This window comes from Copadichromis virginalis, linkage group LG9, assembly GCF_057382275.1.
Source record: "Copadichromis virginalis isolate Kocher_CV1m ecotype Utaka linkage group LG9, C_Virginalis_male_GT1.1, whole genome shotgun sequence".
Taxonomy (NCBI): Eukaryota; Metazoa; Chordata; class Actinopteri; order Cichliformes; family Cichlidae; genus Copadichromis; species Copadichromis virginalis.
In genome coordinates this window covers 28,692,414-28,814,309 of record NC_140626.1, presented here as the reverse complement: position 1 = coordinate 28,814,309, position 121,896 = coordinate 28,692,414, and the positions used below count along the sequence as shown (strand labels likewise).

The following is a 121,896-nucleotide window of genomic DNA, read 5'->3' as shown; positions in this document are numbered from 1 at the left end:
ATAAGCCCATGACCAGTAATCTGTCTGAACAATGTGTGCATTCTGATTTAGATATACAGTCTCTGAAAAAAAGGATCTAGAACCCCTGATTGTAATTTTATGGATTTAAATATGTGATAAATTTAGGGGCCCTAATTCCTTTGTAACTATTTAGTTTTCTTATTTATTTTAATTGTGAAAGTGACTAAATCATTGCCAGTTTGCTGTCTGCTAGAGTGTTTTATCTTTATTAAAGGGGATAAACTTGTTTTTCTATACCTAATTCTAGTCCTCGACTAAAGACTTGTTTATTATCTTGATTGTTTTTCATTTTTCAGTCTATTGCTATTAATGTGTTTCTGGGATGATGGCTACAAATGTTTGCTTGCCCAAATATGTAAATAAAGCACAACTTCGATGGGATATATGATCTTACAGTATCACACCAATCCTCTTTATAGCCAGCTCCATTACATTCATGGATCTTCTTTGAGGTCTTCCTCTCTTCCTTCTGCCTGTCGACTCCAGAAAGTGTAATCGTTAAGAACACCTCCCCGCCTGCAGGGGGCGGTGCAGAGAATGATAACAGCGCATAGAATACAATACGCATGCGCTCCTAAAGTCTACGTCAGCTCTTTCTGTACAAGGGGGTGATTTGTGTCGTAGCTACGTGGCTCTCACTTCTCCGACTTTCTTACTAAACATCACGTAGGAAATAGGTAAGCTAACTGCCGCTTTTAAATACACATGTGTATTTTTCATCAGATAAATGTAACCAACTATAGTTGGGTTGGAACCTTTTGATTTTATTTTACATGTCGAGGTTTATTGCCAACATAACGCTACGTCGCCATAATAGTTAGCATATCTTAGGATAGCGTTAGCTAAAGTCGAGTTTTAATTAAATTAACGTAACATAACTGACTTAAAATCAGCTTCGCATGCTTGTTTTTATCGTGTTTTTTGTTTCTTTCTTAGAAAATGAGAATATATACAGTATATTTATAATAACAAAGTTGTTAAAGCTCGGACAGCTTAAGTCAACGTCAGCACTGAAACCAGTCCCAGCTTTAAGATTGACTTGTGTTGTTTCAGACTAAGCACCATGGATCAGGTTATGCAGTTTGTTGAGCCCGGCCGGCAGTTCGTGAAAGACTCCATCAGGCTCGTTAAGAGGTGCACAAAACCCGACAGAAAAGGTGGGTGTTGTTTCTTTTTATTTATGTCGGCTAGCCTTTGTTTGCTGGAAACGAAAATGAATATATAAATTTGAACCAATTGACTAGCAATTTCCGGATCCAAAGAGCTCAATTCTTTAATAGGGACATTGTATTATTTCCAGTATTTTTAACAATGATTATTTTTGCCCTCACCCAGAATTTCAGAAGATTGCAATGGCCACAGCGATTGGGTTTGCCATCATGGGATTCATTGGTTTCTTTGTCAAGCTCATTCACATCCCCATCAACAACATCATTGTGTAAGTAAACAATTTATGATAAACAGCATCACGCAGACCGTCTCCGAACAATTTTTAGATAATATCGTCTAAAACGTGCTCTCATCTGGCTCACTGATAATTGGGGGGTTAGGGTTTTCCTTTGTATTCCTCTCAATCTGAGTACAGCTGGTCATTCAAAATTAAAGTCAGTGATGACTCTACAGACAATGAGGGTAACTTACTGATCCAGACCCACTTCTCATTATCATCTGCCTTTACTTGTTGTTATCTAAGTTCATCCTCAATTTCACTCAGTACAATATATATGTATTTTTATTTTAAAACTCCTGTAATGTCTTAATTTTATAATGAAAAAATACTGCACTTTGATCCAGAATTTCTGCCATCACCCTTGAATCTTGTGAATCACTATGGCTCTACCATTAATTGTTACAGTCATATGTTATAGCTGGTACTAATACTATATTTCCACAGACAAATTTAACATGATTGCATCTTTTATTTAAGTCTCTGATCAAGTTTCTCTTGTATGTAAATTTCATGAAATGGATGATAAAATGACACAAACTCTTCCAGTGATTAATCATTTTTATTACACAAAACACAGGATTTAAAAAGTCACACCAGTACTGTTGGCAGTTGTTTGTGTACAGTAGAAGACAGCATAATAATACTGCTTAGGCTGTTATAAAAAGTGAGAATATGTGAAAAATAAGGTGCATTTGTGTTCTCCAACTTAACATCCCCTTCTCTGTTTTTCCTTCTAGTGGCGGTTAGGTCCTGATCACTCAGACTTCATCTCGTGGGGACAGGAGATGGTGGTGCAGTGTTAACAGCTGGTGTGATTGGGGGGGAGGGGGGATTGTCGGGATGGCATTTTTACATTCTGTGCTCAACATTTATATGTCACTGTGTAAATAAAAATAATTGGAAATCTGATATGTCCCGTCTACTCTATCAACACAGCACCTTTTTGCAGTAGCTTGGTTTTTACCTTTTGTAAATCTGCAATCAAAAGGCACTTTTAATTAGGCATTCTCAATTTGATTTAATCCATAGAGATTGCTAACAGCCACAGAAGGCAGGCCCATCGTCTTGACCTCAAAGGCACACGCAGGATGCTGCTATGCAAAGGATATCTGGACACACGTAGGCAATAATGTGCAGATATTAAAACAGAATTGTTCATTTTGAATTTAACACTGCAGTGTAGAAGCTCAAGGTAGGAATAGAGTTTAACTGTATAGTGCCACTTCACGTTACCATCAGAGTAGTAATAATTTGGCATTCACGACTATTGTGGTTTGAGTATGTTATTCAAAAGACAGTGGTCACCATGGTTACAGCAAAGAAATTAGCTTTTCAGCATTAGATTTTTCATTTATATCTGAGCGAACAAAAATTAAAAAGCCTGTTCAAATGTGTAAAACCTGAGTTTTTTTTTCCCGTAGCTGATCTGGAGAAACTAGGTCACAATTCCACATTTTTCACTTCCATTAAGAAAGATTTCTCTTCTTTGTCATTCCCCGTTTTTACCGATGCCCATGCTCCAAAGAAGAGGCTGGTCTGTGGTCACGGTTACGGCCTTCCTGGGCTTTCCGGGGTCAGTGGGCTCATAAGTGTTGGAGGTGCTTACTAGCTTGCCAAACTGCAGGACGTCATTATCTGGACAGAGGAGACAGAAATAACAATTACACACAATACTAATGGCAGACCAAGTGACACCACACTTAATGCTCTTTGGCTGTTCATTATATTGCTGCATGCCAGAGTCTTTTTCTTTTTGAGAAGTGGTCTGGATCAACATGGTCTTGGATAACAATTGTGAGGCAGGGTGGTCCGCATGACTTTGGATTGTGTAAAGCCGTGTGAGGCCACACGTGGTTTTACAGCCAAATCCACAAAGGGTCTTGAATATCCCTACTTTGTGATTACTGCAGTAATCACAGTCATTACAGTTATGTCCTCATTTTAATTGCCAGTAGCAGGGAAGGTAACCACTAGGGTATACAAGTCACATACCACATTTTCTTTTGTTTTGTGATTTTATACACAACAAGCCTTCAGTACTTTCCCAAAAACGACAAATGATTTGACTAAAGCAGCTGTCCAACAGTGTCCTCAAGTGGTCAAATTAGGAAACTCAGTATCCATGCAACCCACTGTAAGACAAATTTTGCCATCTGCTGGTCCTTTATTGGGAACTTATTTAGCCTTTTGCTGTAGAGAACTAAATTCATTTTAGCCTCCTTACACTGACTCCCACTAAGCTTTAGACCTGATCTTAAGAACACAGCAGGGTATGAAGAGGACTGGTGCAAAACCAATCACATTGTTAAGAACATAATACCGCTTTTTACATCTTTATATTTTGCTTTAAAATAATACATACAGTAATTCACTGAAACATGACAAACATAGATGGAAATACAATACATAAGGCAAAAACTGACAAGCTTCAAAGTCACCATCTGCTAGGACCACCTTTCTTGCTTTGTTTACGTACTTCTTAAATGGCATTGGAAGCTCTTCCTTGGATGTCTGCTGACTTTTGTTTATTTTTCTGTGGAGATGATCCCACAGTGCTTTAAACATTTTGCGGCCTGGGCTCTGAGGAGGCCATTTAATCAGTGATAGCGGTCCACTGTGGTTTTCTCTCCAGGTTGGTTCGGGATTGTCATTTTTTCAACATTATTATGCTGAAAAATGAAGCAGATACTTTTCAAATGGTACTGAATGGTGTGTTAACTCCATCAGTTTTAACAAGATCTCCAACACCACTGTATGAAATGCAGCACCAAACCATGACAATGCTGCCTCTGTGTTTTACTGATGGCCGTAAACACTCACTGTTCACCTCTCTCGTGACCTCCTCCACATGCTGCCAATGATTTGAGCCAAACAAATCATCATGCCATGATTTTCAGTCCAATTCTTGTGTAATTTGGCATACCTCAGCCTTCTCTCTGTGTTTCAATTAATTAAGAATGGCTTCTTGACAGCCACCCTTCCCCTGAGACCATGTCTAATGATGTTTTTGACAAACAGTAGAAGGTCCTGATGGGTCTTTCAGGTCCTGTGTCAGATCTTTGCTGGATAATTTCCTGTCTCTTAAGGACATGGCTGTCAGACACTGATCATCTGCTGTACATAGTTTTTTAGTCTTGCCAATTCTTCTTTTGTCCTCCGCTTGTCCAGATTTTTACCTCTTTTTTTTTAAAGAATGTACTGCACACCACCATGAGATATATAAAGGTTTTCTGCTAAGGGCTCTTTGTGAATCACCTGGCTAGTGCAAAAAAAATTATTTTATGCTTATCAAACTGTCATCTTTGGTATTTTTTTCACAGATTCAGCTACAGAAATCCAAACAAATTGTGTGTTTAAGCAGGCTAGTAATAAAATGTCTAAAGATAAATGTTTAAATTGATTCTTTGCTCACTCGTCTGTTACATGTAAACATAAAACTGGTTATTAAATAGAGTTAGGTGCTTTTCTTAGGTTTAAATGAGAAGCACTCCTTCGAAAATGGTCAGGTAAAAGGACTGGACTGAAAATGAGAGAAAAAGTAGCCGATGTCAAAAAACAAAACAAAAAAACATTTGAAAGACCCCAAGAAAGCCTGGATAACTACTGGATCCAGACCGCTTTCACAATAAATGAATAAATAACAACAGTCTGTCTCACTGGAAGGAAAATGTGAGGGGTGGCTCAAGACTTTTGCACAGTACTGTGAATATTAATCTAGGCAAAATAACAAATCACTGATCATGCTTCAATAGCCCCGAATGGCAAAAAATGTGAATTTGCACGTCACTTTTTCCATTAAGCGTTACATTTATTTACGCTGCATTAGCTCTGAACAAGCTGAGCTGACAAACACTGAGGGAATGGAGCTATTCAGTCGTGTCTAATATGAAAAGGCTACGCTCACGGTAGGAGATTTACACCTGGGGCTTTTTGTTATTTCCTTACTTTTAGCTGGTACTGTGTCCTTAACATCTGCAGCAAATTAACTACTTAAGAAATTTCTGAACCTTCAGTTTAGTAAATTTGCAAAAATTTACTTCAGTTGTGTTAATGAAGGAAAAACAGTTAATGTGGTTTTAAGATCTGAATGGAGGAAGGTTTTTTTTTCCTTTTGGAAAGCTTTGACCCGTTCATGTCTGAACACTTTCACAAAGCAAGACACAGCAGCCTCTCTTTTTTTTTAAATTTCCATTTGTTTTTGGTTTCTTAAATCCATCTTTATTTAATTCTCTGGTTTGCCTGCTTGGTGTCAAGTGTGCTATGATCAGTGTTTAAGAGTAAGTTGGAGGATGAGTTCTCATTAGTACTATAAATCACACTGCAAGCAGGTCTTTCTTTTTTCCTTGGGAAATTATTTCTGCTCTATTAAAATATCAATTTTAGAATTTTGTGGAAGCAAAACTGCCTTAACTTCAAAAAGCAGCAACCTCCAAAGTCTCGCTGACAAGAAAACATGCAAACATGATATACTTAAGTGAAAGAGCTAAACAGCACCTTGCAAACCACATTGATTTTTTTTTTTTTTTGCCTGTCCCGTTTGGCTCTTTTGCCATCAGAATTGTTGTCTAAAGGCAAAGAAAGATGCCCAACGGATTTACTTTACCAAACTGACCATCCCAGCCATCCCATTTGATTCACCTTTTATTGTTTATTTTATTTTCACTTGCTGAATACGGGACAGACTTGACTGGAGGAAAGAAGGGGAGAAAGAAAGAGGGAAAGAGAAACAGCTGAGAAGAGGGACGGGGGAGAAGGGCAAAAACCAAAAACCAACAGAATGGGCAGCAAAAAAAAAAAAAAGAGCATATATCAATCACCTGGGTCACCTGCTGAGAAAGAAAAAAGAAAACAAGCAGAAGAGAACAAGAGTACTAGAATAAACAACATCACAATGATATATGGGAATATGACAGTAAATACTAAATATTAAACATTATTGTGCAGCACATAAGATCAACAGAACACAGTGTGCTTTGAGGTAGGAGCCAAAAAGGGTGTAGTTTGTGGGTGTGATCACCCGTGTGTACACCTGTGAGCATGGACGCGCTTGTTTTTTGTTTTTTAAAAGGTTCCTTCATGTAATAATCTGCTAGAGGGTGTGGGGGGGCCACAGCCCCGTCCTCCAGGGCATGAAGCAGGTATGGAGGAGATCAAAACTCCAGACATCCAGAGGCCCCCAGAACACAAGAGACCAAGGAAGACCAACAGAGGGGCAGCTGCGCCACTGTCCCAGAAAGAGCTGAGGAGAGTCCCAGATGAGGGCTCACTCAGCAGCCGCGGAGCAGAAGCCAGGGGGAGTTGCAGTGACGCGCCCGTGAGCTCCGCCGGCAGCCAGCTGCACCTGAGTGACCGAGCTCCAGGCCGAGAGGCCGGGGGCACCCCACCTCCGAAGTGGCCCGAGCGAGCCCCAGGCTCCAGGCCCCGATAAGCGGCCGCCAAGGAGTGAGCCGGTGTGTACCTGGACGCCCATCCCTGGACACAAAGAACCACCAACGCACCGACATCTGAGGGAGTCCGCCACTGGCAGGGGAAGTGGTGGTAGGGGGAGATAGGCCTCCAAACCTTGGAGGGCCTGAGATATCCCCAGAGAGGTGGCGCCTGACACCCAACCTGACATATAGACACAGACATACAGGCACACACAGATACAAACATCCATTCCCACCCTCATGCTCTCATATGCACTTACTCCACACTCAACCAACGTGGAGACAGACATAAAGAGACGCTGTACACACGATCACACTCCCCAAGCGTACTCTACAAACCGGGTCTAGGTACCCTTGCCCCTGGAGGGGGGAACTGCACCCAGACCCAGGTGGTGTTACCCTTTTCCCTGTGGTGGGGGGAGGCAGACCGCCCCGACTCCGCAGCAGCAAGGAGGCCCCACACTCCAGACCGCAGTCGGACGGCCAACTCCTCCTTCCAGCCCCCCTGCTCCAGCAGGTCGCAGAGAATGGGGGTGAGAGAAGACTCCAAACCTCCCTCCACCCGCTCATTGTAGTGTTGATGCATGTGTGTTCTAAGGTGCATTTAAAACCCAGGAGGGCATGGAGCTACCTGCCAGAGAGCAGCAGGTAAGCGCATGGTCCCTCCTGCTAGCCCTCAATGTCTACATGTATTTAACATTGAGAGGTGGGCAACGACGCCAGGGGTGAGGTGTACACCCTGATGGTACTTTGGATTCCGTGTATTGTGCCCACCCCCAAGATCCTATATGTGTAATGAGAGTGTGAGTAATGTGAATGTCTAAGTTGTGGGATAAAATTGAGGCACAGGCAGCCAGAAGGGGACAGAGGGGGGGGGGGTAGCCTCCTCTGCACCCTGGTGACATACCCCTACTCCAAGGTCCTGCATGTGTGGGTGGTTGTGGTGGAGCAGGAAGAGGGAGGCAGCTGGAGATGGGGAGGGAAGGAAGGGAGGGGCAAACCACATTGATAAGTTTAAGTAGCCAAAATATGTTATTTAAGATTTTCTACCACATTTGAATTTAAAGGAGGCCAATATTACAATTACTGGGGGCTGCAGGCACCTGTGCATTCAACCAGTCATCAATTTATCAATTATCCAGTTAACCAATCGTGTGGCAGCAGTGATGTGCATAGGGAATCTCAGTTAATGTTCACAGGAAACATCAGAAAGAGGGACAAACTGAACATCGATGACTTTGATGATAATGATATTGTTGATACCAGATGTACTGGAGTACTGTTCCTCTCCTTGGATTTCCAAGTACAGCAGTCTTTGCTTAGAATTGTGTGAAAAGTATGAAACCACGACAAAAAAAAGTAACATCCAGTGAGCAATAGTTTTGCTGAAGAAAATGTCTTGTTGATGAGAGGTCAAAGGAGAATGGTCAGACTGGCTGGAGCTGACAGAAGGGCTGAGGTAACTCGGATAACAAATCTTTATGACTATTGTGAGCACAAAAAGGATCTCAGAGTTCACAAACATCCAACCTCGAAGCGGGTGAGCTGCAACAGCGGGAGCGCACATAAATAGAAATATGGAGCGGCAGCTGGCACAAGCTCACAAGAAACCGAAGAACAGAAAAACACAGCCTGCAGAGTGACGCAGATGGTAGGGTCAGAAATTCACATCAGCACCAAAGTGCCCTGTGTCAACAGTCCAGGCTGGTGGTGGAGCTGTAATGGTGTGGGAATGTTTTCATGGCAACACCAGTCAATCAAGGATTAAATTCCACCCCACTGCAGCTGGCTAAGTGCAGTCTATCCCTTTACACCCACAATTTACAACCTATTGTCTAATGGCTACTTTCAGGATGATAATGCTCCGTATCCTAAAGCAAATGGCCACAGAGGCTAACATCTGGATCCAACATCAAACATCTGGAAGGCGGAAGAGTGGACGATTTGCACGATTAAAGTGCAGCTACAAAACAAAATAAGAAATAAAACATTCTGCAGACATTAACTGATGCAATCATGTTAACATTTTGTAGAAGCTGCGCAGCAAAGGGAGGTCCTGCTCAGTATGTAGCATGGTGCTCCTAATAAAGTGTTCAAAGAGCACATGCTTCCCCCCAGAGCTCACAACAGCAAAAAGCTGTTTTGTACACAGGTGGGTAGAGCCGAGTACTACATCTTTATATGTAAAATCTTAACAGAATATAGTTAATAATGTATGAAATCAAGTGTGCAGTCATGCAAAGCAAAGAACAAAAACATCGTACGTCATTAACTTTTTAAAAAAATATGTGCGTGTCGTGTTTCTTACATAAACAGAATATAGTTAGTTTTAATAAACGAATCATATTTCAAAAGCATAACTTTAGCAAAAGTCTAAATTAATCATTAGGCTGCAAGTCTCTGAATATTTTAAGGGACATTTTTCCTCCAGCCTCAGTAAATTGGGTGCCAGGACAACTACTATGCATCATTAGTGCAAAAATATCTTATATAATCTGGGCTTTTTCTTTTTCTCTTTTTTTGAGGCTTTTTGCATTTCGATACGTCTTTAATGGTCGACACTTAGACACGCATACTTGGAATCTTATAAATGTGAAGTAGCTTTATATTTTATATGTATACACACACACACGCACGCACGCACGCACATTAGTCATACTACTATTGCACAGTAGTAACCTCAAAGCACCACCTTGCGTTGCCTTGGCACACATGTGAAGATGCAAAATGTGAATAGCATTAGATATTAAGAATTTTATAAATATGCAAAAATGGTTTTGGTGCAATCACATCACACAAGGGTAAAAAAAATGAACACAAAAGAACAAAGCCAGCAGAGAATGAAGCAAATCATTTGTCCACAGGCGCCTGCACGCACATCAAACAGGGACAAAGAAAAATCCTATTCTGCTTCAAAGACTGCCAAACAAGCATGGTATTAGAGCAGCTTGACTCAGAATAAGGGTGGTGGGGAAATGAGTTGTATGTGAAGTTGCGTTACTTAATAATTGAGCGAGCACAGAGTCAGGCTCGCTATACCCTGGGTGTACGAGAACAATGTCTGACTGCGTTTAAGTGCCGGCTTTAAGGTTACTCTCTGTAGGATAATGTGTTTCCACCATGTTCTTAGCAACTGGGAAAAGAGGGTGAAGTCAAGGCAGATACTGTCGGATTATGAGTTCTGGACTCTCTTAAAAATGTGAAATCAAAAGGCTTTAAAAATACTTTTCTCACATTCTTATTAATGCACATGAGGGGGGTTACTGCCACGGGAGGAACAGTTCTCTTACTTTACATTTCAGATTTCTCTAACTATCTTGTTTGCGTTTATAACATTTATTTATTTATTACATGTACAAGAATATGGAGTGTTTACATCTAAATGTTAGAGGCTTTGAGTAAATTTTGGAGCAGGGTTACAAAAAGTGTGCACTAAATCAATGAAACAAGATTTATACCAGTGTACCGGTAATGTGATGTGACAATAAAAGTGATTTGGTTTGATTTGAACTTTGATAAATCGTAATGGCCTTAACCCAACAGGGTTCCAAGACCAATTATCATAATTATCAATCATCATCCAAATGCAATGATCATAAAACATCTACCTCTGCATACTGCCATTAAACTAAAGTCACTGTGAAGCCTTTTTCTGTTGTAAATAAAAGTGGAAGCTGTTCTTAAAAGTACCACTAGAGGCAGCAGAGCACCACAAGAATTAGGAGTCATTACCAAACAGGATGTCAGAGTGGCACCTGCATCTACTGACACACATTATCTCTGTTTTTCCTCTCCAACACACATCCATTTACAGACCTACACCCACACACACTTACTTACAGACACACTTATGCTCATGTGAACTTCACTGAGCATAAAAGGCATTAACAGTGATGTGACAGTAAATGAATATGGGGGTTACTCCCAAAGAGGGAACAGTTTTTATAAAATATTTGAAATTTGAATTTGTTTATTACATAATGTAAAAAAAAGGCAATTTTTAGGGGCTCTATGGCTTTCTCTAAAACTGTGGCGTAAGGCTGCAAAAAAATGTGCACTACATCTATGAAATATGCCAACACTTTGATAAATAAAAATGGCATGAGGCACTGCTCAAAAACAGGCTTGCAAAGCTTTACAAATATGCAATTATCACAATATTTCTACCTCAGCGCACTGCCATTGGACTACAGTCAATGTGAAGTGTTTTTCTGGGGGAAATAATCGTGGAAGTAATTAAGAAAAGTACCACCAGAGGCACCAGAGCACCACATGAGGAAGAATTAGGAGTCATTACCAACAGGATGTCAGAGTGGCACCTACATCTACTGACACACATTATCTATTTTTTGTGTCTCCTACACACATCCATTCACAGACCTACACACATACACACACTTACAGATACTCTTATGCGCGTGCAAACTTTACTGAGCACAAAAAGCTTTCAGATGGCTTCATTAGTAATCCCCTCCTCAAAGCTGATACCGATCAATAATGGCCCCCTTTGCAGAGGGGACCGAAATGAGCGTTGCATCCTCCAGTGATAACAATGAAGATGTTTGCTGCCTGTAATTGCATTTCCAGCGCCACAGCTGAAAGGACCCGTCAGCTGTAAGTAGACCGTATTTACACAACAAATTGCCTTAGAGAGAGGCTGGGCGAGAGGAGAGATTCCCAGACGTTTCTGGGGCCATTTTTGTGTTTGGGGGCCATTTTTGAGAGCGATAGAGGGTGTGAGAGGAGAGACTGTTGCTGGTTTATATTTTTTTCTTCTCTGTAGTCTTTTCTATAAAACAGGCTTAGAAACGCTAAAATATGGAAACGAATTACGTTTGATGCAAACTAACCACAGACAGCGCAGTGGTCAAGGTTACCGCCCTCTATCTAAAGCTGCAATTTATATAAAAACTAGAAGATTATACTCAAATTTGAGTCTTTTTACTGCAGGTGCAGCACTTGTTAGAAATCATTTTTAATTTTCAGTCATTGTGAGCAGGAAAGAAAACACTTTATCATCATTTTGAACAACGGAGATGCTGATCAGTGTCAGGGTGAGTCTCATCATTAATGATTGTGTTTATTCATGATCATTTTTCTAATTGCTCATGATAAAGAGCAGGATTTGTCACTGGCAGAAAAAATGGAACGCAGCACACATGTGCAGAGCAACGCCGAGCTCGACACAAACAGAAACTGGTTGTTTTTTCCCGCCCATTACGTATAAATGCATTTAGCGATGCACGGGTGTCCCCTTTTTAACATGAAACGTCAGCGCGAGGCAAATTAAACTCATTCTCTCGGGGGGGCAGATCCTCCACTCCCTCAGAACAGTGTGCTATCAAATTTCCTCGCGCTTCACGGCGCGAGAGAAAGTCATTTTGTATAAATTATGTTTACCCGATACTGAGCTGTCCAAATTACTAAAATGAGGTCAATGTATGACCGCGTTTCACACAATGCTGCAGCTCACTCACCACACTGAGAACAGCATCATACAATATGTCATTGCATTTGACTGTGAAGATGCTTTACCTGTTTAAGGTGAAACCAAAGAGATAGATACATTAATATAAGCTTTTTAGAAAATATCTGCTATGACCACCTTTATTCTTCAACACAGGCTGAACCGTATTATTGAAGCTTTCTTGTAGTTTCTTTAATTAGTCCTCAAGTCTCAAGGCTTCTTAAAGGAAATTCAAAGCTCTTCTTTGGATGTTAGCTGCCTTTTGTTCTGATCTGTCAAGATGTTGAGGTTCAGGCTCTATGGAAGCAAATCCATGACATGATAATGTTCCCCGGAATTTTTTTCTATCCATCTATACTTTTATTTCATTGGTAGTGTGTTTAGGATCATTGCCGTGCTGAAAAATGAAGCTGTTGATTAAAAAAATCTGAGGGTACTTTTTTGGGTTTGTGACCCCAGCAATTTGGATTAGATCTCCAACACCACTGGATGAAATTGAGCTGAAAAACCATGACAGAGCCCCCACCATGTTTTAGAAATAGCTGTAGACAAAGTTGTACCTCCTCTCCAGACCTCATAATGGAGGTACACAATTGACGGATGGATTGGATTTACATTTGGATTGATGCGTCTTGAGGTCAAGGTCACTGGAACTCATCTGAGATTTTTAGCAGATGATAAGAATCTGAAAGTCCTAGGTGACTTCCTTCTTCAGTTATTGCATTTACCAAGATTTTCAGAAAATTTGACCTCTGACCTTGACCTTGATTTTGAGGTCACTGAGACTCAAACTCGTTTGAGATTTTCAGTAGATACAACCTATAGCATGAATTTCAAAATTCTACACTGCCTCATTCTCGAGTTATCAAGTTCAAATTTGGGTGTCCAGCCTGCCAGCCTGCCCGGCAGGGTGATGGCAACACCCCATCAGACTTTTATGGCTGAGGGGTAAAAATTGCAAGAGGCTAAATATTTTTGCACAGTAACTAAAGTCTGGAGATCGTTGAGGCAAAGAGAAGAAGAAAGCTGTATCTTACTCAAACAGAATACAAGAAAATCCGGATTTGTATTTTCTCTATTTTATTTTCTCGGAGAGAACAACTTTTCAGGTTTACTGGAAGAAAACCATTCAGATGCAAAACTACACAAGAGCTTCTCAGTTTTGTTTGTACAGTTGATTCAAATCCTTTGGAGTGTGAGCAATGATCACTCTGCATGAAAGAGCGGGGAAAAAAAATAATCAGAAAACTAAAAAAGTGCAAGTCGTTTCAGTTTTGCCAGTGGTAGCAAGCTCACGCCATCAATAAGACAGGATTTCAAAAATCACTGACATGAAAAACGTGACTGCATTGGGTTTAGGCACCGCACATTACATCAAGCCTTGATTTCATTGCAGCGCTGCCGTTCGTTCTATCCACCTGAAAATTCTCCTTACATTTAAGGTTATTTATTGGCCGTGACATGAGCAAATATGTGCACTAGCACTCTTAGCACCATCTGCTGTGCAATGATAGCCGCTTCTATTAAATGTTGCTGGGTTTTAAGAGTGTGAGGTGACAAACACTGTTATGGCTTCAGTTGACCTTCAGATAAGAAAACTCATCTCCGCTGAGAATGTATAAGCAATCAGTCGACAGAAAAAAACCCACGGAAAGCAGAGCAAATTATATATTTTGTTATTAGAATGTGATTGTGGGGGATAAGTCACTGGCTATGTGTTTTGCCTGATGGGGAAGTTGAGCAGATGAATTAATAGGGCCCATGCGTTTGTGTAAATTAATATGCTGCCATGAATAGTTGAGCATAAGCATTTCCATATTGCGTATGAGCGTACCTGTGTGTTTGTCTACACAGTGGGGTGTAGCTAATGGATATTTGGTCTAAAATATGTGAAAAGTGAGCCTCTTTACTCCCCTGCCTCCTTTGCTAGTCTGCAGCTCCACTGGGGGTACTAGCAGCAGTTCAGATCAGGCTGCTCTTCATTTCTGCCCCTGTGTGTGATGTGCAGAGCGTCAGAAATCTACAGATCCATAAATAAAACCATAAAACAGCAGTTTTCCCTCCTGCTGCCACACTGTGCTGCTGCTACAGAATACATACACTTTTCATTTCCTCTGTCTAGCGCTGGGTGAGCCGGCGTGGATGAGAGGGGGAAGAAATGCGAGGGAAGGGAATAAGTTTGAAGTGGGATGGGGAAGTAGAAGGGCAAACAGAGGAGACGCCATTATGTAGGAAGGTGTAGCAATGTAAGAGAGGAAAGAGAACATGTGTTGAAAATGCATACGAATAAAAAAGAAACACGGAAAGATAAAGGGAGACCAGATGAATTTCTTTAGACTGAATCCCTGAAAGCGAGACAAAAGCACGCGGCGAGTACAAGCAGAAAAACACAGACAGCGACGAGAGGGAAAAAAAAAAAGATAAAAGAATAGAAGAAGGTCAGGGTGCATGTTTGCATCTTGAGAAACAAAAGGAAACGGAACAATGTTACAGTAAAGATGTTTGCCTCTGGCAGGGACACTGGGTTAGACCTTGCTGAACCAAGTTTGTCAGACATATCTATCCGTTCGGCTACAAGATAAAGTACATTGCTTTGCCCTTCTTTGAAAACAATCCTTCCCAGTATTTAGAATGCTTCCTGAATACTGATATCTCCGGCTACACAAAATGCCAAAGGCTTAAGCTGCATGACTTCATCTTAGCCAGTCAAGCAAAACTTTAAAGACAGTCCTGTCAACATACTATCCGTAGATTTATTGTTTCTGAATTCATATCAAAATATCCCCCTCCTGCTGTTTCACACATTTTATCAGGGAACCAAATGCCTTCCTGCTTTTTCTTTTTCTTTTAATAACGTTGCTGAATGTTTTTGACGAGTCTGAGCCAGACACCGCATTTCAAATCCTCACTTAAAACCTCGACACAACAAAAATCCCCGCTGCTTTTATCAATGGAGTATTAGTGAAGTCTGTTTTCCTCTCTTCAGGCAAACTGTGCAGCAGGAAGGCTGTGTAAGTCTGTCCTCATCACCAATGTCTCATGTAAATCAAAAGTCATTGTTGAAAAGTCCCCATAAAGTGCTGAAGGTATGATTAATTATGCTCACACGGAACCAAATCCATGGCAGCGGATATTAATTAGTCTACATGCAACTCATTCTGCATGTCTAAATGGTCAAAATACTATTCTTCATGTTCACAGTGTAACAACAAAAAATATGGGGCATGTAGTGAAATCCTTATTAAAACTGTCTCATTTGCATTCCAAAGTGTTTTTGAAGGCGTACATTTCATAAACAGCATGCTCTCATTAACAGTGAGGGCAAGCTTTCTAATCTTGCCCAAAGTTTACTTTTAATTAAGTTTTCTCAATTGCTCCAGCTCTCTGAGAGACTTTGCCACTGAACTCCATCTGTGTTCATGTGTTTGTTTTTTATCAAACTCACCACCTGTCTGTCTTGAACGTGTGTTCATGTGTCTCGTGTTGGGTGGTTTTGTTGAGGGGTGAGGTTTGTGTAAACTCAAATTTACTTTTCTATTTTATGGGAGACAAATTACTGATCAATGCAAATTTTAAATAGCACCATTACCTGCTATGTGCTCGATTAAGATTTCTAATCTAACCATGTTTGGTCTGCTTCCATCGTGACTACGGATCGATGTGCTTCAAAAAGGTATGAGAAGTTATTGTTTTCCTTCCCAGGATTTGCTGCTACTCCCAGAGCTCATACTGAACTGGGAGGAGAAAGTGTAATATGATGCTCCCTGTTTCTGGGAGAAAATTGACTTGACTATTAAGGACCTGATCTTATTTAATTCATTCAAAGCTATTTTAACAAGTCAACATATTTACACGTTTTAAGTCATTCATGGATTTTTAATGACATGTACACTGGATATAAATCTCAATAACATCTTGATGCATGCTCAATCATCCAGGTAAGGAAATCCCAAAAAGGGGATTCTGCTCATCTGGATGTAGAGTTTTCAGTGGGAGAAACGTTTTGTCACTCATCCAAATGACTTTTCTGCATGAGTGACAAAATGTTTCTCCCACTGAAAACACTACATCCAGATGAGCAGAATCCCCTTTTAAATCTCAATAAATCTTTTTTTTTTTTTTTAATATTCATAAGAGGTTAAAACATTGAGCACAAGTTGGGTCTCATTAGGTGATCATTGAGTGTAAGTTTCACTAAAATCAGACTGATAATTTTGGAGGAGCAGCTATTCCTGTGAACAGTGGATGGAAGCATGGACAACGCATCCCTCACCATGGCACAAACTCATCAGTCCTTTGGCCAGCTGAGCTAACAAGTCACAGTGCATTTAATCATAGCAAATGATAGCTATATTCTGTAAATACATCACACGAAGTCCTATTTACAGTATATACACTGCATGTAATACTATGGTATACAATACACGTAGTCATGGTATATCAGGTGCTTAGATGGTATTAAAATAAGGTAAATACAACCTCAGATGAACAACACATATTACACTTTTTCATTATTTGTTTACCCTAAATTAGGCTAAAATGAAGAACCAGTATGTGGGGGAAAAAAGTACATCCTCACTCCTTTCACTGGAATTAAGAGGATAGGCAGCAGCCAGGAACTGCTAATCAAATGCATTTGACTTAAAGCAGAAATTTTGGTAGTTCACGTCCTCGTGTTTTAACACTAACGTCGAGAAGCAAAGACATCAGCTTATGAAAAAAAAGAAAGACATCTTATAAATAGAAATATATATAAAAACATCTTATGTCCCGATAAGTAAAAGCTTTAAATTAATAGCAGGTGTATTTTGTTTTTACTATGACTGTAAAATACTGTGACATTGAGCATTTTCTGAAATCTAATTTGACAAAAGCTCCTTTAAATAAAATGAATACAGATAAAACTATTCAGCTATGACTGTCTCCCGCACAGGTACTGTCAAAACCAGTACCTGTGCGGGAGATGAGATTATCAATGGTCCTTTACTAATGCGAAGATCATGAGATAAGATAAAAGACCAAAAGAGTCTGTGCAGGGACGCACTTCAAACTTCGTATTTATGGATGTGCCAACATGTGGGTACCCGTGGAACCTGAATGGGCTGAACGTGCTATCCTATTATATCGGTAGAGACAGGTACACTAACTTTTTTTTGGTCTGAAATATGTGAAATTTCACCTCTTTTGGTGCTTTCATTTAAACCAAAACAGGTAAAATTGTTTCAGAATTGCTAATGCACAGAGATGCAAAAGTACTAACTATTGCCCCACCATGCCATTTTAAGAATGCAGTATTTTCTTCCCTTTAATACACATAACTACAGTGATAGTGGGTTTGTGTGCCCACAGATGTGACATTTAGAACTTTGAAGACCTTGAAGAACCAGCATAATGTAGGAGATAAATCTTATAAAGTATTATACATCTCAATATTATAAGAATCAAATTCAATTCTAGTAAATTTTCTGCCGCAACAGAGATTTTATATTGATTTAATACCCAGCTCTGGTATGCTGTGTGTGCATGCATGAGCTGATGAGGAGTTCTAAAGAAGTAGTATGGTGGAGTACGAGGAGCTTATTTGCATATCAACTTGAATGGAAACCTTACAGTAAAAAGCCACCTCAGCCAGTCTGTCATCATTGGGCTGACAGCTATTGTTTATTGTCCATGAAAGTTTCTCTCGCCTGCATAACACAGACACACACACAGACACACACACACACACACACTCATACACTCATACATATATATATTTACATACCCAAAGATAAAAAGAAGTCCAGTGTGCAGGGAAACACAACCAGTAGCACAATAAGGTGTGCTCACAAGCACATGCATACCTCCTAATACAAAACACAAGCATAGAAAAGACACATTCATATCCACCCACCCACACACTACGCAGGGAAGAGTTGGTTTGTGGATGACAGCTATTCAAATTTGCTGTTCATTATGATCCAAGCTAAGCCAAAAACATCATGACCAAGCAGGTTTTAATACACACAATCACACCGTGCCAAAAGCCATAACTCAGACCGTGTTGCTGCGGCATGAAAGCTTTTTAATATTAAGCTGTCAGATGGGAGAGGGCTGAGTCACAAAGAAATGACTAAGGAGGTTTTCTGCACACCAGTACATAACATGCATATTCAGAAACACGCATACATACAGTATAACAGTAAGTCAGTCATAGATTCAGACTCAATGTCTCGCTGACCTTCGTAACTATAATTATCTGTGGAGGATTTACTAATTTTTTTTGTGTGATTTAAAGGAGGTTAAAAAGTCACCTTTGGTGGAGTTTCATCTACAGGCAGTAGTAACCTTTGACCTCTCTATTTGCTTGTAAAGAAGCATAATAGATGGCAACCAGTGAGAAGCATAATGGGAAATGCTTCAAACCCAGAGGCATGACTGTATAGAACTTTGTCAAAACCACAGCAGCATTTCTGACAAACCTCTACATTGTATTTCGAAAACTGTGTGCATGTATTTAGACAAAGAGCTTGTTTATTTCCAGTTCTGAACACTACACAACTCCAAACCAAACCTTAAACCTTTGCTTTAAAATTGTATATAAATGCCATTTCTATTAGAAAGTCTTAAATGATAGAAATCTGTTAGTTCTATTAGATCATTTATGGTTCATATTGATTACTGTCTACATATAAGAGTAGTAGTAGTAGTACACTCTGTTTGCCAGCTGATCACATGGGTAACATGGAGATGCAGATGAAAGTCAGAATTAAGCTTGATATCGCCATATCCGTAGATAGTTGCCTGCCTTATTTCGATATAAAACATCATACCTTAACGTCACAAAAAAACAAACATGTCCCCTGGTGGCAATCCCCAGGTGAGAGGAGCTTTATTTACTTATATGTCAAAGATCATATGACTGTAGTGACTTCAAAAATCTCATTTTTACTTTAAATATACACAGGCCCAAAAAGCTGTGGAAGACAGCTCTTCTCAAAGACGCAATCTTAAGCTAAAGGCAACAGATTTAATGTGTCACACATTAAAACCGTGTGCGTTATTTAAAGAGACTCGGTCGTCTTCTCACATCTACACAGTTTTTATCCTAAATTTTGTTCACAGTTCATAAGTCTGTTTCGGCTTGAGTATTTTAGTAAATGAATGCATGAAAATTTTATCATTTTAATGGCTGCCAAGGAAAGGTCAAAGTAGCCTTCATATCTTATGATTAATGTAAATGCACTGAACAAAAGCAATATCCGAAAAGCAAAGGTAAAGTAGAAAATGAAAAATTAAGCCAATACGTAACCTTTTCAGATCTTCTGGGTTTTAAAATATTTAAGAATTTTAGTACATCTCATCAATAAATAGTTATTGTGCGAATTGCGTTCTTATATCCATGCTTTTCAGTCACTGCATTATTAAGGCAAACAACCCTTATATAAAACCCATTATTTCTCCATAAGGTTTTTCACTAAAGTGCAGTCACAGCATGCCAGCTCAGCTTCCCTCATATGGCAGGGTAATGTCAACTTGCAACTTTGAAACACAAATATATATATATCTTCCTCTAATACAGTTTTAAAAACTAACAGTGCATAAACACACATCAGCTGGCTTTAGCTACATTAAGGTGTTGGTGGGTTAATTACACACAAGTTCATTATGCATTTAAAAATGTTATTTTGCAAGATTTAGCTTTAGTGTTTGACAAAACATTAAAAGCATATTGTGTTAGGTCTTGTCAGGCCAGTAGAACACTTCTGGAGTAAAGTTGGTGTACGGCACCAGATGGTTGCTTTGTGTTTTGTGGGTTGTGTTTTTGAGCCACTATAGTACACTCACATCGTATGGGATCTGGGGAAAATGGATGTTGAATCAATGCCTTGGGCTTTGTGTCACTGAGCCATTCCAAAGCAAACGGTCCTGCTGAGGGAGGCAGCTACCATCAGTGCTCTGTTGTGTTTACAGTGACGTAGGTGAGTGCTATTTGTACCAGCCACATGACATGCCATGATCGAAAGTTTCCCAGAAGAACATTTTGTTGTAATGGAACGATCAATCAGTGATACTTGTCAGTGGCATTAATGTTGAGGCTCATCAGTGTATATTTGCATATTTTGACAGGAGGATAATGTGTCATTATTTGAAAACAAATGATATTTTCTGCATATTTAGAACACCTGCACAGCCTGTTGACCAGGTGTCCACATGATGATGCGCGGGCCGCAAAGAGAACAAAGGAAGCAACAAAAGTACTCGTATTACCTTGATTTTTGTGTATTTGACAAACTTTTTTCCAATGATAACTAAACAGGGTTGAGAAATGTAGAAAATAAAGCAGGCTATTAACATCCCAACAATAGTACTCAATGACTTCAGTATGCAATATCAGTATGTGTATGAGGCTTGGCAAGCTGAATATGCTTCCAGCTCTGCAAGGTTTAATGCCAAACACTGCTAAAGATTATAATCAGTGTAAATAAATCCACAGAGTGCAAAGCATACACCAAATAACTGTGGGAATTAATATGTTTCAACATTTGCACACACACACACACACACACACACACACACACACACACACACACACACACACACACACACACAGTGTGATCTCCAGGTTGCTGTGCTTGAGCAGAGGATGGCGGTGGTTTTCGTTCGGTAACTGCTATCCCGCTTTCTTAGCTGTGGAGCCTCAATGACACCCCTCTATGTCAAATTAATGTTACAGCAGTTATTTGCTATGGGCGGTCCAATGCCACTCATTTTCAGTAGGGTAGAGCAAGGGCAAAGGAATGCACTGCAGCAAAGAAAATAAGCAAGAAATGTAGAATGTGGGGCTACTTAATGCAAACAAATTGGTGGGAGCTTAAAGTATTACTGCAGGCAACATCATCAACAATCAGAGGTTGGCCAGCAAGAAGTTGGTCTGTATTTATGTGTCTGGGCATGACCAATAAAGAGTGCAAAGCACTCACCCTTATTTTGCATAATCGCTGGTATCAGCAACCCAGCTTGAGGTTTGCAAAGGATATAAGAAAAATGGTCTCCACTCTATGTATACTGTTCCTTATGTGAGAAATATTTAAGCCTGTAACAAAGTGCAACATATTGCAAGACTTAGTAATGCATTATTAACTGAAAATAAATCATCATAAGAAAACTTTAAAAACTGTAACTATTACTCATAGTCACTTATTTTCAGGGGCTCATATGGCATTGCTTCCATTTAAGAAATCATAATCATTTCATTTTTAACACTCTGTTGAGAATCATTTGTCATATAGGCAATAGCCGCCTAAAATCTGGGACCCATGGGTATCACCCTTCTGATACTTTTTAGTTGCAGCTGCTGCTGTCTTCAGTAGATGGATGCTCATAGGTCTGCCTTCAGTTTTCTATTCAGGAAGTGAAATGCTTTCTTAATTAGATTGATACTTGGCCATATTCCACAGCTTGACCAGTGGAAACTCCTGGGCTGTGTTCACACTGTGCTTTGGATCATGTGTACTGTGAAGCGCTATCCACTCACCATGTACCAAATCTTTGGTCGAACAGATACATTTAGCTCAATAAATATTTGGACAGAGACAACTTTTTTCTAGTTTTGGTTCTGTACGTTACCACAATGAATTTTAAAACAAACAAGTCAGATGTAGTTGAAGTGCAAATTTTAGTTCAATGGGTTGAACGAAAAGACTGCATAAAGATGTGAGGAATGAAAGCATTTTTTTAAAAACACAATACCTTTATGCTGGCTTTTTTTTAGCAAAGTCCTAAGCCTTTCTATTCTTGAGGCTTATGAGTGGTTTGCACCTTGCAGTGAACCCTCTGTATTTATTTTCATGCAGTCTTCTCTTTATGGTAGACTTTGATACGCCTACCTCCTGGAGAGTGTTGTTCACTTGGTTGGTTGCTATAAAGAGGTTTCTCTTCACCATGGAAATTATTCTGCAATCATGCACCACTGTTGTCTTCCGTGGATATCCAGGTCTTTTTGCATTCCTGACTTCACCAGTGCTTTCTTTCTTTCTTTTTTTCTCATGATGTACCAAACTGTAGACTTTGCCACTCCTAATGTCGTAGCAATTTCTCGCATGGGTTTTTTCTGTTTTTGCAGCTTAAGGATGACTTGTTTCACCTGCATGGAGAGCTCATTTGACCACATGTTGCCTGTTCACAGGAAAATCACGTGTATGTGTGTGTGTTTGTGTTCACCAGGAATGTTAGTTTTAGCTGATATCTTGATAGTCAACCCTCTCGTTCAAATATAGGGACTGCTGGTGCCAAAAAAATCACGATGGTGATTCCCTCCTAAGAAGCAAACCAGTGGCTTTCAGACACTTTTTATACAAAGTGGAGCAAAATATTTAAAAAGCTTTATGTTTCAGGTTTCACACATTTCAACCTCTCATTAGAGCTAAACAATTCTGTATGTATATATGATCAAGCAAAATGCTGCACTATGCCTTTGAAACAAGCATAACTTATACTTAGGTTCATTTTTAAGTCTCAACGGCACTGAGCAATGTGTACGTCAAGGGCCCCAATCCACCTCATCTACAGTAATAAATCTTAAGACTGCATTTTGTGCAGGTGGAAAAAAAAAACATATGACATTAAAAACAAGCATCAGGACAGCTTCCACAGATGGTTGCTAAAGTATTTGGTCCATGAAGGAACAGATGTACTGCTTGACATTTAGAAGTAGGACAATTTGGACAAACAAAATTAGACACGGCGTACAAGCTTGCAGAACAGCAGCAGATCAGAAGAGTTAAAACGAGCAAGGGGAGTAGAGCACATTCAAAGAAAACCTTCAACTTCCTGTTGGGGTCCAATAATAGAAAAAACACTACAGTGAAGAAGATGAAGAAGTAGAATTAGCATATTCAAACTGCTGGCCTGTCTGAACTATGATTTGCATATTTTCTCAGCAGGAAAGTAGTCATCAGTAGAAGAGAGGAAAATGTCTCACTTCCCACCTCCAGGTTAAAATTATTGCATACTATCTGCAGAAGGCTACAAAGCAGCAAAGCTTTAGCCCTTAAGCGTGTACAGGCATATGAGGAAATGGCTGCCATAGGCAGAAAAGGAAAGCAATCATTTCATTTGTATCAGCTGTTTCAAATGTCTTATTTCCAAGAAGGTGGACACTTGGGACATTCCCAAAAAAAGACTTAAATTATGAACTGAAATTATTGTATCTCATAAAATGTGTTTGTAAAAGAGATTTAGGATTTTCTTTTGATAATTATCACTGCACTGCTGAACACAATCTAAGCGACATCAGGGCTAATATTGTTGTTAATGTCGTTCATAACATAGCTGGAAAAGTCAATACTGGGACATGGCAATAATTACAGTTATCTTGGATGAAGAGTTCTAATTATATTCTCAAATGATCAGGCATCTGCTTTGATTATTTCCTTGCATCTTTATATCCTCTATGTATCCTTTGTCTTATTGTCTGGATTGCCTGAAGAATTGTAAGCCGGGCAGATTGCAATAAAGACTGCTGCTGCACATTCTGCACAAAAGGAATCACTTCATGTGACAAATGGGTTGCTTAATTTGGAAAGGTTGCCGTGTGTATGACAAAAATGTCATCCAGGACAACACAAAAGCACAAACGTAAGTTAGGCAGGGGCTGTGACTGTGTAGAGACGTACACATTTGGTGATACGGTTTACTCAGAAGCTTGTCAAAAGTCCAACAAGAAAACTGGTAAATACACAGGCGGGTTATTCACCATATTGGCAAGCATCTGCTGTGATGAAATGTCCTGAAGAAAAGAACACAATTCTGCTGTGCAAGCTTACTCTAGTGCACAATCTGCGATATCTTTTGTAATCTGATATCAAATAACTGAAACAATAAAAGAAGATGCACAAAATGGATCGGAGCAAAAAAATAAGAAAAAAAGGGCAAGAGCGCTTTTTCTTTGCAAATTAACAACAAACACAAATTTTAAAACATTGGGATGCTGGGGAAATGTAAATAAATACAAATCTCACAAACCCAGATTTTATTCACAGGAGAACATCAAAAATGTATCAAATGTTAAAACTGAGACATTTTACTATTCCATAATTTTTTGGCAGCAACACATCTCAAAATTGGGGCAAGGGGAAGAAACGGCTGAAAAGGTAGTGGTAATAAACAGCCGGAGGTAATATTTTGTAATTAACTAGCTTAGCTGGCATCAGGTCAGTAACACGACTGGGTATAAAAAGCTTTTCAGAAGTAAAGATGGGCACAGGTTCACCAATCTGCAAAAAACTGCATCTACAAATTGTGGGACAATTCCAGAGTAACGTTCCTCAATAAAAAATTGCAAGGACTTTAAATATCTCATCCTCTACAGTACATAATATCATCACTCAGGAGATTCTGGAGAAATCTCTGTGTGCAAGGAACAAGACTAAAAATCAGTGTTGGATGTCTCTAATCTTCAGGATGTCTCAATTTAATAGTTCATTATAACATTCATAAATGCAGGTTGAAGCTCTTTTATGCAAAAAAGAAGCCATATGTGAACATGATCCAGAAACACAGCTGTCTTCTTGTGGCCAAAGCTCATTTCAAATGCACCGAGGGAAAGCGGAAAAATGTTGTGTGGTCAGATGAATCAAAGTTTTAAATTCTTTTTGGTAAATGCAGGCGTGGAATCGTCTGAACTTTAGAGGAGAGGAAACATCCATCATGTTATCAGCACTCAGTTCAAAAGCCTGCATCTCTGATGGTATGGGGGTTGCATTAGTGCCTGTAGAATTGGCTGAAAAGGCACCATCAATGCTGAAAGCTTTAGAGTACCACATGCTCTCATCCACCTTTTCAGGAAAGTCCTTGCATATTTCAGCGAGGCAATGTTCAACCACATACTGCAGCATTACAAACACGTGGCTTTAAAGCTGAAGAGCCCAGGTGCTGAAGTGGCCTGCCTGCAGTTCAGACCTATTCACAACTGTAAACCTTCAATACATCCGGAGACTAAAAACCTTGTAAGAACACCTGGGACTATTGTGAAGCTAGAATGGCACAACATTCCTCTCCTAAAAACTCCCAATATTAATCTCCTCAGTTACAAGAGGAGATGATTTTGGACTGTCATTAAAAGAAGAGGGGCTGCTAGATAAACACTATAATGCACTGCTACCATCAAATTCAAAATGAGCTAATATTTTTGTTAATATGCTGCATTTTCTCAGTTTAATCATTGCAAATCATTGCATTCTGTTTTTAAATTACATTTCACACACCGTCCCAACAGTTTTGGAAGTGGGGTTGAAAATGTATGTGTGTGTGTGTGTACGTATAAGTGGCTGCACAGTTGCAAGCTCCTGTTAAGCTTCCCTACAGTTTCCATAATCTGACATTTTCTGCTGCATCAGCGTCCTAAAACATCAAACGAATGAGATGTTTGACAGGTCTCCTTCTCTTCCTCTCATATGTCATCTCCTCATCGCCTTTGCTTCTTTCCCAAAATTTCACTTTCATCTTTTTGCATTTCTTCTGACTCAGCCACTCTTACTCTACCGTAACCCTCTTTGTCTCTCTTCCTACCACAGCCTCTTCACATTTCCCCTCAGCAGATCATTCTGATAGCTGCACTTTTATGAATGAAAATAAGCACAGGCATAATCTATGTTAATGGAGCCTTAACTTGATTATTAGACACAATGTGTCATAATCATTTAACATAAATTTAACAGCAAGAGAGTTTTGAGCATGCTCAACTACTGCCATTAGATTCAGGTTGGATGCATTTCAACACCATCAGAAGATTTATAAGAATTCTTTTTGTGCTCGACCTCCATGAGTGTTGGTGCCAGTGCCAGTAAGGTGTTTTAGCAGCACATGGTGGCACAACACCTTACTAAGAGTTTTACAGTATAATTTTGTTGTTTTTTCACTCATCCCTTGGCTGTATGTAAACCCACCAGATAGAAGTACACTAAATCCTTATTTCTTTCCCCTCATCTTCAAATATACAATACCATTTCATCTCCTGAGAGGCTTGTAATGTAAAACATATGAAAGGAGTATTTTTCTAAACACTGAACAAATAAAGCAAACAGCCAGAGTTGGACAAATGTAGCGGTGAGAACAGCATTTCTACAGAAGATGAGCAGACAAGCAAGAGTGGAAGAAAGACACAAACCACAACAGGGCTGTTTGTGACCAAATATGTTTATGTTTATATATATTTCTAAAACAAATGTATTTTTAATATGTGGAAATAGTCGGTGTAATATACATAACCTTTATTACTGCAATACCTTTACCCATGTAATTTTTCTCAGCACTGTAAACACCTTCCATAAAGAAACTCACTAAGCACCATAAAGTTGGATATATAGGTATATGGACAATTACGCAGTTTTCATAATTTTACCTTGTAAACCACTGCAGCATATTTTAAACCAAAAAATAAAATGTGAATTTGTTGAAGTATTACATTAACTGTTGCAATCACTTTTATGCATTGCAACAGTGATTCAAAAAAGTTTTACAACTTATTAAGAAGTCATTTTATTCATTTTTAGTCAAAAATGGTCCTGTTTCCTCCTTCAAAGTGCTGAACTTGAATTTGTTCACTGGAACTTTCAATATGAGGTCTGAAGAAAGTGAAGGAGGTCATCATTAGATTGAAAAAACAAAATAAACCTATCAGAGAGAAACGTAGTTAAAGGCAGGGAATGCACTGACCAGCTCAGCGACACCAAAAGGCCTGAAAGACCACAGACAGCAATCAAAGCAGTTAACTACAGAATTCCTTCCTTGATTAAGAAAATCGCTTTTCAAAACTAGCCAGTTACAGAAATTTCTTAAGAAGGCAGTCATATAATTGTCAGCATTGTCCATAATCACAGGAAAGCCATGCTTAGACTTTGTTAGAAGTTATGTAAAAGAGCCTGTACAGTTCTGGAAAAAAAAAAAATCTCTGGACAGATTAAATCAAGACCGGACAATCATCTGATTTCAACCCAGCCAAACCTTCTTTTAGGTTACTAAAGGTCAAAACTGTGGACAGAGACCAGCAAACAAGCAGCAGCTGGAGGCAGCTGCAGTAAAGGCCTTAGACCTTGGATGTTCATCAAAGTATGAAAAAACCTCTCCTATGTAGTTTGTCTAAATATCTTTGAATCAATAAAAATGGGAGACTTTTAATAAAATTGCTGTAATTCCTAAACAATTACAATGCAATACCTCTATCAAACCCCTTAAATTCAGGCCAAACCCCTGGACTTCAATTATAGCTCGATGGTGTACAGAGACAATAGTGTGTCAAATATTTGTTGACCTAAGTGTTTATGTATATGTATACATCAATAATAGCTTCCCCTTTATGAGGTGATAAAAATCACATTTAACTAAAAATACATGTCATAATAAAAAGATGTTTTCGTTCCACGTTTTTTGCCCGGCTAGATGAACACGCACAGGAATCCTGTCTATCACATCAGACTCTATGGGTGCGTTGTATAACTGTGTCGGAGCATGTGACATATGAACATGAATTTTAAAAATAATTCAGGAGAAACGGTATCATTACAGAATATTGCCTCTAGCCATCATCTAAATCCCACAACCCATCTTAATGTACACACATAAGCACGAATACAAGCTCGTACGGCGTGATGCACAGACACAGCCAGCAATACGAAAGCATATTTGCGCACACACACTGATGGTATTTACTGACAGTTTCCCTGGGGGGATTTTAGAGTTGATGATTGAAAATTAATGTAACATACAGAAGGTGATGAGAAGCTCAGCTGTCAGAGTATCTAGTAATGAGGGGAAATAGATACTAGGAGTGTGAGAGGGTCTGAAAAGAGGAGAATGAGAGCAAGCTGGAAGGTGAAGGGGAGGAAAGTAGCGAATAGGTAAACGAGAGCCAATATGCACTACAACAGTCATCTCATCTATCTCTCGTTTCCATTCTCTTCATATTTTATATATTCATGCCAAAGTACATTTTATAATGAATTAATTTAATTCATTATAAAATTGTACACTTGGCCCTATATTGTTAGATTTAGTACACTGCAGTCACTTGATTATTTAGCAGCCAAAACCCTCCTTTAGTATCATTCTCCGAGCCACAGAAATCTGAAGGCTTTTTCCTCTGCCTAGTGATATTGCAGATAGTTGTTTCACCTTTCTCCTTTTCCCCTCCTTGTGCAACAGGCTCAGAGAAACTTTATGGAAAGCTTGTGCATTCAAACTCTTTCTATTGAAATTCTAGTTGATGGGACTAAAAGTTTATATCACAACAGTGGCAAAAGACATTAACTGCCTCAGAGGACACAGTTAATCTTCTGCCATTCCACACTTCAAAAGCTACACTATGAAAAGCTGAATGAATGGACATGTATAAAATTTATACGGTAAGCTCGAAATGAGCATTTTTACTCTTCCGTGCTGACCACAGTCATGGCTGAAATTATTATATTTTCAGGTTCCCTCCATTCCAATCTTGTGAACATGATATCTCAGTAACGGTTGAAAAAAATGGGAATTTTATCAAATTTCTCAAAAAAACAAAAAACAAAAAAAAGAGTCCTCTTAAACCCAAGATAGAAATGATGGGAATTTGGTCATAGAGGCATACAACTGCAAAGTGGTAATACTAGTTTTAAGTTCTCAGACATCTATAGTAAAAGTCTGCCTTATTGATTGATTGATTGATTGATAATACTTTATTCATCCCGAGGGAAATTGGGTTAAGGCTGCCAGCCGTGCCAGCGCCATCTTACCCTTCAGTGTATATGTGATATGATCAGTGTATAAATATTCTATTTTAAATATGCGGAAAATCAATTCAGTGTACAAAATGTCAAATTATAGCAAGAAATTACATAAAATGAAAGTGGGCCACCAGCACTACCCATGCCACGAAGCTCCCTGTGTGCACTTTTCTGCTGATGTTAATGTCAGTACCTGGAGGGAAAGAAATTCCACAAACTGACTTGCTGGAACATGGATCCTATTACAGTAAGACCAATTCTTTTACAAATGTTTGTAAAAGGCAGACTTGCATGGCTAGGTGCACGATTTTAAATGCTTACGGCAATGAGACTTTTTGTCCATATAGCGTATGTTTTCTCAATGGAACTTACTCTGTATGATAGTTTGAAGTCTGCAGACAAGCACCTCATCAACATTTACTAACCACTACTTTTTACTTTCCTTTAAAATGCCTGAATAAGTGTGGGTAAGCTGATAAGCTATAGGTTGATCACTGATTATCTGCAAACTGCCTGCAGAAATCTCAAAACACAACGCTTCTGCATGACCTTCAGATGCTGACTTTGCTGCCATCAGTATCTCCCTCCTGCTTGCACCATGGGGCACTGACCCATGTGCTCCTAAGTTCCACTGTTGACAGTCTGGTGTCAGCTGACCTTTGTATCTTAAAGGGTCAGCTGAGGAAAACAACAGAAGTACAGCTTCTTTCTTAACCCTGTCTGGTATCTATTCATGTATTTTCTTGGTGTTTCAAGATATCTGCCCCCCAATTATATGAGGTTGCACATGTACTGTGTCTTATCTGACATCAGAACAATACCAATTATTGATAAACTAGCATGCGATCATATTAATTTGGGCCAAGGCTATTTCGGCTCAATCCGTTCCTGGCCATGGAGTACAATAACCAGAAATATGTTTGCAGAATAATTGGATGGTTATTCAAATGTTTCTCTCTACAACATAACATTGATAACAATTGGATTCTTTAAAGAAACAGAAAAAATAACCCCTGGATGCAAAGAAAAAGAAAAAAAAAAGTCTCTTTTGGGCCAGCAAAGCTGCAGTGGCTGACAGCCTAAAACTCTGTCTTTATTGAATGATCATATATTTTTCATCATAGAAATGCTTTGAACCAAAGTGTGGAGTATCATTTCAATGGACTTCTAAAGAGTCATAGTGTCACCAGAGGCTGGCAATGTGGTGGCTTGGACTTCCCCGAGCAAGTTGCAATGAAAATTGTGCACAAATTTACACAGAAAATACAAACACACAAACTGAAAGAAAAGGGTAATATAAGACTCACTGTTGCCAGTGTTAAGAAGCAGCATTTAGCTGCATTCACATTTCCATACAGCAGTTATTCAAGTAGCACAAGTCCTCTACACTATGAGCTTCATTCACCCATTCAAACATATTCATACAAGCACTCTATACCAAAATGCTTTCTATCTAACATTCACACACATTAACACTCCAATGAACACATCAGGAGCGACTTGGGGTTCAGTATCTTGCCCAAAGATACTTGGGCGTGCAGACTGGAACTGCAAGGGACCGAATCACAAAACTTCCAATCAGTAGATGGCCTGCTCTAGCTTCTGAGCTACAGCCACCCAGAAAAGAACAAGCATACATCCCCAATGTCATCAAAGATCAAGATCCCTGATCTAAGCCTGAAAAAGATATCCACGCTTAATCACATCCATTTTTACTAACCAAGAGTAAATATAGTCTCTACTGCAAAGAGTATTTATTTCTTTACAAAACAGTTTGAACTACTTTTTCCAAGTAGCTTTAGATAACCAAAGCAGACATCTCCCTAGAGTAGCTTTGCTGAAGTTCAGTGTCTTCAAGTGAAGCAATTGGAAGGTTCCAAAGCTATGATTTCAAAGTAGCTTCCCCAACGCTGACTGTTGCTATATGAAAACTCATACATGCAAAAGGAAAACATGTGAGGACGGGGGAAAAAAAACCATAATTTTTTGTTTCATATTCAGGTCCTTCCTTCCGACCCCACAGGGAAATCATTACTTCTATCCTTCTAAATATGCATGTTGTTAATTATGCATCTTGTTATCACTGGCTAATCTGCATACTCTCATGTTTAAAGTCCCTCTCATTACCATTCAGAAGGCCATCTCACAGGTGTGCTGAGTAAATATACAACACACAGTAGCTGATTAAAAAAAAACACGCGCACACACATGCACACACGTGCAAACAAACAACAAGTTTACACACGGTCCGCATTCACGCTCGCATATTCAAACACAGGGACATTTTAAAACAAGTGGAGACACATGCGCCTGCTCACTCGAGTGTATAGACTCCCAGAAACATACACATGGACACGGAAACAACGAGAGTGGACATCAACCGAGTTGCAGACATATTACGCAACCCCGCTGACAGAAGGTTCAGGTTTCCCTCCTACGGGTGGCTGTTTGTTTTGTGCCAACTCATTAAGTACACAGCTGGCCAAAAGAGTTGGAGTGGGGTAAGACCACATGGGTCCTCAGATGAGTGTCTGATTGGATTTCAACAAAATATTTAAGAATATAAAAGGCTCTCTGTCACATATTAGAACATACGTGTAACACTTAAAAGTAGGTAAAACCGCAGCTTGATTTGACTGAAGCAAATTAAGCATCTGTACTTCATAGTAGGGCTGCTCGATTATGGCAAAAATGATAATCACGATTATTTTCACTGAAATTGAGATCTCAATTATTTGACGATATTTATTTAACCCTTTAAGACCTACGATAGAACCAAGTCCACCAGAGCTTATATTATGTTTTTACATGTTGTAGTGCCATTTGTGGGAGCATTTCAAGTTGCTATACAACTGTTATAGCCCATATTTTAATAATATGTATGCATTAAGTGCATAGTAACTACATTAATTGCAAAAAATAGTTTCTCACCACAGGAAATTTATTTTGAGTGTCTTCATAGTTTTATTTTGGAGATACAGCAATTTTTATATACTGCAGGAAAAACAAAAAACAATCCTATGATGCAAATTTGGAAAGAAAACAGCATGTGCATCAAAATAAACAATTTCCAGCTGTGCAATTCGAGTTCTAAGCATCCCAGAAACTATTCAGAAAAGTCAAACATGACTTATAAAAACACCAGTATAGGTTTTTAAGGCCTATGTTACGACCCAGTGATGTGTGTGTTGTGTTATGCCTCCCACGGGGGGGATGGCTGTGGGTATCTTTCCCCTTTTTCTCTCCTAGGAGGTGGAAACCTGGGCGTGGCTGCTGGGTATCCGGGTGGAGTCTCTGCCTGTCCTGTGTGGATCCTGTGTGGATAATTGATGGACCACCTCCGGTACTTAAGGACTTAACGACAGCCACCTGGAAGTAAAAAACTACATTTTCCGCGAAAATGACGTCACTTCCGGTTTCGGGCAGGAAATGACGTACATGCGATAGTTCGCGCTGACGTCTGTTTCAATGTGGGAAGTGTTACAAGCAGCTGATCGGATCGGAATATTATGTTTTTGTTGCTGCAAGCGCTTTTTATGCAATTTTTGCAAAGCTATATGTGGAAGGAAACCGTGACCGAGGACGAGCTGATGGCATGAGATGTAAGTACAACTCCTCTGGTTTCATATGCAAAATTTTTTTATTGCGCTAGCTTACGCGGTTCCGGTTCTACAGGGATTTAAAAATAGTTAGCAAATTCGATTAATTGAGCAGCCCTACTTCATAGTGTGTATGAATACAAGTGCCTTATATGGAAGTCATGGGGATGGTTTTGTAGCGAATTGGCTCTACATAAACACAATTGCACTTAACATTTCAAACTTCAAATTAAATTTAAATTCTCTGCAAGCAATAAATAAATTAAGTTTGTATTCTCATTTAGTAATAAAACACATTATACAAACATACTGTAGATTGTACGGAGCCCTAAAAGTTTGGCAGCAATAAAAGTGGAAGACTGATTGCTATTCAAATGCCAGCAATTATAATAATAATCATCAAAATAATACAAAAAAAAATAGACAACAAGGGACTCACTCAGGTTCCATTTGAGCCCAGTGGTGAGTGTCTGGCAGGGTCCACCTACTGGAATCAGGCTGCACCAGTCCCCCTCCAGACCTGTATTCACCTCCAGTCTGTGGCTGCCCTGATGGCACACAGCATTAGTGTGAACATGAATTAGTGTCTATGTGACTCTGTGTGTGTGTGTGTGTGTGTGCATGTGCATGTGCAAAATCACTGAGACAAACAAACATGAAAGCGGAAATTAAATTTGGAGAAAGACTTCTTAAAGATTTTGAGCCCCAACAGAGAAACTTCTTCACCAAGACTCATTAAAATAAATTATTGCTCTTGTCAAAGCTGTAACCAATTGTTGGTTCTTACTCTAGAGGAAAAAAAAAAAAAGAGAGAGACCTAGCCATTTTGAATTATAATCTTCTTTACTTTGCATTGCAGGGGGGCACGGAATTTTTGTTAATCACACCTATAACTGTACTCACAAGCAACTTTAAAGTCAAAAATAATTACAGAGTTACAGATACCTCACTTGAAGCAAGAAAAAAAGGTTCTTTCTGCTGTAATGTGTCTTAATGCCTTTGAAAGCAGAGAATCTAATGTAAATTTTCTATTTCCTAATTGTGTCTAAAAGATGGATAAAGAATGTTTTCTGAGCCACGGTGACATTTCATGTAGCGCTTTACAAAGCCAACGAACATAAACAAAATTCTGAAATGTCACAGTATCCCTTTGAAAAACTCGGGCTGGGTGACAAAAAAAGCAAGGGAGTCGCACAGTGTAGGTGCAAGCTAGTTTCCAACTTTTCAGGCTAAATAATGACTTTGGTCTCAGTGCACTGGTTATATTAAAGCCTGGTGCTGGGACACAAAAGGTCAAGACAAAGTTTCTCACATCCACGGTGTACACCAAATATAAAAAGAAATACCCTAGTTTCATTCTAGCACACAGATACATATTTGATAAACAATTCTGTGGCTGCAGGAAAGTATAACAAGCCTCAGAGTGAGCAATTACGTGCCATCAACGCGATACGTTTCGGGGCTACCGTTGCCGTGTACGTTGAATTCACCATCCACTCGTAACACTTGAGTTGGTATGTTTAATGCCAACAAAAAAAGTGTTGACAGCTACAGCTTGCACCAGTCGTCTAAAAGATAGAAGTATCACGCAGGCAAAGACAGCATGATATTCAAATAAGAGTTTGAAATCCTTCTTTTGACGTGTTTAAAGTTTTCTTTGCTTGGGTTCCTGGAGTTGCAGAGCCAGAGGGAAGGAACGATGCGGAAATTCTGAGCTTTGGAGCTTTTGGTGTTTAGGAAACAACCCCGAGGATGTTTTCTATACTTAAACGTGTCAAAGTGACACAGTAAATAAATCAAAGCAAGGCAAACGCATGTGCACTTGCACATGAACACGCACACACATATAGAAGAGAGGCTTGACGTAGAATAAGAATGTAGCCCTTTCTGTTTGTGAAGATACAAACAGACAACATGGAGTCAAACTCTGTCAGGGGGCAAGCTTAATTTTTAGAGTTAAGTTACTTGTGACTTAACTACTATGTAAGGGCATTCTTATTCCAATGTATTAAATATATATAATTAACACTCAACAAAAGCATGTAAAAACCATGTAGGTACAACGCTTGTATTGTTTACTCAGGCTGAATTGTGTGGTATTGATTGAGCTTACTTTTTAGCAGCCTGGTGTAATTTTCACATAATTCAATAAAGATAAACACAGTGGTCGGCCGTGTATAATGGTACTGTAATTTTGCATGGTGCTTTTTTTAAATCAGATGGTGCATATTTTCTGATGCTGCTTGAATTTCATGAAAAGAAAGAGAAGCTTCTTCAAGGAATATATTCAACAACATGCTGGAAACACTAGTCAGAGATTTTGGTCTATATTGACATGACAGCATCACACAGCAGCTGCAAATTTGTGAGCTGCACATCCATATGAATCTGCAATTCCGCCACATCCAAAAGTGACTGCAGAAGCCTTTTGAGTGTCATCGTCATGTTCAAGAAACCAGTTTGAGATGATTTGACAATGTGGTCTGGTACCCTGCTGGAAGCAGCCATCAGATCATGGCTATCTGTGCAAACCTTCAGTAGAAGGTGGGATGGATCCATGCGTCCATGTTCTTTATGCCACATCACAGAAGAAAAAAAAAACTTCATTGTAGTCAATGTGTTTCACATCATCTATTGTTCACTTTCGGTGAGTCTACGCCTCAGTTTTCTATTCCTACCTAACAGCAGTGGCACCCGGTATGTTCTTCTGCTGCTGTAGACCATCTGCTTCAATGTTCAACATGCTGCATGTTCAGAAATCATCTTCTGTATTCAGTACTTTGGTTGAAACAAGTGGTTATTTATGATAAGTGGCCATTCTGCTCTGACCTCTGGCATCAACAAGACATTCATCTAGAGAACTGCTGCTTAGTGGATATTTTTTTCTTCTCTTTTTTTGGACCGTTCTTTGTAGTGGTTGTGTGGGAAAATCCCAGTAGATCAACAGTCTCTGAAATACTTAAATCACCTTTCTTTCCGTTTCTAATGCTTGGCTTGAATTTCAGCAGGTTGTCCTGACCATGTCTGCATCCTTAAATGCATGGAGTTCCTGCCATGCCATTTGCTAATTAGATATATGCGTTAAACAAGGAGTTGAGCAGGTAGACTTAAGAAAGCGGCTGGTGAGTACATCTAATGACTGGGTAAAGTCATCAATTAAAATAATTTACTATTTTAACCCTTGTATGGTGTTCGGGTCTGTGAGACCCATTTTCAGTTTTTCTCAAAAGAAAAATTAAACAATTAATTATTTTTTCAACCTGAAATTCATTGGCTTTGGCTTATTTTCTGTGAAGAACATAAATCCAAACTAATTTTCAATGACCTCATACTGTACCTCCCCCCACGCATTTACATTACATACAAGGTGTTCGGGTCCACTGGACCCAGGCCTAATAAAAGTGTTGAAAGTGTAGGTCCTGTGTTCCCACACTCTGTCTTCCTCCTTTCTGGTGCTGCTGACAGTGTTTTCTTCCGCTCCCGCACAAAGTTGCAACATTGTTGAAAATTCAACTATCAACACCGTCTGCACTTACATTCCCACACAATTTACCCTCTTTCTTGAGGGATCCAAATTTTATTTTCTCATACCATGTCCCACCTGCAAATTAGGGGCATAATACTATAAATAAGACTTTGCCAGTGTGGTTCCTTATCACAACTGATCAAGATGGCAAACGATTATCTGCTGCGAGGGCCATGCAATTGATTTTGGAAGAGAGAGGGGCTTCGGATGATGATGTTGACAAAGAGGTTTCAGAATATTTCACATTTCTGAAAATTCAGAGTCTGACAGGGACTTTGAAGAAGAGGATGAGGTTGAGCACCATTTAGTAACAAAACAAAGACAGGTACCCCATCTGCAGCCAGCTCCAGGACCAGAACAAGCCCACCAGACAGCAAGTGAAGAAACATGGATGTCAATAACTGGTGAAATTGAATGGTCTTCTTGCCCAAGAAATGAGCCACCCTGCAGAGCTGCTACTGTGATAAGCCAGGGCCAACACGGCTGACAGTTACTCATGTGCAGGACATCAAGTCTTCATTTGAGCTTTTCATCCCAGATTCCATCCAGAAAATTATTCTGGATTGCAGATCTAGAAGGAAGGTGTGTTTTTGGAGAGAGGTGGAAGGAGACCAAATTCATCTAAGAACTCCAAAGGCCTACTTTGGGGTTCTTATCCTTGCAGGAGTTTTCGGGTCCAAAGGGGAATCCACAGAATCCCTGTGGGATGCAGAAACCGGCACGAACCTTTCCGTGCATCAGTGTCTCTGGAAAACTTCCACAAAATTTCCAGGATTATCCGTTTTGATAACCGAGACAACAGACCAGCTCGACGGCAGAGAGACAAGCTAGCTGCCATTAGGACAGTGTGGGATAAGTGTGTGCACCACCTCCCCCTGTTTTGCAGCCCTGGGCCTAATGTCACCATTGATGAGCAGCTGATCCCATTTACTTGTGAAACATATTGCTTCACATGTAAATGTGTTGTGTATTTCCACTCACTCCACTTGATTATAACTGATTTTTTTTTTATAACATTTTATAAAAAAAAAAAAAAACGAGAAGCACATTGATTCATAAATGTGATCTAACAAAGGTAAAGGGAAAAAATTAAACATGTTTGCTGTTCATATGGCTTGTAATTGGGATGAAGTAAACATCTGTTGAGTAATTTAACATAAAATTGTTTGATAGTGTTAATTTGGAAAGACAAAACTCTAGCGGGTCCACCAGACCCATGAACACTGGCTGAGTAACAAAAATATGAACACCACACAAGGGTTAAGTATTACTCAATTGTGTCTGCACATTAGCTCTGAGATTTAACAGCTGATTGAGAGATATTAGATGCCTGTTTTCTTTGCAGTCTCCCACCTCCCACTTGTTAGCTACTCTACAGATGTATAAGGTCAGGAAATTACAAAGCTGTTGAAGCAGAAGGAAAATGCTCATGAGGGAAAATTAGTAATAAGAATACTATTAGATTTATTTAAGGACCTTTCTTACCCTCCCTGCATTACTTCAATGAACATTTGAAGCCATTTTCTGTCTCATATTTATTAAACTAAATTATTAATATCAGTACAGAACTTGCTCTGGCACAGAAGGTAGACAAGGTACCTCAGGTATCACACTTTATCATTTAAATCAGCTACTGCACTGACAAGTTTCACTCCTTGAAAGGGCATCAGGTAAACAGGCCTGTAGTTCTGACCTCGAGTGTGTGTGCTAGAAGCTAGAATGATTTATAGCATGAATTTGGCTGACACAGTGTTGTGCATTGAATGTCCCACAACACAGAGAGCCAGATTTCTCAAGCATCTTCATAGGCTGGGATGCTAATTTGAGTAAATGTGGCTCTGGTTGGTCCTCCAACTGAGATTCAATAAAGCAGATACTAAGAGAAAAACAAATAAAGCAGACGCAGTCAATGCAACTTTCCTCTTTTTTTTTTTTTAAAGATGGAAACTGAGTAAATTTAGCTCTACATTGGGACCTAGACTGATTAAAACATCCTCTTAGTGTTTAGGGACACAGAATCACAAGCTTGTAAGCAGCCCTCACAGTGTCCCTATCCATAACTTAATAAAAGACACCATAATTATGCGACACCCTGAGCCAGCTATAGAAACCACATGACTTGTGCACATTTCCCAAAGACAGCATAATAAAACTTTGACACTTCATTTGGGAGACAAAAAGTAAAACAAACAGACACAACCCTGATTAAATCAGTTCATCCCTGAGTCACAGATATACACTGATTTAATCAAGACGAAGAGGCATGCCTCATACATTTCATACAGTGTGCACGTTTAATGGGATACTGCAGTTATGAGCAGCTTGAATGGTATGTGCTGGCTCTGGTGACATAATCCCCAAATTTGTGAAACAGAAAAAAATGTAATTTAGTTCTGGTCATCATTTGTTTTTGGTGTGTAGCTTGCATACAAAACGTGAACTCCGTATGTGCTGATTGTGCCAAACGCTGAAACGAAGCACTTAACGAACCTGCGATTGCACGAAATATGTGTGGTGAGGATATTTGGCAAAAGTTGTAAACACTTCAATTACAGATGTAACTTGAACAAATAGCACTGGGCTTTTCGAAGGTTGCGTTCACCTTCATGTACAGGCGTCTGCGTTCATCAGTCGCTGGCGAATTGGAGCTGCGTTGACAAACGAGCTTAATTTACCTTCACTGAAGTAAGATTAATTGGAGGTGTCGAGGTATGAAGCAGCAAATGACAACACGCCTTTGGAATAATGACAAGAAGTAGGGAGAGTGTGTATGAGAGAGAGGTTTACTTAAGGTGTTACAAGGTGTCATCAGGAAGTGAGTGACTGTTAGTTGTTTGTCCCGAGGACCTCTCAAATAAACAACACTGGGGACTATGGAGAGAGTGGGGGAGGGGGCTAACACATGTCCCAAATGGCGGTCATTCAGCCTACTTGTAAACTCAATCATGTGAGAAGAGTGTGAGAAAGTGGTTAGCATTGAGGGAAAACAATTTAGGAGCATCAAAAGAGATTCGCTCACTCTCATTCACAACAGCAAATTGGGGCACCATAAGAGCAGAGAAGTGTGTGTGTTTGTGTGTGTGTGTGTGTGTGTGTGTGTGTTCTCTTGAAGTGATTACTTAACAAAGAAACAAAGTGTTCAACACTCCAATCAAGGTGGAAGTAGACCAAGGAAAAGAACATTTTTGAGAAAGAACAGAAAATGAAGGGCAGGGCGAGGGGTGATTAGAAGAACTGGGAGACATTGTGCTCCCCTGCTAGCATAGTGTGGGTAAAATACTAGAGGTCTCCTTGTGTGTGTAGTGTTTATAATGCAGCTTAAGAAAAGCTAGAGTCCATCCTTCAGCTTTATGAAAAATGAAAGGAAAATGTGCTTTGTAGCTCAAAAATGCAAAAAAAAAGAAAGGAAAAAAAATAGAAAAAGTGGAGGGGAAATTTTACATTAGCATGTGGATGTTAAGGGCAAGTAGCTGGACCGGTAACTTTATTTACCTACAATACCTAAACGCATTGTGGGTGTTTTGTGGGTTTGTATATACTCACAGGTCTGAGTAGATATGCCAAGCTTTTTCCCTGTATGATCAACAGTGGGAGTTGTGTCATTGACAGAGCGTGGTAGAGGGTTTCCACAGATGCCATGGCCTGGTCAAATCTGCCCGCCAGACCACCCAGTGTCACTATTGTATCCACCTGGAAGAGCGACGAGAGGTTAAGAAAACTGAAAAATGTTAGTGTTTGATAAAGCAGTCTGTGGCATTATGTTAGTGTTTTCTTTGCTTCAATTAACATGCCATCAGCAAAACGACAGATGTAGCTGTAGAAAACAAAATATGATTAAAAACAACTACAGTGCATGCATTTTGATCAAAATAAATCACACTTCCTGACTGATGCTATGTGATTTGGGGAAAAGATATGAATCATGAAAATATTATGAAATTTAGGGGTTTGTAAATCATGTTAGTTAGAATGACTGTAATTTGTCTGCTAACCAACACATTTCAAAGAACTTCTTAGTAAAATGAGTAATACCCAGCTATTTTCAAGAATGAACTATGGGAACAAGAAAGAAAACTGGAAGGACTCGTCTTCCCTCTGGTTCTACACATATTCTACTTTCCCAACAAATGCCATTAAATTTTTCAAGCAGTATACGTTAAGTCAAAGAAAAAAAGGAGGGGATTTGGAGAGCAAAACACTTTAACAAGGCCAGTGCCCTATCTTGGCTTTATATAATTCTACTGATAGAGAGACACACAAACAATAAAGAGAACAACAAGGCTTTCATTTTGGCAGAGAAACAAACACCAGGGAACTCAGAAAAAGAAATAAGATGGAGAACAGATTGAAAAAAACAACTGAGCTGCACTATCTGTGTAGAAATGTGAAGAATTAAACCAAAGGTGGACAAAATTATTATCAGGAACTTGTTAAAAGCAAATAAATTGCTATTTCCTGGAATTTCAAAGTAACTTCAAAAAAGGTTTTTCTTAACTTTGGGGCAGGACTTTGCTATAGAACAACCTATACGGCTATATCCTCATACAAAGTCTCCAAGCAGTCAAGCACCAGTGCTGCCAGCCTTAACATCAGACAGTCTAAGGGGCAAAGGCGCTGTCACATCCTGACTGACCGTCACACCAACATGAAAAATGTTCCAATGAACCATCAATCATACACTCTTTGATGTTTGCACTTCAGCCACATACAGCATAGAAATACTAGGTAATACGAGCTATTACTATTTTCATTTTTCACCACCAGTGGATAGCTTGGGCTGCAGAACAGTTGTGACATCCAAAACCGAATAATGTAAAGGTTATTTCTCTGTTTAACAATTTCTGACTTTAAGAATTTACAGTGAAGTGAAAAGAAAACTTTTCAACACCTTCGAACAAGCAAACACTTCGCACCTTTAGCCTTAACAAGGTACATTAAGCACATTTGTTTAACAAGAGAAAACTATATATATATATATACACAGTTGCATAACTGTCCACCAGTGTCAGGCAAAGTCATGTTGAAATATTTGGCCACTTTTATGTTCAGCTTCAAGATGATTAATGGTCGCCTTAAATGTAGGGCTGGGTATCGTCACTGATTTCTAGAATCGATTTGATCCACGATTTGATTCAATCCGATTCTATTCGATTTGAATCTGGTAAATTTAGCCTCAGACAGTCAGAAATATTATAATTCTGATCACGTATCAGTGCATTTCCATATTTTTATTTCTATAAAAAGAAAGCTGAGACTTTCGAGACTTTATCAAAGGTGTAAGCATCACAGCAGATGCCTTTGTGTCAAAGTAACTGAGGATAAAACACAGAAAAACATGAAGGCGACTTTCTTGGCCTGGGATTTTATAAAAAATATTCTGCAGTAGATCAAAAACGAAAGAAAACCATTAATCAACATATGAACATTATGCTGCTGAAGTGAAGCAGAGCAAAGTTACAGCGGTTTTATTAGAGACACAGCTAAGCGTTTTGCAAGTTTGCATAATTTTAAAAAGTTAAAATTTGTTCAGTAGCCTATTGAACAGCAGGAATGAGGCTTTCTTTTCGGAAGCAAGTAAAAGGAAAAAACACAGCGGTCGACAGCGCTGTAAACAACTTGTGTGTAATAAGCAAGCGAATAATGCAGAAAACAGATTTTTAGACGGGAAACTGTTCTTGAAGTACAGAGAGAGAGACAGCTACCTCTGCATGAAATGTGATTTTATCGTGGTGGAAGCAAAACAGCAAAAGTAAGAGGGAATTCATGACGATGTTTATGTGAAGCGAATTTTGGATCTTCTTTTGCTGCTGGTTCATTCAATATTGTTTGGAGAGAGATAAAACCTGCAGCTTCAGCATAAGCACAAAAAGGGCATAAACACGAAGCGCTGACCTGCTGAAACATTAGAATCAGCGAGCTGTCGGCTTTCAGCTTCAGCTGTCCCTTATATTCCCTGCAATATTTATTTTAAATTCAAATTCGGGCTTTAACTAGGCTGTTCCATAACCCTTCTTTCTTTTTTTCTTTTCAAACTATTCCTTAGCGGATATGAAAGTGTGCTTAGAATCATTATCCTATCCACTTCTTGTTCAACTTCAGCATGGAGACAGATGGCCTATTATCTTCAAGTAGTTTTGGATATGAAGCAGAATTCATAGATGATCAAAGACCAGTCCCTGAGGCGGTGAAACAAGCCCAAACTACAGCATTTCCACCACCATGTGTCCCAACTGCCATGAAATTATCCTAAAAGGCTGCCTTTGGTTTGTGCCCAAGTATCAACTGCCATTATAGCTTGGATTGATCTATCCACAGGTTATTATTTCAAAGCTCTTTGGCTTTGTTTTAATTTCCTAACCATTTTATTTTTTCTAATATAATTTTATAAATGCAGGTTAATTTTTTTTATAGTCTTTTCCCAGTTGCAGAAACACGCACATTTGAGACCAACTTTGCAGGAATTAATGTACCTGCAGATCCTGTGATACATTTTTCATGTTCTTGGAGACTCCTTCTTGCATCAGAAAGTTTGCTCCTGGGCTGAAGTTGCTAAAGCAACTAATGCTGCACAAATTGGGACATTTGAAATCTATGCTACTTTTAGATGATATTCCTCAAAGTGGAATGCTTAATTTCTCCGGCTCCATACATACATAACCATTTTTTCTGAAGGCCTTGTATAAGTGTGCATATGTGTCAAGCAGTAAAGCTGGGCAGGGAGTGCAGGAGAGCTGAGAGAGTGAAGTGGTTACTTAAGTTGAGAACAACTTGAAACAATTTTGTATATATTCTTATATATTTTTGTACACCACCAAAATGGATTTTAAATTAAACATCATAACAGGCCAACATGCACACTTTCAGCTTTAGCCTAAAGTGTTTACAAAAGTATAACATTAACTGTTTAAGAATCACAACCATTTTTATACATAGGCATAATCACTCATTTTCAGAAGCTCAAAAGTAATCGGACAACTGACTGGCAAACAGTTTCATATACACGTGAGGTCTGTTCCCTTAAAAACAAATTAAGCAGATAAAAGATCTGGAGCTGATTCTAAGTGTTGAATTTTCATATGGTAGCAGTTTGCTGGAACTTTCAATATGAAGTCCAATTGATGTAATTAAAGGTCATCATTAGCTTGAAAAACCTAAATAAACCCATCAGAGATATTGCAAACACATGATGTGGCCACAACAATGGCCAAATCAACAATCTGTTACATTCTTAGGAAAAAAGAAATGCAATGGTCATCTCAGCAGCACCAAGAGGTTTGAAAGACCAAGGGAGACAACTAAAGCAAATGAGAACAATTAAACCAGGTCACTTATTTTTCCTGATGACACAACTATTGATAGAACTAGCAGACTTTTGATAGAAATCTCTGATCAGATGGATAATGACCCAAAGCATACTGCAAAAGCAACCCAAGAGTTGCTCAAAGAAAAGAAACTAAATTGACTGACTTGGCCATTGAAGATCTGATAAATGTTCCACCCAATGCAGCATGCTTTTCAATTATAAAATACACAACTGAATGCAACAAAGACACACAAACAAGTAACAAATGAAGGTAGCTGCAGTAAAGGCCAAGCAGAACATACGTCTTTAAAATTGGGGTAGTATGTATAAAATTAAAGCCGAGAGTCATAACTTCAATGACATCTTTGGGGTTTTTTTTTTTGTCAAATCCACTGTGGTAGCGTACAGAAGCACAGCTACTAAAAATGTGCATTTGTGTAAATACTGTAGATACGATTATAGGCTTATTTTTTATATGTGCGTGTAGGGCTGTTCGATATAATGACATATCGGATGACGATATAAAAACGTCTATCGTTTCATTTTACGCTATCGTTTGTTTTGTGGTGTCGCAAAATAAACTGTTTACGGCAATATTTTTTCATTGTTTTGATGGTCACTGTAGTGGCTATATTAATTTCTTGAAGTTCACTCTTTCTCTTATATTTAATATAACCACACTACGGATGGAAAAGCGCCTGTTTTTATGCCTTGTCGTTAGCAACAATGATGGTAAAACCATCGCTTGTCCGCTTGTTTATTTTCCACATAAACCTTTCACAATAAAGCTCAAGATGGATACATACATACACACACACACAAACATATATACACTCATCCCCCCTCCCCCTCCAAACGCCTTCTACGCTTATTCCCCTCCGATAGATCAAGGAGACCAGCGCTTATGCTGCAGGGGTGGATGCACTGTCTACACTGGCTGTCTCTCACCCTTTACCCATCCCTGTTGCTTGTCATGTGTTTCTTTGGTGCATTAAGAGTTTTTTCATGTGCTATGTGCAGAGGTGTTTTTTCTCAAACTGTTTTTTTGATCTCCCTGTTGGAGCTCAGTCTGGGGGGAGTTATTTTTTTCTCCTTATCTTTCCTCATGTTGTGCATTTTCCATGTTATACCCCTCTGACCTGTCTTCCCCGTGTGATGTTTGTGTAATGTATGTATGGTCGGAAGGGTAAGATGGCGCTGGCACGGCCCAATTTCCCTTGGGATGAATAAAGTATGATCAATTAATCAAGATCCTGTTGAGACTTTTCAAAATAAACTGAATCACGTGAAAGAGTATGCAGAGTGTTTACGGATGAGAAGCAAAAAAGAGCCGCCAGGTGCTAAAAAATAAACCTTAGACTCAAACGTTAGAACAGGCTTTTCCCCGCAGCACGCCGTGTAATAAATACTCACAAAGAAAACGGCGGCCGTTACAACTTATGTCTAAAAATGTATCGTTTCATGCATCGGTTAAAACACTCGACTCCAGCTACATGACGCGCAGCTGGAAAAACTTCACGCAAGTCGAGCTGCCCGAGATTCACAGAATTTACAGAAAATGTTACATTTTTGTGATTTATATCGTTATCGGGACGATAGATGTTTTATATCGGGATATGAGATTTTGGTCATATCGCACAGCCCTATGTGCGTGCATGCTTTGCCCATTTGTAATTACACTGCAGAAAACTACTGCAGTGTGCCTTTGTCAGCCAAAAAGGCCTTTTTTATTACCTTGTTTACTTGACAACAGTGCACTATTACTTCAGTGTATTCAATGTTCTTCATCACTTAAAGGAACTAAGCCATAACTTGTGCTTTAGTTCATAACAGGAGCACAAATTGCCAAACCAAATATGTCATAACTGACTTTCTCCCTCAGGAGTTGCAGTTAAAACAAAACAAAGTGCTGAGATTGAGGTTATTTCAACATCTGGCAGACGCCCCCACATGCAGAGACATCACCTAACTGTTAACAACACTTGGTAAACAAACTCCACTCTTAACATGATACAGATATTGTTACTCTGTGATTTTTCTTTGTGTTAACATATCGCAAGAATGAAACTGCTGAGCAAGTTAGCTTTTAGCAACCGTTACTCAAACCAGAGTCAAAAAAGGGCTGTTTTTATCTACATACCAATAGCCTACACATTTAATGTTTTATAGCACTATGCCCGTGTCAACCTGTGTGTCAGAGTGGATCATCTACACTCAATGACCAAGGTATACCATGGTAGTACCGGGTTAGGCCCGCTTTTGCCTGTAGAACTGCCTTAATTCAGGGTTTTAGAATGGTACCTGCTGTTGTAGCTGATTTCCTTCAAAGTTAGATGTGTTTTGCATTCGTAGATGTGCTTCTGCATATCTTTTAGAAAGTGGTTATTTGAGTTACTGTTGCCTTAATATCAACTTCTAGCAGTCTGGATATTCTCCTCTGACCTCTGGCATCAATAAGGCATTTTCACTCAGAGAACTGCTGCTCACTGGATATTTTCTCTCTTTCACCCTATTCTCTGCAAAATCCCAGTAGATCAGCAGTTTCTATGAAATACGCAGACCAGCCTGTTTCCTCCCCATTCTGATGCTCGGTTTCAACTTCAGCAACTTCAGTCTTTACCTAAATGCATAGAGTTTCTGCAATGTGTAATTAGGTGTATCTGACAAGGTGGCCAAAGAGCACGTGTGTTTTTGAACAACAGTGGAGGTCTTCAGGACAAAGTAAGGGGATTTGGAGATGTGAGACAATCTGTCATTACCACCTGTCACTTTTAGTGCAAATTGTTATTCAATAATAAATCCACAGAACACTTATGTATTTTCTTATTTAAGTGTGACCTCTTACCTGCAACAGTAAAGCCCCAAATTCATCTGTGATGTCCTCCATACCCGTATTATAGCTTAGTTCTAAATTCTTGACACTGTGACAAAAATACAGGACACGGAATCTTAAAAAAATAACAAATACTGAAAAAAGAATGCAGAACAATGAGAAGAGGATGAAAGAAACAAAACAAAACACTGTATTGTGTTTCAACGTCCAATGACACACTGGCTTGCTCAATCTTCGCTTTCCATCATCACTTCTGTTGTGGCAGCTACGCATATCAAAGACTACACAACTGTATGAATTTTTATTTGTTCATATTTCATGTTTGTTTACTAAAAACAAACCAGTAAGCGGAGCAAGGAAACTCTCATGGCTCAATGAAGAAAACTTCACAAGCTGATTTTATACATTTGGTCACTTCTCTTTACTGGTTGGCTAGGAGACGAGGAGTAAGCAAAAAAAGAAACAAACACAAAAAAACCCCCACTTCCATTTATTAAGGATAACAACCAAAGAAAGACTAAAGAAAGTAGAAATAGGGGATTGAGAAGAAATGAGCTAACTAAACAGAGCTGTGAGAGGATAAACAGACCAGCAGACCTATCAGACTTGGGGACACACATACACATGTGCGCTTCTTAGAGAGGAAAACACATGTAAACAGCAATTGAATTCACACACAGAAGAACTAGCTGCCCACAAACACATTCACAGAGATACACACTTTTCAAAGCACTAACACACAAACATAACTACACATATATAAATATATATATATGTATGTAAACAAACACTAATCTACCCAGCATAATCCCATGGTAACATTTTTTTAGGGAGGATTTCAACCAACACAATATGAGATCAATTGAGTGCTAAGCTGTATGGAGGAAAAACATACGGGGGCTGATAGGGCGACTCTTCAAAGCCCAAACATCACAATGCCCAGTAATCTGCATATGTTATTACTTCATCTACATTTATAATTCATTAAATGAAAATCAGTGAATCTGAAAACAAAAGAATACGTGTAAAACTATCATAAAAAAGTATTTTATATAACCCATGCCTATTCTAAGTGCTGAAAAGAACAAAAGGTCAAGTAAGAGTTATAGTGGGTAAAGAAAGATGGAAAAGCCTTGGGAAACAAACAGAAAAAGTCATCACCAGCAACTCTTACAGAGAGCCAAAAACTGATTGCCAGGCTCCTATCTCTTGCAGGCAAACAGACGGACAAACAGTGTGTGCCGGTTCAAAGGCAGATTACATATTAGCTGGGGGAGAAAAAAAAGAGCCCACGGAAAGGAAGGACAAAAGTATAGCTCCTCTTAAAGCCTGGCAGTGAGCAACAGAGTAAAAATGTGGCAACATGTGAATATGAGATGAATGGGTTTCTGTAGCTTAGCAATGTGAAGTGATTGGGGCGCTAGTGTGTGATTGGAGCAACACTTATTATGCTGTTAAAAATTCTACTAAAAGGACAAAAAGAAACAGAGAAAGGTCAAGAGGAAGGCAGCGTCAAAAGATAATGTTCTAGGACAGTGCTCGTCTTAACAATCATCACTATTAGCATTTTTAAATTAAAAACTGTGCTGTTTACTAAATTACTAACATTATGGACATTCTGTTGGCATTTTGGGAGTCAGGCTGGAAACTGAATGAATCTCTGGATCGTGTTATTGTCTGCGTGTCTGGCTCTGCAGCAGCAAACTGGGCATGAGGCGCTGAGCAGCCTGTTTAGCTCATTTCAGAGTAGTGCATATCAGCTTGTTGGGAAATGTTTTTACACTTTGAAAAAGATCACAACAAAAGTGAAGTATTTCATATTTTAAGACAGCCAAATCTCACTTTGCATTTTCTGTGTAGGTGTAATGCTATTCCAATGATATTTTTCAGCAGCTATTTCTTCGGGGGACGTTGAGTGAGCATGGATGGTCTTTTCAGGCAAAGAGATTGTTTCATATCCATACACCCACACGCATTCACTACAGGGATTTGCCACAAGAAAACCGACAGTAAAACACTACTGACCTCTGAGCACCTGATCTTAAGTACCTGAAGACTGAATGCCTTACTTAAGGGCACAAAACTGAGGGAGACGTGAGCCTTGCTTATTTCTTTTACCCGGTGCTACATCTGCAGCCAGTTAATGTCATAAAAACTGTTAGTGAAATGAAATAAAAAAAACAATTGTTTCTGAAAGTGATATGTAGATGAAATGTGACTTTAATAAAGCAATATGGACTAAAGCATATGCATTATGCTCATATGAACATTTTTAGCACAGGGGTACCTATCAAGCCCAATTATCGCCAAATAATCACCAAATAATACTATAGTTTGCTAATCTGATCAGTGCAAACAACAGATTAGGATTTTATGTCCGTAATACTGCCCAATACATCTGCCCAACATGGACTTTGACCTTGGCATTAGGGATATTTGGATAAGCTTTTGCCACCTGCATCCAGGACTTTATGCTGTCTTATAGGACTGGAGTTTAACAGTCATTTTGATAAATTCAGAAGAAAGTGTTTTCCAAAATGTCAAAGAATTCCTTTAAAATATAAACCATAAATATCAGAAGTAAGTCAGAACCATATATGAGCTATGTGGCATTTACCTGTAGCTGTCGCTTCTGAATCTCCTCCACCATGATTGCAAGACATTTGGTGTAGTCCGTAAGATCCTGGTCAGCTGTTTCTATCAGCTTGCACCCCTACACACGCACAAATATCAATATATTAAAAACAAATCACAAAAAAACAAGCAGGCAACAAAACACAATCCAACAGATGTACATAAACATAGATAGTGTAACAAATACCTAAGATAAGGGATAGGGGGATAACAGAAAAACTGAAAGCGATAGGGAGATGGAGAGAGGTATAAATCAGTGTTTTACTGTTGTCTGGCTGTCTTTGGCTTGTGTTGCTGAATAATGTAGAGGTTCCAGTCAGTGGCCCTAAACTACAACAACCATGCTCCGGCTTACTTTCCTTCTGTCTCTTTCTCTCTCTCCACAGTGTCACTTTCCTCCAAAACACAGCGACTTTGCTACTTCACTGACACACACACACGCGCGCGCGCGCACACACACACACACACGCGCAGTCATATCAAACTTGTTCGCTGTGCTCTGTTTGATCCCATCCATCCTCCCTCTCCTCCCCTCCTCTTCCACCAACCCTCCACCCCCATCTCTCCCTCCCTCCCTTGCTGATGCTTTTCTGTTTTCTCCCTCCCATTTATGCAGAATTATTCACCGTTTGCCAGAAATCTCTGAAGGAACAGCTCGCATTTTCCCATATTTCTGCTTCAAAGGCATTACCATAACAGACTGTTTTTCTCTCACCCCCCTCAAAAAAAGGCATTTCTCTCTTTTTTTTCCAGACAACCTGTGTGATTTTTGTGAAAAGGGTCTAATATTACAGATAGCTACAGAGAGAGCCGGGGGAATCGTGAGAAGAGAAAAAAGGAGAGAGAAACAGCTGAAGACATCAAATAATCTGTGATGGGTGCCTAATCATGTGTGTACGTGTGATGATACCGAATCTGCATTTCAAACTGTAAACAGTGTGCATCAGTAGCATCTGATCAAAGTGACACAGCACAAAGATCGCACAGGCACTGTATTTTGTTTTCTCTAAGGTGTGGGTGTGTGTATGCATGTCTGACTTGCCCTGTATTAATTATTTATTGAACAGCGCTTGTGGGTTGACATTTTGCTTGCTATAAACAATGGAAAGTCCCCTTCATGAAATCATTTGCATTTTATTTTTATGACCTTGAATAGTTGAATCTACATGTACAAATTTCTTGCACAGTGAGGTACACAGGGAGTAAAGGCTACAACGAAGAATGTCAAAGGGGGACTCTGGAGAAGCACTTTCTTGTACCTGGACCGTGTTATGTTAAATCTGCAAACTTAGTCACCTACAAAAAATGCAGATTGCTTTGTCCATTTCCAATATCCTCATCCAAAGTTTAATCTTTATGTGTAGCTAACCCTTTTCAAATGTTATTTTTGTGCATTTATCCCGTTTCTAGTAGTTTTGTATGGATTTTTTTATCATTAGTATTATAATATTTCATGATCACTGATTAATGAAGACTTTTTAAAATATAGTGTTGATTTTTAGCAATGATTAATTTGAAAAAGTGAAGAAGATGCTCCTCCATCTAAGAATCCATCCTCTTAACTGTTAAGGCCTCAGTTAGGACTGATTGGCTGCCTTGCAATCACCGGTTACTTGAGTGTTCCCCTGAATGGTTGTGAGTGGTTGCTGGTAGTTGCAGTGAAATCACTTGATAAGCCCCACACATCCAGGCTCAAAGGCCAGTCAGTGACCCTGGTAACCACCGGTTGCTAGGGAAAAATGTATATTACCTGACTGGATGGTGAGTAAGTTGTTTGCTGTCACTACGTGGAATTAATAACAAAGAGGTGTACGGTGCTGCACTAAAAACCTGCACAGCTGTAGCCTGTTGGAAAGATGCCAATGTGTCTGCAAACATTTGGCAACTATTTGCTAGGTGGTTGTGAAACAGTGAAGACTGAAAACTGGTAGTTTAGATTGTTTTTCTTACTGCTGAAACCAACATGTTTCAAAAGATCTAATATTTACTCTGAAGGCAAACGGGCTCTATTTCACGTTTGTGTTGCATTTCTTCGAGTTTCACTATTGCTCAGTGCTAAGTTTTTAAGTATTTGCAGACAAGTTGGCATTTTCCATGCAGACTACGGCTAACCGTGGCATTGTGCTAGCGACCCAAACAAATACAAGCACCCTATTTGCAACTGATTTCAACTAGCAACAGTCGACAATCTCCAAGAGTCACTTTCCAAGCATTCAGGGAATACACATTTTTCCCATGAGACAGGACATTGCTGAAATCATTCTCCAAGCTTGTGTGACCCAAACGTTATCAAATTCAGGGTCGTGAAGGGACTGGAGACTATCGCTACTGAGACTGGGCAAGAGGTGTGGAACACCTACTGGTTAATTTTGAAAACATTTGTGTGGGATGTGATGTATGACTCCGAAAATATTTAGTAAATGCGAGTGTGTGAGATTCAACCCAAAGATAAATTTGTATTTATAAATGCTAAGAGGCAAGTGCTCATAGAAATGATTACATTTTCCTTCAAATATAGGTCACCTGTGTCGTGCACACCTATATCATCACAGAGAGTAGACTTTCAGCTGTGCACTAAGCCAGGAGGTTGATCCTCTCTTTAGCCCAGGGGGCACAAGCAGAATTCTAAATTTTGACTTGCCAGGTGACAGGATGGTTTTCCACTTTGCCTCAGTTTATCTGATGCAGGCACGAACTGTGTTCAGTGAAAATTGGCTTTGAAGCTGTTCCTGAACCCTATCGGATATTTTCACTACAGAATCACGTCTGTCACATCTAATGCCAGGCCCAAAAGCGCAGCCATTCAGTGACCTCGTCTCCTGCATGATCTCAAGATTCTCTGAATAGATTACTATCATGTAGTTAAGCTGAGCATCTTCACAGCCTATGTAATTTTGCATTACTCTTGAAAAATGATTTTGTTTCTCTTTTTCTTACTCTTAAGAACATTAGTTTTTTTCACAGAGTGATAAATTTCTTTCTATCTTCACTTCTACAAGCCTCTTTTCAGAAGTGACAGATACAATGCTTAAAATACAGAATAAACTGCTGAATGTCTCCCTGTGTGTTAATGGCTGGGTGTGGTGATTTGAGTGGTCAGTAAGAAGAAAAATGCATTTAACATTTACCATATACAAATTACCGTACTAGGCTTTTTAGACAAACCAGCTGCTCCAGATGTTGAACTAGGCTACCCTTTGTTTCTTGGACTAATCCACTATAATTTCTAAGCAACTACCTTTTTTTCTTTGTACATCCAGATGCTACAACATGTGTTATGGACTCTCCCTACAATCCTACTTCTTCTGTATGAACACCTGTAGGTATAAGAGTGCGTGCAAGTTTTGTTCCACTTACCTTGTCTGCATAGAAAGCTTTGACCTCTGCTGTAATGGAATCAAAATCCCCACTGATATAGTCGGGGAGAAAGCTGGATATAAGGACAGAAAGATGGGGGTTAGTGAAAAAGACAGCGGGTTAAGATTGCAAGAATGACAGAGCCAAGAAGTGAGAGTTAGAGATGGAAAAGAGAAAGGACACTGGGGCATGTGTCAGCTCTTTGATCTGTGCAGCGAGGGAGAAGAGTGACGCCACCGGGACAGACGAAGAGACATGGAAACTGACAGGGTGAATCTCTGTGGCACCGAGCCTGGCCCTGTCACACACACACACGGCTGACAGAAGATATACATAGATTGATGGGAAAGTACACCCAAACAAACGTGGCAGAATACAGAAGCAAAAGTTCATGTTGATACTGTGATAGTTAGGTGCATAAATGCAAACGCATCAACAACAGATTGGATGCAAATTACTCATTAGTCACATCTAATAAACAGATCACTGAGTTGGTGTCCTTCTCACACGCGCAAGCAAACAGAGCATCATGTACATGGTGTTCAGATCTTGAAATATTCCAGCACACGGGATGAGTAGATTCTCCATTAGAACTGTGCATCAGTTTTAATAAACAGAGGTCACAGTGTGATTGGATGTTTTGACGCATAGGATCAAGTAAAGACTATGTTGCTCTGAACTGACATCAGTTATGTTTTAGAAAGGTATGTGGACTAATGATAGGAATCTGACAGAGCACACAAATAAATTGCACGATAGTTGCTTTCAACTAAACTTCCCTTGTAAATCATTTAAGTCTAGTTGAGTTTCTATCTTTAAAGGAAAGTATCAACAAAAAAAGCACTGAATGAATGAATTGAACCATAAGTTAAGCTTCGTTTTAAAATTTTTCAATTAAGCTTGAAGAATAATCACCTCGACTTCCAACTTGTATTAATGCTGACAGCTTATTATGCATTTATTATGCATGAAACAAATGTAAAAAGAATGAAAATAAACCTGAGCTACTTTTGCCAATTTTATTCTTGAAAGTTTATGGTTTGGTTAAAGAAGAGCACTTTCTATATAGCCGCTTATAAATGTGGATACATGTCACAAGTGCACAAACAGGCACAATAACTCTGAACTAACAGGATGCAGAAATAGCATGTTGATGCATGCAATTAAAATGATTAGTGCAAATAAAACTGGTCAGGAGTTTTGGGAAATACGAGCGTGCTCAAAGTAAACTTTTATATGTATTTCATTCATACGAATTGAACTGTTTTCTGAGGCAACCTGCAATCCCCAGAGTGTAGGAATTAACAACCAGCCACTGCTGAATAGAAGATTCCTGCCGGAGAGTAACAGATAGCTCTCTGTTTATTCATTTGTGTGTATGTGTGTGTTTATGTGTATCGGGCAAAACCACGCAGGGATGCAGTGGCTGCTATCTAGAGGAATTAACAGGTCTGACATTACGATTTCATGGTTGGTTGGATAGCGTGTTTGTGTTTGTTTGTGTGCATGTGCTCCTCTAGCAAGAGGCGAGAGCGATGTTCCAGTTGGTTGAAGAAAGAGATACATAAGGATTATTCCCTCCCTCCTCAGGATTCCCATTTACACCAACAAGATACAGGAAGACAAACACAGGAAATGTTTGCAATCTGCTGCCACATACATGTGCGCGCGCACACACACACACACACACACACACACACACACACACACACACACACACACACACACAGGTTTAAAGACAAACAAGCACAATTCCAACTGAATAAGACAAAAAAAAATATGATCAAGGAACAAATTTTTCATCTTGAGATAAACACACAAAATATGCATAAATAGCAGCAAATATGCAGGTACACACAACCAAAGGCTATTTCGCCTCCTTCTTATTATACAGAACGCCACAATTGCATCTTCATTCAGAAATAACCTTCATGTGACAGATGGAATGAGCTGTGACACTGGGTCTGATCAGAGCTTTACACAAACGCATACACACACATGCACACACAACCACACGCACATTCCTTTGTGACCTGTGTGCATGACACCATCGGCGGAGAGTAATTGACCAGCCAAGATTCTAAATTCTGTATTTGTGTCTGTGCACATGAGGGTAAATGCTGTTTGCGTGTTTGTGTGTCTGCATGTTGTGTGCCTGACAGTCTTCACTTCCACATTAATGTTAACTGACACTTTAATTTGGATGGGAAATAGAGCATTTTACCACCAGTTTGTCTGAGCACCGAGTGGCAGGACTGGCTGTGTGACCTTTGCCTGTGTTTGTGTGTATCTCTTTGTCTGTCAGGCAGCTTGTGCGTCCCTCTCTCTCTGCATCGTCTGCCTGTTTTTTTTTATCATGAACAAGTTCTCACATAATGCTCTTCTCTTCACGGTCTCTTCAAATCATCTCACACTTTTGCACTGCAGTTCTAACTTTTCCGCATAATTAAAGCGACTCTTCAATCTAAACACTGTCCTTAGAATCAACATCTAAGGACAGAAGAAACACCTTCTTTTTGGATAGATGTGTTATATTTTCCACCTTTCTTTTTCTGTCTTTGTTTTCTTCAAATTGGGTCTCACTGCTTCCATATGACCACTTAATTACAACCAAATGTTGTATATGTTATTTTATTTTCTTGTAGCTTTCACCCTCTCGTGAATCACAACATGATAAACACTCTTCTCCCTTTTTCAGGTCCTTTTCATCACTTGAGGAGATGTGGCTCTGATTACTCCTCTCATCTATCGCATCTCCCAATCAGAGTAGAAGAGATGATGAAGAGGTGGAGGAATTGCTTTGGATGACATCATTACATGCCGTATACATAAACAACCAAAACCAAAGCAGTATGACATGCATAGCACTAGATAGACTCACAATAGCTGATGTGATCAGTACACTCTCTTACACACACACACTTGCATACAAATGTGGACACATGACAAAAAACATTTGACAACAAATCACATGACATTTTTTGGTCAAGTGTTAAAATGGAACCTCAAAAATGACTCTTTGCTTAGAAGATAGGAGGGACAGATAGTGGACGATATAGGCACGGTGCTTTTAAATATGACAACAGGTTTTTTGTATTGTTTTAATTACCTTAACCAGACTGCTAAAAGGCTATTTTTACTATGATATGATATAATATCTTATAATATTTGTTAAGATGCACTGCCTTGTGGCGACAGAAAAGCAACAACCTAGGAAAGGCAAGGTATACAGAAGAGCATCTCTGAACACATGTTAAACCTTGAAGTAGATGGGTGATAGCAGCAGAAGACCACACCAGGTGCCACGCCTGTCAGCTAAAAGCTAGCAGGAGGGGCACCTTACAGTTTGCATGAGCTCAAAATTGGAAACTGGAAAATAGAAGATCATAAAAATGTTGCCTGATCTGATGAGACTGTCTCTGTTGCAACATTTGGATTGCTGGGTCAGAATTTGATGTGAACAACATAAAGCATGGATCCATCCTGCCTTGTACCAAAGGCTCAGGGTGCTGGTGGTATAATGGCATGGTGGAAAATTTTCTTGGCACAGTTGGGCCTCCTAATATCAACTGAATATAGCTGAGCATCTTTTAAATACCACAACCTACCTATAAATACATTATACTACCTACAATAGTACTGATGCTGACTACGTTCATCCCTTTATGACCACATATTTGATTGGCTGCTTCCGGCAGGATAATGCACCATGTCACAAAGTTTAAATCATCATGAACTAGTTTTTTGTGTATATACCTAAGTGCATAAACAAAGATGGGTTAATGTGAAGATATAAATTATTAGTTAGTAAAGACCAGTTACATAATTCATCTTTATGTGGTCGATAACTATCTGGTTTCATAATGGGTAGTTATGCAAGCACAGGCCTTAAAAAAATCAATCAGTGTTAATAGAGTTCTTATTATCCCACTGCAGCAAAGATTCTAATTATCAAAACCTCAAAGCACGCGAGTGTGATCTTACTTGCATGTTGGTATACGTGTGTGTCTAACACGTCTACGCATGTCTATATCGACACACCGCAAACCCTCCTGTCTCGACGTGGCATGATGCTGAAAGCATACATGTGTACATCTGAAAAATTAGATTTCTTTATGTGATTCAATTGTGTCTGATCCCAAAGTTAATAAGTTAAATATCTGCAGGCTTCTAATAACCACATACCTGTCATACCCAAACCACATCTTCTAGGTTTATTAACTCTCTGTATTACTCTTAGGGCTACTAGCTGTAGTATAAAAAAGGACAGTTGTAATTTTAATTATCCTTAATTGCTACAATTCTAATACAATAAACTTAACAAAATGTAGCACACCGCATTATGTAGACACAGAAGTGCAAAGCTCTCATATTAAAAGGCAAAGCCCAGTTCCCTGTGCTCATCAACTCGACTCAGCATGTCAATTTCCAACACAGAGCAGTAAACACTGGGGAGGATTTTCAATCAGTCTGTAATAGACAAACTCCATCAGGAGTGTAGCAGAATCGCAGGTGAAGACAGAGCCAGTTTTGCGTTACGAGTTATACGTAGTCCTGCTAAATAAATTGCTGGTATTTGACCCTGATTTGGTCAAAGAATACCTGAAACTCAACTAAACAGTTTCCAAATGTATGAATACAACCTACATTAAAAAAAACAGTAAAGGGACTATATAATATCAACATATTTGTCTTTTAAATCCTTTCTGATCACATCTGTATTAGAATTCAACCAACATGTGGTTTTGTCTACATCACACATGCAGGTACTTTCCTGTCAGGCACACATAAAGAATAAAAATCGTGAGGCGTCAGTGGAATGTAGAATATATGAAAATGAGAGAAATAAAATGAAAGGCTGTCAAAGATATCTATCCAACACTCAGGCTTATAAAAAAGTACTTCTGCTTTTGACAACTTCATTTGCTGAGGCGGACAGCATTATCTTCAACAAACCAAAATGAATAGACCTTGATATGGTGATATAACTACGCTATAAAATTCACTTTTACATACAGACTAGTCAAACAGAGACACAATAACACAAGCATATGTTCTCATATTTTATTAACATCACATACAGTGGGGCAAAAAAGTATTTAGTCAGCCACCGATTGTGCAAGTTCCCCCACTTAAAATGATGACAGAGGTCAGTAATTTGCACCAGAGGTACACTTCAACTGTGAGAGACAGAATGTGAAAAAAAAATCCATGAATTCACATGGTAGGATTTGTAAAGAATTTATTCGTAAATTAGGGTGGAAAATAAGTATTTGGTCACCTCAAACAAGGAAAATCTCTGGCTCTCACAGACCTGTAACGTCTTCTGTAAGAAGCTTTCCTGTCCCCCACTCGTTACCTGTATGAATGGCACCTATGAGTTCACCTGTTTGAACTCATCATCTGTATAAAAGACACCTGTCCACAGCCTCAAACAGTCAGACTCCAAACTCCGCCATGGCCAAGACCAAAGAGCTTTCGAAGGACACCAGGAAAAGTATTGTAGACCTGCACCAGACTGGGAAGAGTGAATCTACAATAGGCAAGCAGCTTGGTGTGAAAAAATCAACTGTGGGAGCAATCATCAGAAAATGGAAGACATACAAGACCACTGATAATCTCCCTCGATCTGGGGCTCCACACAAGATCTCATCCCGTGGGGTCAAAATGATCATGAGAACGGTGAGCAAAGATCCCAGAACCACACGGGGGGACCTGGTGAATGACCTGCAGAGAGCTGGGACCAAAGTAACAAAGGTCACCATCAGTAACACACTACAACGGCAGGGAATCAAATCCCGCAGTGCCAGACGTGTTCCGCTGCTGAAGCCAGTGCATGTCCAGGCCCGTCTGAAGTTTGCCAGAGAGCACATGGATGATACAGCAGAGGACTGGGAGAATGTCATGTGGTCAGATGAAACCAAAGTAGAACTTTTTGGTATAAACTCAACTCGTCGTGTTTGGAGGAAGAAGAATACTGAGTTGCATCCCAAGAACACCATACCTACTGTGAAGCATGGGGGTGGAAACATCATGCTATGGGGCTGTTTTTCTGCCAAGGGGACAGGACGACTGATCCGTGTTAAGGACAGAATGAATGGGGCCATGTATCGTGAGATTTTGAGCCAAAACCTCCTTCCATCAGTGAGAACTTTGAAGATGAAACGAGGCTGGGTCTTGCAACATGACAATGATCCAAAACACGCCGGAGTGGCTCCGTAAGAAGCATTTGAAAGTCCTGGAGTGGCCTAGCCAGTCTCCAGACCTCAACCCCATAGAAAATCTGTGGCGGGAGTTGAAAGTCCGTGTTGCTCGGCGACAGCCCCAAAACATCACTGCTCTCGAGAAGATCTGCATGGAGGAATGGGCCAAAATACCAGCTACTGTGTGTGCAAACCTGGTAAAGACCTATAGTAAACGTTTGACCTCTGTTATTGTAACATAACCTTTGTTGGCAAAGTATTGAGTTGTATTTTTGTTATTGACCAAATACTTATTTTCCACCCTAATTTACGAATAAATTCTTTACAAATCCTACCATGTGGATTCATGGATTTCTTTTTCACATTCTGTCTCTCACAGTTGAAGTGTACCTCTGGTGCAAATTACTGACCTCTGTCATCATTTTAGGTGGGGGAACTTGCACAATCGGTGGCTGACTAAATACTTTTTTGCCCCACTGTACACCACTAGCTGCAAATGTTATAAACTGCTTGTGTTCAATTACCTCCATCCACATTTAGCCATACTCCTCAAGCTGTTCATCCAGCTCTTGGCATCATCCTGTCTCACAGTGTTAGATTTGATGCAGACATTATAAACAAAGTCAATTTATTTGAAAGAGGCAATTTATTTATTTATTATTTATTATTATGCAAGAAAATCCAACCATCAGTGTCAGACCTGATGGAAAGGCAAAAAACCCATGAATACCCATGAAGTTTATTTATATGAAGTCAGATGCTTAATAGTTAGTGTTAGTGCCCAAAGACAATTAACAATATCATTAACAATATTATAGTACACAATATCATAATGCAGGATGATATAACTAAAGCCTCAAATATTATAATTATTGTGATCGATATTTTAATTGCACAATCCCAATTCTAAACTGGAGGGAAAAATATTATCTCATTTTGAATTTGATGGCTGCAGCACATCTGTGGAAGGCTGGAAAAGTAAGTGGTACTAAAAAGAAACGGCTGGAGGGACACTTTGAACATTTAGCATCTAATTAGATTAATTGGCAACAGGTGAGTAACATTAAAATGCTCTTTTTATACCCAGTAGAGAGGCAGAGCTTCTTAGAAAGAAAAATCGCAGGAAAAAATAAAAATTGTTGGTCACTGTAAAATTGTGAAGTGAATATTTCATCTACAGTACAGAATTAAAAGAATCTGGAGAAATCTCTGTGCAGTGGACAAGACCAATAATCAATAGGATAATAATATAAAAAAAACAGGCATAGTTATGTCCTGGAAATAACTGCATGGGCTCAGAAGTCATTGTATGTGAATCACTGTTTGCCATGACATCTACAAGTGTAGCCTAAAGTTCTAGCTTCACTTGGAGAAAGCTCATGTAAAATGGACTGAGGCAAAGCAGAAACTGTTCTGTGATCAGATTAATAAAAATTAGTTTTCTTTCTTTTGGAAAACTGCATCCACCAGATGAAAGAGGAGAGGGACCAGGTTTTTTACAATATCAGTCCTCAGTTAAAAAAGCATGCATCTCTGATGGTATCTGGGTGCATTACTGCCTATGAAATTGGCACCATCAATGCTGAAAGGTACATATAGCAACATATACTAGATGACGTGTTTTTTGAGGCAAATTCTTGCCTGAAAAAACTTTCAGAATACGCAAATACGCAAACAACCAAACACATGACCACATACATACAGTAGATACCTGCATCTATTACAATAGCATGGCTTCATAGTAGAAAATGACCTTTTTTCCTGTTTCTCCGCCTTTGCTTTACATTGAGTTTTTTCCACTGTACTGTGAATAAAATACAGGTGTATGAGATTTGCAAATCATTGCATTCTGTTTTTATTCACATTATACACACTGTCCTAGCTTTTTGGGAATTGGGATTATAACTCATTACAGCTGTCTAAACAGCACTGCCTTATAAGTAAGTGCAGTGTTTTGTTATATATATGAATATATATTTCTTATACATAGTATGCATATATTTAAGTAGCCATAGTTTTCAGGGTTTTCCCTTAGGTAATAGAACCTGGTACCAGGTACTTTTTCAGTACCTACTTGCCCAGTGTTCCAAGTGATCCAAGCAGGTACTAAAATATGACGTTGTCAGACTGCACGCCACCAATTGGCTGGTCAGTAAGGTTACTCGATGAGTCATGAGAGCATCTCGTTTATAAAATTCAGAATTGCCATTTTTCAACCAGAGACATAGCAGCAGGTATCGCGTTGCCTTGACATCTACCTTTGTTGTAGGGTTTGTTTTACATACTAATTACATCACGGGACAACAACAATGTACATTAGGTAGTAAACCCTGTTAAGTCGTGGTGATCCATGGTGAGTTGATCCAACTAGGTACTAATACAAAAGGTTCTTTTGATTTAAGCAGAGCAGGGCTGAGCGCATAGCAGTAATCCACAACTTGTTGTTACAATAAACAAGATTATTTACATTCTCAGGAGTGGCCCCAACAGACTAAGAGACTTGGAGAGTATAATCCCAACCTAAGGTGGAGCAAGATAGAGGACAACTTAAAAACGTAACATGGACAGAGTAAAAAGCACATATGCATAAACAACACTGTCGGGAATATTTAGGAGATCTAAGCATGCTGCACTTAAATATGTAAAAGGAGAATTGGAGATGCAATACCAAGAAAAGAACAAACAGCTGACCCAAATTTCTAAGAAATTAGCAGTTGGTTAAATAGTATGATTCAGGGCGTGCACATCAGAAAGAAATGTATTTAGGTTTGAAAACAGAGTTCGAGAAATATATAAACTTCAGCTGGTAACTAGCTAATAGAAACTCAATAATGCATGATATTAGAATGTTTCTATGTCTTACATAAGCTTGGAGTGAACACTTTAAAATAAGATTGAAAAATATATATATATATAGATGCATGCTTCATGGAGAAATCAAAAATATGCACCGTTTGCCTTCTCTCACCGAGTAGAATCATTGTCGTTTGACTCATCATGAGAGGCAGAGAGCCTTAGCCTGAAGCACCCCCTCCTCTCTACATCCCTAATGTCTACCATTAAGCCTGTTTTGACAGAAGATTACGTGGCGCCTTTCTTTTAACTGTAGGAGGCCGTCCACCCACTCTGCTCTTGTGGCAGTACAGAAGAATGTGAAGGTTGACCAGAAACATTATTCTCATTATTCTTTGATGGAAATCATAGTCACAGCCACATATGTGGAAAAAACCCTGCAAAGTCTCACTTCACTTTTTATGGTTTGACATCGTCCACATTTTGAAGAAGGCATTAATAAAATCGCATTGCTGGAAAATTTCAATTTCGAATGTCTCTTGTCTTCACTGGCAAACAAAGCAGAAAATATGGTCAAACTGAAGGACAAGAAAATCCATGAAAACCCCATTCTGCAACTCAAAGATTTACCCCCCACATCCCACCACCAGACACTAATTATGGCCAAAAGGATACTCACAATTATTTTAATCAATATTGAGATCACTACTGTTTCTCACAACCTTACCTTGATTTTAGTGACAAAACTGTTTTTAATGGACTGTCATTTGACTGCTGCTTTCACATCCATGTTGTTCTACATTCTTACTACAGCAAAATAAAATTGGTCCTCCAAATTCACCTAAATTCAGTGCATCTCTAAAAAATAAAGAAAAAGAAAAATCGCTCAGCTTTCCCATTAACCTTGTTCTACATTCCCGTTTATTAAGTCCCTCACAAAATAGAAAGTGTTTCACTTCGTACCTGCATAATTATGGATGTGAAGAAAAAATCCAGAGAAAAGTATTCAACATCTGTGAGATCCGTTTTTCCCTTCCATGTGATGTTTTGCATATTGTACAGTGGAGGTATTGCCAGTTAGAGTAAATCATTGCGTGAGGGGATAACATATCTTTGGTTGATCGGAAGTATTTGCTTTGAGAAAAAAGCTCTTTACCTTCTGCTGTTACAGACATTGGAATCGATGATTGTTGTATGCCCGACTGTGAAATGCATAAGTGGAAGAGGATGGATTGATGAATGGATGGATTTGTCTTATGATGTAGTGTTACTCATCCAGGAAACATCAAGCAGCATAGTTACAGTGCACAGTTTTGACTGTCACATGCAGGCACATCATCAGGCATAGTTTTAGGGTTTCTTTTGCTTTGCATTTTAATTGGCTCAGCAGGCATTTTTTTTAATATTACTTAATAATGTTCATTTAATTGTAGGAAAACAAAATTATGATCAAGATTCAAATTCGACTGTGCAGTCCTAGTCCTATCGTTCTTCACTATGGGGGCACGAGTATGAATGTGCCCCCATAGTGAAGCAGTGCAATTTTTCTGGATTACTTGCAGGAATTTGAAGGGATTAATCGTTTTATGAGTCTGCTGATCTCCAAGTGAGAGTTTATAACACTGAACTAACAGCTTTTTTTATTTTTGAGTGCAATTTGCTCTGTATGTAAATGAATATTAAAAAAAGAAAAGAAAAGAAAAGAAATTCTGTAATGTGTTTACACATAATTTGGGGAAAGCTCAACGTGCACTCCCACATTACTATAGACGAGCATGCCCACTGTATGTACTACATCTTTATCTTCAACTTCTCTTTGTTTTCAATACATTTCTTCTGCTTTTCTCTTCCTATTTATCTCCCTCATACCTCACACTGCTGAATCTTATTTGATTCATGGGAAAGTTGCTGCTCTTGTCTGTGTTCCAGCACCGTTATGCTCTCATAAAATTTGGCTTTGATTGATTACCTGCATTTCTTTATCCCTTCCTCCTTTTCTATCCCTCTCTGTAGTCCATTAGTTATGGTAATGTTGGGTTAAATACATCTTAACTTGCTGGTGATTGATTTACACTTCCACACCCATAAGCATCCCCTCCCTTTCTTCCCTCCTTTCCGGCACCCTCCCAGCACTGTAATGCATAATTTTTGAGGACAGATGCTGTTGGTGTTTGGAGCACTCAGGCTAAAAGGCGGGCATAGCTGACAGCTCCACTGTACAGCCTGCTGACAGAGCTCGAGCTGAGGGGTCAGATGATGAATCTGCTGTGTCACACAACTACACAGAACTAAGTGCAATGCTTCTGCCATCAAGACTCACATGGCGTATGTGACAGACACACAACATAGATCTATATATCTATATATATATAGCTTGCTTTATTTCTAAAGCAGAGCAAAAAACACACAAAAGACAGTCTTACTAGCTTATTAGAAATGATAGTTGCTGTTTGAGCATTGTCATAATATATGGTAAAATGCACTGCAGTCAACCTGCAGCATGCAGGTCTTAACTCACCATGTTTATAGTATTGATCAGATGAAACTGTCTTACTCAAAACACTTTGTTATAACACTGAACTGAAATGGCAGTTTTGTTGTTTCATATTTGCAGCAGTCATTTGTAACTATAATTTTTTAGCTATTACTGTGGCTGGAAAATAACATTTTATTGGTTTTCTGCTTACATTTGTCCTGATCATGCAACAGTGCACTGGCCATAAATTAACATTTTTAATCAATCCAATTATACTTTTACTCTTCTTTTATTTCACTCATATTTTTCTTGTTCTTAGTCTGTTTTGCAGAGTTACAGATAATACAGGTAAGCTGTTATTTTTGAAAAAATTGCTAAAATTTACAACACTACACACAGCCACTTCATTAGGTACACCTGTTCAGTTACTCATTAACGCAAATACGCAAACAACCAAACACATGTCGATATGGTCAAGTGATTCTGAACATGTATTTTAGAAAGTGCTGATTAACACATACAGTGGGGCAAAAAAGTATTTAGTCAGCCACTGATTGTGCAAGTTCCCCCACCTAAAATGATGACAGAGGTCAGCAATTTGCACCAGAGGTACACTTCAACTGTGAGAGACAGAATGTGAAAAAAAAAATCCATGAATCCACATGGTAGGATTTGTAAAGAATTTATTCGTAAATCAGGGTGGAAAATAAGTATTTGGTCAATAACAAAAATACAACTCAATACTTTGTAACATAACCTTTGTTGGCAATAACAGAGGTCAAACGTTTACTATAGGTCTTTACCAGGTTTGCACACACAGTAGCTGGTATTTTGGCCCATTCCTCCATGCAGATCTTCTCGAGAGCAGTGATGTTTTGGGGCTGTCGCCGAGCAACACGGACTTTCAACTCCCGCCACAGATTTTCTATGGGGTTGAGGTCTGGAGACTGGCTAGGCCACTCCAGGACTTTCAAATGCTTCTTACGGAGCCACTCCTTTGTTGCCCGGGCGGTGTGTTTTGGATCATTGTCATGTTGGAAGACCCAGCCTCGTTTCATCTTCAAAGTTCTCACTGATGGAAGGAGGTTTTGGCTCAAAATCTCACGATACATGGCCCCATTCATTCTGTCCTTAACACGGATCAGTCGTCCTGTCCCCTTGGCAGAAAAACAGCCCCATAGCATGATGTTTCCACCCCCATGCTTCACAGTAGGTATGGTGTTCTTGGGATGCAACTCAGTATTCTTCTTCCTCCAAACACGACGAGTTGAGTTTATACCAAAAAGTTCTACTTTGGTTTCATCTGACCACATGACATTCTCCCAATCCTCTGCTGTATCATCCATGTGCTCTCTGGCAAACTTCAGACGGGCCTGGACATGCACTGGCTTCAGCAGCGGAACACGTCTGGCACTGCGGGATTTGATTCCCTGCCGTTGTAGTGTGTTACTGATGGTGACCTTTGTTACTTTGGTCCCAGCTCTCTGCAGGTCATTCACCAGGTTCCCCCATGTGGTTCTGGGATCTTTGCTCACCGTTCTCATGATCATTTTGACCCCACGGGATGAGATCTTGCGTGGAGCCCCAGATCGAGGGAGATTATCAGTGGTCTTGTATGTCTTCCATTTTCTGATGATTGCTCCCACAGTTGATTTTTTCACACCAAGCTGCTTGCCTATTGTAGATTCACTCTTCCCAGTCTGGTGCAGGTCTACAATACTTTTCCTGGTGTCCTTCGAAAGCTCTTTGGTCTTGGCCATGGCGGAGTTTGGAGTCTGACTGTTTGAGGCTGTGGACAGGTGTTTATACAGATGATGAGTTCAAACAGGTGCCATTCATACAGGTAACGAGTGGGGGACAGAAAAGCTTCTTACAGAAGACGTTACAGGTCTGTGAGAGCCAGAGATTTTCCTTGTTTGAGGTGACCAAATACTTATTTTCCACCCTAATTTACGAATAAATTCTTTACAAATCCTACCATGTGGATTCATGGATTTTTTTTTCACATTCTGTCTCTCACAGTTGAAGTGTACCTCTGGTGCAAATTACTGACCTCTGTCATCATTTTAGGTGGGGGAACTTGCACAATCGGTGGCTGACTAAATACTTTTTTGCCCCACTGTATTTCACTGCACATATCTCTGGAATGGTCTGAAAAAGAAAAAAATAATAATATAAATATGTTACCTAGATATCAACTTAAAGTAGGGACCACTTGTCACAAGATATGCAGAAGACCCTCTATGAATGCACAACACAGCTAACAATGAAGGAGATGGGCTACAGCAGCAGAAGACCTCACCTGGTATGCTTCCTGTCAGCTAAGAACAGGAAACGGAGGCTAAAACTTGTATGGGTTCACCAAAAAAGATAAACAGAACATTGAAAAAACATCTCCTGGTCTCATGAGTCTCAATTTCTGATGAAACATTCAGCTCTGAAAGCAAAAAATAATCCAAACTGGTACTAATAACGTGTAACTAATAAGGTGGCTGAAAAGTGTACAATTCATGAGCTCATGCTTTAACTCATATTTGATCGAACAAAAGTAAATAAAGATAAATAAACAATATGCCCAGCATAACTACATACTTTCAGGCAATAATATTTTAGCTTGAAAATTTAAAAAAAAAAAAAAGATTGATGTATTTTCTCTTTTTAAGGACTAATATAAGTTTTTCTTGTGAGGAAGTTAATGGGCCTCAAAGACATTAAAGAGATGTCTACAACTTGAAAGTTTGTTACATTGAAAGAAGAGAAAGAACATGCACGTCGACAGACAAACACACACAACATCCCATTCACACCCTTACAAAACACAGGCTCGTGCTCACATGCTGGGTGTTAATGTGAAAGCCTGAACACTTCAGGGACCCAGTGATCCCCAGATCCATCTCTGACCTGACAGCAGTCCTCCATTAGCCTCACACGCACACGCGCACACAAATGCTGCAACAGAATGCACTCCTAAAATACTCTGTCAGAAACACACATGTGGCACACATACAGGATACATCTGAGCTGGAGAGCAGGGGTAAAGTCATGCACAGAAGTCACAGAAACCAGACGTACAGCTGCTGAACCCAAAACATAGCACTTGGAGAAAAATATCTAAACAATTCCTTTGTGTAATTAAAATTCTCCAAATCATACAAGTAAGCACAAAAACAAAGGCACTTTAGAGAAAGCACATATTAACTAATGCAAATGTGACACGAGGTCGCCTCACCTGTCGCGATCCCCAGCTGTGATGTTATGAAGGTGATTAGCAGCTCCATCAGCACATGCCCTCAAGAGAGCTATAGAAAGAAAGATGCATATTTATCCAGTTTGTTTGAAATAAATGGTGCATATTTCTAAAATTTCCTCTAAAGGTGAAACAAGATTCTCTTCAAACCTTGATCAACACTACATGTGTGTTCGTAAAGTCTCTTATGGATCAGTAACCTGGATACAGTCACTTCAGGATTTCTTGAGTCAATTTTTATTTTACCATATACCATAACTTTAATTTTTTTCCATACGCCTCATTACCATAATTAAGAAATGTGCCATTATGAGTGCGAAAAATAAAATAATTAAGGAGCTTGTATATTTAGATACGCTATCATTAGGAACCAGCTCACACGCGACATCTTTCCACTGTCACTTCTAATAAATGTAATTCACACTCGCTCTTTTTATCCCCGAAAAGTTTCCTTTCAAAACGTGTCAAGTGTTTTTTTTTTTTTTTTCAAAAAACACATTTATACAAAAAGGGACTTATATAACATTAACAATGTGTTATTTTTAAGAAAGTACTTTGAACGCCAACATCAGCATTCCCAAGGTTTTTTGATAAATGGATTTACTTCAATCATTGCAGAAATGTACAAAGTTTGAATAAGGTCCAAATTTTTTAGAAAGAAACCACTTTCTCCCAATGAAAACATTACAAGCGGCGCATTCCACAGTGCCAGCAAAGCATTATGGTTAAAGCTATTTGACCCTTTAAAAGGGAAAGGCAGCGAAAGAGCACTTATCTTTTTAGCTTTAAGTAACACTCAAATGATGGGATTATTTGCCATTCTTAAAATATTATTCAAGTTGCACTAAATTAGATGCAAACCATTTGCAAATGTATGCTCTCTCTCTCTCTGCTTCTATTCTATTCAAATTTAACACGCAACCTATTTTTTAAGAGCCCTTTTCTGTTTAGGGCTGCCGTGTTCACACAAGGGAAAACTTCAAAGGATCAGCCAAAGTTTTACTTTCACCTTGTTTAAAACTAACTAAAGCCTGCACCACAGAGACGGGCAACACTCGTGCATTTTTATGTCTCTAAAGCTTTCTTTTCAAGAACTGTGTCCATTCCCCCAACCCAGTACTTTTCATACGCTTGATATAACTCTGTGTTGTGTTTGGAACACGGAACCCCCCCAAAGTTTACTTCTCATTTAATGTGAACTTAGAAAAGAAGACATTAGTCTAAATAAAGTGGTATTTAGCGTTTGAATATTACTTTGCATTCCTAGGTGTTTCATTATTAACTAAATAATGCTGAAAAGATGTTTGGCTGTGGTATAAAAAAAAAAGGAAAAAAACTCACACTCCTGGGGAAAGACGCACTGATTTTCACACATCATACATGCACATACTGAGTGAACTGTGACAAGAAATACAACAGATGTGCAACAGTGTCAACTTGAAATAGGTGCTAAAACCGACTTCCATTACTTTTACATATGACACAACTTTTAACACATCAGCAGCACCGTGGCCTCTAAAAATACGTGAAGGACTTAACAATGTACATCACACCTACATACTGTAAATCACATTTAAACGTATGCTAAATTGGACGCAATTAGTGAGATAAAAGGAGAAGAATGATTATTCTCACATTCTGAGTCTAACTCTCCTCACCCTTAGCTCTTAAAAAGCGACAACGCAGATGCATTTGCACTGATGTAAATAAGACGCTTATACTGAAGGTACTGCTTTTATTCATAACCTCCACCACCTGCTGCCGATGTTTCACGTCAAGAAATGATTGGAATGTAAATGACTCATTATCTCTGACAGAGAGCAAAGGCTGAGAAACTTTTCAAATGACAACTCCTTGAAAAACAGAAACTTTCCTTTAAGACCGGTGACAGACTGTAAAGCTATCAGTCATTATCTGTGTATAAGTGTGTGCATACACACACAGACACTGAATAATTTTCAGACTTCACACAAATTTGAGAACAGTAACTTCTGTCTGTCAGTTGTTTTTTTTGCAGCTCTGTCTATATTGCGCTCCATTTAAGCGTACAAACACATGTGGTTACAATAAATCTAAAAGCCTTACCAACAGCAGAAAAATGTTTCAAAATGATGTATTGTCATTTGTAGCAATGATTATTACATGCAATAGCGTGGCTATATTTATTTTACTTGTAGTGATCCGGTAATCTCGACACATTCTTTCTAAGTTGTAAGAAAAAGAGCTGCCAGTAGTCACTCAGTAACACTTTAGAGCCGGAGACTTCTCCTAGACAATGCTTGTTTAGATGTGCAGTACTTCCAGTACTGTCTAAAAGTCCATTTTAACTTTACATGACTTCCATCCATCCATCTTCATCCGCTTTGTCCAGGGCCGGGTCGCGGGGGCAGCAGCCTAAGCAAAGAGGCCCAGACCTCCCTCTCCCCAGCCACCTCCTCCAGCTTATCCGGGGGAATACCAAGGCGTTCCCAGGCCAGCCGAGAGATATAATCTCTCCAGCGTGTCCTGGGTCTGCCCCGGGGCCTCCTCCCGGTGGGACATGCCTGGAACACCTCACCCAGGAGGCGCCCAGGGGGCATCCTTCTCAGATGCCCGAACCACCTCAGCTGGCTCCTTTCGATGTGGAGCAGCAGCTGCTCTACTCTGAGCCCCTCCCGGATGGCCGAACTTCTCACCCTATCTCTAAGGGAGAGGCCAGCCACCCTTCGGAGGAAGCTCATTTCTGCCGCTTGTATCCGCGATCTCGTTCTTTCGGTCACTACCCACAGCTCGTGGCCATAGGTGAGGGTAGGGATGTAGATCGACTGGTAAATTGAGAGCTTCGCTTTTACACTCAGCTCCCTCTTCACCACGACGGACCGGTGCAGCGTCCGCATTACTGCAGCTGCAGCCCCAATCCGTCTGTCGATCTCCGGCTCCCTTCTCCCATCACTCGCGAACAAGACCCCGAGATACTTGAACTCCTCCACTTGGGGCAGGAACTCATCCCCGACCCGGAGTGGGCACTCCACCCTTTTCCGGCTGAGAACCATGGCCTCAGATTTGGAGGTGCTGATCCTCATTCCCGCTGCTTCACACTCGGCTGCGAACCGTTCCAGTGCGAGCTGGAGGCCCTCACCCGATGAAGCCAACAGAACCACATCATCTGCAAAAATCAGAGATGAGATTCTGAGGCCACCAAAGCGAAAGCCCTCCGCCACTTGGCTGCGCCTAGAAATCCTGTCCATAAAAATTATGAACAGAACCGGAGACAAAGGGCAGCCCTGGCGGAGCCCATCACCCACCAGGAACGAGTCCGACTTATTGCCGGCAATGCGAACCAAGCTCTTGCAACGGTTGTATAGGGATCGAATGGCCCGTAGCAATGGGCCAGACACCCCATATTCCCGCAACACCTCCCACAGGACACCCCGAGGGACACGGTCGAATGCCTTCTCCAAGTCCACAAAACACATGTAGACTGGTTGGGCAAACTCCCATGCACCCTCAAGTATCCTGGAGAGGATAAAGAGCTGGTCCAGTGTTCCGCGACCAGGACGAAAACCGCATTGTTCCTCCTGTATCCGAGGTTCGACTAACGGACGCACTCTCCTTTCCAGCACCCTGGCATAGACTTTCCCAGGGAGGCTGAGGAGTGTGATCCCCCTGTAGTTGGAACACACCCTCCGGTCCCCTTTCTTAAAGATGGGGACCTCCACCCCGGTCTGCCAGTCCACAGGTACTGCCCCTGATCTCCATGCAACATTGCAGAGGCGTGTCAACCAGGACAGCCCTACAACGTCCAGAGCCTTCAGGAACTCGGGGCGGACCTCATCAACACCAGGGGCTCTGCCACCAAGGAGTTGTTTAACTGCCTCAGTGACCTCGCCCCCGGAAATTGGCGGGTCATTCCCCTCATCCCCAGACTCTGCTTCCTCCTCGGAAGACGTGTCAGTGGGATTAAGGAGGTCCTCGAAGTATTCCTTCCACCGCCTGACAATTTTCTCAGTCGACGTCAGCAGCGCTCCGCCAGCACTATACACAGTGCAGGTAGAGCACCGCTTTCCCCTCCTGAGACGTCTGACGGTTTGTCAGAATCTCTTCGAGGCAGTCCGAAAGTCTTTTTCCATGGCCTCTCCGAACTCCTCCCACACCCGAGTTTTTGCTTCAGCCACTGCCCGAGCCGCATTCCGCTTGGCCTGTCAATACCTGTCGGCTGCCTCCGGAGTCCCACAGGCTAACCAAGCCCGATAGGACTCCTTCTTCAGCCTGGTGGCTCCCTTCACCTCTGGTGTCCACCATTTGGTTCGGGGATTACCACCACGGCAGGCACCAACCACCTTGCGGCCGCAGCTCAATGCAGCAGCTTCGGCAATGGAGACGCTGAACATGGTCCATTCGGACTCAATGTCCCCAGTCTCCCTCGGAATGCTGTTGAAGCTCTGCCGGAGGTGTGCGTTGAAGATCTCGCGGACTGGGGCCTCTGCTAGACGTTCCCAGCACACCCTCACTACGCGTTTAGGTGCACCAGGTCTGTCCAGCGTCTTCCCCCGCCACCTGATCCAACTCACCACCAGGTGGTGATCAGTTGACAGCTCAGCCCCTCTCTTTACCCGAGTGTCCAGAACATATGGTCGCAGATCTGCTGATACGATTACAAAATCGATCATCGACCTACGGCCTAGAGCGTCCTGGTGCCACGTGCACTTATGGACACTCTTATGTTCGAACAGGGTGTTCGTTTTATGGCCAAACTGTGATTAGCACAGAAGTCCAATAACAGAGCACCGCTCGGGTTCAGATCAGGGAGGCCGTTCCTCCCAATCACGCCCCTCCAGGTCTCGCTGTCGTTACCCACGTGAGCATTGAAGTCTCCCAGCAGGACAACAGAGTCTCCAGGTGGAGCACCCTCCAGCACCCCCCCCCAGGGACTCTAAGAAGGCTGGGTACTCTGAACTGCCACTCGGCGCATAAGCGCAGATGACAGTCAGGACCCGTTCCCCGACCCTAAGGCGCAGGGAACAAACCCTCTCGTCCACCGGGAAAAACCCCAACGTACCGGCAGCAAGCCGAGGGGATATTAGGATACCCACCCCAGCCCGCCGCCTCTCACCAGGGGCAACTCCAGACTGAGACAGAGTCCAGCCCCTCTCCAGGAGACTGGTTCCAGAGCCCAAGCCATGTGTAGAGGTGAGCCCGACTATATCTAGCCGGTACCTCTCAACCTCACGCACTAACTCAGGCTCCTTCCCCACCAGAGAGGTGACATTCCATGTCCCTATTGCTAGTCTTGGCAGCCGGGGGTCAGTCCTCCAGGGCCTCCGCTCCTGGCCGCCACCCGGCACACAATGCACCCGACCCCTATGGCGCCTCCTGCGGGTGGTGGGCCTGCAGGAGGATGGGCCCATGTCTCCTCTTCGGGCTGTGCCCGGCCGGGCCCCATGGACTAAGGCCCGGCCACCAGACGCTCGCCCTCGGGCACCCTCCCCGGGCCTGGCTCCAGGGCGGGGCCCCGGTAACCCTATCCCGGGCAGGGTAAACTGTTCCCTCGGTGTGCTTTTCATAAGGGTCTTATGAATCGCTCTTTGTCTGGTCCCTCACCCAGGGCCAATTTGCCATGGGAGACCCTACCAGGGGGCAAAAGCCCCCAGACAACATAGCCCCTGGGATCCCTGTGACACACAAACCCCTCCACCACGATAAGGTAGCGATTCAAGGAGGGGCTTTACATGACTTTAAAATGCAAATAGAAAATCTTATAAAAGATTGTTTTTACAACCTCCTGCCTGACTTAAAATAAGGACAGTTTACAGCGATGAGTTAAAAAAAAAAAGCAATCTCATAAAATAATAATAATTGAGCAGTGGTGTAACAGCACAAAACCAAAAGCTATGTATTTGTTAAGCAAGCAAGAAACTACCTGTTCTTAACAAGTGTTAGCATGACTCTGCTCAATAGGCGACCAATTAATTTGTTATATTTACAGTTTATTTCGAGTAAATGGGTTAAGAATTAACATTTTGCTGCAAATACAATGATTTCTTGGTGAATGATCATCTTGCAAGAGGTGTTTGCAGACACACAGACAGTGATTTGGTGTATTATAGTGAGAATTTTTGCATGTTAAATGTCAACTGTTACGGTCCTTTTCTTGTGTTGCAGGTCTGCCTCATGAGCCACAGCTGAGGTGTGTTCCAGCTCGTCAGCCACGGCATATAGTCTGCCATCCTAAACTGCCACAGCCCTGCCACTTTCCCCATTTTTGCCAGAGCTGTGAGCTGTAGTGTTTTGGGCAGCGGGCCTTAGTGCGTATGGGTGTGAGAACTTAAACTCTGTGAACTTTGGTTTTCTTTCTTTTATTGTAAGCAAAGGTGTGCCCTTATTGTGTTAATTAGTTCATCCTTGTGGAAGCAGGTAGGGGTTCTCTGCCATTTTTGTTTCAACTGTTTTCTCCTGTTTCTGGTTAGACAGGGAGCTCAGCCATTGTATTTTGTTTTGGTTAGTGAGTACTTGGTTTGATTTTTAGCTAAAGGGGGTGTTTTGTTTGTTGTTTTGGCCTTGGAGACCCTGAAGAAAAGAGCTTCCTTGTGTTCATTTTTACTGTAGTAGTTTTGGGCAATAAATCACGTTTAAATGACATCTATTCTCCAGTAGTTCATGTGTTCTCTTTCACTTTGTGTTACCCCTCACTCCAGTCAACACTTCGTTTTTAAGTGGGGCGTAACATAAGTGGGGGCTCGTCCGGGATTATTTTGGTTATGGCACAGTTTAGCCTGGGTGATTTTATAGCTAAGCCTGCATTGGACCAGCTTGATGCATGTAGGAAGGAGGATTTATGTGCCGTTGCCACGCATTATGAAATCCCTGTGGCTAAGTCCATGAAGAAGAGCGAGTTAAAGACTCTTGTTGTCAGTGGGTTTGTTGGGAAAGGTGTGTTCCCCTTTAGTCGTGGACTCGGGGGATGCCGCGTCAGACCTCGAAACCTCTGATCAGCCTGAGGTTTGCGCTGGGGAGGGGGCGGGGACACCTACGGTGGTCAAACCAGGTGAGGGAAAGCCACCAGCCTCTCTTCCACAGTTTGAGCCCTTCTCTGTCGAATCCAGTAATCCCAGTGTTAGTGCACGCGTAAAGGTACGTTTGGCTCGTCTTGAACTTGAGGCCAAAGCAAGGGAACGTAAGGATGAGCTTGAGTTCAAGCTAAAGTGTCGGCAGCTAGAAGCTGAGACATCTATTAGGTTGCGTCAGCTGTAGTTGCAAGCTAACAAATTGTCTCCTGAGCCTTCTGCTCCACATTCAGTGAAGGATGAAGATAACAATAGTAATCCTTCAGATAATTCTCCCCCTGCTCCTGCACCTCCGACATTTGATGTAGGCAAAAACATTGCCCTAGTTCCACCATTCAGGGAGACTGAGGTGGAGGCCTTTTTTAATGCGTTTGAGCGCATTGCTATGGCTTTACATTGGCCCAAGGAGGTTTGGCCCCTTTTGCTTCAGTGCAAATTAATTGGTAAGGCACAGGAAGTATGCGCAGCTCTTACTATCGAGGACAGTCTTGTGTACAACAATGTCAAAAGCGCTATACTCAGAGCCTATGAGTTGGTGCCTGAAGCCTACAGGCAGCGTTTCAGGACCCTGAGGAAATCCACTGCTCAAACATTCCTTGAGTTTGCAAGGGGAAAAGGTGGTGTCAAGCAAGCAAAGTGTCAGAGTTTAACGCATTGCGTAAACTGGTATTGTTGGAGGAATTCAAAAACTGTGTTCCTGACCGTACAGTGCTGTACCTGAATGAACAAAAAGTTGCCACTTTGCAGGAGGCAGCTGTCTTGGCAGAAGAATTTGCTTTGACGCACAAAAGCGTGTTTGTGGGTAAATCTGAATCACACTATCATGAACAAATGAAAAAGGACACCAAGCCGCACCCTCAACAACCTAGGGGTTCCTCGGGTTCCAAGTCTGATAGACAATGTTTTTACTGTCACAAAGTGGGGCATATAGTTTCTGAGTGTTTGGCTCTTAAACGTAAACAAGTGCCCCAGCAATTAAAACAAGCTAAAGGGGTTGGCCTAGTCAAGTCGCTGAACTCCCCCTCTCATGTGACCATTAGTGAACCTGATAAGTGTTTTAAACCCTTCATTTTCAATGGTTTTGTCTCCTTAACAGGGTTTCCTGGGGATCAAAAGCCCGTGAGAATACTGAGGGACACGGGTGGTTCACAATCATTTCTATTGGCCGACGTTTTGCCAGTCAGTGAGGAGTCATCTTGTAACGCGAGTACGATAGTGCAAGGTATTGGGATGGCCTACATACCTGCACCATTACATTGTGTTCATGTGCAGTCGGAGTTAGCCTCTGGTTTTTTCAAGGTTGCAGTGAGAAACTCATTTCCTATTCAGGGTGTTGAGTTTATAATGGGAAATGATATTGCTGGGGACAAAGTACTCCCTGTTCCTGAAGTGGTGGATAAACCCAGCTGTATCCCAGAAGAGGATGAGCTGTTGAAATCCCACCCTGATGTGTTTTCTGTCAGTGTTCTTAGCAAGTCGCAAGCTCGTAAGCTGGAGGAAGTGAACCTGAGTGAGACTGTTCTTGGATCTGTTCTAACTGGGGACAGAGAGCCGGCTGCTAGCCCTTCTAAACCAGCACTCGATGAACAGGGTCTGGCTACTCTGTCTGAGGTTCTTCCTTTGCCAGTCTCATGTGAGTGTTTGAGCCATGCTCAGGAAAATGATGAGTCACTCGCTAAGTGTTTTAAAGAGGTAAGTGAGTTAACAAACAATAAAAAGGCACGCAGGTTTTATCTTGAGGATGGGTTACTGCTAAGGAAATGGGTCTCAAGACCTGCATTACAGCAGGAAGGAGGTGATGAGGGTTGGGGGGTGGTACGCCAAATAGTCATTCCTAGGGATTACCGGGGTGGCATGTTGCAGCTTGCGCATGAACACCCATGGTCAGGTCATTTAGAAATCACTAAAACCTATGACCGCATTCTTCAGCACTTTTTCTGGCCAGATCTAAAGAAAGATGTTGCCAAGTTCTGCAAAACTTGCCAATTTTGCCAAATTGTGGGTAAACCTAATCAGACGGTGCCACCTGCTCCTCTTAAACCCATCCCGGTAGTTGGGGAGCCTTTTGAGCGTGTTTTAGTGGACTGTGTGGGTCCTCTACCCAGAACAAAAACGGGTAATCAGTTCCTCTTGACAATCATGTGTGCCACAACCCGTTTTCCTGAAGCCATACCACTTCAAAAAAATCACCGCTCCCACTGTGATTAAGGCTCTACTTAAATTCTTTTCAACATTTGGTCTGCCTAGAGTTGTTCAGACCAACCAAGGCAGCAATTTGCCATTGGCCAGAGGGGCCGATGGCGCGATATGGCAGACTCGCTTCTGTCAGTCTGCCCCAGGGCAGCTGTGGCTACAACCGTAGCTTGCCTCCACCAGTGTGTGAATGTGAGAGTGAATGAATAGTGGCATTGTAAAGCGCTTTGGGTGCCTTGAAAAGCGCTATATAAATCCAATCCATTATTATTATTATTATTATTATCATTATTATAATTTCCAGTCAAAACTGTTCAAGCAGACATTACAATCACTGGGTATCAAATACATCCCTTCCAGCCCTTACCATCCCCAGTCAGAAGGTGCACTAGAAAGATGGCACCAGACCATAAAGTTGATGATGCGAAAATATTGTCTGGTGACTGACAAGAACTGGGATGAGGGACTGCCATTCCTACTGTTTGCAGCTCGTGAAGCAAAACTGGAGTCCCTTGGTTTCAGCCCTGCTGAACTAGTTTTGGGGCATAGTGTGAGAGGGCCACTAAAAACTCTGACAGAACAGTTTTTATCTGATGTGCAGCCGCAATCAAATGTGCTTGAGTTTGTCACGCAGTGTCGGGAACGTTTGTACCATGCTTGTGCAATAGCTAAGAAGTCTCTGTCAGCAGCCCAAGGGAAAATGAAGCGGCAGTATGACAGGAAGGCAGTGCAGCGTTCTTTTAAACCTGGTGATCAGGTACTTATGTTGGTGCCCACATCTGGTCCATCTCTGTCAGCCCAATTTGCGGGACCATATGTGGTAGAGAGCAAAGTCAATGACACAGACTACATTGTTTGCAGTCCAGATAGAAGGCGTAAAACACGGCTCTGCCATATAAATATGCTGAAACTGTTTCACTCTCGGGAAGACGATCGCGAGGGCTCCATCTCACTCATTTCTGTGCCCATAAACCATGATGATGGTTTGGTGAAGGGTAGTGAAGGTCAGCAGAGTGGCAGGCTCGCAAACTCAGAGGTTCTTGGTGCCTTAGACACGTACCTCTCCTATCTTCCTCATGACAAGAAAGACGACGTGAAAAATCTGATCCAAGCGCACCCTAGTCTGTTTGGGGATGTACCGTCTAGAACCCTAGTGTTAAAGCACGACATTGACGTGGGTGATGCGTGCCCTATTAAGCAACACGCATACCGGTGCCCCCCACTCAAGAGGGAATTAATGAAAAAAGAGGTACAGTACCTGCTTGAAAATGGTTTGGCGATACCTAGCCATAGCTCTTGGAGCTCTCCATGTCTGCTGACACCAAAGTCAGATGGTTCTCCACGTTTTTGTACTGATTTTAGGAGGGTATATGCAGTCACAGTCCCTGACTTATACCCGTTGCCTCGCATGGAAGACTGCATAGACAGTATTGGAGCCGCCACCTACATAACAAAGCTAGATCTGTTAAAAGGGTACTGGCAGGTTCCTCTAACTAGCAGAGCCTCTGATATTTCAGCATTTGTTACTCCAGACCATTTCTTGCAGTACACAGTGATGGCGTTTGGCATGAGGAATGCACCAGCCACTTTCCAACGACTTATGAACTTTGTGTTAGCGGACATTAACAGTTGTAATGTGTATTTGGATGACATTGTGGTATATTCTTCTTGCTGGACTGACCATGTGAGTACTCTGAGGGATGTTTTTGCTCGTTTAACCCAGGCTTCCCTAACTCTGAACCTGGCAAAGTGTAAATTTGCCAAGGCGGTAGTGACATACGTCGGAAAACAAGTAGGACATGGCCAGGTGCGCCCCGTGAATGCAAAAGTGGAGGCCGTACTGAGCTACCCGGTGCCCACCACAAGACGGGAGCTCAGGCGCTTCCTGGGTCTAGTGGGCTACTACCGATGTTTCTGCCGGAACTTTTCGACAGTAGTGGCTCCCCTGACTCATCTGTGCAGTCCAAAGGAACCCTTCGTATGGACTGCTGAGTGCCAACATGCATTTGACTGTGCAAAGTCTCTCCTTTGCAGTGCCCCTGTACTGGCTGCTCCGGACTTCAGCAAGGCCTTCAAGCTGGAAGTGGACGCAAGCGCTACCGGCACTGGAGCAGTACTGTTACAGGATGGAGTTGATGGCATCAGTCACCCGGTTTCCTACTTCTCAGCTAAGTTCAAGCCTCATCAACTCAACTATTCCACCATTGAGAAGGAAACCCTGGCCATGTTGCTTGCTCTGCAGCATTTTGACGTGTACGTGGGGTCAACCACCACCCCTGTCATGGTTTATACTGACCATAACCCTCTGGTATTCCTAAAGCACATGTACAATCACAACCAAAGATTGATGGGATGGGCGTTGCTTGCTCAGGAGTACAACATAGACATCTGACATCAGAGAGGTATGGACAACGTGGTGGCTGATGCACTGTCAGGGACCCAGTATTAACCCCAGTAACGGACTTGGTGGCAGTTGTTAAAAGTGTCTGTTTACTGTATGTGATATTTTATGTGGGGGGGTGTTACGGTCGCTGACCTCTAGTGGCTCTCCCTCTGCAGAAGAGGGTTTTTTTTCTCCTTTTCTTGTGTTGCAGGTCTGCCTCATGAGTCACAGCTGAGGTGTGTTCCAGCTCGTCAGCCACGGCATATAGTCTGCCATCCTAAACTGCCACAGCCCTGCCACTTTCCCCATTTTTGCCAGAGCTGTGAGCTGTAGTGTTTTGGGCAGCGGGCCTTAGTGTGTATGGGTGTGAGAACTTAAACTCTGTGAACTTTGGTTTTCTTTCTTTTATTGTAAGCAAAGGTGTGCCCTTATTGTGTTAATTAGTTCATCCTTGTGGAAGCAGGTAGGGGTTCTCTGCCATTTTTGTTTCAACTGTTTTCTCCTGTTTTTGGTTAGACAGGGAGCTCAGCCATTGTATTTTGTTTTGGTTAGTGAGTACTTTGTTTGATTTTTAGCTAAAGGGGGTGTTTTGTTTGTTGTTTTGGCCTTGGAGACCCTGAAGAAAAGAGCTTCCCTGTGTTCATTTTTACTGTAGTAGTTTTGGGCAATAAATCACGTTTAAATGACATCTATTCTCCAGTAGTTCATGTGTTCTCTTTCACTTTGTGTTACCCCTCACTCCAGTCAACACTTCATTTTTAAGTGGGGCGTAACATCAACTGATGTAGAGGCCTGAAATATATTCCTCCATAGCTTTGCCAGTGGTCAGAAAATTGCTTGAGAAGCATTTATTTGGTCAGACAGTCAGCTGACACGTGCCTGATAATCCCCATTTAAAGACATTTTATACATGATACGGTGTGGCCATGCTGAAGTAAACTGAATTAGCATCAGCCCTTAGGACCAGGTTGGACCAAATGCCTGTGACTCACTGGCTAATTTTCTATGGTTACTTGTATTTTTTTCCCTCTAAATTGTCACTGTGAAGGCCTTTGATTCATTTCTGCATGTCAAATACTCAGAAAGTGAGTTCTCCCGTTTTAACACTGCTATTCTTGACACAAATCCTTTAGAGTCAGAAATGTGCATACAACAGATTTCTCAAGGTCCCATTTGTCTTCATCACAGTAAATGGCTCAAGTGGGTAAACCGAACTTGAGAAAGATTATCTCTCCATCTGTACTCTATCCGCAGGCAGTAAAATCTAATTACTGTTATTCTGTTGTTTGAAGAAGACCACAAATACAACAATTAACTCATCTTCTCCTTCACATCAGGGCATTTGAGCCTAACAAGCTCATTCACATACATACAAACACAGCAGCATAAAGGTTTTGGGAACCCAGAATTTATGTCACTGTTAAACTGATGTCCAAAAGGCATGATGTTAAATATTAAATATTACTTTCTACATTATTATTTTTATTTTGTATAATTTCAAAGGAAAGAGTGAAGGAGTGCTATGCTAAAGTTCGGGCAGAGTTCAAGCTTTCATAACTTTTACCAAGGTCTCAGACCTTTATTACTCTGTTAAGGCTATGGCTTAACAGAGTGTCCTTTTACCTTGTTCAAAAGCTAAAAGGACATAGGATGCAAATTTCAAAGTTATACATAGTGCTTAGACCCTGTCCTATCAATCAGCAGTCATGGGTTCCTCTAAGCAGCTGCCTAGCATTCTGAAAATAATTGATGCCCATAGAGAACAGACGAAAAATGGTTTTGGGGTAGCCACTTGCTCATTTAATAATCCAGTTAAGAAATAGAAATTAACAAGTATGTGGAGGTCATGCTAAGATCTATAAGAGAACTTTCCAAGAAAATTGTTCACAGGGTGAGCAGAATGGCAAATCACTTATTTCTCCAAAAGAGGCCTTGAAGAAGATTTTGAAGCCTCTGTAGTGGTGGTGTAACAATCCTAATGTATCTTGGAAACAGGGTCTGTGGACTGATAAAGTTATAACAGTTGTGTTTTTTCTATATTTTTGAAGCAGAAACACATTTGGATTTTAAAAAAAGGCTGAATAAGTTTGGTGGAAGCATATGGATAAATTGTCTAAGGAGCTTGGAAAGAAAAGCGACTGGACTTGTTTAAGTTGCTTGAAGATGTTTCATCTCTCATCCGAGAAGCTTCTTCAGTTCTGAGGGTCAAATGGTGGAGAGTCCCAGATTTAAACCCAGTGGGAGTTTCCCCCCAAAGAGGGACAAAGGACCCCCTGATGATCCTCTACCTAATCACATGAGCCGAGGTGTGAAACTGGGTGTGGGTCACAATCAGCCAGGGTTTCGGGTGAGCTCATTGTGAAACCTGGCCCCTCCCTATCATGTGATTTCCTGAGGTCAGATGGCCCAGGATGTGAGTGGGTGTTAAGGCGTCTGGGAAGGGTTCTCAAAACTGGATTATAGATGGCAGACAGTTGGTGTTGTAAACCACCACCTCTGTTCAAAGATCTCACAGTGGACATGAATGGCTTCTTTCACTCCTCTTTCAAACCATCTGTACTCTCTGTCCAAAATGTGAACATTGACATCCTCGAAAGAGTGTCCTTTATCCTTAAGATGCAGATGGACTGCTGAGTCTTGTCCTGTGGAGGTGGCTCTTCTATGTTTTGCCATACGCTTGTGAAGTGGCTGTTTGGTCTCTCCGATGTAGAGTTCTGGGCATTCCTCGCTGCACTACACAGCATACACCACATTGTTAAGTCTGTGTTTTGGAGTTTTGTCTTTGGGATGAACCAGTTTTTGTCTGAGCATGTTGCTGGGTCTGAAATGCACCGGGATGTCGTGCTTGGAGAAAACTCTCCTGAGTTTCTCTGATACACCGGCTACATAGGGGATAACAATTTTGTTGCGTCTGTCTTTCTTATCCTCCCTCGCTGGTGTCTGGTCTTCTTTTCTGTGCATCTTTGCTGACTTTATAAACGCCCAATTAGGATAACCGCATGTTTTGAGTGCTTCCTTTTGTTACGTTCCCCTGGGGGGGGGGGGGGTCTAGGCGGTGAGGGGACCTCAGGCAGGAGGTAGTGGGACACGCCCACACAGGCACCCTCAGGAGAGAGAGAGGCCCTGCTAGGGCCGTAACACCCCCTCCCATAAATGCAAACCCATGGTTTGTCAAATTACCATAACCAAAAATGAGTCCATAACTGTTTCATGACGAATATTGCAGGCTTTCCACCTACCAAACCCCATAACAACGGTTAGGCATTTCCTGCGGAAACTGCCAATCCCATCTCAGTGGGTTCACAACATTGCCAGAGAGTGGCCCCAGACCCTCGAAACAGTGTCCCATGGGATAGCCAGGGCTTCGAACCTTCACGTGTGGAGAACCCAGCAGGCAGCTAGCAGGCTTCACTGAAACACAGACATGACTGTTAGCAAGGGGTGCAGGTCTGAATGGTGGTTTTAAACATGAACCGGAGAAAGGGTCAACCAGCGGCAGCTCAGGGTTAGTTGGCCTAGTACACTGATTACGGGGTGCTACTGAGCAACTGTGCTCCAGGTTTAGCCTTTTAGTAGGCCTGGCAGGCTTGTCAGTTTGAGAGCCACGACTGACTTTACTCAAAACAGGCCCCTTTCGTGTTGAGTGGGCTTTCTGTTTGAGTGCCAGTCTGACACAATTGGCAACCACATGGCCAGGCTTGTGACAGAAAAAACACAGTTTGGGCCTAGGTCTTAACACCATAACTGCATTTTCCATCTTAGCTGGCCCACTTTTACCTGTCCAGGCTGCGCTATACTGCAGAGGGATATCCTGTCCTACCGCACTTGCTGTATGAGTCAGCTTAAACTCATCTGCCAGGGTGGCAGCTTGCTGTAGAGTTGTAACCCTCTGTTCACTTAAATAAAGGGCCACAGACTTAGGAACAGAGTTTTTAAAATCCTCCACCAGCATAAGCTCACGTATGGACCCCACATCATTAACCTGGCTTGCCGCACACCACCTATCAAAGAGCCTCGCCTTCTCCCTGACGAAGTCAAGATAGGACTGTCCCTGCACCACAATACACAGCTCACTAGCTGGAAACCACAATACACAGCTCACTAGCTGGAAACCACCGCAAACACTCAGCTCACTAGCTGTACCCACACAAAATGGCACTCTGGCCCAGAGCTCACCCTGCTCTGGGCTTAAATACCTTAATTGCTGATGGGAGTCAGCTGTACAGGAGGGAAAGGTGGCACCTCAGGCAGGAGGTAGTGGGACACGCCCACACAGGCACCCTCAGGAGAGAGAGAGGACCTGCTAGGGCCGTAACACTTTACATGTGTGTGTTCCTTCTTTTTCCCTTCAGGCTTAGAGGGAACATGTTCTGCCCGGTGGTGTAGGGTCCTAATTACTCCAAGTTTGTGTTCCAGAGGGTGATGGGAGTCAAAGAGGAGAAACTGGTCTGTGTGTGTGGGCTTCCGGTAAACTTCAATGTTGAGGTTGCCATTCTCTTCAATGTGCACAGCGCAGTCCAGGAAAGGCAAACAGTTGTCCTTTGTGTCTTCCCTGGTGAACTTGATGTTTTTATCCACGGCGTTAATGTGCGCAATTAAGGATTCCACTTGTGTTTTGATTTTGACCCAGGTGTCGTCTACATATCTGTACCAGTGGCTGGGTACTCTCCCTTTGAAAGAGCCAAGAGCCTTCCCTTTCCACTTCTTCCATGTAAAGGTTGGCTACAATAGGTGACACGGGGGAGCCCATGGCGCAGCCATGTTTTTGTCTGTAGAAGCCCTCGTTGTATTTGAAATATGTAGTGGTGAGGCAGAGGTCTAACAGTGTGCAAATCTGATCGGGTGTGAAGTCTGTCCTGTCTTCCAAGGAGCTGTCTTCTTGTAGTCGTTTTCTGACAGTCTCCACTGCCTCCGTGGTGGGTATGCAAGTGAAGAGAGACTACATCAAAGGACACCATGGTTTCATCTGGATCCAGGGTAAGTTTCTGGACCTTATCAGTGAAGTTGGTGGAGTTCTTGATGTAATGTGGGGTGTTTCCCACAAGAGGTGCCAGGATGGTAGCAAGGTGTTTCGAAATGTTGTAAGTGGCTGAGTTTATGTTACTGACAATGGGTCTGAGTGGGACACCTTCTTTGTCGATCTTAGGAAGTCCGTAAATGCACGGTATGGCATTCCCTGGGTAAAGCCGGTGATATGTGAGGCGGTCAATGATTTTGTCCTTTTCAAGGTCTTGAAGGCAAGCTATAGCTTTCTTCTTGTAGCTGCTTGTGGGGTCTCGCTTCGTATGTATTGTTGTCACTGAGGAGAGTAGTGATCTTTGTGGTAATCCGTTATGCTCAGGACCACGGCGCACCTTCCCTTATCAGCTGGTAAAATAGTGATGTTGTGGTCTTTTTGTAAGGGAAGCGACGGCCTTCTTTTCTTGTAATGCGAGGTTAGACGGCGAAACTTTTGCACTGGAGAGGGTGGCTGAGACTTTCATCCTGATTTGCTCTGCTTCTGTCAGTGATAATTTATTAATCTGTATGGCGGTTTCTGTGGCTGTGATGAGGTCCACTATAGGAAACTGTTGTGAAGAAATGGCAAAATTGAGTCCTTTGGCTAATACTCTCTTTTCAGGTTCAGTGAGATTCCGGTCTGAAAGGTTCTTCACCCATTTTTACTGACTGTCCTCAGGTGTGTGTTCTTCTCCGAGTTGTGTAGGTTCAGACCAAGGAGTGAGTGTTCACATTTTGGACAGAGAGGACAGATGGTTTGAAAGAGGAGTGAAAGAAGCCATTTATGTCCAGTGTGAGCGACCATCTTTAAACAGAGTTGGTGGTTTACGACACCAACTGTCTGCCATCTATAATCCAGTTTTGAGAACCCTTCCCAGACCCCTTAACACCCACTCACATACTGGGCCACCTGACCTCAGGAAATCACATGATAGGGAGGGGCCAGGTTTCACAATGAGCTCACCCTGGCTGATTGTGACCCACACCCATTTTTACACCTTGGCTCATGTGATTAGGTAGAGGATCATCAGGGGGTCCTTTGTCCCTCTTTGGGGGGAAACTCCCACTGGGTTTAAATCTGGGACTCTCCACCATTTGACCCTTAGAACTGAAGCTTCCTTGATGAGAGGTGAAACGTCTTCAAGCAACTTAAACAAGTCCAGACGCTTTTCTTTCCAAGCTCCCTAGACTACGATGACCTGGATGACTGAGAACCTTCACAGACATATGGATAAATTCATCCATCATCCTTTGAGCTTGTGTTTAGTCCAGTCAGTGGCACAGGAAAGAATTTATTGGCAGAGCGAAGAATGGATTCATTCAAAATCAGCAAATTTTGTAATCAAACTTCATATTGTCTAAAAATGCTGAAAAAAGGATGAAGAGGATGGCTTCTATAACAGGAAAATCATCCTCTAAAGCCCTCCAATCGACTATTTAAAGTATAGCGACTCTTTAGGTAAGACATGACTGAAAGTCTGTGGATAGACATCCAAAAAGCAGGGCATCCGGGGAACAAGCATGACACACAACTAGAAGCCCTTTGTAGTGAATAATAATAGAAAATCCTTCAAAAAGGAATCAAAAGACTCTTATCTCTACAAAAAGTGCTTACAAGCTTACCAAAAAGGAAGTTATTGTATACTCGCAATGTGCTGTGAAAAAACGTTTGCCTTAAGGTTTGTTTGGTTTTTGTTTTTTTGTTTTTTTTTTTTTTTGGGGGGGGGGGGTCTTTGTATTTTTTTTTTCAAACTGTGAAAGCCAGAAATAAAAAAAAATATGGAGAAAAAAATAAGAACAATTAAAATATTAAAGAATTCAATTTGGAAATCAGGCCACCTTTGACTCGCTCAGACTCACAGTAAGAAAAATGCTAGGGACCCAAACGTCTGGATGCCACTGTAGATCTCTCATCATTCCTGATGGCAATATGATGTGAGCTGAGTGGGGACAGCAGAAGAAATGAAGAGGAGATGACCTTGTAAATAAACTACTGACTCTAATCCCTCCCTGCAGGCTTCCAAGCCATCCTGACTTGTCATTCACTCTGCACTTCCACACACACGTAACTAAACCTGTAATTTTACTAGGTTTTTGACAAACTGTGATGCTGCTTTAGGTATGATGTGGAAACACCCACATACGCTCATGTGTGACTGTGCTATAAATGTATATTTATATATTGTTATATTGTACATACAGCAAGCCTGTATTGATGGGTTTTTGCTAGGAAGATTAATACCTGTCAGGTTGGGACTTTAGCTCTGTACAGGAGAGGGCAAACGGTCACGACGAGTGGTGAAAAGATTATTATCCTTATTATGATGCCTCGACACCCTCACTTCATCTATCATACCACCTCCCCCCTCCATATTTCACCCTGTCCTCAGATCCAGTACGCACCCCACACCTTTCCTCAAATATGATTGATTCCCTGCACAACCATCTCATTTTCTATAACTCAACTCTGATACTTCTTACACTACTCTAGCCTTCCCTTTATTACTCTAGGTGGTAAATTTTCAAATCTTTTTATGCCCATCCGTCTTTGAAAGTCTTGTTGGAATATTTGGAGCTCCAACCTTGCTAATGGCTTCTCTCTTTGAATTCTCCACATACCTATTAGCTCCATCTGATGTGTTCATAAATGCTTCTTACTGGCAAGGCTGATATTCCTGATGGGTGATGTTTGCAACCTTCAACTTTAGCAAGCTGCTCAATGTCATCAAATGATTGATTGATGCACTTGTAGCCAACTCAGGTCAGTTTTGTTTTGCAGACAGGGTCACCTTCACTGAATCACCTTGATTTGCTAAACTGCTTATTTGTGTTGCTGTTCAATGAGCAAGTGAGGGATCTCAAAGCAAGTAAATGCGTGACTGAGTGAATGAGTGAGCGGGTGACTGATGATGAGTGAAAGGTTGGGTTGGTGAGATAAGCAGGTTGATCTCACTTCACAACATTACACTTGGCACCAGTAAATGAGTTTCCCCTTTGATCAGCTTTGCGCTCTTGTAGCCTCCATTGCCGCTGTGCTCCCTGCTGCTCTACCTCTCCCACAGGTAATGAGGGGTGGGGGGGCCCAGGGGCACCAGATCAGAGGACCTGAAAGTGTGTACATGTTTGTGAGATACACCAGATGTTTGTGTATGTAAGGGTGGAGACTTGGCTATGATGCCTCTAGGTGAACAACCATTTGGAGAGTGGCTCACACTCAGACACGCTCATGCACACGCAGGCATCTGCTTAGCCAAAAACAAAATTAAAAATGCATCGCACATCAAGCATGGGAATGATAAACTTGCCACAACTGTGTTTACCATTGAACCATGAGAGATCTGAGAAACGCCACTCACACACAATCATCATCTTGTCAAAACTTCTTGAAGTCCCAGTGTGCACTGCTGCCAAGACCAAAACTGATCAAAACTCCTTTTGTGTTCAAGAGAGCCTCACAATTTGACATCAAAACCACAGCATTGGTTTTGGCACTTCAGAAAGCACCCAAAATCACTTTTTTCATCAAAGTAACATTGTCTTAGCACAACCAAATGCACAAATCATTGCATGACACAATCAAGCCGCATCATGTTTTCAGCTGCTGCCAAATGGTGCACTTGCTCTGTTTGATGATTTTTATGATTCTTGCGCCCGTCATACAGCAGAGAATTGAACGTGATAACTAACAAAATTGTCACCTTGCAGCTGTGTGCCCCACCAGGTGAGGCTGCAGTTTAAACACATGTCAGTCAGTCTAATGACTTACATAGTCAAGACCCTGAACCTACCTATTAGATGGACACCAAAGATTAGTGTCAGCATGTTCTCCTAGGTTACAGGAAAACAGAGTGCAGTGAAGATGCGGTCATTGCTATGCTTTTAATCCCTCTATTTGTGTTACATTTTCAAGTAATTAAAAATCTCTGGCCATCAAAATGTAATCAGAAGTGTGAAGAAAATTCTCTCAAGACATTCAACAGATTAATGAAAATTTAATGGGATAGACAGCTTTTTGGGTATATATGCACTAATATGTATATTTTTTCTTTATACAATTATATAGAACTATAGACATATACAAATATTGTTTCTAATGTTGTTTTGTTATGCATTTACCTAATCATCTTATCTTCTCCCTCAAGACCCCCACCCACCCAAAAAAAAAAGAAACAAAAAGAAAAGAAAAGCAATCTTCATCATGTTGGGTAGCAGGCAGGTTTTGGTGTGAAATCTCATCAGGAAGATTGGTTTGTCTTGTGTTATTAAACACTTTTCACAGGTTCTCTTATGCAAAAGCAAAAATCAAGCGAGCAACATATTTCTTACTATACAGCTGCTGTGCGATGGATAAAGCGGAGGTGCCTCTTGGGTTTTTGCTAAGTTGATAAGAATATCAAAGCCACGTTCATTAAAATTCCACCTGAAGTGGTTTCAATCACACGTTTGCCTTCAAAGTTATTTTGTTTACTAACATTCCTCCATGACTGCGTAAGTTTGCTAATTACATTATTTCATATATTAGCGTACAGTTTTATTGTATTTTCAGGTGATCATCAAAACTGAGGGAAAACCAGTGATCCAGCTCAAATAAATGAGAATTTTAAAGTTATTCTAGTTCAGAGCGGTGCTGTTTTTGATCAGTGATTAAAAAGAAAAATAAATAAACAAAGCTATAGGATGTAGGTTATCATGACACTGCCTGGTTTATATATTTAATACATCACAGTCAGCTAGCATAACTCTATGCATCAATGCATCTAATAAACAACACCTTAGGGAGTCTGAAGCTCTACTTTTGTTCAAAAATCTATTTTTAATCTATTTTTAATCTTTTAACGACTAGTCTTACACACATATTTTCTGAGTTTCTTTTTGTTTTATACTCTGATAAAGTGACTCAGACTATTCATGGAGTCCTCGCATGTCCCCTAGTTACCACAAGGAAGTGGCTGGAATCTAAGAGATTTCCTTGGTCCATAAACTACCAGCAAACTTGTGACCAGCAGGTTGCTGATGTGAAAGTGACTGAGCACAATTCTACTCATCTTCAACAACAACGATCAAAATGCCCTTGGCCATAACTGCTTTTCTGAGTGTGCTAAAGTGGAGCCATTCAGTGAGCTTGTACTGTGCAACTACTCTGTGTTTGAATAGGATTGTACAGCCCATTCTGCATTAAATTTTCTGCCCTTTTCACAGAAGTTTGAGTTATTTGCAAATATTATATGTGTAAGCAAGATTTTCACAGGAGTGAGAAAACCTTTAGGGTGATATAGAATGGCAGTTCCCTAAATGAATGGCCTTTTAGAATTTCACATTTGACAATGCTCTGTACTCATACTAACATCTTGTCATTGATGAAAAACACCACAGGATTCACGTACTCACATTGCAGGCCTAGTGATAGACTGGCGACCAGTCCAGGGTGTACCTGCCTTTCACCCATTTCTTTGTAATTTACAGTCTGGACTGTACAGACAAATAACCAGACCTTACTTGCCTTTTAATAAGCATATATATCCTACAGGGTAAGGCTCTGACTTTGTGTGCACGCATGCACCAAGCAACACTTCAGAGTATCTAGCCTACTTGGAATCTCCAAGTGGTATCCTGGTCTTTGGTTATGAGTATATACACTCAACAAAAATGTAAACGCAACACCTTTGTTACTGCTCCCATTCCCCATGGGATGGACGTAGAGACCTAAAATTCATTCCAGATACACAATATAACCATCCCTCCCAAACAGTGGTCACAAATCAGTCCAAATGTGTGGTAGTGGGCACATCTGCTATATTGAGATAATCCATCCCACCTCACAGGTGTGCCACATCAGGATGCTGATCTGACATCATGAGTAGTGCACAGGTGTACCTCAGACTGCCCACAACAAAAGGCCACCCTGGAATGTGCAGTTTTTTGCGCTATTGGGGGTCTGGGGACCCAGAACCGGTCAGTATCTGGTGTGACCACCATTTGCCTCATGCAGTGCAACACATCGTCGCATGGAGTCTATCAAATTGTCAATTGTGGCCTGTGGAATGTTGGTCCACTCCACTTCAATGGCTGTGCGAGGTTGTTGGATATTCGTGGGAACTGGTACACGCTGTCGTATACGCCGGTCAAGCACATCCCGAACATGCTCAATGGGTGACATGTCCGGTGAGTATGCTGGCCATGCAAGAACTGGGACATTCTCAGCTGCCATCTGCCCTGAACAATGTGAACCATGATTCATCCGTGAAGCGCACACCTCTCCAACGTGCCAGACGCCATCGAATGTGAGCATTTGCCCACACAAGTCTGTTACGGCGACGAGCTGGAGTCAGGTCAAGACCCCGATGAGGACGACGGGCATGCAGTTGAGCGTCCCTGAGTTTCTGACAGTTTGTGCAGAAATTGTTTGGTTGTGCAAACCAATTGTTCCAGCAGCTGTCTGGGTGGCTGGTCTCAGACGATCTTGGAGGTGAACCTGCTGGATGTGGAGGTCCTGGGCTGGTGTGGTTACACGAGGTCTGCGGTTGTGAGGCCGGTTGGATGTGCTGCCATATTCTCTGAAACGCCTGTGGAGACGGCTTATGGTTGAGAAATGAACATTCAATGCACGGGCGACAGATCTGGTTGACATTCCTGCTGTCAGCATGCCAATTGCACGCTCCCTCATTGCTTGTGGCATCTGTGGCATTTTGCTGTGAGACAAAACTGCACATTCCAGGGTGGCCTTTTGTTGTGGGCAGTCTGAGGTACACCTGTGCACTACTCATGATGTCAGATCAGCATCCTGATGTGGCACACCTGTGAGGTGGGATGGATTATCTCAATATAGCAGATGTGCCCACTACCACACATTTGGACTGATTTGTGACCACTGTTTGGGAGGGATGGTTATATTGTGTATCTGGAATGAATTTTAGGTCTCTACGTCCATCCCATGGGGAATGGGAGCAGTAACAAAGGTGTTGCGTTTATATTTTTGTTCAGTGTAATTGAGAAATACTTATTTATTCCTCTGCTGACTTTGCATGTTTGCTCACTTCCAAAGACACAATCTCTAATTTTTATTGTAGTTTAATTTTAATGGAGACATATGGAATATCAATCGAGAATCCAGGGGAAAAAAATACATTACATATAAGTTATACATTGATTTTTTATGAAAAAAGCATTTTATCCTCAAGAAAAACAAGACTTAGTACTTGGTGGAAAAGCCTTTGTTGGCAAACAGATATGAGATGTTTCTTGCAGTTGGTCACTGTCTCAATCTCACGATGGATTTAGGCACTTTGCAGAATTTCTCTAAATCTTTTAGGTTTCTTGGCTGCTGCTTGGCAATTTGAAGATCCTGGTATCTCCACAGGTTTTCTATAGGACTGATGTCTCGAGACTGGCTAGGCCACTCTATGATCTAATTGCACTTCTTCTTTAGTCACTCCTTTGCTGGCTTGGCAACAAAGGAATTGCTTTTGGGTCATTGTAAAGCTTGATTTAGACTTCTAAGGGAAATATACATCCAGACTTGCATAGTAACGAGAAACTCCTGCCATCCCTACACTGCAATCTTCCACCCCATTCAAGACAAGGTATCCGTTGACCTGACATGTAGTTACATTTTATCGCAGGTGCACTTCAGGTTACGTAGAAGGTTGGAGCATGCAGTTAAAATGGGATTCCGGTTATGCTGTAAATTACAACATTCATTTTCTGGCTGAGGAAAAGATGTTTTTATCCATTGATCACTCGATCCAATTAAGCCAAAAGCCCAGATGCATAGTGTTTCCTCCTCCATGCTTGACTTTGGGGATGGTGCTCTTTGGGTCATACTTGGCATTTCTAGTGCTCCAAAGGCTTCTTGAGCAGGGGGGACTTGCAGGCACTGTAAGTTTCAATCCATTAGCATAGTGTATCATCAGTAATGTTCTTGGTGACTCTGGTCCCAACTGCTTTCAGGTCATTAACAAGCTTGGCCTGTGTAGTTTTGGGCTGATCCACCACCTTTCTCTTAAATCAACCTCACTTGATCAAACCTCATGCAAGATCCTGCATGGAGCGCCAGACAAACATCCATGCCAGAATCCAAGGCACTATCAAACCAGCCACCAAATGTGAGGGCTCCACCAGACCAAGCTAGACACCTTCACAAGGTTAGGCAGGTGTTGTGGCTGATGTGCATATGTTCTTGTTTGATCACAGGTATTTAAGAAATGACAGCCATTGTATTACTTAGCGATAGTGAGCATAATAGTCTTCAGCTCAACTAAGTTTTGCACTAAAGTCTGTATTGCTTTTCTGCTCTCAAGTTACCCTCTGTGTGTCTGAAGAGCACAGCCCCACTCTCATGCAAACAGACAGTGACAAAGAGAGGAGAGAACGGAACAGAAAAGCAGTCAGACACAAATCAACACTCACAACTGGGTTACAAGTGACATCCCTTGCCTGTATCCATGCTCCTTACTATCAGACATAATTACTGCCAGAAATTCCATTACTGAAATTAACAATAGTTTAATTTATTTTTGAATAATTTACTGTCCACCAGTTCATTCATAATGGAAATGCCCTTTTTAAAAAGCAAATTTTGTTTTGATTGTAATAACTGTTTAACTAATTCAGCTAAAGAAGTAATCAAAAAAATAAATAAAATGGTACCAATGCAGAAAGCAGAAAGGAAAAGGAAAAGGCAGAGAGTGGGGAAGGAACACTTTCAGTGACATGGCAGAGTGAAGGCTACACAGACTAGAGAGCACAGTATGACAAAAAACAACTGGGGAATACATGTTCGGTGCAAATCAATGCAAATGTGACATAAGTGCTGTAAAAGGGGCTTGTCTGTTGTCTGATCTATATTTGTGATGTGTGAGAAATGTACCTTTACTCCAGAGGATATGTAGGTGGTCCTTATCCAGCGGCTGGTTCAGTATGATCAGACAGATCCTCTGTTTGCCTGAAAAGAACAGACACAAGGAAAAGGGGAAATGTGTAAATAATAAACAATCAGATAGAAAACACAGACGACTGATGGAGCATAATCAGTAACACGTAGCAAAATGGCAACGCTAGAACATGTCATTACTTGCATGTTCAAATTAATACCTTTAAATCCAGACTGGAGAATACTGTTTGTGTTATTGAATATATTTAAAAATAATAATAAAGCAGCAATAACAAGGTTATTATAAGGCTCCACAAAGGAAAGAAGAAAATAAGAGAGAAGATTAAAAAATGAATTCATTTCAAGCAAGTCTTGGTTTCTTGAGAGATCAAAATTGGTTCCCACTCGATCCAATTAAGCTGCAAAGGGTTTGTTTGCAACAGCAGAAGATAACAAAACCTAACACCACTACGGACAGTGTGCATCCAGCTCAGACAGTGATTTCCCTTGATTATACTGCCTTTAATCTCTTTAATCAGGGTCACAATCAATGTCTGGATACCTACCATTTGTTAAAGAAAAATAAAGAAAATCAGTACCCACACTTGCACGCATTTCATTTTTTGCCATTTAAAATCTTTAACCTTAGTTGCATATCATACATGAAAACAAAGCTAAACCTTTTCTGTCATCCTCATCTCTCTTATCAGTGTACCTCTACGTTTCTTTGTTAAAGTCTCTCTCGTGGTGTTGCTGTTCATAAACCCATTTCTTTCCTGAAGCTCCCATCAATCTCGCTTTTAGCTTTTCTTTGCTCTGCTGCTAATGCAGATCCCCTGACTAATACTTTAGAATTGTCATTTATCTATCTGCAGGAAATGGGGAAAAAATGGAAACATTCATTGACAAAGTAAAAACAGAGCTGCTAGAAAAGCTTTAATGGACCAAAGACTAAAGCACAACCTTTCTTCTCCTCACCATCGCACTTTTCATGCTCATTTATCTTTCGCTCTCATGTCTGCTCTTATAAATGCTTTCCCATCAATGTTTAAGGCTTTCTTTTATAACAAAGCCAAAATGCTATCTGCAACTTGAAACACCACCTTGTGATTACGCTCTCCTAAAGCGAATTTATGTAAATTCCATAACTGCAAAACAAGAAATATCCAGTAAAGCCTGTATCCCCAGTTTCCCCAGTATGGAGGAAAAATGCAAAAGCATAGAAAGAAAATATATATATATACACTTCAGGTTTCATCATCAATTTCTCACAGCAAAATGTGCGTCACCTGGGAAAAAAAGCTCTTTTTTGGGGGGGATTTTGGACCCTCAGGTGTAAAAAGTGCATTTAGGCTTGGCTGAGAAAGTGTGGAGAAATAAAACGTCCTTTGGGTTTGTGACTTTGTTGCAGCAGTGGGCTTGATGTTGTTAAAAAGTTCACATCACTAGAAGGTCATTTCCAATCCAAAAGCCAAACCCCAGCCGGCTATGGTAAAAAGTCGAGGAAAGGAAGAGAGGATAAAGAGGCGACACAAAGGAGGGGGGAAAGAGAGGACGATGCACGGGCGGGGGTAGGTGAGGGGGAGAAAGAGGAGGAGAAGATTTGTCAGTCTTGTCTCTTAATTGGCTGGAGGTATACAGAGAACAAAAGGCAAACTCAACCAGCCGTGACTTTTCAGATAACCCTTCGACTAGGGTTGCCAACTCCCTGAAAAATAAATAAGGGACACCTCGTGGCCAGGGCCGGGCGACCCAGTTGTCTTCACCCTTCCCAGTGTGGTGAATTTTCTAGCTCTTTTTTTGTGTGTGAAATTATTTTTTTAACCATTTGACTTGAATTTGATTTAAGTAGATGTGTATTCTTTGTGATATGAACACATGTGAAACAAATGATCATTTAGCCATTTATTTTTAGCTCAAAATGACAACATTAACACAATAAAACAGGTCTCCTTCTTAAACAGAAGCCTGTCATGCTTAACTTTTGAGAATATAAGTAAATCTTTCTTTAAAAGAACTCTGTCCTGCTTAACTTAAAATAATAGAAAACAATAGAAAGAAAAACATTCTTGTAACAGTGCACATTTAGTGCATTTAGTACAATCGGCTTCAGTTGAGGTATTATTTCAGCTTTTCTAATGCTAATCAGCTGCTCCTGTTTGTAAACCCGCTTGTTCCCATGATTACGCATCTTAACTCATCATCATTATTCATCTATGTATTACTTTTATGTATTAGTCATCTATTTGTAATCATCTATCCTTGCAGTTGTTTATTACACAAAATAAATTATATTATCACACTTCTGGCCACATAGCGCTGATATTCATTGCACATGCCCATATTAACTTTTTCCAGCCAGGTGTTTTCCTTTTCCCATTCTTCCCTTTCTCTGAGGGGAACAAACATTGCTGCTCTAATGCTGGGCTCACACTGTGCGATTTTAGGCCCATTTTGAGCCGATTTTTGAGTGATCTTCATCGTGCATCGTGTAGTATACGTGGGGTAACGAGAAGCGATTAACACCTCACGACCAGCTCCCGATCATCAATCGCTCGTGAGGGTCTCATCACAACCGCTCACACTGCTCGCGCGCAAACACGTAAACGTTGGTGTAAAAGATGGAGCAGCACGGCTGTGCAGCGTGTGATCTGGACACAAGCGATGGAGGCACAACTTGTAGAACTTTTCAAAGCTCATCCGAGCCTTTTCGATGTGGCATCACAAAATTATCACGACCACAACAACCGTGAAAATAGTTGGATCTACATCGCTGCTCAGTCACAGCTGCCCGATCAATGTTTTTCATTAGCAATTTAGCAAAGTTGATGGTGGTGGTGTGTGTGTCTGTGTGAGTGTAATGCTGTGGTTACACTGTGCGATTTTTGGCCCATTTTGAACCGATTTTTGAGTCGTGCGACCGATTTGGCGATCGGCCCGATTTTGGCCTTCATCGTGCATCGTGTAGTATACGTGGGGTAACGAGACGCGATTAACACCTCACGACCAGCTCCCGATCATCAATCGCTTGGTCGTGAGGGTGTCACCGCAGTTTGTCACACTGCGCACGCGCAAACACAAATGTCAGCGAAAAAGACGGAGCAGCACGGCTGTGCAGCGTGTGATCTGGACACAAGCGATGGAGGCACAACCTGTAGAACCATCCGAGCCCTTTCGATGTGGCCTCACAAAATTATCACGACCACAACAACCATGAAAATAGTTGGATTTACACTGCTGCTCAATCACAGCTGCCTGATCAATGTTTTTCATTAGCAATTTAGCAAAGTTGATGGTGGTGGTGTGTGTCTGTGTGAGTGAAAGACAGAGGGAGAGCGCGACAGATTTTCTGTTATAACCTTCATTTTATGGAGGCACAGTGTGAGTACTCAGGTCGCATCAGAGCATCGGGCCGTATAGTGTGAGACCTGCATCGTGACCTACCAACTTTTAACCCCTGCGAGTCAATTGTGCAGTTTGAGCAGGAGCTGAATAACGCGACTGAAAAAATCGCACAGTGTCTGCCCAGCTTTAGGTGTACTGTCGTCCGAGACTTGCACCGCAGTGTCAGCGTTTGTTTCCCTGTTGGCCATGCTTCTTGTTGTGGTCATCTGTTGTCTTCCGGTATTTTCTCCGTAAGCGACCTTTCCTCGACCAATGAGATGAGCGGTAATCTGAATTGTCATACTCGAATTGTCATAAGTGTGCTGTCAGCTCATTGGTCACAAAGCAGGAGAGGGGCTGGGAATTATGTTTTCAAACAAAGCGTTAATTCCATTAACATTTATAGACTACTTTTGATTCTCACTGTATTACGGGACAAAGTGCGTCCCTTATTAGCTCAATACGGGACGTGTACTTTTGTTTCGAAATACGGGACGATTCCGTTTTTTAAGGGACGGTTGGCAACCCTACCTTCGACACACAAACACTCACCTTCCCACCCCACCCCCCACACACAAACAGACACACACAAGAGGAGGCGCGTGGCCTTTCCTGCACTCCGTTTCAAAGAAATGTCACCTTGGGATTCTCTTAAAAGTGCCAGACAGCATAAATACTACAAACACGCGTGCACACGCGCGCGCACACGTACAGAGTATCCAAAACACATAAGCTAGCACAAAGATATTCCAGAAATAAGTATTTATAATTAAAATGATGAAATTTAAAAGGCTAACTGTGCACACTAGGGATTTTAAAATGCAGACATCCAGGGGCTGTTCTTATATCCTCCTCAGAGAGTCTAGATAAGCATTTCCTCCAAGAGATTAAACTAAGGAAGCCATATAAATATATCCTAAAAGTGTATCGCTATACTGTGCACTTGGGTAAAAAATAAATAAATAAATAAAAAAAATGTATGATGCTGGGAATCTCAGGCACATCTTTCACCTTTAATAGCAAGTGACAAATTTATCCACAAAATTATAACACCGGGGGTGTATGTGATTTGTTGCTTCTGCATCATTCTGCGGATTATTTGCACACCCAGAGAAATCTCTAGCCTAAATCTTGGATTTGTACAGTGAGCAAATGCAACATTGCAGCCTGTAACGCTTATCTAACATGCTTGAGTAAACATTTGTTTCAATGAATGCTTCAAAACTGCTGATAGCTTCCTGACATGAGTGAGTGTCTCTTGACTGATGTCGGTCTCCGTGTGGTACTGATTTTCAAGCTGTACACAAATAGAAAATCAACAGCAGTTCCGTCTTCCTGCGTTGCACAAATAATGCACGTGTGTGAGAATGTCAAGTATATACAAACATACCCTGTGCACACAAGCATGCAGCAAAAGTACGCCTCTGCAGTTGAACAAGATGATTGTAGTGCTTTAGACAACAATAAATGAGATGTGACTCAAATGTGCTTTAATGTAATAAATATTTTGATCAAATATGCTAGATAATTCATTGGAGACCATCGCAAGTTGAAAGAGTGCCTTCAAATTATTTATTTCGTATGTCAATGGCAAAACTACAAACTGGGTCAGTTTAATGGAGAGAAACAGCGAGTACGTGCTGAAAGGCAGAAAGCTGCGAATATGCACTCATTGCCCACTATATTAGCTTCTTAACATGAATATCGAATCAGCTAATCAAGTCAGGCATTCGAGATGACCTGCTGAAGTTCAAACTGAACATCAGAATGAAGAAGAAATGTGACTGAAGGGAGTTTAGACAGTAGAAGTTCATAAAAACACTGCCTGGTCTGGGTCTGATGAGACACCTGATCACTACTTAGTATCAAGCGAACATTGTTTAAACACCACAGACTCGTATTGTTGCCAACCAAGTCCATCCCTTAATAACCAGTGTATACCAATCTTCTGATGGATGCTTCCAACAGAATAAGACATCCTGTCACAAAACTCAACTCTACTCAAATGGCCTCCACAATCATCAGATCTCAGTCGAATAGAGCACCGAAGGGATGTGGTGGAACGGGAGATTGACATCATGGATGACAAATCTGAAAAATTAAAGCATTTCTGAATCCAAACGGGGGTCCAATCTGGTACTAGTGAGGTGTACCTAATGAAGTGGCTTGTGAGTGCACAGCTCTTTATCATAAGACACTTTTAAAACAACTTCTGTAAATATCATAATTGTTGTTTTCAGTCATACGCAAGTCAATTAAAGTTAACTTACTAATTACTTTAGCTCAATTGAGTACAAGCTTGAGATTGTGATTATATTTTATGATCTGATTTAAATCCCTATATTTAGCCCACTCTCAATATAACTGCGAGACAAACTATAAGCATGCAGCTTAATCGTAACATTAGCATTAATAAATGCTCAGCCTAGAGCCAACACAGTAACTGATGAACAGAGGCAAGCAAACAGGTTTTTGTTGTTGTTGTTGCTTTATTCAATTAATATCAACTCATTTATAGCAAACTGTTCCCAAAATGTTCCCATGTTCAGTTAAACCTTCATTTCCTTCTGTTTCTTACCTTATTGCTAAGAATTTCACGTTCATACAAAATAAACCCAGTAGCGCTTTTTTGAAAACAGTTCTTGACATCCCAGCTTGTTTTTCTTAGTCCACGTTCTTATTTGGTAATGCATTTTTTACATTCCACTCTATGAACTGTGAGGCATACACAAGAAGAGAGACCAGCAGTATAGCTATCCAAACAGTAGCAGGTTGGAGTAGAGTGGTTAAAAAAAAAAAAAGACAACATTTCAAGAAATGACTCCAAGAATGCAACAAATGCCACAGAGCACCAAGACTGATTAAAAGGACGATTTTTCTAGGACTCAGACCTCAGATTCATCTTATCAGTAAAACTACACACAGTGTGTGCCTGTGATAGTTAGATGCCAAGGAATCCAGAAAGAATGAGAAAAGCCAGACCTCAGACAGTGCTCAGCATACCGTGGATATAACATTTTATCATATCTTTCATATCTTTCTGTGGAAGAATAATATTTCTAACCTGGGTCAAATTTTCATAAAATGTATTAACTCACCACCAATGACCCGAAATATACTCTTCTACTCCATTATGTTATACGTTGCTTTATAAAGTAATCCGTGGTTCACTGAAACAGATGCAGCAAACATTTATCGAAACACAGTATAAGGTGAATACAACTCAAACTAACTTGAAAGTTGATATTTGCCATGATGACTTTTATTCTTCAAAACAGCCTGAACTCTCTTAGGCAAGCTTTCTTCTTTAAGTAGTCTTCGTGAATCTTTCTCCCGGCTTCTTGAAGGTCGTTTCAAAAGGCTTTTATTCTGCTCTGTCAAGGTGATCCCACACTGCTCCAATAATTTTGAGGTCCCGGCTTCTACATAACATATTTTCCATTGGGTATTGTATGTTATCTGACTGTACATCCCTATTTCCATCAGTTTCGACAAGATCTTAAACACTACTGAATGAAAGGCAGCTCAAACCATGACAGAGCCATGACAATTCTTAATTTTGGCTTTCAGTTGTTCAGTTTCCTTAAACTTTTTAAGAGCAAACCGCACACCATGCTGTAATATGCCAAGTTTATGTTTAATAGCTTTTTGGAATTCACCTTGTTAAGGCAAAAATATTATTTTATGTCTGTCAAACTGAGTTATCTTTGGCATTTTTCATGGACTGAACTAAACAAATGGAAACAAATGTGTGTGTTATGTGTAGACACAACACTGATTCATTCTTTAGGTAGGTAAAAAAAATGGCTGGCTCCTTGGATGCAAAACATGAAGAAATGAGGGGAACCCTCGAGACTTTTGCACAGTACCCAACTTTTGCAAAGCTTCTTTTCCATTTCTGTTCATGTGGTCAGTAAGGTGGATTATTCTACTTTGTGTTCCTGGTTAGGTCAAAGCACGGTATTAATAGTGGAATTCACAGAAGAGCTGTTGCAGCTGACTGCATTAGATTTTAGCTAATAAAATGAGTACAGTTGTCAGGAATTACATGGAACTAATAAATGTAACTCGAGCCTGAGGAAAGTACAAGTGTCTGCTGTCTGTTCTACAGGCCAAACTGTTGTACGATCCCGTTGACCTTTACAGGTCTGGTAATAACCTGCCCTTCGGCTCACATCAGCTTTCCTTCCTCGAAGCTCATACCACCAGAGAGCTCACATAAACCTTGACCTGAGAGCAGTGGCTAAAGGCAGATATAACCAGCTTCCTTCTCAGGTCTGTAGGGCAGCCAGCCATCTGGAGAGTTTCTTTTTTAGGAGCATCACTGGGTACAGGACATGTCAGATTATCGTTAGGGTAATGAATTCTATTGTAACGTGTTAGCTTGCCTTTGGAAATGAGATAATAAATGTGCTATGTACTGAACTTAGACACATTTAATATGGATCTAAAATGTTTTGTTGGAACAAAGAGAATTTATGTGATGTCAGGCATTTCATTCAGACGCAAAAAAGATGATTAGATTTTAGAAAGATCAAACTTAATTAAACCACCCCTTTAAAGCAAAAACATCAAAAACCCCTTTCAGCAAAAGAGAAGGGAAGGCATGTCTCATACATATGTACACTGTTGTCATGAAAGTGCAAGTGATTTGTTTTTGAGTTCTAATTCCCCAAAGACCGTGTGTCGGAGTGAGTGGGAGAAGCAGAGGGAGGAAGACAAGTGTGACAGTGATGCGAGTAAGCGTGAATTTTGATCAGATGCATTGAGATCGTCTGTGTGTGGGTGGGTGCCCCACGCAAGAGTATAGTTTGTGTATGACAAAACAACAACAACAACTGAAAAAAAGAAGACATATGCATCTGTGCATGAACCTTCAGATTTGATTGATTGTGTGCATGTGTTTTTCTGGTGAGGGAATGTGAGTTTGAAAGGCAGTACCTGAGGGCAGCAGGCAGTCCAAAGGTGTCATCTTTTCATCCATGGCTAGGATCCACAGCAGCCTGTCTTCAATCAGTCGACTCACTTGGACTTGAGGAGAACAGGGCATATGTTGCTGCTATTCTTCCTTTTGTCCGTCTGTTTTCTACTTTTATTCTTTGCTTGTAAGCCGACAAAGAAAGAAAGTCATTTAAATGTCTACCTCTGACCGGGCTTGTACTGAACTATTAATTCTCCCTAAAACAAGAAAACTGATTAAAAATACAAACATCCACATGGAAGCTGCATTTGTAAAATGGTAAATGGCCTGCATTTGTGTAGCGCTTTTCTAGTCCCTAAGGACCCCAAAGCGCTTCACACTACATTCAGTCATTCACCCATTCACACACACATTCACACACTGGCGATGGCTAGCTACATTGTAGCCACAGCTGCCCTGGGGCGCACTGACAGAGGCGAGGCTGCCGGACACTGGCGCCACCGGGCCCTCTGACCACCACAAGCTATGCAACTTCAAGGTTTACACGCATGTTTCAAGACACAATACCGACACAACAGGGTTGCATGGGTCATGTGGACTTGGCTGAAAATGTAAAAACCTACTGTCAAAATTGTCAGCAAATTTGCCTCAGTCTTCTTGTTCATGTCAATAATCTTCTGGTTTAACAACAATGACAAACTGATGTGATGATTTTTTTTTAAATTTTCTTGCTGATTAAATTAATCAATGAATCAAACACAATACCTGTGAAAAATATAACACCATCTGTATACTAAAGAGGAACTAAAGTTAAAAATGGAGCCCAGGTAGTTAATGATTGACTAATCTATTAACAGAAATCTTAACACCCAACCCTTTTTCTCAAATGTGTGGCTCTTGCATATCTGATGTGACAGCAAACTGAATATCTTTTGGGCAGGTTGGAATGTTTGAAGGTCATAATATATGACAGATTCATTAAAGGAAAATTAAAAGCTGTGACTCTGTAAACTGTACTTTATATGAAAAAAGAAAGCAACAACCCTGTAGATAACCAGGGCATATAAACGACCAAAAAGGCTAAATACGCCTAAAACCTCACGAACCAGCTGATGACAGCACTAAAACAAATGTATACTTCACCTGGATCTGCTCACCTTCCAGCTTTAGCAACCAAAGCAGAGCAAACTACGAAAGAAAACCAAGTGCAGCAGGGTTTAATGATCATTATAGTACTCTGAACTCAGCTGAACCTTTAACAGCTAGCCCTCGATAACGATCAGACCCTCCCCTCACGGTGGACTCTCAAAGATATAGTGCAGGCAGTTTTTTATTTTCTCTTTCTAAAATGGATTTATTGTTTAATAGTGGGCAGTTTTCCTGTCTTTCTCCCTCATTTCTCTCTCTCTTTAATACACACTCTGGACTCAATGAAAGTACATTGCATCGTCTCGTTACCTCTTTAATACTAACCGACAAAGAAAATTAGCTCTTGTCACATATTAACACAGCCCTTCTCTTAAGTGCTCGACCTAAAGATCGTTCATTCATTTCCACAAGCATTTCTCCCACTTCACGTGCAACACGTGACGAAGAGAAGTCCTCCCGTCACAGACACAACAGTCCGACTTCAACAAAAGCGACACATAAACACTCTGACTTCACACTGTGAAGCTATCAGTGCTTTACTTTAAAAGAAATCCTTTATACACTCACAGACTCAATCCGCTTCCGCCATTGATGGAGTAAACAGTCAACGAGAGGGAAGGATGCGTGCAGAGAGGGGAATGAACAGCGGCTCGTGATTGTTATGGTGACCCCTAGAGGCCAAGCGTGGAAATGGCGCTTCTTTGTGCTCTCAAATGGGAATTCTCCAAGGTAGTCCCAGGGTTTCTTAAGGAAACCTGAACAATTATAAATAATTTAACCTGACAGTTTGATTTATTTCTTTTTTCATTTTTTTTTACTATATAAGAGGAAATAACTGCTGTTCTCTCTCCTTTAAGTTTACCTGCACTATCCATGCTATAAGGACAGCGAAAAGATGTCAAATTTAATAACTACGCAACAGAACAGCTGTGTTTTTCATTAAAGATGGCAAAACAAATCACATTCAAAAGCTTGCTGTGCTGTCATATTGTGTTTACATGTGGCGTTATATGTAAAATTTAAAAATGTTAAAATGTCGGGGACCCCTGAAGCAAATCTGCACTATTGTCAACGACCCGTGCTTTAGTTTAATGAAGCATTAATAGTCTGACATTTACATGCTTCATTGATTTAGCAGGTGTAGTCCTGCTTTAAGAAAGTACAGAATTGTGGTGGATTAACCCGTATCCCAGTGTCTTTATCATGCTGCCATTCAAAGGTAGACATGAATGATTTTGAAAATTTGAAACATCTACATCAGTTCTCATGTCTGTATGAGATGTATAGCAAGATATGATAAAACATTTCTGTTTTTTCGGTTGTTTTTCTGGCTGTTAAGGTTTCTTAGACATGTAGATTTATTGGTTTAGTGGTTAAGTAGGTCAGGATAATTGAAATAATGCTTCAACATTAATTTATAGCAACCAGTTACACCCACACCCTATCACTTAGCTTTCCCTCTGCTGTTCTCGTAGACAGGGGCACCAAATCTCACACTTGCAATACAAAAAGAAAAATGCACAAGCAAAACACAGAAAGGTAAACACACAAAACAAGCACACATACACACACGAATGCGAGCAATAGACTGATGGTGTATGCCTCAGATATCTCCAGACAGCAGTAGAAGCACTGTAAAGTGAGCAACCAAATCTTTCTCAAGGTGAAGCCACTCCAGAGGCTCATTAAAACAAACGTTGTCTCATCAATCAGCAGTTGTTCTGTCTCCCTGACACACCGCACATGCAATGTACACACTCGCAGTTTTGCACAAACATGTATGTGTAAGTCACACGCACGTGCACACATGTGCTACGGGAAGTCATTCATTCTGTGGGCATGCATTATAAATGCATCTATGAATAAATTCCTGGCTCAGTGCATTCTTCATTGGAAAGGATTTCTTTTACAAGCCTACACCCACTGAATGTTTGATCAGATTTCTCTTTCACAGTGCATCCATCCAACCAATCCGCCTCGTTCTTGGACATCAGTCTTTCCAATATTTACTACTATTTCCCTTCCTTCCTCGTTTAGCATTTTTTTTTCCTGTTTAAACTTTTTTTTTACCCTACACTTCCCCCTCTGAAACACTTTTACTGCTTAGAATTCCCTGATATTTTTTTAAGCTTGACTATTTGTAGGTAGTAACAAAAAGTGGGTCAGTGGTGAACTAGATAAAGATTACAATGGAGCCACTTTCTCATGAGCAGTTGAGGTGTGCGGCTATAATGAAACAGGTGATTGATGGACGCTGAATATTTAACAGCTGACGCTACACTGACAACTTTTCTGTCAGTCATTAGAAACTCAGCATGTCACCAACCCGGCACTCTTAGCTCAGGTTGTAAAGAAGGCAGGGATTGCATTCTTTAAAGTTTATTTCAGAGTTGACTGCCAATCTCAGGATTTCCAGTGATGGCAAATAAATCTGTTTTTTTCTGGATTTGGAAGAAACGTTTAATGCAATGGCCTCCTTTGTATTGTACATATATATTGAGAAGCTCCACCTACATTGTAAGAAAATTCATGAAACATTTTTAAATGAGCAAACACACCAGTCAGTGACTACAGTTTAAAACGACATATTTAAAAAGCACAAAGAAAATTAGCTCCATCTATAATTTATACAACAGAAATATGAACAGATCTATTCTTCTGAGTACCCTCATTATTTTATCTCTTGGTTTCCTTGCACGTCTTGTTTCATATACAATATTTAATACGATTTTTAATCTAGACTTCGACCAGTCCATTCTGTAACCCTCAATTTCTTCTTTTTGAAGCATTCCTTGGTAAATGTGCCAGCGCTTGTAGGATCATTATTCTGCTGAAAAGGTCTCCTTCCAGCTCAGCATCAGTTCTTGGACAGATGGCCTCACATTATCTTCAGACACTTTTTGATACAATGAAAAATTCCTTATTGAGCCAATAACAGCAAGCTGCCCAGTCCCCGAGGCAGTAATGCAACCCTGAAACATAAAATTTCCACCACCATGCTTAACAGTTGGTGTAAGCTATATTTGGCTTGCAACACACTTTTCTGTTGTTAGTGTGGCTAAACACACTGTTTAGAGCACATTATTCCAAAGACCCTGCTTTTGTTCATTAGCAAGCTAACTGCATTGGGCGATCGTGGCTCAAGAGTTGGGAGTTCGCCTTGTAATCGGAAGGTTGCCGGTTCAAGCCCCGACTTGGACAGTCTCGGCCGCTGTGTCCTTGGGCAAGACACTTCACCTGTTGCCTACTGGTGGTGGTCAGAGGGCCCGGTGGCGCCAGTGTCTGGCAGCCTCGCCTCTGTCAGTTCGCCCCAGGGTGGCTGTGGCTACAATGTAGCTTGCCATCACCAGTGTGTGAATGGGTGGATGACTGGATGTGTAAAGCGCTTTGGGGTCCTTAGGGACTAGTAAGGCGCTATACAAATACAGGCCATTTACCATTCCCCAGTAGTTTAATGGCTACAGCTGCACAACTGACCTGTAATGAAAATTTGGGTTTCTTGGAGAATTATGTTGCGTCTGACAGGAAGCTCTTTGAGTTAATTTGCTGGGACAGCCATTCTTTGGCAAATTGGCATTTGCTTAAAATTGAGAGCTCTTGTAGATCTTTTTTTTTTATTGTAGAAAAATATCTTTTGAAATCTCTTACTTGTCCCAGAGGGTTATTTAGCTCTTGGCATGATGGCAACCAATTTTCAATACTTAAGAGAATGACTTGAGTAAGACAGATTTCACATGCAGCTCCCGACCGATGTCCCTGCTATTCTGAGATTTTACACATCAAAACATCACTCAAAAATAATAATAACCCAGTCCTTCACAGATCTTGAAGTTAGGTTAATACAATCGCAGATTAACTATATTGCTTGTTTGAATGTGTTTAGGAGGAAAGACAGATCGTAGAGAAGCGATTGTTACTCTCCATCAGTCTGGGGAGTGTTATAAGACCATGTCCACACATTTGAAGTTCATCATTCTATAGTAGGAAAGTTTATTCGCAAATGGACAACATTCAAGACAGTTGCTAATCTTCTCAGGAGTGGATGCCCCAGCACATTCACACCAAAGTCAGACTTTTCTCTGAGCAATGCTCAGAGAATTAGTAAAAAAACCCAAGAGCTACATTTCACTCTCTAAAGGCCTCAGTTAGCGTGTTAAATGTTAAAGTTCATGACAGTAAAATTAGGAAAAGACTGAACAAGTATGGTGTTTTTGGGACTGTTGCCAAGAAGCCTCTTCGCTCTAAAGGAAGATGGCAAATTTGCATCCGAACAAACCACAAGACTTGTGGAGCAATGTCTTTTGGACAAATGAGACCATATAGTGGAGATGTTTGGATGTAATGCACAGTCCCACACTTAGAGACCAAAAACTTCATATCAGCATAAACACCATGTGCCAAGTGTCAAGCAGGCTGGTGGAGGGCTGATTATCTGAACATGTTTTGGACCTTTATAGTGATTGAGTCAACAATGAACTCCTCTGAGTATCATTATTATCAAATGTGAGGACATCTTATTTATTTACTTAAATTACATGAATGATTTCTGAATGAATTTAGCAAAATGTTACACCATTTCTGGGGAGGGGTAGGAAACAGGAGAAGGATGCAGATTAAGTAATCTGTAGTTTTCTATATGTTGACATGTGACATCACAGAGTCCTTTAGCTGTAGATGAAGATATAACTGATTCATTTACAGCATGAAGCTCACAGCTGGCACATCATGTAACCTCAGAAAAAAAACACCTTTTCTAAGAATCCCTGTGATTTTCTTTCTGCTACTTTGCAAGGCAGGCGAATATCAAAATCTTGTGTCACATGCATTTTAATCATCACGTTTCTTTTTACAAGATATTGGTTTTCTTCCAAAGAGCGCTGTTGACAGTTTCTCACCTGCAAAACCGAGCGAGGCAACGTTTGGTTGTAAAACGCCCGTGATGGCTGCCGAAGCAGAAACAAGCATGCTCTGTCATTCTTTTCTCAAATTATTACCTGCTTTCAGATATTATGGTGAGGAACTGCTGTGGACTTTCTGATTTCATTTTCTCCTCGAGGTCACATCATGCTGAAGAGACTGTGTTTGTCTTTAGTTCAATTTAATATCTCTTATCAGTGGATACATGGGTCATAATAATGCCCCTTTGCCCCTCGGCAGAAAACACCTGTTATTCTAGCAGATAATGAAACTGAAAAGGAGAGACACTAACTGACATGCAAATCCAGACTCTCTCCCCCTTGCAGGCACTCTCTCTTCCTTTAATATTCCCTATCATTACCTTTACTTCTTTCTGTCATTTTTCTTTCGCTTGTTCTTTTTTCTTCAGTAATATGCTTTCTCTTTGTCTCTCTTTTATTCCTTTTTATCTGTCTTAACCTCATATCCCAGCTGCCTTTTTCCTTTGCCGGCTCTCTTTTGTCTCTTCCTTTGCTTTCAGCTTTACTTCCCTTCATTGTGCCTATCTGCTCCTTTTCTGTCTTGCTGTGGGGTTTTGTACTCGTGCGACATTTTACTTCACCTATAATGATTTCTTTTTTATGGCAGATAACAACTCAAACAAGAAAGTTCGGGTTACTCAAGGGATATTACAGCTTTGCTCAGTTTGGGGTCAACTCCTCACATACTGGCTACTGTTGATGAAGTGGTAGGAGAAATGTGCATCTGAATTAGGGCTAAGTAGGCCATATTTCATCTTTATCTGCCAATTATGATGACCCATTTTTTTTTGTTAGAAATGAACAAGATAGGAGAGTGATGCAGGACAGACTTTTTCTTCCGCTTGTGCCTATTGTGGAATCTGATGCCATGGTCAACAAAGGTGAAAAAACAACACAGTTCACTGCATCTCTCTTGGATGAATTACTCTCCTAAAGCTAATAAATATCCCCTAGTGGAAAAAGACTGAGTCTAAATTACTTGAGGTACACCCGAGCTCTGAGGAATGGGTCACTGAGAACAAGGAGGGCATATTACAGGTGACTGGCTGCTCTTACATGGGCAGGGTGGGTATTATCGACTACTTGGCAGCTTCTTCCCTCTGGCATCACCTTGCTGTACTTAATCCCACAGAGGCTTCCTCTCATATATCCAGAGGAGGACTTTTTTCCCCCTTTTTTGTCACAATATCATTGCCTAAGGGCTGGTGTCTCTCACCTGCCTGTTCAGAAGCAGCACGGATAAAGACCAAGCATGAGGTGGCATCATTCCAGCAGCTATAAACTCATATGTTTTGAGCAAGCCAATATGTGTGCTCTTAGTGAGTACTGGGACTGACGTCTGAGTGTGGACATTTTCTTTTCCACATGTAAAGCCAAAAATGACCGCCCTGAGTTATTAATAACTCATGCCTCTGATTCTACACATCTGCCCTGAGGGGCTGGTACCCACCGAGGTATACATTAGCTCGTGGTGTAATATGTACAGTGAGGTTTAAAGAGGAAAAGGGCAGTAGAAGTCTATCATCTGAAAAATTTATATTTTCACTTATACAGACTGAGACAGACTTCTGCAAAGGTCGGTATCACAGTCAGAGCACATCATCTGTCGCCTAAGGGTTAGAAAACAAACAAAAAACAGAGATGACCACGTTTGGACTGACCTCCCAGAAACTTCTGGAGGTGCTCACAGGGGAGCTTCTGAGGGCTTTGCCAGGTGCTGTGAGAAATGATGCAGATGGTGCCTGGCGATGCCACGGGGGAGGAGATTTCTAATTTCCCTGCAGTGCAAATACCAGTTGAAACCGGGGTTTGGCACAGGGTAATGGAGGCAAACTCTGAGTGTATGGGTTATTTTAGACAGATGCCGAGGACAGGGTTTCTCCACAGCATGTGTTAGGGTCGTGAAGGCACATTGGTGTTGATGAAAAGTTCATAGCATAACCTGTATTTGCAACAAACACCTTTTAGTACTGTGTCAAAATTGCTACACATACAAAATATCTAATATTGACATTTCTTTATTATTTTCCCTATTTACTGAAAGTAAAGTTAATGTTTGTCAATATGTCATAAGTTAAACACCTTGCATGGACCACCAGTGGCAGGAGGGCACCAGCTCTCCTTCGGAGGTCAAAAAACCTGCACATGGCTGTAATTTCAGAAAATAGCTGAAAAGTGTTGCACAGTTTAACTGTGTAGCTTGACTGCCTACAGGTTACATGTATTTGTACTTGCTCAGTGCTTAGTGTGATAGGCTGGAGGTAAACTTTGTAGGCGTCATCAGGCACATGTACTGTGTTCTCCATGTAAAAAGACCAAAATCTTCTATTGAATTTTCTGTTGCTAGGCCAAGTTGCCCCCTTGGGTGATGCACACGATAAGGATGAGTGTTTAGGTCTGGGGCTGTGCTCAAAGAGATGGTCTCAGCTTGCCTAAGGGTGAAGATATATTTTTTACACTTAAAATTATACTGTCACAGGGAGAATACTTTTGCAGGTTGTGAAATGAATTCATGTATAATATATACCGAGACAAGGTCCAACATTTCTACATTTCATTGCCAGTGCTGCTTCCTCTAACATTGTGGATTTGTGGCATTTTCTGTGTGTGTGTTTGCATTTTGCTTGATTAATCTGGTTAAACTGTTTTTTCCCTCCGTGTGATTTACATTTGTACAGGCATTTTTGAGTTGATGCAAAGTGTACTCGTTTCATTGTCTTCTTGCTGTATATTTCACCAAAAGCTTCCACCCATATCACTTTCCCTCACACACTCTATTTATCTTATGTCCGTAGTGCTTTCTCTTTTCCCCTTCCTACTTCATTCTTTCTCTAAAGCACAATTGATCTTTCTCTCTCTTGCCTGCCCAGTCTCTTGGGTTCTGTGTTGTCTAAACACACAGACCAACTTAAACTCTGACAATGAATCAATCAGTTTAATGAATGAACTGTCCTCGTCTCTCTCTTGCCATTCTTCTGAAGGACTATTTGCACATGTAGCTGTTGCTGTTCTAAGAGTCTATTGTGCAAGTGGTGTGATATGCCCATGTAGAAAGGACGGCACTGCAACGCTGGACTTGCCCTTACTCTGGGCTCCCTCTTTATTCTGGCAACTGGTACAAAGAAAACAGCACACAGTCTTCATTAACAATCTGCAAAGCAACTGCAACATTCAGTTCACCAGCTTGGGAGTTTTTTTCCTTTTTCCTTTTCCAAACATAACACTTAACAAATGACTAAGATATATTTATACAACACAACATCAACAAAATCTTTCTTTTAAAAGTTCTAGCTGAAACCAAACTTGTGATCGTATAGTAGCAATATTATTTATTTATTTTTCTCCTTTTTCCTAACCAACAATAACATATAAAAACAGCTTTTCTATTATAAAACAATCATCATTGTTCATCATTTTTTTTCCTATACAACAGCATCAATTAAAACTTATACTTAACAGCGCCTACCTGGTACAAAGAAAACAGCACACAGTCTTCATTAACAATCTGCAAAGCAACTGCAACATTCAGTTCTGTTAAAAAGAATTAGAACAATCACAATCTCATAGAGAAGCATTAGAGCTGAGTGCAAGTCAAAAAGCACCCGACTAGCTAACGAGTATTAGCTTAGCATGCTAACTAAAAATGCTACTCGTGAATAAAGTTACTACCCATGCATCAAAATGCCTGTAACTTTCGGGATACATGCTAGTACTGCTTACAATCAAAATACATGTTGACAATTACCACTATGAGGGTGTTTTCATTAATACAATTACAAAATTGACAACAGTATCGCTCACTAGCACCTACCACCAGCTTGGGAGTTTTTTTCCTTTGCTGAGGTATGCGCTGTGCAGCAATTTGGAACCTTAACAGTTGCAGTTGCTGTGTTTGTCCACCAGGTGGCTCCAACTATTCACAAAGCACATCAATTTTGAGGAAATTCATTAAGCTATTTTCTAACTCTGTTACACACAACCCTTCTTGCTCTGGCATTGTCCTTCTTAATTTTCAACCTTCTCTTCAAACCGATCCAAAAATACCTCAGACAAATGCAATTTTTAAGGAGAAAAGACCACCTGTCCTTGAGCACATTTCTCACCAACACTAACCTCCACAAGTGGTACGAAAATATTGAAGTAGGTCTACAGTATTTTTTTTTTTTACTGCTAATGCCCACTTACCTTATGGGTTCAGTAAGTGAAGGTAGAAAATTAGGCCATCAAGAGCAGTCGGCAACCACCGGTCTCTAGGGAACAAATCATGCATTTCCTGAGTGTTTGCCAAGTGGTTGCTTAAGAATATTGCCAGTGAAACTGGTCACAAAAAGATATACATTTCTGGACTGAAAACCTCGTGATTGCTTTGGTTGCTAGCCGATTCCTACAGCTACTTGTAGTCTGTATGAAAGATGCTGACTTGTTTGCAGACTTTTGCCAGCTACTCTGCTAGCAGTGGGAAAGGAGATTGTTTTCTTTCAAAGTAAAAGTTACATCCTTCAAAATGTGTGTTGACCAGACACAATTTTTACTTTGAACACGGCCATTCTCCACAGTCTTTTCAAAGAAGTCAGCATCCTTCATGCAAATTATGTGTGGCCATGGCAACCTGCTAGTTGCAATCATCAGCAATCATAGGAAATGTTTTTTGGTGCACTGGCAAATGGTTGAAGTCAGGCAGGAATCTCTATGAACAATATTTGCAGATGACACTGTGATCTGTATTGAGAGTAGGGAGAAGGTAACAGAAACCCTGGAGAGTTGGAGGGAGGAAAGAAGAAAGTCAGTAGAAGCAAGAAAGATTACATGTGAGTGAATTAGAGGGGGCAAGTGGAAAGATGAAGATGCGAGGAGCAGAGGTAATGAAGGTGGATGAGTTCAAAAACCTTGGGCCGCCTATCCAAAGCAATGATCAGTGCACAAATGAGTGGATGGAGACAAGTGTTGGGTGATTTCCAACAGAAGGATAGCAGCAAGAGTGAAAAGGAAGGTATACAGCATGGTAGCAAGACCTGCTGTAATTTATAAATTGAAGACAGTGGCAGTTACAAATTGACAGGAGGCTGAGCTGGAGGTGGCAGAGTTGAAGAATCTAAGGTTTTCTTTGGGAGTGCCAGGAGGGACAGGATTTGAAATGTGTATATTAGACGGACAGGTTGAGCGGTTTGGAGACAAAGTCAGAGAGGCAGGGATGAAACAGTTTGGACATGTGCAGAAAAGGGTTAGCGGATATACTAGGAAAAGGATGCTAAAGATGGAGCTGCCATGCAGGAAAAAAAGAAGAAGACCACATTGTTTGTTTTTCATGTATAAATGTAAATGTATAAAGTTATTTAAAGATTTGTGTGAATTCTGATGATTTACTAGTTATTAGAGGATGTTAAGCAGTTCTTTACTGCATTTATACTCGGGAGCTCTAGTATGGTCATGTAAAACAAATAAGAAATACAAAATGCAAACTATAAGCCCAGACTTCAGATGGAGGTCATGTCTAAAAGTGTGAGAAAGATCCACTTTAGAAATCCTCAGTGATTTCACTGGAAAGCACTGAGTGTACCACAGCAAGGTATCGAGGAAGACTATGGGAAACTATACAGTTTGTGTCCCCGTAGGAGGGTGCATTTGTGGGATGGTGAACATACACATAAAGGGTATACCCTGACATTAGAGATTGTTGCTGACAGCACAAACTCAGCTGGAGGTTAGATGACAACATTTGAAGTGAATGCCAACAGAGTCAATAAAGTTCGTGAAATTCTGAGGACATTTAATAAACTGATTGATCTCTAGGGAGACTAGTTTTCCTTTTTTTATTTACACAGTCACAAAATGCATCTGCAATACAACCTCATGGCAGTTTGTTAAATATTCGTAAAGTTAAATCTAGTTGTGTTCATGGACACGAACTGTAGGGCTTCTAGTTTGAGTCACAGAGTCCACCCTAGGAGGAGGAGGAGGTGGCAGCGATGCAAGCCCGGTTCATCGCTGGACCATTATTTTTACACACTGACTGATGTTTTCTTGTCACTGACTGTCTGGTTAAATTTAGCCATCAACATTATTTGGCTATTAGCAACAATTGACTTCATCAACAACACATGGTTTGGCCCATCTTTGACGGCTCTATTTCCCCGGCAGCCTGGAAAAGGAAAAAAGTTTTTACTTTCAAAGCCATGAAATTACTCACTGTTGCCTGTCTGCTTATGACTATTGAACTAAATTTGTCATCTTAGTCAAACCTTGAGTGATGGATAATTACCGTGGAGTGTATCGCTTTGGCATCTTCGTTATCAAGTATTCAAATAATCAAACAAAACTGTGACAACAAACCTCCGGACACCATGCTTCTGTCCTCCAGGGAGGATGAGTTTCTTATTTTTCTTAACTTTTCCGCCCTCTTTCATGGGTGAAGGGAGCATAAAAGATCATTATTTCTTTCCTGTCACACTGAGTGAAGCACTATAATCTCAGGAGAGGCTGCTTTTTTGTTATTTGTATGCGTTTGTATTAATGCTCTGTGGGAAATTCACAAGTATTTGAGAGAGAGAGAAAAAAAAGACACTTACATGTTGCTTCCCTTTCAGATCTCATAACATAGTCGCTGTAGATGTACAATAAAATCACTAAAAAGACAAAAGAAAGAGAGGACTAAAGAAATGTAGACCTCGTGTGAAAGCGAGACACATAAAATAAAACGCTGACCTATCAACTTTTTGTCTCAGTTTACTGAGATGTTGCGTTCTTCACTCTCATATTGGTATCTATTCTGGGTTGGATCTGGGTTACACTGTTCTTATTAGCTGGGTTCCCAAAGCAAGATGATTTTCTGTGGCATAATGGAACCATTTGATTTCCCTAAAACCAAATCCTCAGTCACAGTTGCGCACCAGGAAACCTTAAGTAAAAGTTAATTAAAAGATTTTCCAACAGCAGGTCTGGATTACATTTCAGAGCACGGGATAGACAGATCTCTGAGTCTGTTCGCTGAAACTCTGAAAATCCTACTTTTTCAAGGCTTTATTACCTGATAGAAGGTTTTCACAGTGTGTGAAACTTTGCTCTGCTGCATACTCACACTCATTCCACCCAGTCATACAAGAGGGTGTTAAGTATACACACATCACGTCTGACACAGTGGTCAGCAGCACAGGAGCACCACAGGGAACTGTGCTGTCCCCTCTTCTCTTCACCCTGTACACCTCTGACTTCTGCTACAACTCTGAATTATGCCATATTCAGAAGTTTGCAGATGACACGGCCATCATGGGGTGTATCTGGGATGATCAAGAAGAGGAGTACAGAAGTCTGGTGAGGAACTTTGTCGCATGGAGTCACACAAACCACCTGCAACTCAACACCTCAAAGACTAAGGAACTGGTTGTGGACTTCGGGAGGTCCAGAGAAGGTCCACTGCCAGTTCAGATAGAGGGGGAGGAGGTGGAGGTGGTCAACAAGTACAAGTACCTCGGGCTGTGGGTGGACAATAAACTGGACTGGTCATGCAACACAGAGCACCTGTATAAAAAAGCCCAAAGCCGACTGTACTTCCTCAGGAGGCTGAGATCTTTTAACATCTGCAGGAAGCTCCTGAGGATGTTTTACCAGTCAGTGGTTGCTGGAGTACTTTTCTATGCTGTGGTGTGCTGGGGGAGCAGCACAGCAAAGAAGGACTCATCCAGGCTGGAGAAACTGATCAGGAGGGCTAGCTCTGTGGTCGGCATGAAGCTGGACACTCTGGTGACAGTGGCAGAGAAAAGGACATTAAAGAAACTGATGGACATTATGGACAATGCTGGGCATCCTCTGCACACGGCCATAAACAACCAGAAGAGTCTGTTCAGTGACAGGTTGCTTCTCCCAAAGACAAGAACTAACAGACTTAAAAACTCCTTTGTCCCACACGCCATCAGACTGTTTAACTCCTCTCTGGAGGGGAGAGGGAGGGGAAACAGGAGGACAAAGGAGGGGGGAACAACTAAGCTGTAGTGCCTCTGCACCTCACTGTACAATACCTTGTGCAATACTTTTTGTAAATAGTCAACAGTGCAATAGACTCAATACTTGAAATGTGCAATTCACTTGTATTTTTATTTTTTATTCCCATTTATTCTATTTATCCCCTTTGTATATTTTATTTATATTTGTCTCTGTATTTATATATGTGTGTGTGTGTGTGTGTGTGTGTGTGTGTGTGTGTGTGTGTGTGTGTATATATATATATATAACAGTTCTGTAACTGTAACTTTGGTCGTTGCTGTGCTTTTTTTGGAAGTCGAATTTCCCAGAGGAACCCACCCGAGGGATTAATAAAGTTCTATCTTATCTTATCTTAGAACAGACTTTTACTATTCAAACCTGAGTGGAACAGATGAGGATCAAGTACCTTGCCCAAGGAGACTCTTTAAATTACACATTTTTCAAGGTAGAATAAAGAAATGCTTCTCCTCTTCCCTGTCCAGATTTTCACAGCTTGTTCAGGGATTCGAACGGGTAATCTTGTGGTCCTGAGCTCAGGTCTCTAATCTTTTGGTTAGCGCTGCCTGAATTTATGTGGAGAAAGTGTCAGGGTAAAAGAGCGGGGACCTGAGAAATCCTCTTGCCATCCCAGCAAGGAAGAACTTGCGACAGAACAGCAATGGAATAACTTCTCATCATAAAATATGTCCTCCAGCTATGGCTTAAATCTTCAATTGGCATGTGGACACACAGCTTCAGCTCCAAACTCAGCAAAGTATAATTTGAAGACTTTCTAGTTTAAGTGTAGGAGGTGCCTGTGATTACGTCGGTTTGAATCTCAACTTCTATGGAGCCTTAAATCGAATTTACCTACACCCCACCTCTTGCTGGTAAAATATTATACTAGTGGTATGTTGGATGTGGCTTTTGCTGCAAACTAAATATACTGTCAGAGAGAGAAAAAAGTGTTTTGAGCCTAAATTTAAAGAGTTTAAGATGCAGGCAATGAACATTTGTCTTTTCGGAAAAAAAGTACGTCTGCAATGTCTATGGTATTTATGATAAAGCAAAAAAAAGAAAAAAGTATTTATTTCACCGTCATGCACTCATTAAATAACTGCTTGCCTCTTTTTGGTGATGTGCATATACTCTAGAGAAAGCATTTGTGCAAGCTGGAAGATGCACAGAGCCACATACTGAAATTTTTAATCTGCCGTTGTTTGAAAAGGATATAAAGGTTATTTCTTCCTCTACTCAATAAGACCCTCTGGCTTAAATCGGGACTCTTGATGACATCATTACAGAGAGCAAAGGATTACTTGGGTTTATTCAGTGTGTTCACCTCAGCAGTGCTTTGTCAGCATCGGTAGGGGAGGCAATTCAGATTTGCTTTTTAGTTGGCTGTGCTGGTTCGAGGTCCACGCTTAACCTGGTAATAACAGGTATTTACAGGGTAAAGCACAAAGGAAATAACACGCAAGGAATTTTCTTGGATTTGTTGATATCCAAGGTTTTTAAAAAAAGATCTGGTTTGAAAAGCTCGGGGGAGTAAATTTGAAAACTAGCAATATTCAGACTAATCAGCTTTTTTCAGACAAGCATCGGGGCAGTTTAAAGAGTCAAGCATAAAACAGATGGTAGAAAAGATGCAGAAAAGACGCAAAAGGACACAACCAAGATAGCTGAAGTGATGTTGTTTTGCTTGTCCTGAACTTTACACTGAAGTTCAGAGCTAAAATTGGAATTTTCTTTTAGTTTAATTCATGTTTTTGTAGCAGATAAGAGGGAAAAAATAGAGATTAAGAAATGATGGAAGAATGGGAGGAAGGAACGGGAGGAGAGAAGAAAAAAGATTTCTTTTGTCAGATACAGAGTGGAATACATTATCCCTCAAGAGCTGCTGTTGGGGCTAGATTTAACCTACAAGCAATCTTCCTGGAGAGTGTCTGCATTCTGTCTGTGTGTGTGGTATGCTGCTCTGCAGTCTCTTGGGGCAAGCCTTTCATCCCTCAGAACAACATACCACACACAGTCTCTGCTCTCGGTCTTTCGCTTCTCTCTTGTATGCTTTCTATCTCACAAATGCAAAAACTCACACATACACCCTCATTCACTCGGCTGCCTTCCAACTTCTCATATTACACTTACACATATTCTCACATTCTCTCTTAAAGACAGTACATCTTGTGGAATAAGACCTTAGGGCTCACATATTATTTTCTGATCTTATAATATGAACTGCCCTCTTTCAGTTCCTACATTAGAAGGAACGTCACTGGACAGATGTTTTGTAAAACAGTTAAAAAAACATTTTAAAAAACTTATTTAGACTAATCAGCCTTTGCAGATGTTGGTACTATGTCATTTTGCTGGATTTTACGCCTAAAGTTGTCTAATAGCATTTGGAAATCTTTGGGGGAGTCAGTTTTAAAACTTGAACAGGAACTTTTTTCCATGTGTAAAGGAGCGGTGACAGTTGTGTCACTGCTGGTTTTTATGGGTTAAAACACATTCTTAGCTGTTCGAATGTTTACAGCATGATTACATGTGCTTATCGCTGTCTTGTTGGAGCTGAAAACATAGTAATACTGGGATGAATTCTGACACTGTAACACAGTGGTGATATCTGGGCACTTTCTGTGAGAATCAATAGAAACTGAAGCACCAAACATGATAAGACTATCATTTTAGGACCATGATTCCCCCTGTCAGTAAGCATTTTCCCAAGAGGCTTCCAACTAAAGCTTGGTCCAAGTCAAATAAGACACATAAATCTTACCTATTTTTCAGCCCATCTTGACATCTTTTTTCTACTGTACATAAAGGAAATGTAATACCTATGGATTTTTTGTTAATGTTGTTGAACCCCATATTCAGCTATTGATTTTTCACCTGCATTTTGCTTTTTGCCCTTGTTAGTATAATGTTGCAGTCCTTTCTTAGAGAGAAATATATGGCTGCTACGAACAGCTGCTTTGTTGTCCACTGTGGAATTCTAAGGACACTCAGGATTTATACAACATTTAATTTACATTTTTTTTGGACTTACTATTGGAATATGTCAAAAGTGTTTTTCTTTTCTTCCTATTTGCTCTCAGGTTGTGAAAATAAATTGGAAAAACTGGCATTTTTAGTTAAATGTAATGCCATGCTGCATTACAGTTACTTGTTTCAGCATCCTTTCAGTACGTATTTCATGACTTCACTCTGAAGGTGTTTAGAACAACATCACACACTCTCACACGCGCACATACACACACCAGATCACACCGGATTTTCTTTCCTGTAGTGCAACAGATGCCGTCGAATGTCTGCTATATGATATTAATTAGAAAAACAATGATGCGAGAAAGCGTTTGAGCGGATGGCTGCTTGGTTTTCAGACTCATGGCATAGCTGGTGATTGACTGATTTGCAGGTGGGAAGCTTCGTTGGCTGGCAGATCGTCTTGATTGACAGGCTTGCCTGCATTGCTGACCGACTGACTGCTGAGGCGATGTGCCAGCAGCAAAAGAATTACAATGGCCTCTACTGGGAGAAAAATCAATAGCTATGGAGAGGTGTGAATAAAAGGTAGGTTTTAAAGTATTATAACAGGTATGGATTTGTTTTTTTCTCTTTCTTCTCTTGAGTCATGTTACACTTACAAGAATAATTAAACATAAAAACTATGAGAGCGATAATGAAAAGATCTTCCTGAAAAGAGGCACCATGACAAAGTAGTGATGCAATGTCAAAGAGAAGGACTTAGCAGGGATCAGACATAAAACTATGACCATGGGCACCCAAAGCTATGAAGTGCCATCTAAGGTACTCTTTAGCTCGGAGGCTAATAGTCAGTTTTCGGGGGTTGCATCAGCAGTCTGTATCAGACATAACAAAAATAGAGTCATTTATATGGATTCAGAAGGAATTCAGAGCTAGTGAGATTACCTGACCTGCTGTAATTTTGAGGGTAACTGCTTTTAGAATTATTGCAGTACCTCTTGTTTTTCAATTTCTAGTTCACTTTGTGTAAACGTAACATCTGATTAAGTCAAGTTTTAATCACACGGACGCATATCCATGTTTGTTTGTGGGAGAAAGAAATGTCACTTTAACCAATTTATTAGTTGATGTTGTATTGAAAGCGCAGATATCAGATGATATCTTGTTAAATATTAAAATCTTCCTTCTAGCATCCCTGTGCAGGGTTTCAGGTTGATATGGTTTGATCTGTCAGTCACCTGCACCGTTAGCTATACAGCCCTGCTCACTTTAATGATAAAGAATATATTTTAGAACTACTATTAAACTTGATATGTGGCTGCAATGTGATTAAAAACATCACCTCTTTTTTGTTTTTGTTTTATTTGGTTATTCTTAGAGAAAAGCTCCTTTCCCCCCCACAAATATGAGAAGAATTTGCCAGTGCTTTGGATTAGATGGTACTGAGACTGAGATGCCTGTGCCAGCATTAATGAAGTAGAGGTAGATTTTTTTTCTTCCAACAGTCTTTTGGAATAAAAAGAATGATGGGAGTCAGCCAGCAGGTGTAAAAAGAATAACTGAACATGCCAATGGGATACACAGGTTTGGACAACCTGCGCTGGTTAAATCATTGTTTAGTTTGAAGGCTGGCTAGCTGTTAGAAAGACGAGCATCTGAAATGTCAGAAAGAAGAAGTCATTTGATGATCAACTGTGAGAACTCAAAAAACTCTGTTCTTCTCCTGACCCGGATGCCAAGAGCCACAAACTTTGCACAGGCGGTTGTAAAAAGTTCACAAGAAAATACATTTATCTATTTTTGAAAAGGGAAATGAACAATGTAGGAGGTTTTTCAGGTTGATCGTGCAAAGTCGCTGCTGCCTTGCTCTCATGTGGTCAATAAATATTATTGAAGACCTTTGGGGTGGAACATCTTGGCCTTATCATGCTGAATTCCTCAGCTAGTCTGCCTGAAAGTCTGCCTGCCAGCCAACACATTTATTGATTCTTTCCAGCTAAGGAGCAAGGCAGCAGCAGCACAGCGTAATACAAGTAAGTGAGAGCAAGTAAATGTTAATCTGTTTGTTTTAGTGTGCACACAAATCATTGCTATGGGATGGGAATTATGCAGAAAAAAGCGTTAGTGAGATTCCATGGGTTCAATTCAAAAGAACAATATCTCTGCATGAGAAGCTACATCATTCTAGTCTCTCAGCAACTGTATAGTTTCTCATTGCCTACTGCTGAGATATTGACTCCCCACACACAAAATGATCATTTCTGCAGCGCCTTATAATTTACTTGGGGTTTTTGCATTTCTGCAAAGCTCTAAACTTGATATGCATCATCATCGTTGCCCAGTAGCGAGAATAGTGGGAGATCATTAGAATACTTGGAAGATGAAAGATAAAAGCACGGGATGGTTGCTCTCCTCTGACTTCACATATGGAGAATTCAATATGCAATTATAGAGCAAAATGTACAATATGCATGCATGATTTAGAGAGTTTAAAATACAAAGCATTGCCCAATTTAGGATACGCTAAACCTATATCTTGCTACAAGTTAATGTATTCTCGTATAAATATAAATGTTTAACACTGACAACAGTTATTTAAGCCCTTTTCAAAACCATTTCATGACTTTTTTCCCCTCTAAAAATTGGCCCCAGAAAACATTTGAGAGCACTCACGAGATAACAGTTGCCAGATTTCCATTTATCAGACGTAAAAGAGATGTGGGAGAAAGTGAAGATGGAAAGTAAGTAAGCAGGGAGAAAAAACTGAAATGACAAGACTTGATATGGTGATATTCAGCAGACTATGTGCATATGATCCCGGGGATAATAGTAGTAGCTGATCTGAGAAGTCTCCCTCAGAGTGCACAGTTCCTTCTCCCTGGAAACAAATCTTGTCATAGAAAACCTCTAATGCCAATCTTAATAAAATAGCCCATCCTGCTGAATGACATATATATGAACCCATACCCTTCACTGCAAAGACAGAAGTCAGAAGGATTGCAGAAAAGTCTACAATGTCTACCTGCAAGGTGGCACACAAGGTGGTGACAGACAGACAGACAGACAGATAGATAGACAGATAGACAGATAGATAGATAGATAGATAGATAGATAGATAGATAGATAGATAGATAGATAGATAGATAGATAGATAGATAGATAGATAGATAGATAGATAGATAGATAGATAGATATCAGAAGACAATTTCCAAAAGTGCAATTTCAATCCAAAAATGTGTCCTTGATTGACCTTCATGTTCAGATCTATGGCAATATGTTTTCTATAGTTTCAGGAAGAAACCATGTATATGACATGAAACCAACAAACCCCCCTGCACTGATGCACCGAAACCTAATCTTTCAATCCACCATCTCTCTCTCTCTGGGAAGTCTTCCATCTTTTCTGTAGTCCACTTGCTTACTTGGGTCATCCATGTACATCCGTGAGCTAATGATGCGTTACAGCCTCCTGCATTTTTCTGGAAAATGGAAAAAGAAAGAATCAGAACAGTTGATTCCTTTTTTGTCAGAGGACTCTTCTCTTTTGCCATCTGACATTCAGCATGATCTGAAACAAGTTCATCTTCATGTTCGGGTTTTTCAGAGGCCACGATTGCACTCGATGTTTTAAATAACCACCTGCTGACTGACTGTTTTTCAGGTGATCAGGTGGTTAGCTGATCTCTTGTTTGTTAACAAGCATTTCCTTAACCACAGGCCTGTTATAGTTGAATATAGAAAGAAGCTCAAACTGGAACATGTTGCAGTTCTTTAGACAATCTGATTCAAATGAGATCTAAAGGGTTTAAAATCATTATTTAGATTATCTGCATTGAGACTTGTTTAAGTAGATTTACTGTGTAGATGTTTTATTATATCCGAAAAAGGAGAAAATTCATACAATATTTATCACGTGACAGTAGAAACCTAATGTTGAGAATTGATTTTAGTACACTGTAAATAGTTGTTGAAACAGAGTCATTTTGTGAATTTGT

At 40.7% G+C, this 121,896-nt stretch overlaps 2 protein-coding genes across 4 annotated transcripts; one reads left to right on the top strand and one right to left on the bottom strand.

The window, feature by feature from the left end:
- The first annotated feature begins 602 nt into the window (after positions 1-602).
- On the top strand, positions 603-2,380 carry sec61g (SEC61 translocon subunit gamma). 2 transcript variants are annotated; one of them, XM_085468619.1, is made up of 4 exons: positions 604-698; positions 1,075-1,178; positions 1,357-1,459; positions 2,209-2,380. In XM_085468619.1, the coding sequence occupies exons 2-4, from the start codon at positions 1,085-1,087 to the stop codon at positions 2,216-2,218; spliced, it is 207 nt and encodes a 68-aa protein (XP_085324745.1). In that variant the 5' UTR covers positions 604-698; positions 1,075-1,084; the 3' UTR covers positions 2,219-2,380. The 2 variants fall into 2 exon arrangements, with proteins under 2 accessions (XP_085324746.1, XP_085324745.1); XM_085468620.1 differs by lacking the exon at positions 2,209-2,380 and having other exon boundaries at positions 603-698; positions 1,357-1,463.
- Positions 2,038-102,644, bottom strand: tpk1 (thiamin pyrophosphokinase 1). 2 transcript variants are annotated; one of them, XM_085468617.1, is made up of 9 exons: positions 102,588-102,644; positions 100,892-101,052; positions 92,564-92,638; positions 67,063-67,132; positions 52,362-52,434; positions 48,988-49,083; positions 39,778-39,924; positions 33,148-33,256; positions 2,038-3,106 (listed from the first exon to the last, which is right to left on the bottom strand). In XM_085468617.1, the coding sequence occupies exons 2-9, from the start codon at positions 100,998-101,000 to the stop codon at positions 2,961-2,963; spliced, it is 825 nt and encodes a 274-aa protein (XP_085324743.1). In that variant the 5' UTR covers positions 101,001-101,052; positions 102,588-102,644; the 3' UTR covers positions 2,038-2,960. The 2 variants fall into 2 exon arrangements, with proteins under 2 accessions (XP_085324743.1, XP_085324744.1); XM_085468618.1 differs by lacking the exon at positions 2,038-3,106 and adding an exon at positions 32,166-32,478.
- Between the last annotated feature and the right edge of the window lie 19,252 nt (positions 102,645-121,896).

Coding starts and splice junctions, on each gene's coding strand:
- sec61g (XM_085468619.1), top strand. CDS start 1,085: ATGGATCAGGTTATGCAGTTTGTTGAGCCCGGCCGGCAGTTCGTGAAA. Junction 1,179..1,356: donor CACAAAACCCGACAGAAAAG/GTGGGTGTTGTT, acceptor GCCCTCACCCAG/AATTTCAGAAGATTGCAATG.
- tpk1 (XM_085468617.1), bottom strand. CDS start 101,000: ATGCCCTGTTCTCCTCAAGTCCAAGTGAGTCGACTGATTGAAGACAGG. Junction 67,133..92,563: donor ACATATCCTCTGGAGTAAAG/GTACATTTCTCA, acceptor TTCTTTCTATAG/CTCTCTTGAGGGCATGTGCT. Junction 3,107..33,147: donor TGGGCTCAAATGGAACCTGA/GTGAGTCCCTTG, acceptor TCCTCTGTCCAG/ATAATGACGTCCTGCAGTTT.